Raw genomic sequence first — 144,179 nt, forward strand, 5'->3', positions numbered from 1 at the left:
AGGGCAGCAAATTCACTGTGCTTTAGATTTCAAAACAGTGAAGCAGTTAAAGGAGGCTGTAACAACAAGCACCCTTCACTGTAAGCATGGTTGAATCCATTACCAACTTGGACATGATGCCAGCAGACTGAGCTAGTATGTGTAAAACTGTGCTAAATGGAGGACAATATTTTTTATGGAAGGTTGCCAATGAGGAATTTTGCACAGAGACAGCTAGGCGAAATGCAGCAGCTGGTTACCCTCAAAGAAATCTAGATATGTTGTTAGGAAAAGGACCTTATGAGGGTCAACGGCAACAAATTGAATATGATCCTGCTATATATTCACAAATTGCTGCAGATGCAGTTAGGGCATGGAAGACTTTACAAGGACATGGGGACTTACAAGGTCGGTTATCTAAGATAATACAAGGAGCTAATGAACCTTATGCTGAATTTGTAGATAGGCTTATTCAAACAGCTACCAGAGTTTTGGGGGACACAGAACAAGCAATGCCATTAATTAAACAGCTAGCCTTTGAGCAAGCAAACAGATGATGCAAGGAGGCCATTAGACCATGGAAACATGGAGATTTAAACACATATATTAAATTATGTAGAGACATTAATGAACAAGGGCAAGTCTTGGTAGCTGCAGTACAACAGGCTTTTAGATGCCAGGCTGAAAACATGCTACAATTGTGAACAAACAGGACATTTTAAAAAGAGTTGCTTCATAAGAGGAGGGTTTAACAAAGCTAGGTATCAAAGGAGTAGAATACCAGGTAATTGCCCATGATACTGTAGAGGGAGACATTGGGCTAATGAATTCTGTTCTCAAACCACCATAGAGGGTACTCCGTTATCAAAAAACGGACAAGGACCAGGTGTTTATCCATGATATCATGGAGAAAAGCATTGGGCTCCATTGCCAAAAAATGGACAGGGGGGCCCAATGCTCTGGGGCCCACAACCACAAATATACGGGGCACTGGAGGAATCCAGTGACACCATTAGGGTAGTGCCCAGGACACATTGTCCATTAGATCTCTCATCAGACAAACCAGAGGGAGCTCAGGGTTGGACATCTGTCCAACCATCTATGCCTCCGCCAGAGCAGTACTAACTCCAGAGATGGGGGTTCAAATCATTCCCACAGGAGTAAAAGGTCCTCTTCCCCAAGAACAGTAGGCTTATTATTGGGATGCAGTTCTTCTACACTAAAAGGACTTATGATAAGTCCTGGGGCAATTGATCCCGATTATGAAGGTGAAATAAAAATTATAGTTAGTTCTCCAAGAGGTATGTCAGTAATTTCACCAGGAGATAGAATAGCACAGTTATTAATAATACTCAGCCTGCATGATAAATTTTCCAGTAGTACTATAGAAAGAGGTTCCAGGGGATTAGGATCCACAGGTGTAGATTGGGCTATGCTGTCTTTAAATTTAGATTCTTGCCCCACTAAAACTAAATATTCAAGGATATGAATTTAATGGGCTACTGGACACAGGTGCAGACCTTAGCATCATATCTCGTCAAGAATGGCCGAAACATTGGCCATTACAACAGGCCACTCAAACGCTTCAAGGCCTAGGAGTATCAACTAATCCCCATAGAAGTGCAATGGTATTAGATTGGAAGGATCCTGAAGGATGTGAAGGAACTATACAGCCATATGTATTGAATCATCTTCCTATAAATTTATGGGGACAAGATGTCCTAGATCAATTAGGTTTGACATTAACAAATAACATCAATCCAAATGCACCCACTATTAGGGCTAGACAAGGTTTTAGGAAAGAAAAAAGATTAGGAGAACAAGAACAAGGCATAGCAGCACCAATACAAATAGATCAAGAAATAAATAGACATGGATTGGGTTTTCAGAAGGAGTCACTGAGATAATAAAAATTACTTGGAAATCAGAAAGACCAGTATGAGTTCCTCAGTGGTCCCTGACTAAAGAAAAGATACAAGCAGCCCATGACCTGGTCAAACAACAATTAGCGGAGGGACATATACAACCTTCTGCATGTATGACAGAGAGAGAGAGAAAGAGAAAGATTTTGCTATTCTTCACGTAATTTTTTGTTATGGGTTACTACAAGACTCATTATGGTCAGAGAAAATCTGGGTGAAAGTACCATTCTCATGGAAGGATGAGAACTGAGGGTTTATATGAAGAAATGCATTAATATACAGGGGATTAACTATAGAAATTTTGACTTTAGACTCTAACGATGAAAGAAAGATGGTAGCCCCATTTCTTTCACCAAATACAATTCAAAATTTAGACATACACACGTACACTTCAAAGGAAATAAGCCAGACACAGAAAGCAAATACTGCATGTTCTAATTCATTTCTGGAAACTTAAAAATCAATCTTACAGAAGACAGAATAGTGATCATGAGAGATTGGGAAGGGAAAGGTAGAGGAAGGATGGAGAGAGGTTATATAAAGAGGACCAAAACACAGTTAGATAGGAGAAAACAGTTCTGGTTTTCTGTAGCCTCATAAAATTAGGCTACAAGAAGCTATGATATCTTTCAAGATAACTATAGAAGTATGAAGTTTCTCAACACTTTGTAGAAACCATGTCTGAGTAGATAGAAATGTTAATTATTCTGATGTATCACTACACATTGTATACAAGCATCAAATTATCATAAAATAACGGATAAATATGTACATATATTATCTCAAATAAAATTTAAAAATCATAACCCACAAATAAAGAGGCCCAACAATTTTCTGATTTGTACCATAATTACTTCAAAGCTTTGAAATATCAAATCTTTCAAATTTTTTCTCATTTTTCCCTTTGATGTCCCTGTTTTTTATTGGTGTCCTGGAACAGTGATTCTCAAAATATGATTCTTAAACCAGGAGTATCAACATCACTTATAAACTTGGAAGAAATGCTAATTCTTGGGCCCTGCCCCAAATCTATTGACTAAGAAATTCAGTGGGTAGGCCATAGCAATCTGTGTTCTAACAAACCCCTGGAGTAATCTGAAACACTGAAGTTTGAGAACCACTGCCTTAAGTAGATGATTGGGCTACCCATTTGAACAGGTTGGGTTTTTGCTTGTCTGTTTTTGTATTGGGGATTGAACCCAATGGCGCTTAACCATTGAACCACATCCTCAGTCCTTTTTATGTTTTGAGACAGCCTTGCTAAGATGCTTAGGGCTTCACTAAGTTGCTGAGGCTGGCCCCAAAATTGCAAGCCTCCTGCCTCAGCCTCCAAGTCACTGGGATTATAGTCATGCACCACCATGCTCAGCTGGATCTGATTTTTGTCCTGTTTCATTTCTTGCCATCCTTTTCTGTCAGTAAAGTCAAGTTCCTCTGCTCAGTTCAATGGAACACTCATCCTATTTTTAGAATGAGGTGTTGCCAAATTCTAGAATCTCATGTGTGCACACACACACATGTGGGAGGCCACGCCTGGGCTATTTGAATAGCCTCTACTCAGCCTTAGAGCCAAGGAGATTTTGGTCTGGTATTACAAGTCATTTTGTGGCTTATTACAAAAGCACGTGATGACCTCAGTCTAATCAGCTAGAGAGGCTGCTCTGTATCTCCAGACTTGGACATTACCCATTGGGCTTGGACAGCCCTCTCCTACCTTATTTGGCAAAAGAACATTCCACTGAAATTCTTTGAATCCCTCTTGTATAAATTTTTTAAAAAGGGAGAGGCCTCTTTTCTCTCTCTTTTTCCAATGTGGAAGCAGGACCCCTAAGGTTGTAGAGCTGTGTTCCCCCACCCTTTTGAAAATTATTTTCTGTGTTGTGTTATTTTTTCACTGTATATCTGAGCCAGTACTCTTCTTCATGCAAAAAATCCAAGATTCATAGCCCACACAGGACGTGGGCAAGACACCAACACACACACACACACACATATGCAAAGCAAAAAGCCAATTACATCTTTAAATTTAAGGAGGGGAGGGAAGCATTGGGACTCTAACTCTATAGATTCTAATTTAATTGGTCAGGGATGGGCCAACATTTTTAAAAAGCTTCCCAAGTGATTCTAGAATGCCAATCAGCATTGAGACTCAGTAGCATGTTGGGTAATCCAACCCTGATTTCTAGGCTTGTGCAATTGTGAGGGAAAGGTCAAGAGGAACCATCTTTCCTCAGTGTGATGATGAGCAAGGAAGTGGGGATAATTCAAAAGAATGTTTAAGCAAGTTTGAAATAAAATACATTTAAATGTGAAATGGGGAATAGGGAGAATAATAGTTAAGCCACATCCCTTCAGGAAGTATTTGAGGCAGTGAAAAAGATTTCTTTTAGACTGAAGAAAAGGGAGAAAATTTACAGAGCTAGTGGAAGAAAGTCAGAGATGGTGCAACTGAAATAAGTTTTGAAAGAGTCTATGTTATATTGTACACTAGAATTCTGTTGTACATCTATACAACCCATAAGCTTAATATAATTTATAAATTTTAAAAAATCCTGAAGAGGGACATTTCTATTTTTAAAAATGTTTAATTTGCTATTCTCTATATTTTATGGTATGCTACTGTAAGATGGGTTATGGACTTGCAAAGTCTGGGTGAAGGAAACATTCTCATAGAAGGTTAGAAGCTGATGGATAGTAATTATATAATAGCCAACTGACGAAAACCAAAAGATCATTTTTAGGCTTTATTTTAAAAATATAAGTATAAAACAAAAATTTAAGAAACTGACATTTCAGCTAAAAAATTAGCTTTTGAAAAGAATTTTATTTTAAAATTTCTTTCATCATATTTGATATGTTCATATTTTGGATGAGTTGAGGTCAGAAAATAAAAACAAGTTTTGAAAAAATTAGTGAAGGAATGAACCCAGATGTGAGACAAATAAATGGTAAAAAGAGGGGAAAAAAGATGTAACTAAAGGATAGAAAGGTCTTGAGTGGAACAATATAAAAGAGTTGAAGGATTCCTGTCTGTTCACTGATATGGCATCTGGAACAGTGTGAGACATATTAATGAATGCTCAATAAATACCTATTGAGTATATTGTAATATTGAGTAGAATGTATTTATTAAACGAATAAATGGCCTCCAAGGATACATCCAGATTTACATATCAGAATGCTTAATTGGTGGATGACTGAGGCATTTATGTGAAATCTTAATTGTTTTTTATGAAGAGCTTCCCAACTATAGTCCTAGTCAAAGTATGGCATTTTCCTAAACAAATTTACAAAGAAAAAGAAATTGAAACAGGAGTAATTCTTCAGAGGAGCAGGCCATTTTGATCCTCTTTATCCCAATAAAGTACTCCATTTTACTTTCCTCAAAATTTAAGCCATCATTATGAACCATCATCCTGGGTGCCATTTTTGAACGGAGGTTTAGGAGGGTGTGATCAGCAGTTTTTATTTAACACACATACTCCCCAGAAGTGTTTCCAAGTCACTCTTATAGGGGTTCTGAATCCCAGAGCCTCAAGTCTTGCTCATCAGGCATGCCACCCCAATTCCCAGATATCTGAGGCGAGCATGTACCTAGGGATTACACTGAAGATTAAGAAAGAACTTTAATTCTTCTCATAGATTTTGGATGAGTTCACCCCAGAGAATCAATTTCTAGAAAGAAGTGGAAAGCAACAAGGAAGCGAGCGCTCACTTCATTACTCTCCTTTGGAATTTGGAGAGCTCGATTCTTCTTGTCTCTTGTGGCATTTGATTTTGTGCTTAATCTCCCAACACCTTTAAATAACGTGTCTTTTCCTACTCACTGACTCAGCCTCTCTCCACAAAGCCCAGGTATGCTGCCAGGGCCGGGCTCCAGGGAACAAGGAACAGAGAACACCCTGCTCCCCCCCCCCCAGAGATTAAGTGCGGGAAACCACAGAAATTATATAAAATATGTTCATTTATTAGGTGATTTTAAACGCCATGGTGAGAAAGAAAAGAGAACTGTGGGAGGTAATCAGTAAGGTGAAGCTTTCTTCTTCTTTCTTCTAAACCCCAACTTTCCTTCAGTGCTCTCAAAAAGCACTTTTTGTTTTGCCCTTGAGGTTGACTGCAGCCCCCTTTTTCCCACCTAGTCTGACCAAGCACTTTCATTCGCCATTCGTAAAAACCATACTGTAGGGTAACCCTCGACAGCCATGTCCTCCCTCCCTCCTGGCCTGGCTCCACATGTCCCTCAGAGTGGCTGTTGCTGTGAGGGTCTGTGTCCCAGGCACAGGGAGGATTCCACAGCACGGGCTCTCCGTCTGTGTGAGGGGTTTCTCATTTAATTATTTCTGAAGGGGAAAAAAAAGATTTGTGTGTGTGTGTGTGTTTGTTTGTTTGTTTTTAGGGACGTGAAGATAGTTCCATTCCATTTTTTAGACTGGCATGAAATCCAATAAAACCGAAGGAATGCAATACTAAGGATGAAGGAGGAAGGCAAGTGACTCTCGACTCCTGCCGACTCTCGGGCTCAGATGTCAATAAGAACGCTGTGGCAAAAGCAAAAGCAAAATCAAAAAAATATATTTAAAAAAAAAAAAAACATTTCCCCCTTCTTTGATGTGGGGGATGCGGTCCCCAGTATGCCTCGCGCGACAGGCAGCCATTCGGGAGGTCGCCTCGCGACAGCGCGTTTTCCACAGACAAAGCTACGTTCCGAGTCCCTCGGCTGAGCCCGATAACCACGTTCCGTTCGGAAGGAAACTAACGCTGCCGCAGCCCACCAGGCCGCCAGACCGCGGCGGCGGGAGACGGCAAAACGCCAGCGTCTTTGTTCTCCTCGCGCCCTAAAACGACGCCTCCCGACGCTATTGTAAAAAGGGAGGCTCAGGAGAGAAAGCGACTCGGCGCCGCTCAGCCCCTCGTCCCGGTCTAGCCGGGCCGCGCACACCGCGTGCTGACTCCGCGCCCCGCGGGGCTCTCTCGAGCAAGAAAAGGATGCAGCCACGAGCAGAAAGCGTCTGATATCCTCCCAGGCCCGCGGTCAGGACAGGAAGTAGCGCCGTCCGCGCGCGGAGGGGAACGCCTGCGGCGGCGCGGAGGGAAACGCCCTGCGTGGTGCGGCCCGGCGCGTCTTTATATCCTCGCAGTAATGGGCTCCAGAAACGTCGTGGCGCTACTTCCTGCGGGTCGTCCACGGTCAGAGTAATTGCGCTGGCCATTCAGCTGGTCCAGCACGCGGTCGCCTGGGCAGGGACGTCGGTCCGAACTGCAGCTTGGGCCTCGCGGGCTCCTCAGTCTCGCGCCCGCCCAGACCTAGGCCTGGGAGTGGAGTGTGTGACACTCGCATTTCCTGGGCGTCGTGTCAGCATTTATGCTTCTCCACGTCGCCAAGCTGTATCAGTCCCCTCAAGCTTCATGGCAGGTGCCCACACGTGGACTGTGGAGCGTGCGCGCCCGGCCAAACTGACGGATGGCCGCCCAGAGCTCCCCGCAGAGTCAGAACGCTGGGGACACCCAGTCTGTTTCCTCTCCTATGAAATAGGATGTTCTGAACATTCAAAGGGAGATAATGCAGATAAAGTTGCCAAACAGCATGTAGCAAGTTCTCCAAGGTGGAACCACCATCAACTCATTATTAATACAGGAAAAAGGGATGGATCTGAAAAGCGTTATGCTTGGGGTGTGGGGGCACAAAAGGCCTAATTCCATTTATATTGAAATTTTAGAACAGGTGAACTGTAGTAATAGAAACCATTCGCTTGGGGGTGGGGGTAGGTGAAGAGGGAACCAAATGAAATCCAAAGGAGCAGGAAGGCACTTTTTGTTTTTCGTTTTTTTTTTTTTTTTTTTTGCGGGGGTGGGGGGGCGGTAATGAAGGAACAATGCTTGATTGGAGTAACAGTTATGTTACTTATACAGTTGCCAAAATTTGTCAAACTGTAGTCTCTAAATGGGTAAGCTTTATTATATTTATAGGCAAAATAATTTTCTCCAAAAATGTTTGGGGAAAATGAGTTAAAGGTAGTCATTGCTAGGGATAGTTGGGGATAAAGGACAAAATGGTGGGTAAAAGTTACTTTGTACAATCTGAGAGGTAAATCAATGTAGTCTCTGAATTAGTGATTGCTTCCAGCCCTCTAAGGATTGGTGGACACCAATATTAGGAATAGGTTAGATCCAAGAAGGAAAAAAACCACACCAGACCGGTTGATGCACCTCCCTGGATTTGCTCAGTCTTATCTCCCACCACCATATTCTTGCGCAGGCCTGGCCTCCCCAGTTGTGGCTTGCTTTCTAGACACCATGCCCCTGGAGAGGGTCTGATTTCAACACTGCCTTCTTGACGTAGAGGCTCAAATGGTGGAATGTTCTGACCCTTTCCACTTTCCCCACGTGATAAACTTTAATGTATGAAATTCTGTGGCTTCCCTGGCAGTTGCATGGAAGAGTCAGGCATTACGAATAAAGGAGTGAGAAAGTTTAAGCCCCCATGAGGGCTTTCATGAAAAAGGAGACAGAAAACTAGTAGTAGCATATAAACTCTTCTCCCTTTTTATGGAAAATCCCAAGGCATGATGACCTGCATGGAAGCTGCCTTTTGGAATTAGCAATTGGCTATACTTTATTGCAAAAGTTGCTCTCAGCTGAGTAAAGCATGGGTCCTCTATTTGTATTTCCCCTCACCCTCCAGATGTACCTTCTGCTCAAATCTTAGCATGTAAACTGGGCCTCAGGCTCAGCTTTCTAGGGAATCCTTTAGCTGCCTTTGGGCTCTAGGTCGGTGCTTTCCTAAAAATTTCAGTCACAAGCAAAATTAGGACTTTTTTTTTCCTGGTGTAGCTTTGACTCTACTGTCCCATTAAAGTGTTATTTTAAAAGGCAGTCCGTTGAGACCAATGCTGAATACATACATTTTAATAGGCCCTATCTGAAGTTGGTAGAGATAAAAGTCTGGGCTTCCATTTACTGGTTTCTCATAGTGTTTCAAGTCAGTCCCTAGGTCCTAGGCACTTATTCGTTATAAACATTTAAAAGCTTGAAAAACTTGAGACGCTTGTGGGTGCAAAACAAAACTCTTTCAATTATAATCATAAAGCTTTTAGAGGATCTAGTTATGCTTTTTATTTACTCACAAACCATCTTCTGTCTTTCCTAAAATCATCAGGGAAGGATATAATAGACTTTTTAATCAGTTTCTGATTCACAATGCTTTGCAAAACATTTTTTTCTTTTTAGCATATATCTAATATTTCAGTAAGTTCATGTTTTTAATAACAGCCACTGACTCTGAGGCTTACTGTTTATTGTAGATTTGTCAGGCCTTACTCTGGGCTTCCCTCCCACCTGGTTTGCCAACCAGCTGTAACTTGATCAACAGTAATTTGAGATGGGACCAGCCAGGGTCATATGTTAAATAGGACATTTCCACTTTTCTGACCACAAAATCCTCCCTTTCCTGGCCACTTAAAAACTGTTACATAATCTACAAACACATGGATCTAATGATTTCTGCTACATACCTTGGCAAAGGTCACACCTGCAAATCTACCTTTCCATTGGCAGTGTTTTTTTGTTAGAGACTTATTTTTATTGCATACAATTCTAGCCTGTCAGGCACTCAAAAATTACCTTTAAAAATATGTTCTTAAGAAGAAAAAAAAATTCTGCCTTTATTCAAAACATCATACTGAATTGATTTTCTGAGAGAAAACTTTGTCCTCCTGCCTTGCTTATAATATTTAATCTTTACATTTGAAAAATGTTTCATCTGAGATTAATTTTGATTGCAAGCAAAAACACACTAGGCTGTACACATGGTTGTTTAAATACATTTTTACACACACTTTTAGACATTTAAGAATATCTGAGGTTACACATGTAGTACCAGAGGATATTCCAATAAGCAAACATGAGAATTCCCCTTTAAATACTACCTGTTGATTTTTTTCAAATATGTGAGAGCAGATGATGTTTGGCAAAGCTGAAATTTTATGTTTACAAAAGGTATTATTTTCAGAATAGGTCATAAGCTTGCTGCAATTGTACTGCTGTTATTCAAACATTTTTAGAATTATTTAGAAATTTTCCACAAGAGTCTGAGTCAGTCTTTTAAATGACATCAGTGGTAGCAAATCTTCCTTCTCTGAGAGCAGATTTTTAGAAATACCCAAAAGTCATCTGAAACCACACCAAGCTGGTGAGGTTAGTCAGCAGGGGAAAATTGAACTAGAATAAAGTTTACTAAGTAAACTGAGTCATATTTTTAAAAAAAATCTCCAAGAAAGGGGGATTAACTACAGTAAAAATAAATGAATTAGAAAATTGTTAATTTGTTGGGGAAAAAATCAAGAAAATGGAGAAAACTCTTTGATAATATAATAGGAAAAATATAAATAGTCATAAAGGAGAAAGAATAACAGTTGGGCATTTTTTATAATAACGTGAGACTATGATTATGATGGGAAGTTAGCTATGTGCTAAAAATCTTTTTCTTAAAAAAAATCATCAAAGAAAAAGTAGAAATATGAAGTAGATCAAGGCCAGGGGAAAAAATTAAAAATTTTTTAAGCAATGGGAAAATTCCTACAAACGTTAAAGAACATGGTAGACGAGCTCTCTGTCTCTGAGCCACAACCCTAGCCCTCATTGGAATGTTTTTGAAGTTGAAAAATTTCATTGGGATTGAAAAAGCAAGAGAGTAATCACTTTACTTTTGAAAAGGAAAAGTAGTAACAGATGATTAACTCTACCATATGTTAATACATTTTATAAAGCCATAATAATTACAAGGATATTGAACTACTGAGAAAAGATATCTGAAAGAAAATTCAATATACCAGTAAATGAAACATTACTAATCAGAAGGATATGGATTATCAATAACCAGTACTAATAACACTGGCCAATCATTTGGGAAGAAAATATGAGGGAAATTAAATATTTAAAATTGCACGCTGAAATACATCCCAGGTGGAAAAGGTAAATGTGAAAATGAAACTGTAAAGGAAAATGTAATATTTAAATGATTTTTTATGAGAAAGAGCCACAAAACATTGAAAGAAATCATATACATTTATGTATATTCATAATCATTCAGAACATCTGTGTTAAAATTATGAACAGTTATAAAGTAGAAATTTGTCATGGATACCATAAATGGAATAGATGGTATTTTACCTCAACAAAGGTTCTTAACAACCCTTTTAAAGAATAAATTGGAAAACTTTTTGGGCAACAACAGCATCATTGTATTATGGGTATCAACTAGAAGGGAATCATTTTGAAGAAGATAATTCATTTGGAAGAATCACTTTCTTATCCCATTCTTAGAATGCCAGATTTTATTTGTGCATTTCGTTTTGCTTGTTTCCGCTTCATTTTCTTTGTATGAGGTAACATTTAGATTGCAAATGTTTTTTTCTCTCAGTTTATTTTTCAAAAGTACCCCCAAAACTTTTGCTTTCTTATATATTTGGAAGAGGCTCATTTGATCTCATTACAATCTCAGGGGTAGATACCCTTAACTGTCCTCATTTTTCAGACTAAAGAAGATATAATTTTTTGTGACAAATAGGTGACAAACTGGAAAATCAACATAAATCATTTAAAATAAAAGCATTAGAGAAGTCAAGCCAAGTGATCATCATATGGAGAAAGACAAATCTATCTGCTAATCCTCAAAAGAGATGTGCTGAACCAGGATCCTCACATCCTGTCCCTGTTCTTAGCTGAAACAGATGACATTCAAGAATTATAGCTTAGTTTTCAGCAGGGCCCCAATGGGAATAGGCCCTAGGGGCCTCAGACTGGGAGATGGAAGTCCCTAAGGAAGTACCCAGACCTCCAGGGAAACACCATCTGGTGCCTGCCCTTGTGTTAGCACTTAACAAGGGACTGGGACTGTTCTTCTCTGCATGTTCTGACCTCATAATCTGCATGAATTGTCTCATGTAAGCATCACCCAGGATTTGTGTATTCTTATAATATATATTTTTCACTCTCCTGAAGTACAGAAGAGTTAATTAGCTTGCTGAAGTTCACGCAACCAGAAAATGGTAGAAGATGTATTTGAGGCAGACAGGCAGGTCATTTGGACCTAGGCGGGAGCTCCTTGCCCTCATGAGGCCAGTAATCATGTACAAAGTTCCTTCATGCACAGGAGCTCACATGACCCTCACAACTTTGTGAGGAGGTCAGAATATTTCCCCAATTGATACTAAGGCAGTGAGAAGCCAGAAGTGGGTTATTGGAATTATAATCTTTTTTAAAAAAAAATGATCAGAAAGAAACTGACAGTAGAACATGGGTAGATGTGCAATAAGAAATGACTGGAGGGAAAATAAGGCTTGAAAAACTTGGATCAGAGAAAGAAGACCTGTGAACATTGAGGTTTGTGTTTAATTTATTTAAAGAATAAAGGTGTTGGAGAACAGGCAAGAAGTGGGTATCCTGAACACAGCAAAGAAAGGAAATCATACCAGTTCTTGACTCTTCAAAGTCCAGAATTATGTTAGATAATAAATAGTGAAAGAAATTGCATTCACAGCATTCCCATTATTTTGGAATCTCTCTTCCTTCCTGAAAAACTAGCTCCTATTTGATGTCAATGTTTTTCTAACAATCTTGTTAATTTATGTCTGTTTGTTTACTTGGCCTAGTTAGTTTAGATAAGAAGACTAGAAGTTGTGCTTAAACCATCTAAATGAGGTTTCCATTGAGCAAAAGGATTTTCACCTGGTTTTTAAATACTTCATGGTAATAAAGTTAAATACTTTTAGAATTTGCTTACCTAGTACTAAAACAGTACCATCAAACTCTGAACTTGTTCTTGATTTTTAAAAATCACATTTAAAAATTTTACTCCAAATACTATGAATATCAAAACATTTCAAGAATAATATGCAAGTTGAGAAACTTAACTTTTGTAAAATGATTCATATTAAATATAATATATCCCTTTAAAAGTAGGAAAATAATCATTTTGCTATAATGTCACCTACTCATTTTCTGATTTTGTCTAATTTGTTAAGTATCAGAACAAAGGTATACTATACATATTTCAAAATTTTTTTAATTTAAAATGAATACACATCATCAGCTGCAAGGGAAATTCATTTATCTACTATAAATTATAACATTATTCTCAAGTTTCATGCAATGTTACATAGAATATCATAAGATTTATCATAAGAAAATTGTTTTTTTAGTATAAGCACTTTCATAGATTTCCATCTAAATCCTCTCACAGGTGACCAGATTCCATGTAATAAGTCCTTCCAAACTTCCCCTGCCTGTTCCAAACACACATTCTTTCCCTTTCTAAATCTTTGCCATAAAAATCCTTTGTTTGACCTATAGCAGCCAAACAGGTTTTTAGTATTCGATCTCAAAGAGTTCTTTAAAAAAATGGAGGATTGTTCAAACGGAAATATTTTGACTATGCCTCAGGGGGGAAAAATAAAAGGCACTCTTAATCCATGCTTATAACAACATTGTTCCGATTTTTAGAAATTTTTTATTGCTTGTGCTGGCATGAATGATATTTAGGATGATTCATCCAATGAGAATTTGAATGCTGGTAGAAAATCCAGGTGAGTTGAAGGAGAAAGAGATCAGGAACTTGTGACAAAAATGCTGTCCAAAAATGAGGAGAGGTTCGATGAATGCAGGAAAACAAACATAGCAGGTTTGAACTCTAATACTTAAAGCCTGCTAAAGGCCAATGACATATGACACCAGGATGGGGAAGAAGCCAGGGTGAAAAGTTTCTAAGCTGACTATTAAATAGATGTAACTCACTGATGAGTGTACCCATGTGGGATTTTAATTACTCAGACATCTGTTTAGTGAAGTGTACTACTAAATAGGGATCAAATACAGAGATCAAATTACGTGGGGAGGGGAGTGGAGATGACATTCATGAGTCAGAAAGGAGAGCGATCGGCCAGGGGAAAATCAATCCTGGCTTTACATCTCACCAACAGAGAAGCAATTATTTTAGATGTGGGACTGGTTAGCATCCTAGGTCATGAATTTAATTAAATAACCCTCGAGTGGCAGAAAACAGAACAAACCACTGTATTTAACTGTCAGTAAGACATGTCACAAATAAGGAATCCAAATTTCCCCTTTTTTCTTTCTCTCCTCTCATAATTTGCTGTAGTTTTTCTTAAATTCACAACTTTCTTTCTTTTCCTAATTTAGCCTTTCTTTTTCACCGGCATCGAATAAACTTATTTAAATAGATGACTTGAACCTGTCAGGATTTATCTCCTATATTCTCATAATGGGATACTTGGTAAAATGGAGGAGAGAGGGAGAAGAGTTAAGGATCATATCTCCATTTGAGTTTCTTCCTGGGGCTCAATGAAAAGGCTAAGAATACACAGAACTAGCTTGGAATCAGAAAAGACTCTGTCCCTCTCACTGGCGGTTAGTTGGCACCTTGGATAGGTAAGGCAGGAAACAGAAAACAAGAGTTCAGTCAGTTGGAGTAAGAACTGTAGGAAACTTCCCTAAGCAAGAAAGAGTGAGAAAGAGCATTTTTCTGTTGCCTTTGGAATGGAAATTTAAACTCAGCCTCACTCAGTATGGTCTTTTGCAGTCCTGGCTGAGCTCCAGTCAATTGTCTGCTTGGCCGTTTCTTGCCCACAGTTGACAGGGCAGAAAGGCAAAACTTGTTTTAGAGCTTTCACCCCAACTCAGTACTCAGCTTTCCTTCCCCTTTCCCACTGCTTTGCGAGGCAACCCAGTTCTTCCAGAGCCCAACTCAAGTCTACCTGGTTTCCTCTAAAATGCCTTTCTTCTGTTTGCAAATAACAGAGACCAGCTGGGGAAAACCTGAGTAAAAGTATAAATTTACTGAAAGGATATTCTACTCTAGCATCTCATGTAATTCAAGGGAAAGTTGAATAAATCAGTCTTCCCCAAGGTGGACAGGATAGGCACTGGAAGTCCTCGATATCTCAGAGGCTGAAATTCATTAATCCCTCCAAAGGGCTGCCATTTATAACTCAGCTACCAACTCCAAAGACTCAGCCATTGCTGCCTAGATGTGTAAATCTAAAATTCCCAGGAGAATCTGATTGGCAATTATGCACGCAGAGTATGTATTCAAGCTCAAGCTTGGGTAAACTCTTAAAATCATCCTACAGTATACGTTCATTTTTTCCAAACTGGTCCTTTTACTACCACTTTAAAGTTCCTAAGAAGAGTGGCTTCAGGCACTGCTAACCTTAGCTGAGTAAATGTGGCTGACAGGACAACCAGATTCCAATGCCCAGTGTAAACAAAGTGGCAGCAGCCCTGATAGAGCAGAGCTTAGAAAGAGCCCATTCTTTTTGGGTAAGCTACACTTTAAAAGTGCCTTTGCCCAAGGTTGGAGTTGTGGCTCAATCAGAGTTCTTGCCTACCTAGCAAGCACAAGACTCTGGGTTCCATCCCTAACACCACAAATAAAAGTGTCTTGGCTAAAAGTTCCCTCAAGAGTTGCCAGCAACTGGGAAGGCTCATGGAACTCTGTAACCTCAAAAACTAATAATTAGTTTTTGATCATCTACCAAGCACCAGCCAAATATGCTAAGTGTTATGCTGAACAGAAAAATGAATCAAGTTGGTTGCACTCCTAAATGTGCGTAAATCTAGACATATTAGGACATGCAATCTCTTATACCAACAACAAAGGGCTTCTGAGAATAACTTTTCATATGAATACTGGGTTTTTAAAACTCCCCACCTTTGGATGAGAAACCTAGATTCTGACGAACTGTGAGGCAACACCACTGTTAAGGAGCTTAAGAATTCTCTCTACTTACAGCTTTCATTAGGTAGGCTATGTCAGATTAGAATTGAGATAGCTTCTAGGTTAACCAAAGCCAGGTGACTTGGAGGGTGTGAAATTACTTTTTGAAAAATAACTGATGTGTTCTTTCCCCTCTGAACCAATTTGATAACTAAATGTAAGTTCATTTTTTAAAATTCTAGCCATTTTCCCTAACGTTAGGTAAAAACATACTTTGAAAGACACTTATCAGCTAACCTGATGCAAGAAAGACAGGATCTTCTAATTGGCAAGGGACTGCTAAGGCTATGGAGTCTACCCTGGGCCAGATGTGCAAAGTTTAGAACTTTGATTTGGTCTTAGATCTGAGAATATTTAATGTTCTGGTTTGGTTGTATTCCAGTTTGAACTAGTTGAACTAAATGTGTTCTTAATTTTTAAAAATTCATACTTTAAGATTTATCACATTATTAAGATTCATTCTGATTGAGAGTTGAGGATTTAATTCGGTTCATATTTGTGATAAGGATATAAAAGTATGACTCAAAAATTGCAACACCTGGAGTCTGAGTTGCTCTTGGCCCTGAAGAGAGGATATGAGAGGAGCTCTAAAGAATTTATTTACTTTTGTGTGTTTTAATACTGGGGATTGAACCCAGGAGTGTTCTACCACTGAGGCACATACCCAGTCTTTTTTTATTTTTTAAGACCAGGGTCTCATTAAGTTGCTGATGCTTGCCTCGAATTTTGTAATCCTTCTGCCTTGGCCTTCCGAGCTACTGGAATTCCAGTCATGAGACAGTGCACCCAGCTGGAGTATTTATTATAGCTCACCCCTTGCACTGCTTAGCTCTACTTGCTTCTTAATATTAAGTTCATGTATATTCATGACTGTATAACCAATGTGATGCTGCAACCTGTACACTCAGCAAAATGAGAAATTATACCCCATTTGATTCAAATGTATGGTATGTCAAGATCATTGTATTGTCATGTGCAACTAATAAAAAGTTCACTCAGTGCCCAGCATATTCCAGAATTCTTGTTGGCCTTTATTACTGAGGAAACTTAGGTTAGTGGGAAAACTATAGTCACTGCAACTTTAATAGATCTCAAACCAGAAGTAACTGATTCATCATCTCTCTCCTCCAGGTTCCCCACCCACATCCTTTAAGTGCTTCATCCTGAGCTAGCAGCCATGCTGGTCTAGCCAGATTTCCTGGTGAGGTGACTAGACTTTCATATACCTGGCTGCCATGCCTACCCCAGACATGGGCTTCTGTTCTTGTTTTTAGTTAAAACTAGGCATGGAACAACAAGACATAAAACAGCAGACCCTCATTGTACCTAAAATTCTTCCCTTTCTACATTCTGTAATGAAGACTGAAGACCTCCCTCCTCCTGCTGATCAAGATCAATGATTTCTGTTAGTATAACGACTCCTTTCTGGCTGGCTCTTGGCATAAGGAGACAAAGTAACTGAGTGGTAACTGTACTGCACCGAAACTGTCCATTCATGAAGTATTACCTCTCTGGGAACCAACACCTTTTAACTCATAGACTCTAAAGTTTGGGGGATAAGAAGCATAAGTCCTCCATTGTACCACTGGGAATGATAGAAGAACCATGCCTATTCTCTAACCCACTCCCAATGGTTCTAAGACTCATGTATTCTGTCTAGTGGGGACATTGCATCATATATCTGGCACTGATTTAGGGTGGCATCTCAACCTGTGGGGTATTATTTCTAAACTGGAGTCTCAAAAGGATGGTACAGAATGGTCCAAGGCAGTGAATATGTGATCTTATGTTTAGTGGTGCTGGCCGAGATCCTTTGGATAGGAACGGCAAAAAATATGTAACAATCCCAGTCAAGATGAATTCCTGCCTCTCTCAGGGTAGAAGTCCACTGAAGTTGACTCACCTCCAGATGGTTGGCTGGACAACTGGAGAGAGGATGCTGTACTGGGGAATCACCATTAGTTTTTTATTATGATGAGTCAGACATTTGGTAGCAGCAGTAGCTCAGTGAATGGAAGTCTGTGCTCTTGGGCATATACATAGCCATCATCCCTGCCACTATGGCTGCTCCATTCATATTCATATTCCCATTGTGCCAGCACTACAGTAACCATTCATGGTTGCTGACTAGTGTACATGGCTGAGTCATGAATGTTTCTCTTCCCCTTTTTAGTATGGAGTAATTTGTGAGAGATTTAATATGAGACAGAAAGTTCTTCACACTTATATTAACATTTCTCCTTCTAAGCCCTAACTAAACTTCTGCCCCATTTACTACTGTCCTTGAGCCTGCATATTTGAGCTGCTCTTCTTTCCATATGAAGTATATGACCAAATGCATCAGCAGGAACTTTGCCCATTTGGAGGATATTTCCTCTCATCTTTTTCAAGGTCACCCTAAATCAGGTTGCTATATAGCAGCATCCATTTTTGTATTATAGTCCTAGGAGTCTATGCTGACATTCATTCTTCTATTTGGATTCCCAATAACTCTCCCTGGCATACTTTCCCCCACCAAATCCCTCTAATACCAATACCACAGGCAGGGTCTGCTGTGGGATATGGCAGGGCTTATTGTGCTAGTATCAATATCTGCTGCAGAGCTCTGTTACCTAGTAACATAGTTGGAACAATATTCTTAAGTGCTAGGAAGTAACTGCTGAATATATTTGTTGAGGTGTTTCAGCTCTGTTCTCATAGAGCCATGCCAACCTCTTCTTCAGACAATGGCTTCTAAGCCTGAAAATGGACTTAGGTCTGGAAACTTGGCTATTGACTGTGACTTTTTTAATACTACAGCTGTCCTGAGGACTCTAAATTATGCATTCTTGATTTATTTTTACTTCACAAATAGATAACCTTTGTTGATTACTCATTTATCTTGCTTCTAGAAAATTGAGTTCTATTAACTTGTCTTCAGAACTCCCTATGGATTAGGTCACTGGCTGCAACACTAACCTTGCCCCTAATTACAATAACTGCACACCATCCTTCTGACAGTTAAGTACTGCTACCAGCCTCTATTACTTCAGGACCCTACCATCCTTATTTCTGAGAAGGAACACAGTCCTGTGACAATGTCTCCTCCAGTCAACCCCTGCACATAGGAGAGAGCCTCCACTGAGGTCCTCAGTGACTGTTGCCCTCTTTAACAAAGCATTCCTCATCACTTTGGTAAATGGTGTGTGCCTTCTCAGGAGCTTCCTTAGATCACAGCCTGCTGGTGGCTTTCCATCCCCACACAGGTACACTTCAGGATGCCCCCTCCTCTGTGAGCCACTTGATACTTTTCCCCAGTCTGCTGTGGCAGTTGTGGCATTTCCACCTCATTTTACCATGGGCTGTTGATTCCTCCCAACTTCCAAGAGTCACCCTGGCACCTGCAGTCCTTGTCATTGTGGTGTATTCTATACTCTGGGAGATTACTCCCATTCTCAATACACTGTCCTTTACCCACTGTTAGTCTTTTCCATGATTGTACTGCTAGGTCTGAAAATAAGCCATTTTTTTCTTTAGGACACAAAAGAGTGCACATACCACACATCCCTTTATTAAAGACTAACCTGGCTAGAAGTTATACCCCATCCCAGGTTCTGAGATAAAGGTGAGTAGAGCCGGGCAGAGGTGCTTTCCAGAGATCTGCAGTCTTGCAATAATGACATATATATAATTATATATGTGTATATATGTATATATACACACGTATATATACATATATATAATTATATATATATGTGTACATATACATATATACACATATATATAATTATATATATGATATATTTTTTCATCCAATTTTAAAATCAAAATGAAAAGGCTTATATGGGTTTTCCCAAAATGTGCTTTGCTTTTGGTGCATAAAATATGTCCCCTTATTTGTTTTATTAAACACAAGAGTAATGGTTTAATTAGTATTTTTACTAATTTAAATCACAGGTTTTATCATAGAACATACTTTTCATTGGGGGAAATGGGAAGTGAAGGAAGCTGAGAGCACAAATATTTCCATGTTTCGTAGCAAAATGCTAATTTTTAAAATTGACTTTAGCTTTTTAATTTTTCTAAATGAATCTTTTTATAATAGCTATCTAGAATTCTGTTCCAAATCCTATTTACAAAAATAAAAAGGAGAGTAGCAAATACAATTTATTGAGCACTTATGTGCACAGCTGTTCAGGTTGTGTACTATCCAAGGGCACCAGCACTTCTTGGGTGGTGTGGTTTACATATTAGACATCATGGATTTGTGTATTTATAAAGAGAATTTTCCAGCAGATGGCAGTAAAGTGTCTTGCTTTAACAAAATAAGGCTATTACAATAATTTCTGCCAGATAGAAATAAAGTGTCCTGAGGACTGAACATCCTTTTCTATTTACACAAAGATATCATATAACCTAATGCCAGCACTGCTTACTGCACACCAATCCCTGTGCTCAGTCACCCTCTAATTGCAGGATCCTATGAAGTGGGTGTTGTTACTAACTTGCCCACGGCTACTGACTCTGGGTAGAGTCGTTTTGAGATTCTAAAGCAGGTCTCTTTGAGTCTAGTCTGTTCTCTTCCACCCTACACAATGATATTTCAGAAAACTAATGCCTGGGAACATGAAGAGACTTGACCACAGGCAGAGGGCTGCCTGGCCTAACTCATGCAGATACCCAGAAGCCTTACCTCTCAGTCCAACCTGCCACTACTTCATGCTTGCCACAGTGCTGGGTGACACTGGGGACTGACAAGAAAGGAGCAAATTTCACTCATCTAAGAAAAAGATAATGCTTGAGTTATCAAAGTTAAAAATGGGAAAATGATGATATTCTTTTTGGCCTTTTAATGACATTTGTATGATTTGAACACTGTACATGCCACAGAAATAAGGAAAACAGAAAACTCAATATAGCTTACAATAGTTCTCAAAGAGTTGGACTCTATATCCAAAAATACATTTTAGTATAAATTTGAGAGGGCATTATCAAAAATTCTATATTCCTGGAAAAACTGAGGTTTTATTTACTGTGTAAATATACCAATCACTTTGCAATAGATGCATTAATATTCTTATTTCAGCAGTTTTAAAAATCTACTATAGACAACATATCAATCATAAACAAAAGAAAGCCAGTTATAAATATTCTTTTTAAAGAGAGAGAGGGCGGGGGAGAGGGAAAGAGAGAGAGAATATTTTTTTAATATTTATTTTTCAGTTTTCGGTGGACATAACATCTTTGTTTGTATGTGGTGCTGAGGATCAAACCTGGGCCGCACGCATGCCAAGCAAGTGCGCTACCACTTGAGCCACATCCCCAGCCCGAGTTATAAATATTTTATATTGATTCCTAAATTAGTCACCAGGAAAATACTTTTCCCTAAACCCTGACATAAACAAAAGAAAAACTGAAAACTCCATCCTCTGCAAAACAAGCAAATGTTGTTAACTCTTGCTTTTTATCTTAAAACCTCATGTATACACTGAATACATTTTGCCAATTTTCTTTTTTAACCTAGAAAGGCTTAAGAGCTATTTGAAATTGTGTTGATAATGACAATTATTTTCCAGATTATGAGATCTAGGGTGATATTTTTGCTTTTTTCTTTAATTATATTATCTAAACTTTTCAGAAGATTACTTATTGATATATACAAAAACAATAAAACCCACCATTGTTCTTTAAAGCAGGATCACTGAATATTGGTCTAATTTTTTGGCTTAGCCTATGAGGCATCTTTAAAACAAAATAATATAAGTATTTTTATTTCCACAAAAGTAAGTGTATGGACAAATCTACTTTTAGAAGTCAAAAGTCTTTTAACCAACTGGTATCTGCAATAATTACAAAGACTGTCACTTGATCCTTTCAAACCAGTATTTCCTAAACAGTGGTTTTATGGCAAAATCAGTCCCAACATTTGCTAGAACCTATCTTAATCAAAGGGCTGGCTATTTGAAAACACATCAGAAAAATCTTGGAGATGGCCTCACCCAAGAATTTAAGGTCAGGGTTTATGTTAAGCAGGATCTCAAATCAAGTTTAGAAATAGGCAAACCTTTCATTTTTTTATTTAAGGGAAAGGGTTTTCTTTGAGAGAAAAGGGTTAGAAAAACAGGTCAATGTCCTGTAAATATGAGGTTGTCATTTGTTTTTACATGCTAAATTAAATATGCCTGTTTTGTGTTCAGTGTCTTGTGGCTGTTCCACTTCCATGTCTGGGGAAATGTGTTTATATTAGAAAACTCCATGAGGGCAGGAAATGTAGTTTTTCTTTATCGTAAATCATCTGGCTGAAACTCTACTACTTATCCAAGAGTGTGGTGCATGAAGGGATACTGCACAGTTGCCCATCAAAATGTGTAGACTGTCATTGACTATAAGATTTCCTATAAATCACACATCATGTTTATGTAAATGAACAGTTGCAAAATGGTTACATGAACCATTGAAGGTTATTTTCATAAGCATCCTTAAAGTAAGCTGAACAAGTTATTATCAGGCTTACTACTTAACAGACTAGTTTCTAAATTAGTTTCTTAAAGAGATGTTTCAACATCTCTTTCAGGTACCAACTCATTTCATCTATGCCCACAAGAGGTAAACTGGTTGCATCTATAATAATAGGTTCAACCAATTCTATTCCTGAACTGAAGTCATAAAAACAGTTTGTATCAGTGAAAGGTCCTGGTAATAACTGAATTTTAAATAAACTGCAAGGGGCTGGGAACAGTGGGACAGTGGTTAGTTAGTCTACATAGAGAATTGGGATTGGTACAACTCAAACCAGGAATGAAAATATCAGAGGATATCATCAATGAGAGACACTATTTTTGCTCTAATACAAATGAAAAAGATTTTTTATTAAAAAACTCAGAATTTTTAAAAAGTAAAGAAAGCTTCATGTTGTTTAAAGTGTTTTATGTCAAGAAACACTTCAAAGCATAAAACTTCCAAATTGTGTATGATCAAATTATAAACATACCTGAATAGTATTAAATATTTATTACTTTCTAGTTTAGTTCTATTTTATATGTATGAAATGATGCATAATGTTTTTTCATATCAAGTACAAAGCACAATGTCAATAATAGGACAGTCACCATTCCAATCATATCTGAGGATGTTTTAACCTAGTTGAACTAGTTTCCATCATTACCAACACAGTCATCTTAAGAAAAACAGTCTTAAAGAAAAAAGATAAAAACTACTTTTACTTTCTCAAGTTATTAAAGGCTTATAAGACAAATAAGATAGGAGGAAAGAAAGTAAGTTATAAAATTGGTAATAATAATGTTACAATTTCTGACACAAGGAGTGAAAGATATTGCTACAAGAAAACAAAACAGGCCCCAGAAAGTATTGAACAATGAATCCAAGGACTGGAGGTGTAGCTCAATGGCAGAGCACCTATTTAACATGTGCAAGGCCATGGGTTCAATCCCCAGACTAAAACAAAAAAAATGAAATCACTAGCAATCCTAGCCTGTCATAAGGGGGGAAAATGGGACATTCCTTGGGTTTGATGAATTTTAAAAGACACAACAAACTATGCACTATTTGGAAATAATGACGACAAAGATGAGCCAGGAAAATGCCAAAATTAAATGATTAGGTTCTTTTTGTGGGAGGTTGGGGGTGAAGAATCCAAAAAGGAAACCTGAAAAGAAAACCAGATTGGACCCATAGTGTCCTGGGGGCTCTCCAGGTAGTCACTTTCTCTGAAAGTCTCCAGAAAGATCACCATAAACAACATTCCTTTTAGATTTAAAGGCACATTCAAAACAAGACTCCCAAATCCAAAGATTCCCCAAAGTCAGAAAAATACTAGGTAAGGAAAAAAAAAAACAATTCTAATATTCTTTTATTTAAAATTTTATTAAAATACTCTTTAATACCTTTACAGCTTCCTAAGTGAAAATGTATGTAAATTTGAGCCTATAGGTATTCTTTACAAATTAGTCCCTTAAATCCCTAAAAAAAAAAAAATGTAGCTTTGAAATTTAGGAAAGTGAACAACCTAGAACAAGGGAATACTGACAGCCCATTTTTCATGCCTACTTCCTTGTTTATTCATGAACAAAGCCAGCTCCATGTAGGATAAGGAACATTTTAGGTAAAAAGAATTTTCAAATGTTGTGATAAAGAGAAGGGCCTTCTTAAATTCTTTGGAGAACCTGACAAGTTATCCCTAGATTCTGTGAGTTTAATGCATTTATGCAACCAGCACTGGAGTCCTGTATTCCCATCATCAGTTTCTCTTTTAACTATTTTTCTTCTAGACCCTAATGTGTAATCTGCAAGATCAGTTTTTCCTTGCCAAAGGAAATTGACCAAAAAAAACCATTAAACGTTATCTCTTACCTCTGTGTAGTTGGAGGGGGTGGGTATGTATGAGTGCTGTTTAGCAGAAAAATAATAGATACCTTAAAACCCTTTTATGTCTTTTTAAATCTACCTTTAGAGCAAATACAAATCCTATGCTTACAAATGAATATGAATATTTCCTCATGTATTCAAGCTACTAATTTTTAAAGTATTGCATAAATTTAGAAAATATTATCTAAAGGTATGTAACATTGAATAAATCTAGAATGTACTTAGCTTGAATATTTTTAAAGAACTTTAACAATTATAACAGCAATCACAAATTCTCTGCTGTGAATTTGAGTATTAATATATAACTTTGTTTAGTTGATTAGTGGTTGATAGCTGTCCACTCTCTGCAGAAGTGTCTCTGAATATCCAGGGGAATAGTACCTGGGAAAGAAAATTTGCTATTAGATATTTATTAAAGTCAGCACAGTAGACATATAAAATTTATTTAAGGAGTTTATCTGAAATAATTCTGTGAGTAAAGTCTCACATAAACCCTGAATAATTGTGTTCTAGTAATGCTTTATGCATAAGTTTAGAGAGACTCAAAGAAGAGTATCAGTTCACAAATAGCAAAACACTTAAGGAATATAAATATAATGGCAAAAGGGATGTCTTCCAAGTACAAACCTTTGATCCAGTGACAGTATCTTATTAAAGAGACTTTATTATATCAAGTGAGTAATGTTGCTTTAAGAGTCATAGCTGATAGAATTTTTTCATAAATTATACCATATAGCTAGATTTTTTCATAAATTAGACTATATAACTTATCAATAATCAAATTCCACATTCTGATTGCCTTAGAATTCATTTCTTAGTGTATGTGTGTGTGTGTGTGTGTGTGTGTAGTACTGGAGAATGAACTCAGGGCCTTGCATGTGCGAAGCAAAGTGTTCTGCCTCTGAGCCACATCCCTAACGCTGCCAACCCTCTAAGTGTCTGCCAATAAAAACAAACTAATTCATATTGAAGAAGTATTTAATAAATGGTTTGCAAATATTTATATCATATATATTTAGAATTAACCATTTTCATTAGTTCTTGGGCATATTTAGTACTATGAATTTATATCTATACACTGAACATTTTATAAAATTTTTAGTATAAAAAAGTATTAAATATATTGATTAATGCATTGTTGGATGTTTGGTATGCCTGGAAAAAATTTGCATATATGTAAAAACATGTCAAATAAAATTTGTCAGGTATTCTAGAATATGATAGATTTAAAAATCTAAAGAAGTATAATTTAAAAATTTCCAAAACACTCAAAATAATTAAGCTTCTGAAATGTTTTCTCTAGATAAAATCTATTGTTAGGGATTTGCTTTGCCCTTTATTATTTATCTTTATGCCTAGATGCTTGATTTAAAAACTCATAATTTGTATATACTTATTTCTTCCACAAATGTCAAGTTAAGCTGAACAAAACAGGGATGTGTTTTCTCAGTAGTACGCTTACACACAGTCATAATTAAACAGATCATTATATATATATATCATTATATATATATATATATATATATAATGATATACATACACACACACACATACATAAAAAGCTACCTTAAAAAATGTGTCTCCTCAAAAGGCCTGCTAAGCTTGAAAAAATCATTTCACCAATGGGTTTCTTTGAAGTATTCTTATACTAAGGAATTCACAAATATTTCTCTCCTGGTCTGAGTTAGTCACAAATTTTAAAGCAGGCCTCACTTTCCTAGGCCTTATAAATGTGTCAGACACAAGAAAAGTACATTTTGTATAAATGCAAGAGGTTTTCTGGGCGTGGAGGCATACATTAATAATCCCAGCTATTTGGGAGTGGATGAAGGAGAATCACCAAGTTTGAAGCCAGCTGGACAACTTAGCCAGACCCTGTATCAAAATAAAATAAAAAGAGCTGGGGATGTAGTTCAATAGCAGAACATTTGCTTAGCATGTGTGAGGTCCTGGGTTCAATCATCAGTACTGCAAAAAACTGAAGGCTAGAAAACAAAACTTTTAATAAAATCTTTAAAATTGTACTGCTGAATAAGATAGCAACCACCCGACATGTGGCTGTTGAGTACTAGAAATATGGCTACTGTGTTTGAGGAACTGAATTTTTAAATTTAATTTCAAATTCAAAATTGGCAATTAAATTATTGAAAAACAATTAGGTATATTTAGAATATCTATGAGTCTACATTTTTATTAGTTGTTCAAAACATTACATAGCTCTTGACATATATCGTATTTCATACATTTGATTCAAGTGGGTTATGAACTCCCATTTTTACCCCGTATACAGATTGCAGAATCACATCGGTTATACATCCACGTTTTTACATACTGCCATACTAGTGTCTGTTGTATTCTGCTGCCTTTCCTATCCTCTACTATCCCCACTCCCTGAGTCTACTTTTTTAAGTGCAAATTTTACATAATCTAAATATAGCTCAAGTATTTCCAGTGAAATTTAGCACCTGAATTTATATGTGCTGGAAGCAATAAAATATTTCTAAACTATAAAGTAACTTATTTATAATCTTTTATATTTGATTACAAGTTGAAATGAAAACATTTGGATATAGTGGATTAACAAAAATATATCATTAGAATTTATTTACCTTGTTTTGTTTTGTATTTTTTAATGTAGCTGCCAGACATTTTGAAATTATATATTTAGCTCACATTATATTTCTATTGAACATAATGTTTATAATATAATGAATCAATTAGGATCTGCCAATAATTCTTGAGGTTTTTCCTTGGCTCCAAACTGCCATTGATGTACCTCTTTCCCCAGAGACCTCAGAAACCTTATGATCCCCTAGAGAAGAAAATGTGCTGGTCACTTTCTCCCCTCACCCTTACCAGAGTAGACACTGTGCTACCTTCCCATAAGTGCATACAGACATATGTCTCAGAATATAGGTCCATATAAATATATCAAGTTGTTCATTAGCTGTCAGAAAATCCTGTTTCAACTATAGTCTATCTGATGTTAAGGAATTCAAACAGACATTTTTATCAGGAAAAGTGGAACTCTATCTTAACAACCAAATGCAATCTAAATCAAACCAGAATAATCTTATGTCTTTTATATTAATGCCAAAAGAAACAAAAATTTGCTTGATATATTTTTTCATCAAAACAGTGAAAAATAATAAATGGCAAGAACTGCTACATAGTTTCTCTAATATTATTATAATATTATATTCAATTTAGCTGATAATAATGTTTATCTTCAAGAGAATGAAAAATAGAATAGGGTTACAAAAAGAGGATGATAAGAAATACTTACTGGATTAATTTTTATGTGTAAACTCTTTAGTTAAGCATTATCTCAAACAGGTAATTATCTACATTTTACAGATGCAGAAACTAAGGCTAAAAGGTTTAAATATTATGTCCAAGGTCACACAGTAAGCAGATGAAACCAAGACAGACACCTAGGTTTGTTTTGACACTTAAATCTGAGATTGCAGCCATAGTTCTCATCAAAGAAGCAAAATGAACACACCCAAAAGAGCAAGAAATTCCTTCCCCTCACTTGTCAACCACTGCTATTCTGACTTACCTCTATAAACACTCTTTAAGAATGGAAGTGAATTAACTTTATCTGAGACCTATATAAAATTGTATCATAGCAACATTATTATATTGTTTTGATACAGACGTACACAGAATGGAAGACTGTGCTCAGGAATCCTTCCCCAAATGAGATGGTTGCCAAAAATCCACTTCCCCTCTCCAGTGTAGGCAGAGATACAGAACACAAAGGAGTTTTAAAAAAACACCTGGCTTAAATGGGCCCAGCCTAGACCTTAGGTCTTCTAAGGCCTACCTTAAAGATCACTAAAATTGGCAATATGAAATACATTGTCATCTGTTATTAGCCTAAATATTTACCTACTGATCATCTGTCTTACATTAGTTCTAAAAATTAGCTGTAAAAGTTCTAAAAGGATAAGTGATTCTTGGGAAATATATAATTGCAAAAATAAAAACATTTAAAAATATATTTGTCTATTTTTACAGAAAAACAATGTTTCAAAGATTCTATAAAACATTATAGAAGCTAATGCTTTAAAAAACACTAGAAAATTTTTAAGTCAGCCAACTAAAATTCCTCAAGATAATTACAAATTTTTAAAAGGACACCCCAGATGACAGAATGCAAGTTAACTTTTACAATGATATTTTTACAATGCACCAGATTCTTTTTCTTTTTTTTTAAATTTTTTGTACCAGGGATTGAACTCAGGGCCACTGAGCCACATCCCCAGCCCTTTTTTATTTTTATTGAGACAGGGTCTCACTAAGTTGCTGAGGCTGGTTTTGAACTTGTGATCCTCCTGTCTCAGCCTCCCAAGCCACTTGAATTACAGGTCACCATGCCCAGGAAGATTAAATTCTAATGGGACAGTTTTTAATTTCCCTCAGTGCTCAATTTAAAAATATGGCTTAAAAGGAGTAAAAAGAAAACTTCTATTCAAGAAAGTAACTTACCATTGATTAATTCTAACACATAATTCCATTTTGGAATCTTTTAATTTGTCTTTTCCCCCCAATTTTTCTTTAATTTTGTTTTTTAGAAAATTGAACTGGGAGTTATATTTTAGACATATAAAAACAGCATTCTTCCTGCAGGGACATATATCCCAACGATAAAAATTAATGTAACAATATTAATAAAAGATTTTTTTGAGGTGGATACTGGAGACTGAACCCAGCAGCATTTTATCACTGAGCTACACTCCCAGCCTTTTTATTTTTTTATTCTGAGGCAGGGTCTCACAACGTTTCTGAGGCTGGCCTTGAACTCAGGTTTATCCTGCCTCTGTCTTCCAAGTCACTGGATACAGGTTGTACCACCACACTCAGCTGAAAAAAGATTTTTATAATCCCAAATTTAGTAGTTTCATACATATTTTATGCTACACAAAAATATTTGTGTATTCTCTATATAGTAATTATACATGTTATGATATATTGTTCTTCTAATTAATATTTTTCAAAGCTGGTTTATTAGAATTCTTTTGGAAAAGGAGTTTGCATAAGCTTCCCAAAAGTATATAAACTTTCAACTCATGAAAGAATTTTCTATCTGAATATACATGAACAGAAAATACTTTTTATCATAACATTTTTGTGTGCTTTAAAAATTATTGTTACCATATTATTAAAAATTGATATTAAATAGAATAAACTAATGAAAGTTATAAATTATATATATGCTATAACATTAAAAACTGCAATTTATATTTTCCAATATTAGTGAATAAAGAATTTAGCATAAGATTATAAAACCATAAATAAATATACCTTTTAGTCTTCATTCTTTGTGAGCATTTTTCAAAATTCATTTGTTTAATTCATTCTATTATTTTCTTGGTAAAATTGCTTGTATTTATTTTGGATTTAATGGTATAGTTTTCCATTAGGCCTACAAGAACTGAGACTTGGGTTTAATGCTTGCAGATCAACTTTATTTTAAAAATGTTTTATCTGGGCTGGGAGTAGAGCACTTGCTTAGAATATGTGAGGCCTTGGGTTCTATCACCAGCACCACAAAATAATAATAATAATCTTGAACATAGCTTCCTATAAGATTACTCTGAGATACCTGCATGTCAGCATATCATACATATTATTTATGTATTTTTTCTCATATACATAGTAACTTTCTTTTTATTACTCAACATCTCTTTTCTACCATAATACTTCCATTAATGTAATGTGAGCTTAAGAATACACAGGGGGGCTAGGGATGTGGCTCAAGTGGTATTGCACTTGCCTAGCATGCACGGGGCGCTGAGTTCAATCCTCAGCACCACATACAAATAAAATGAAAATGTTGTGTTCACCGAAAACTAAAAAATAAATATTAACAAAAAATTTCTCTCTCTCTCTCTCTCTCTCTCTCTCTCTCTCTCTCTCTCTCTCAAAACAAAAAGAATACACAGGAAACTATGAAAATCACAATCCATAGGCTTCTTCAAAAACAGGTATTTACAATTTAAAAACAGTTTAATTTAGACTCTCTATTTGGTTATTCCTTAGTAGCATATATTAAATTAGTGTATCAATGCCTTAAATAATATTCCAGGTTGATTTGGAAATGTATAAATCAGAACATAATTCAATTTGAAGAAGGTTAAAAAGAGATAAAGAAAAAAATCAAGGTATTCACTGGCCTCATGTAGTATTTCAAAGTACACATTTTGAAAAGTGAATATAAAAATCTAGATTTTAAACCAAAAACACTACAACATAATTTGAACTTTTTGAAGTCCATATTCTCACCTCACAATTTCCTCTGGGTAACAATTGTTAATACTGTTGATATATTCTTGAAGGAGAGAACCAGGTTCTGCTTTTATCTCTTGAACCTTTTTTAGTCCACCACTGGTTACAAAAAGTCTTCGAGCTTTGCTATCATGTGGTAGCACCTTGAAAGTAAACAAATAAAAATGTCAGCTCTTCTTTTCCAAGTTAGATCATTGCTACCAAAAAAGCAATAAAGTATCCAAAAAATGTAGAAGAAAATGTATGCCCAATATATTTATAGCATTGTAAGCCAAAATCTGCTGATGATTGGAAGTGAAATGCACTCCTAGAAGTGCATTAACTTTTTATGTTGTGGAGATGGAAGAAAGGCAATGAATATGAGCAAAGATAATGATGTTCCACTCATAAACATAAAACATAAAGTTTACACTCATTCAGTGTCTCTCCACTACCTATGAAATTGAAGGCAAGCTCCTTAACAAAGCAGGAAAGGTCTTCTGGGGCCCAGCTCCTACACTCCTCTTTAGCTTCCTTACCTACCAATCTCCACCCTAAATTTTGCTTCAGTAGCATCAAAGTGTGCATGCTGTGTCATTTCTTGCCTTTGCCCATGCTGCATCCTCCCCCTAGAATGCCTTTCACACTCCACAAGCCTCCCACATTTTGCCTGATTAACTCTGACTCATAGTTTTAAGATTTTGCTTGAGTGTTATTCCTTTAAGAAGCCTTTAGGAAAATTAAAAATTCTGCCTGAAGCAAATGTACACATCTGCAAGAGTATATGATACTTGGCCTTAATTGTGTAACTTCCATGAATCTCACTGATTTTTATTTACTGATTTTGAACTTTTAGCATAGTGTTCATTTTTATAGCAAGTTCAATAAAACTATAATATCTTCTTTTTTTAAAAAGAGAGAGTGAGAGAGGAGAGAGAGAGAGAATTTTTAATATTTTTATTTTTTAGTTTTCGGCGGACACAACATCTTTGTTGGTATGTGGTGCTGAGGATTGAACCCGGGCCGCACGCATGCCAGGCGAGCGTGCTACCGCTTGAGCCACAATCCCAGCCCCTATAATATCTTCTTGCTCATTAGACTAAACAATTAAACTACAAAATGACTTTCAGACACAATGTCAACTATCCATTTTCAAGAGTTATGATTCTATCTATAGATAGATCCACTCAGCACCTTACCCTAAGATAAGGTAGATGACCAAATCGGCTAGTGAATTTCTTACTTAGCACCCAACATACACAAAAATGAAGAAATGAATTGATTTTTCCCCATGCAGTACTTTATAGTCTTTTCTCTACATTAGTTGGTTAGTGGGTTGTCAAAGGGAATATGCCATTTTATCTCCCACATCCCATATAACTAAGAGGAAAAAAAAAGTTTCATTATTTTCTTGAAAGGAAAAACAGAGCATAGGGTCTGATATACAGAAATGTATTGTGAGGTAGCTTCAGAGATAATCTCTGCTTTCCAACCGCTGTGGCACTTGCAGGTCAGCCAAGTTCTGGGAATCCTGGGAGAGACTTGAACTAAGGGCTGTTAGTAAAGTCTACCTTTTATATGAATATCTAAAATGTAGAATGTACTTAAAAGTTGGAATACACACTTTTTGTTTATTTTTTGTAGAAATATGCTATACAAACAGTAGTACTGCATTTATGTAGCATTAAAACTATTAAAATGAACTTGCCCTCTTCCCTAATTTAAAAAGTGATTTAATTAGCCATAATCAATCTCATTTAATCTTTACATTGATCATATGAAATAAAAACCACTATTCTTCTTACTTTACAGGTAGTCAAATTAAGGTTTAGAGAGGTCAAGACTCTAGTATAAAGAATTAGTGCTATTAAGCAGCACACATATATACTTCAGCACCTGAGCCTGTGTGCATAAGCACTGTGGTATACACCTTGCTGACCTCATTTTCTTAAGTCAAATATATGAAGATAATTGAACCTATTCTTGATGGCTTAGGTCGCCATCCTGACCGATGATGACTGTGTCATACTGCTCTTCTCTTCCATCCCTCACTATCAGTAGTCAACTCTACCGGCCGTGCCCTCTTCTAGCAGCTTGACCTTTCTCCCTTACTACCACTTACTATCGCTTAATCTGCAATGATCTTAGAAATGTGACAGCTACATTTGTTAAAATTGTTCATTAAAAAAAGTCAGTAGGTTCCAAATGACTGTCTGAGAGCATCTGTAGTAAAGTGCATGGATTTCGTGAAAAATATTTCAATGGCTCAGAGACATCTTTCTTTTTCTTTGTAAGATCTTTGCCATGTTCCCAGGTGAAGGAAACTAAAAGACATTGGGAAAACTACTAAAAGTTACTTATCAATATATATTATCTGTATTACAAAGTGTTTATGTGTTGACATACCACTTACTTCCTGAGAATACTTAAAATGACAGTATAGAAACTGAGAAAAGGGTGGGAAAGAAGGAAGTGTTTTATTTACATGTGGACGTAACTAGCCTGTATTATCCATGTCAATACAGAGAGTTAAGTAGTAAACCCCAGACCCCATCTTAAAGAAGAAAATAAGTAGTTAACAAAAAAAAAGTCAACAAATCATTTTTATTTTCTTACCCTTCTTACAGGCTAAAAGAGCAATTCTTACCTTACTGAACTGTCCAACCACATGCTTCAGAATATTGGGAGGAGCATCATACAGAAATGGTTCAAGGGCTGGTAGGTAGGTGCATTTTTGTAGGATACTTTTAATGGCTTTTTTGCTCTATTGAAATACAAAGAAAAAATGCATGTGAAATTGAGTAATCAATGAAAGTTTCACAAAAATTCATTCATAAATTCCTGGAATTTGAAAATGAAATTAAGTTCCCAGTCTAACCTACAGTTGCTTCATTTTTAAAAATAACTGTCTGACAAATTCCTATTTTTGATTGGTTTTATCATAGAATACCCTGACAGCTGTATTTCTGTTAAACCTTAAAACATATACTTCTTAAAGTTATCTATCAGGAAATTAAAATTATGAAGCATAAAGTTATAGGCTATAAATTAATATGTTTTTATTATTAGTGTAACATTTATACATATAAAACTATGATAACTAATACATCCTATTTCTCCCAATCAATAAATATGAGAAAACAATGTGGTTTATTGTAGAATGACATTATCAGACATTCTGTATTCTCCAAAAGATTCCATGGTTTATACATATGTAGTTAGAAATATCTGCTGTGTGTATTACTCAATGCACATCTGCAGAAATGTGGCTATAGTTTATGGGAAGAGATTTCCTCATCCTTACATGGAAGCAAAACAGATAGGATCTATTCAGCTGTCAAGAAAAAATCATCTCAACAACAGGAAGTGGATCACCTACAAACGAAAGATCAGGTACCACATGTTGTTCCCCCAACACACCCAGCACTCTTCTATATTTCTTTCTTTTTTTTTTTTTTCCACCAGGATTAAACTCAGGGACATTTGCCACTGAGCCACATCCCCAGCCCTATTTTGTATCTTATTTAGAGACAGGGTCTCACTGAGTTGCTTAGCACCTCACCATTGCTGAGTCTGGCTTTAAACTTGTGATCCTCCTGCCCCCAGCCCCCAAGTTGCTGGGGTTACAGGCATGTGCCACCACACTTGGCTCTTCCATAATTCAAAGTGACACCACATGGTGCTGCTCCCTGCTACGGCATAGCTGAAGGAAAGTCCTGATGTGACTATAGCATATCACTGCAGCCAGCTCTGAAGCCATGGCTGGTTGTGAGTTTGTTTCCTTGTATTACAGCCTGTCCCTTTCATTTTGGAAAGTTTCACAATTGTGTGTATCTAAAGGTGTTTTCCACTGGAATTCCACATCTGCTTGTATATGGTTTTGTGCTTCAGTGCATCCATAAAGATTTGCTCTGTTTAACCATTCTCTCTCTGAAGGCTTAGTCAACCTGGTTTTCTGGGATTGTGATCTTGTTACTGAATGTTTAGCAATACTCTTGAAATGCAGGAACATTTTAATCTTCACATTACTTTATAACTGGTAATGGATTCAGCAAAAACATTCAATCTATTTGTTCTACTAGTAAAGGATCTCATGAATTTAAGATTTCTCAGAAACCCAAATAAAGTAGTCTTGTATAACCTCTCATCTCTTAACACATTTGTCTTCAAACATTATTTCATAAATTAGATTAAATAAAAGAAGGAATATAAGAAATGCAGCCCCTTCCTTACTTCTAGTATAAGTTGGAATTGAACTCTCAATTCCCAATATACCTGGTTATACTGTTTCTTTGTGACCATTTTAAGATCATGGTGACCTTCACAGGCCAACAAGTTTAACTTACCTGCTACTGGTGACAAAGCCTAGTAACTGTAGAGCGGAGATCACATCCATTAAACTACACAGACAGCCTTTCCGCCTTTCTCTAATTCTTTTTTTTTTTTTTTTTTTTTTTTTTTGTGTGTGTGTGTGTGTGGTGCTGGGGATTGAACTCAGGGCCTTGTGCATGGGAGGCAAGCACTCTACCAACTGAGATATATCCCCAGCTCACCTTTCTCTAATTCTAATAGTTCCAAATTGATGATGTACTGTGGAATTATTAATCAAGAACTCTTGAAAAGAGTCTAAGGACACTAGAAATTCACTGAACATTACTACCCTTCATCTGGAAGAAATAAACTCAACTTATAGCTATATTCTTACAGGTAGGAATGTGTGTCATGATTTATAATCAGCTATTTATTCAACATGAAAGAAATATCAGTTAATTAAGATTTTGTTTACATGTCTATTTCTGAGTTTAAGATCTTTAACTTTACCAAGATACAATTTATATATAATAAATTCACTGGTTTTTAAATACACAATTCAATGAACTTTATAAATCTGCAGAATCATGTGACCATCTCTACAATCTAATTTTAGAACATTTCATCATCCCAAAAAAGAGTCTTAGGCCCATTTATAATCACTCCTCATTCCTGCCTCCCTTTAGCCCCACCACCTTCAGGCAGCTACTAACTAATCTACTTTCTGTCTATATAAATTTGGCTGTCTGGACAATTCATATTAATTAAATCATGCATTGTGTAAACTTTTGTGCTTGGAATATTTTACCATGTACAATGTTTGTGAGTTTCTATCTATGTTGTAGCATGTATCAGTACTTTGTTTTTTTCATCATCAAATAGGATTCTATCATATGGATTTATGACATTTTGGTCATCCATTCACTAGTTGATGGACATGTGGGCTATATCAACTTTTGGCTATTATGATAATGATGCTACAAAAATTTATATACAAGTCTTTATATATACAAATATTTTCATTTCTCTTGGATAGATATCTAAGACAAAACTTGTTGGGTAATGATGGCATGTTTATGTTTAATATTTTGGGAAACTACTAAACTTTTTTTCAATATAACCACAACATTTTATATTCCTACTAGCAATGTAAGAGGGTTCAAGTTTCTCCACATGGCAGTCAATACTTATTGTTATCTGGGCAAAGGTGTAAATAGATAATTCTGCAAAGAAAACATACAAATGGCCAAAAAGTATATGAAAATATTTTCAGCATCATTAAACATTAAGCAAATACAAATCAAACTGCAATGCAATACACCAAACCACACCCACTTATGAAGGCTATAATCAAAAATAAGGATAATAAGAGCTAGCAGGAATATGGAAAAATTGGAATCCTCTTATATTTGTGGTGGGAATATTAAATGGTATGGTTAAATTGGAAGAGTTTGGCAGTTCCTCAAAATATTGAAATTACCCATGACCCAAGAGGTATATACCCAAGAGAAATGAAAATACATCCACACAAAAATTTGTACAATAATATTCACAGCAGCCAATTCATAATAGTTAAAGAGTAGAAATAATCCAACGCCCATCAATGGATAAATGGATAAACAAAATATGGTACATTAATACAATGTAATATTACTTGGAAATAAAAAGGAAAATACTAATATATGCTATAATATAGAGGAATCTTAAAACTCACATTACATAGTAAAAAACTTAGACACAAAAGGCTACATATGTTATATAATTCCATTTAAATTAAATGTCCAGACAATAAAAATCCACAGATACTGAAAGTAAATTTTAATGGTTGCCTAGGCCTATGCAGAAGGAATGTGGAGTGACTGCTAAGGGCCCAACATTTCTTTGGTGGGGAATAAAAATGTTCTAAGATTAGTTTATGGTGATGGTTTCACAATCTTGTAAGTATATTATAAATCATTATATTTTATACTCTAATTAGGTAAATTATATGGTATGTGAATTGTATCTCAATAAAGCTGCTAAAAAATGTAAAGTGGGCCTGGGGTACAGGGTTCAGTGGTGGAGTAGCTTGCCTTGCTTGCAGGAGCCCTGGATTAAATCCCCAACACCATGCAAAAAATTTAAAAGTGAGGATAGAATAACCACGAACACAAAAACACAATAGCTACATCAAATATATTAGACATAATTTTATAACTAAATAGAATAAACTGATTCAAATGCCACATGCTAAAAATGGAACAGTTCAATGATGCCTCTAAATTAAAACAAATGAAAATGCAAATGCCTAAATGTTTTCACAATAAATACAGATCAGCTTATTAGATCAAACATTTTTTTGTTTTGTGTTGCTTTAATTAAGGTATTTGGAAGTTGCTTTGATTAAGGTATTTGGAATAACATAAGAGCAGGCAAATAATAAGGCTAAGTGACAACATGAGAGAAATTCTATGAGGCTGCTCATTGGTTCTGCCGGACTGGAACCAATTAGAGAATGCTTACAGAAGCTGACATGCCTTTGGGACAAAATGAACTTCAACATGGCCTTGTAATTTGAAAGCTGCCACAGATTAACAAATGAGAAATGCCACTAGACAGTTTCTGGTGTTCTTAGATACACTTTTCCCTAGTGGGAGAGGGTCAAATCAAACAGGCTTGAATGGACTTCATTCTTATGCCACTAAAACAACTACTAGTACAATTCAAGAGAACTTGGGAAAGAAAAGGAATGATTAAGTCCCTACAATAAGAAAATATTCAGATGAACTTCAAGTCTTGGGAAGATTGCTAACAGGATAATGCCTTATAAAGATCCACTTTTTAATTTAGTACCCAGATTTCCTAAAAGTAAATTCTGTGTCACATAAAAGCAGAAGGAATTGTAGTATTAGGTTAACCTATTAAAGCCACCTTTGATAAACTAAAACATGATAAAGGTTATCTTGCTTTAAAAAGTGAAGTTTTCAAATTCATTTTATTCCAGTGATATTTACATAATAATCTTTAAAAATAAGCTATATAAACTTAATAGGTAGAGTGACTATTTACAAGGGTTTCTCAAGCTATAATTACTATTAACTCCACCATTAATCATTCATGTTCTCCTATATGTATTCTTTCATCTTATTTCCAAAACTTAAAACAAAAGTTGTTAAATGCAGGAATCTGAAAGAATAGAGATTATTTTTAAAATATTAATAATTTATCTATTAATAATCTCTAAATTGAACACAGTTACTTTTACTAGGCCTAGTTTATGCCTGCAGAAGAGGTCAAGAGACACTGGGTCACTGGAAATAAGGGAAGGAGAATGAGAAGTGATGAGAACTGAGGAAAGAAAAGAAGTACAAGAAGTTGGGGAGGAGAGGAGAAAAAAGAGAAGAAAAATTAATGATAATGGGTTAAAAAATATGAGGTCAAAAGAGGATGACATACATAGATCGAAATTATATATGTATACAAACTCCTGGAGAAAGGTGTGTGCGTGTGTGCATAGACAAATCAAAACTGGAAATGGAGTTGTGGCTTCTTATCAGAAATTCAAAGAATCAGAGACCTGTTGAACTAGAATAGACCTTAGAGAGCACAATCTTTCTCTCTTTACAAGCACTGCCAATATTGTTTCAATGTTGGGGTCATGTGGAGGAAGCCCTACATCTATTAAATCATTGCTTTGATCTAAAAAGTCTTTTACAAATTAAAAAAAAATGTTAATCTTGGAAGTCAACTTCCTTCAGTGTATTTGTGGAGAAATAACATTCAAACATCACCAAATGAACATAAATTCACTTTTGTAAACCTTGTAAGTCAAATAACTGATTCATTATACGTAACTTTGAGTCCCTAACCTATGTAGTTTTAAGTTATTTTCCTGCCTCATTATACCATCTAAAGTTATGTTTTAGTAAATATGTTTTCCTATTTGTTAATTTATTTGGGGGTTTGTTTTTGTTTTTGTTTGGTATCAGGGATTGATCTCAGAGGCACTCAACCACTGAGCCACATCCCCAGCCCTATTTTTTATATTTTATTTAGAGATGGGGTCTCACTGAGTTGTTTAGTACCTTGAAGTTGATGAGACTGGCTTTGAACTCGTGATCCTCCTGTCTCAGCCTCCTGAGCTACTGGGATTACAGTTATACAGTTGTGCACCACCACGCCCTGCGTTAATCTACTGTTTTAACTAAAATTTAAATGTTTGCTAAGCTTCATCCCTAGCCCCTTAATTTTGTTTTAAATTTCCTTTTCTATGAAATCCCTCAATCCAAGTCAATTCCACAAGCTGCTTTCAAAAAGTTACCTATTTTAACTGGGCAAGTAGCTCAGTGATAGAGTGCTTACCTTGGATGTATAAGGTTCTGGATTTAACCCCTAGTAACATATACACACACAAGTTTCATGTTTTCCTAAGAGGAAGTACATTGGAAAATATTTTTTCTTTGACAGTGTAAAATTATTAAACAACCCATCCTACTTTATATTCAAGTTTTGCATATCACTTAGTAGCTAGTAATATTTTTTATTAAACTTGCCTATTTAAAAATGATTAAGTGAGCAGTGGTACACCCCTATAATCCCAGTGACTTGGGAGGCAAAGGCAGGAGGATTGCAAGTTCAAGGCCAGTCTCAGCAACTTAGTGAGGCTCTAAACAATTTAGGGAGAACCTGTCTTCAAAATAAAAAAATGAAAAGGGCTGGAAATGTAGCTCAGTGGTAAAAGCACTCCTGGGTTCAATTCCTAGTGCCAAAATAAACATTAGAAAAAAATAAAAATGATTTGGTGAATTTTATGGATTTTTTTAAAGGAACAAATAAAAAGACATGGAATTTAAAAATCAGGCAGACTTGAAGAGGGATAAAATATATAACTTCAGGGATGCTTTCCAATGAGTTGCCTTATACCCTTGAAAGCACCTTAAATTATTTTGGATTCATTTTTTTTTAATGTAAAATGGACCAAAGAACTTTCCAGCAAATTCCAACTCAAAAATCCTATTATTCTTTAATTCCTATTTTATAGAAAAAGTGAACAGGAAAGTAGAAGGCAATAACCAACCACTCATTTTATAACTTTAGGCCCAGATTTCTTTAAAAATATCACTGATTTACAGAGACAAGGGTAACCTGTTTCTAAAAAAAGAGGAACCTCAATTCTGATAAATTCATGTATCTTTCTTTTATTTATTTATTTATTTTAATGAGACAGGGTCTCACTAAGTTACCTAGGCTATCCTTGAACTTGCTATCCTTCTGCTTCAGCCTCCCGAGTCGTGTCAGCCACCATGCTCAGCTAAATTTATATTTCTTGACTCATAAAAGCAATATTTTCCATAACTAAAATTAAAATTATGGATCTTTTTATATGATTAAAAAGTCTAACAAATAGTCATAAAACCCTTAAGAATAAAGCGCTTACTTTCACTTGTAGATCCTCAGAACTCTCGGGTGACATGTACAAAGAAAGCAGAACTGGCAAAGTATTTGTGGCGGCGACAGCCCGTGCATGTTCGGGAGTGTGTCTCCCAATCTGTCCTAAGGCCCAAGCAGCAGCAGCCTTAATATGATCTTCTGGTTCTTCTGACAGGCAGACTGACAACTGGGGTACACCCTGCAGCGGTGATCAAAAGAGCAAGTGTTATAAATCTAGAGCAGGATTAAAGAGTCTTCTGTGTCTTTCAAACATTAGAAGAAATCATTTCAGCCTTGATCCTTTTTTTCCTAAATGGTTCAATAAATGAGCACATCACAGGGGCTGTCATTTCTTAAGTCAATAAAATCACTAGAACTAAATTACCTTAATTATCTGTAACAATCCAACTTAACTACGAATATCTCTACTAGCTTTTACCCCCCAAATAGAGGGACATTTAACCAAACAACAGATGTCACAGACTCGGCAAAACCAGATTCCACTATGACAAATTAAAAATGTTTAGGATCTTAAAATGTTTTATTTTCTTTTGTTAATTTAGAATCTTTAAAGAAAGTATATTCTTGCCAAGTAAAATACATCTGAGAACAGAATAAATACTACAGACTCAAAATGAAATGTATAAGAAGTCTAACTAAATAACTTTAAATGAAGTATATCCACTAATATATTTCCTGAAATAGAATATAAATAATTTTCCATTAATTTTGGTCAACTTTTAAATTATAGTTTTGCTCATTTTAACATGACTGAATGTCAGAGTAGAAATGATTATTTTTGTCACACAGATAGCATATGCTTACAGTTTACATCTTAGGCTTCAATTTCATCTAAATAATAAAGATACAATTAACTAAAGAGCCACATCACAATCCATATAACCAAGAAAAAATCAAATAACCCCAATCAAATTCTAATTCCAGATTCTGCACAGGGATAATTTTCTAACTAATTTGAGACTATAGTAATCACCTCAAATTTAGTACCCCCCCCAAAAAAAAAAAAAAAAAAAAAACAGTATTCACATGGTCATCACCATAGCGAAGGCCCAAATCATCATATGTACTTTTTCTCTTCCATCTTTTAACTCCGTTATTAAGACCAATTTCCTAAAGAGAACTGCCATGTTTCTTCATTTGCTCCTTCCTACAACTAAAAATGCATGTCTGCCAATACAAAAGGTCAGACCTGTCTACAGAGTGAAGTGACTGCAGAAAGCCTGTCCTTCTGTGATAGGAGACTGAAGATTCAGGAGAAAAGCAGCCGGGCCTCCACCTGACCCCCAAGCTCTGCCTTACTGGCCTCGATTGTTATGAATAACAAGTGAGATAAGGAGCATGGATGTGCTTCAAAAAATTATAAAGCGTTATTTAAATGTAGGGCGTTATTAATAGTCCCTGAAGAACTACACGGGAAAAGAAAGCTGCACTACTGGGTGGTGCACCTCTGCTGCCGCCACCTTGATCTTAACTAGCTGAAAAACAAAACCAGGTGGGAGAGGCCAGCGGCAGCCCTAGACCAAAGGGGAGAGCCTCCTGGTCGGCTGGCGAGAGCGGGGAGGCAGCACAGGCAGCTGCTGCGGCCTTCATCCTTCCTCCTAGGCGGGAGCTTTCTGACTTTCCACAAAAGAACGGAGGATCAAAAAAAACCCAGTAACATTCTTACTGTGACTCTTCCGAAAGCACCACTACTACTCTAGTCTCTGTCACAGCCTGTGGTAATAGAAGAACAAAAGAAAAAGAACAGGATGAAAGGGAGTGAAGCAAAGAATCATCATGAAATAGGTAGAAAATAAAGATCCAAGTCTCCTTTTTATTCTGAGGATTAGCAAGGGATAAAAAAAAAAAAAAAATCCACGTTTCTGTTTAACATACAGCAGCACGTTTTCTACGCTGATAAGAAACCCACACCCTAGAGGGTCGCCACACACACTTTAAGCACATAGAGCCTTTGAAGCGTTCTTCAGATCAATATTTATTCATCATCATATTTCGTGAGCACCTACTATGTACCAGGTCTGCACCTATGGTGGGTCCATAGAAAGTTGTAAACCGAGATAAGGCAAAATCCCTAGGAAACAAGGAGCACTGCTGTCTGACCTATGCTGTGATGGCCTAGTTTGAGAAATGAGTTTATGAAAGTTGAGTGAAAATGAATTTAAAAAGATATCCTAGCCATTGCCATATCTCCTTCCAAATGACAGGAAAGGGAGGAAGGGATGTGTAGACCTCAGAGCAGTGAAAGTGACTACTAGTCATATAATTCACATTAGTTTTTAACCAAGTTATGCTTTACATGTTTGTAAATATGCACGATTCTGTAAGATATTATTGTAATATTTAAATAGAGAAAATAGTAATACTCGGAACAGTGGATATGAAACTCTTGATTAAAAGTTGAAATTTCCTATGACCTAAATCTTTCATCAAGGATTGCTTTAGGAAACATAAGCACAGAAAAACACATTGAAACAACTGAAAAATTTTTCAGATAATTCTTTTGCTCTGACCAGTTATGTTTTATATTCTGTGGAAGAGTCTCAATCTGTATAGTTCTGTCTTAGAATATCTTACTGTAATAACAAGGAGAAATGAAGAACGAACCAACCTTGGAAATGATCACTGCCATTGCTAGATTTTCAGAATGAGCTGCCACATAACCGAGCATCATGATGCCAGGCAGCCTTATATTTCCCTTGCAGGACCCAACACAATCAATCACAGCAGCTACTCCTCCCGCATTAACTATCAGCTGTGCAAGCTGGAAGAAAAGAACAAGAGCTAGACAATTGGGGCTGGAAAGCATATGATCATCTTTAAATATTAGTGTAGCCACACTTTATTTAGAACCTAGAACAACTAGTAAAACTGAAATATCATTTAGAGAAACTATGGTATTTAGTAAAGAAATACACAAATATAATAGCCTTATTAATTCAAACACACAAATATACTCACTGTGAGAGTCTTTACTCCTCCGTTTAATTTTTCATGCATTGATGGCACAACTTTTATCCCTATTATAATGGATGTCAAAATTCCTCACCTAGACACTAAGCCTAGGGCTAGTTCATAACTAGCTAACTACTGAAACCCCAATCACAATGTGTGAGTATGAAGCAGATTAATCACTGAATGCTGAAAGACAATGTCAGTCTTGAAATATGCTAACCTAATTATCCCTCCTTTGCTAACAATGATTAGGAGCTGCATGCTCTTCCATTTTTAAAAAATATCAACCAAATAAAGATGTTAGATGAAATAAGAAATGAGACTTTAATGTGAAATTTGATTAGTCAAAATATATACAGAAAAGAAGATACAGCTTCAGAATCAACACAGCTTGCTTTGTCTCTAATTCTTTCACATCTAAGAACTCAGATCAGGAAATGATCATGTGAGAGCAGCTGATAGAGTGGTCACGTTAGATCAGTGGACCTTTGTGGTCTATCCCAACCTAGAGGTATACTATTCTGACTACTCCCAGCTGACATAAGATGATAAGGGTGACAGTAGTCCACAGTCCCCACAATCAAGAAATGGGAAGCTGGAAATGATAAAAAACTGAAATTTCAACTCAAACTCCATTATTATGATCCAGTGGTTCTCAGATGGGGGCAATTCTGTCCCCTGGAGGACATTTTGCAACCTATGGAGACATTTTTGATTGTCATCGCTTCGGGGGAGGTGTGTTGCTGGCATCCAGTGGGCAGAGCCCATTCTACAATGTATAGCAAAGCTTACCACAACAAAGAATCACCTAGTCTAAAGTGTCAATAGTGCTGAGCTGAAAAACCCTGACCTAACTAGATCCCATGACACAAACCTCGGGCCCAAAAATAAACTGTTTCATTTGAAAAATAAAATTACGTATTATTGTATCTTAAAGGTTTTATTTTTTTAAATAAACCAAACTTTTTTTCACCTCTGGTGTATGTTTTGCAATCTCTCTAATTAAAGTAGAAGCATTTTTCTTCACATAGTCATCTTTGTCCTTCAGACAGGTAAGTACAACTGGAAAAATCTCTGCTTCAACAACCATTTCTGCCAGATCCACAGAATGTTTTGCAATCTGGCTGAGAGCTGAAAGGATCTGACGCTGTTAAACAAAAACAAATAACAAAAACATTACATAGAATCCCCTAGTCCACTACAGAGTTCAGATGTAATTTAAATAGCTAAATATTCAAATTCCATTATAAAAAAGAAAAAAATTAAATAATATGACCTAAGGTTTCTGAATTTTGAGACTTTTACATCCTAGTATTATATTCATTTTTTAATTCCCTAATTTCTAAATTTGTTCTCTAATTTAAAATTCTACCTTTTATAGATTATGAAAGAATATGACTTTTTGATGAAGATCATTTCTTAAGTATAAATGGTAAATTTATGACATGTAATAATTTAGTACAAAAATGGTTGCAGAACTAACATTTTTGTTGTGATTTGATATCATTTCAAAGAACTTTCTGTTGCTTATTAACATTAATAATTTTAAAATTTTTATAGAGTATAAATATGAGAATACAGAAGTAAAAATTGGTGAATATTAACTCAAAATATGATTTTGGAAAGCTGCAAAGAAGATTAACATAAATATGACCATTTTCAAAAGAAACTTTAATATTATGATGGTGGGCTAGAAAACCTTTAGGTCCCATTCAACCCTGAGATTTGACTCTTTCTTTTAATGGTTAATGTTAACCTCAATGCTACTTCTAATTTTAAATATTGCGGCGAGTTTTCCCAATCACTTGTTTATTTTCTAATCTTTATATCATTTTTTCACATATTAACGACCATAGAATAATAAGTATATTCATGTCTGTTTTCAATGATAATTTACTAATTATTTTTAGCTGTAGAATATTTAACTGTGCATATTTCCTTTTTTTCTTAGATTGTTAGAAATCTGGTTTGTCTCTTGGCTTTTTTATAAATACCTTTAATTTAGCATCAGGGCTGAGGATCATCTGGGCTAAGTGAGCAATCGCTCCTGCATCCACTACTGTCTGTGCTAACTCTGGAGAATGCTTTGAAATATCACTGAGGGTTGAAGCAGCAATCCTTTTCAAAGCAATTTCTGGCTCCTGGATACAGAGTACTAAAAGAGGAACAGCTCCTGCATCCACCACAGCTTGTGACAGTTCTGTGGGTCCAAGAAAAGTAATTAAGTGAGTATGGGTGACTGACCCTTGTGCAAGCCATTTTTCACCCTGACAGATACAGCAAAGAAAAAAGGGGAGGGTGGACTTCACTCTCTCGACATCTGCATTTCAAATCAGCTTTCCTGGTTTCATAAACCATGTGGACCAATCCTGAGCTGAAAAGAACACAGGTCAATAGATGGACCTCCATTTACATGAACACATTTGAGGTAGATTAGGCTGAAATGGCTTGTTATTCTTTTTTTTTTTTTTTTTTAAGAGAGTAAGCAGATGTCAGCTGTTTAAGCTCTGACAATTCTGCACTTCTCAATAGGCAAGCATTTTATGCATGGTTTACAATAACAGAGAAAATTAAAGTACCAAAAATTTACCAACCACACTAATTAGGCAGTATTTTGTGCTATTTACGTGAGTAAACATTAACATGAATCTTGTGCCAATAATGTCGATTTTTAAATTCCTTTCATCTTGTAATACTTTTAAAAGATTTTTTAAACACTTTATACAAAATAAAAAGCTGTGTTTTCATTGTGCATTAAAAACACTTTCAAAAACGAGATTTACAACTGATCCACATACTTTTTAAAATATAAATGTTAAGATGAAATTATTCCTTTATCCAAACATTAACTATGTTACATATCAGAAATCAAGTAAATATCTTTTGAATATACGTGCTGATTTACTTGTGTGTCCAAGGATAACAGCTATAAAAATAATACATTTTTAATTATAAAGAATGGGAGACAGGAAGGCCGACCCATATAATATGTATATAAAGAATGTATTTTGAGAAGCATAAAGCACCATACATAGTTACAGATTCTACTCTCATTGCATTCATAGTCTCTTACTGAATCACCTATACTCATTTCTATAAACTCTTCCTTTCAAATTATGCTTTTATTTCTCAGATTTGTAATAAATAAATGTCTTGTCAAGCTAAAATAGCTACTTGGCATATAACTTAAAGTCTTTCATTTGAAGAGAATGTAGTGCTTAATTTTTCAAAAGATTGGTACTATCGTATTTTCAAACAGAAAATAATGTTAGCAAATACAGGTTAGTGTCCAAAACTTGTTTTCCTTAAATTATCATAATGATTTCAATACTGAATAAACAGCTTATTCATTCTTTCATTAAACAGGTATTAATGAAAGGTTATTAGGTGCCAAGCTCATTCAACTCTGGGTGCCAACAATACACTTCTGCAAATTAACACTACATTCATTAGCAAATATGTTTCCATTTTTAAAATCCAGTGTGAAATATGGTATGCAGTGGGAAGTTCATATGTAATTTCAAGAACCAGAGAGAAGAGGAAATGTTTTTTGTTTTGTTTTAACTTGTTTTATTTTATTTTATTTTTTAAAGAAGACAAGAGCAGAAAGACTGTTACAATCTTGTGTAACAGCTATGTAACAGGTTCCTCAGAAGTAATCTCTGGTAAACCACTGCAATTAAGACAGCAGGTTAAACAGATGATCGATGTTTCCCTCCAGTACCTCACATCACCCTCCCACACAAGTGAAGGAAGAAAATATAAAGTATATGTAATATCTAAATACAATACTCATATTTGCTGTTAATTTTTAACATGGGCCTTAAGAATTCAATTCAATCCAAATTATACAGATGTTGTATGGTAATATCAACTTTATATGTACCTATGCTAGAATATAATGGGCTGAATATTTGCATCAAAAAAGTACAAGAATAATTCATCTACTCATATATTTTCATTTTTATACATAGTTTCTAATAGTTCATACAAGAATATGCAATAAACCACAACTATTTAAAAGTGCTATTAATCAAATCTCAAGGTTCTTTTTAAACACATCTATTATCTTTATAATTTCCATGCCTTTGATCTTTTCCCTGAAGTGACTGCTAAATTGCCATCTCCCCCTTTTCTTGAATACTGTAATGCTAATAGTGAAGCAAATTGTTCTCCTAAATTGTTACCCAATTCCATCCTAAGCAATTTTCTGTTCTTTCTTGAGTAGTGATGTTCAATGTGGGGAAGGCTAGGGATGGCCCTAGATGAAAATTTGCCATGAAGGTAATGAAGTTTCCAAGACCCTAGATTGGTTTCAGCAATGTGTGTGTGTTTTGCTGGGATTTGAACCCAGGGCTTTGTGCATGAAAGGCAAGCACTCTACCAGCTGAGCTATATATCCCCAGCCTAGTTTCAGCAATTTTGTATATGCAATTTCCTATTCTGTACATCTCCAAAGTTGGGATCTGCTGTTGAATGGTATACTTTTTCCTTTAAAATAATGTTATTCTGAGATCGTATGTATGTATGTGTGTGTATGTGTGTGTGTTTGTGTGTGTATATATACACACACACACTGATATAGATAAGCATGAAATTGGCCTAAGTCATATCACACTATGTGTTAGGTATACTACAGGTGATTTCATCTCGCCTCTATCACCACCTTTTCCTCTATGGCACATCTTTCTCCTTTTCCCTATTATTGCTTCCTCTGGCATTTCAGTACTAGTCATTATTGGTGTCTATCAAATAGCCTTTGTCAGTCAGGGCATGGGCTGGTGAAGTCATCCTGGCCAAAGGGACCTGAGTGGAAGTCAGCTGGAAGCATCTGTAAAAAGTTTTTTTTCCTTGTAATAAACTTGAGATTCACAGGAGAAAATACTTCCTCTTCTTTGTTGGACATGCTCATGGTCTGCAAATGACATCTGGAACTCCTACATCCATCTTACAACTATAACAGAAGAAATCACCAATATGCTGAGAATGGCTTAGTACAAAAATGAAAAACATCTGGGTCCTCCACAACACCGTTCAGCTGCTAACCAACCTCACAACTGCCCTGAATCTGAACTTTGTGTCATGTGAAATAAAAAATGTCCTTTTTGTTTAAGCCACGTGTAGTTGCTGTTCAGTAACTTACAGCTGAAAACATCCTGATATAATTCTTTCCTCTTTGATATGTATATGTTTTCCTATTTTCCTTCACTCATCAAATGTTAAGTGCTTACTATATGCTGGAAACTTGGTTAGATTTGGGAAAAACAGAACAGAGTAAAACACTGTTCTGTTCTAGAAGACCCTGCTCAGGGCAACTGAACTCACCAATGAGGAGCAGAGCCAGAAGTCAAATCTGTGGAGTGTTCAGGAGAAATGTACACAGGGATATGATTTCAGGAAGTGTTTCCCAACTTATCCCCTGCTCTCATTTTCATTTTTCCTATACTTTTCTACTTTAAAAGAAAAAAGTAGGGAGCAAAGCAAAAAATTCTGAATATCTAAAAGTTATTTCCCATAGGAGAAATCTTAGGGAGATTATTTTAAACTCCAGTTTGGAAATAATTTTTTGGAAGTTCATTTGATACCATACTTATGAAATCAAAGGTTGATATGTACAGACTTAAGAGGCTCAAAACAGATTGACCAAAAACCATCTGAAAGCCAAGAAGTTTATCTTCAGTATCTGAAAATATCTTAGTCTCATTGTGAATTTTAAATGAATCTTCAAAATTAATTTAAAAAAAAAATACATCTTCTAATATGCAATAATATGACAATCTTATACTGTTAGATGGCAAGCAAGATGAAAAGAAGGTGGTCATAACTTTAAACTTGCAAAGAAAAAAGCTACATAACAAATCATACCAACATACCAATAATATTTATAATGGATCAATAGTATTATTAGTAACATATTTTTCTTTCCTATTTGTCAAATTTTCAATATGGTTATTTGTTTTTTTGTTGTTGTTGTTTTTTGTTTTTTGTTTTTTTTTTTCCTTGGGTCACCGACCAGCTGCGGTGCTGCGTGGGGTTGTATTTTTTTTTTTTTTGGTCTAGCTCTATCTTTATTAATATGAATGAATTAAAAGTATTATATGAAAAATTTATAGTACTAATTTAAATGGAATAATTTGCTTATCTACTTCATTTTTTTCTTTTTTTATTGTTGGTCATTCAAAACATTACATAGTTCTTGATATATCATATTTCACAGTTTGATTCAAGTGGGTTATGAACTTCCATTTTTACCCCATATACAGATTGCAGAATCACATCAGTTACACTTCCATTGATTTACATATTGCCATTCTAGTGTCTGTTGTATTCTGCTGCCTTTCCTATCCTCTACTATCCCCCTTCCCCTCCCCTCCCCTCCCCTCTTCTCTCTCTACCCCCTCTACTGTAAATCATTTCTTTCACTTGTATTATTCTTCCCTTACCCCTCACTTCCTCTTGTATGTAATTTTGTATAACCCTGAGGATCACCTTCCATTTCCATGCAATTTCCCTTCTCTCTCCCTTTCCCTCCCACCTCTCATCCCTGTTTAATGTTAATCTTCTTCTCATGCTTTTTGTCCCTACTCTGTCCTTAGTTGCTCCCCTTATATCAAAGAAGAGATTTGGCATTTGTTTTTTAGGGATTGGCTGGTTTCACTTAGCATAATCTGCTCTAATGCCATTCATTTCCCTCCAAATTCTATGATTTTGTCATTTTTTAATGCAGAGTAATACTCCATTGTGTATAAATGCCACATTTTTTTTTATCCATTCATCTATTGAAGGGCATCTAGGTTGGTTCCACAATCTTGCTATCGTGAATTGTGCTGCTATGAACGTCGATGTAGCATTGTCCCTGTAGCATGCTCTTATTAGGTCTTTAGGGAATAGACCGAGAAGGGGAATAGCTGGGTCAAATGGTGGTTCCATTCCCAGCTTTCCAAGAAATCTCCATACTGCTTTCCAAATTGGCTGCAACAATTTGCAGTCCCACCAACAATGAACAAGTGTACCTTTTTCCCCACATCCTCGCCAGCACTTGTTGTTGTTTGACTTCATAATGGCAGCCAATCTTACTGGAGTGAGATGGTATCTTAGGGTGGTTTTGATTTGCATTTCTCTGACTGCTAGCGATGGTGAGCATTTTTTCATGTACTTATTGATTGTATGTCCTCCTCTGAGAAGTGTCTGTTCAGGTCCTTGGCCCATTTGTTGATTGGGTTATTTGTTATCTTATTGTCTAATTTTTTGAGTTCTTTGTATACTCTGGATATATACAATCTGAAGTGTGAGGAGTAGGATGTAGGCTCCTGTTCCCAGGATGTAGGCTCCCTGTTTACCTCTCTTATTGTTTATTTTGCTGAGAAAAAACTTTTTAGTTTGAGTAAGTCCCATTTGTTGATTCTAGTTATTAACTCTTGTGCTATGGGTGTCCTATTGAGGAATTTGGAGCCCGACCCAACAGTATGTAGATCATAGCTGACTTTTTCTTCTATCAGACGCCGTGTCTCTGATTTGATATCAAGCTCCTTGATCCATTTTGAGTTAATTTTTGTGCATGGCGAGAGAAAGGGATTCAGTTTCATTTTGATGCAAATGGATTTCCAGTTTTCCCAGCACCATTTGTTGAAGATGCTATCCTTCCTCCATTTCATGCTTTTAGCCCCTTTATCAAATATAAGATAGTTGTAGTTGTAGTTGTATATGCTGCGTATATTGTGGATTGGTTACTGTGATCTATTCTGTACCATTGGTCCACCTGCCTGTTTTGGTACCAGTACCATGCTGTTTTTATTACTATTGCTCTGTAGTATAGTTTGAAGTCTGGTATCGCTATACTGCCTGATTCACACTTCCTGCTTAGCATTGTTTTTGCTATTCTGGGTCTTTTATTTTTCCATATGAATTTCATGATTGCTTTATCTATTTCTACAAGAAATGCCGTTGGGATTTTGATTGGCATTGCATTGAACTTATAGAGAACTTTTGGTAATATCACCATTTTGATGATGTTAGTTCTGCCTATCCATGAACAGGGTATATTTTTCCATCTTCTAAGATCTTCTTCTATATCTCTCTTTAGGGTTCTGTAGTTTTCATTGTATAAGTCTTTCACCTCTTTTGTTAGGTTGATTCCCAAGTATTTTATTTTTTTTTTGAGGATATTGTGAATGGAGTAGTTGTCCTCATTTCCATTTCAGAGGATTTGTCGCTGATATACAGGAATGCCTTTGATTTATGCATGTTGATTTTATATCCTGCCACTTTGCTGAATTCATTTATTTGGTTATTTGTTAAAAAATAAAAAGTGCTGCGTATATTGCTCAGTAGTAGAGTACTTGCCTAGCGTGTGCAAGGCCCTGGAATTGACTCCCAGAACTAAAAATAATGATGAAATATAAACATATCTTCTATCTATACTTACAGCTAACATTGGGACTAACTCTATTAACATAATTATTATAAAGGATAAACAGACACAAAATTTTTAGCTTATTTCTCAATAAAGCAGAAAGTATTTTTAAAATGGTGAGATACGTGTCTCCTTTAAATATTAGGAAAGAGATGTAATTATTCTTTGAAGAGTTACTATTGTGCACAAGAAACATTCATTTATCTTTTCACACTTCAGCTGCTGCCTTTATTCATGCCCTTATTACATTTAAGTTAAAATGTTACATTTTTCAAACGTTTGGGGTTATTTATTTTTGACCATTTTTTAGACTGCAAATTGCCAGAATAATCCAATAGTACTTTTCTTATTCACAAATACCAAAGCCATTTATTGCACACATGTAGGCAATTGAATGTATATAGGTCCCAGAATTTGATGATCAGCTGTCTTTGTAAAGGAGTAATTTGTTTTATTTGACTTCATGAATAGCTCATTTTGAGTGAAGGAACAGAGAGAGCAGGGGAGATGTCGCCATACTTCTCTGCCCCTCTCAGGTTTTCCCATAATTCTTTCTAGCAACACTATCAGGCTTATGTGCATGCAACTTTTTGAGTAACAGTAACATGTGGAACTTTGGGGTGAAAAGTACTTGCTCTTACACAATTGCATTTTCTCCCCTCCCCCCCATTGGGTGTTTTGTGTGTGTGTGTGTGTGTGTGTGTGTTGTTGTTGTTGTTGTTGTTCTTTTTAGTTTTACAGAATAGTAGCATCTATTTTGATATTTATATTATATATGTTATATATATATATGCAAATACACACACACAAAAGCATGGACTATATCTTATTCTAATTAGGATTCCAATCTTGTGGATGTACATGATGTTGAGATTCACTGTGGTATATTCTTATATGTACATAGGAAAGTTATGTCCGTTTCATTCCACTGTCTTTCCTATTCCTATCCCTCTCCCTTCCCTTCATTCCTCTTTCTTGCATTTTCTTAATAATTTGATTCTGTGCTGTTCTTGGGACCTGGCTTTTCTGGTTTGCTTGTTTGTTTCCTAACTACATAACGTCTGGATTTGCAATGATCTCTCACTAACAGATGTGAAGTGTTACAAATTAAGTGGATCAAAATATTCACCTTAGAATAATTTTTTTTAAAACCCTTAATACAACTGTACAACAAAAAGAACATAGATAAAAGGGAGAACTTTTAAGATGAACAGCTTTCAAAAAATCAGAAGTGTCCAGTGCTAGATGAATGGTACATTAGAACTAACTTCTATGCTGACTAAAAAGGAAAAGTGTGGGGAGCCACCCGTCGCCCCTGGGCTGAGCTTGCTCCCCCGGCCTGGAGCCACGGGGGTACCAATCTGGCACACACACAAAAGCTGTTCAGGGCAAGTGGCCTTTACCCTTGCCAGGCAATGGAGCCTGCTTCAAGCCTACCTGGGCATTACCTAATGAATCTTACTATTATGTAAAAAATTATGCACCAATAAAAAAAAATTAAGAAAAAAAAAACTAGGCAAATCAAGAAAAAGATATTTTGTTTAAACAGTGCTTGAAAGGGTCTCAGCCCCTACTCCCTCTCTTTTTCTCCAATACTGAGAATCAAACCCAGAGCCCCTCCTATGGTAGGTAAGTGCTCTACCACTGAGCTTACCTCTCTTCTTAATTATGTCATTTCTAGTTACCTGTTTAGATCGGAAGCAGTAAACTCAGGTGCCCACAGGGCCCAGGCAAATAACTAAAATAAAGTGAAGCCAGAGGAGACAGGAACAATAGGGGAACTGGGGGAGCAGCAGTGAAGTGGAAAAGTCAGGGCACCATCTACAAGCAGCAGCAGTTCCTTTGTTTTGGCCCCACAGGAACGTACACCAGGTAGGAATATAGGCCTGCTGTTGTCTGACCTTTTTATAATGTGAAATTGCCTAGCTTTTATGTGTTGATAATTTTATTTTTTAAAGAATACCATGTGAGCAACATAATGCAGACCAAATGAAACACATCCATCTGTGGACCACCATTTCACCATTTCACAACCTCAGTCTTAAATTTTATACCTTCCTAACTGACCCGTGGGAAACTTTCTAGATATAGAAAGCTGGGGTTTTTTTCTACTTTTAATTCTTGAAGTTGTGCTCTGAGGTATAAAGGAAGAATCACCATAGTGGTTACATAATAAAATCCAGGAAAGAATTCCAAGAAATTGATGAAAACCTAAAAATTAGCCTGCAAAGTGGGGCGGGGGGTAGGGGGGAAGAATTTACCTAAACATCTATGGATATTAATTTTTCCACTCATAATACAGATTTGAGCAAAGTTAAGTGATTCTGAGAATTCATAAAAAGGACTCAAAACACAAGACTTTGGGGGAAAAAGAAATGAGAAAAGAATTAAAATTATGTATCTAGAATATCAAATTAGAAATCAAAGGCTCTGGAAACCTAACATTCATTAAACTTTTGTGTGTGTATTTGCTTTATTTATTTATTTTTTCAAAAACTCCCTTTAATTCTGTTTCTAAGCCCTGCAAAATTTGTATTTGAATATTCTTATTTAAAAAGTATAAGAGAGTCACAGTCAGTCGTTTCAATTAGAAGACTCTATTTTCATTTAAAGATGGGCTGGGGGGCTGGGGGTGTGGCTCAAGCAGTATCGAGCTTGCCTCCCATGCTTATGGCCCCAGTTCGATCCTCAGCACCTCATACAAACAAAGATGTTGTGTCCGCCGAAAGCTTAAAAAAATAAATAAAGAGCTTTGTAATGTTGTGAACAACCAATAAAATAAATAAATAAATAAATAAATAAATAAAATGAAAATTCTCTCTCTCTCTTTAAAAAAAATATAAAAAATAAAGATGGGCTGGGGGTTTTTATTTGGTCATAAAAATATACAACAATATCTTTTTGTACCACAAATTGAATTGAGGGGTGCTTTTACCATTGAGTCACATCCCCTGCCTGTTTGTTTGTTTTGTTTTAAATTTGATACAGAATCTCACTAGTTGTTTAGGAGGTTATTAATTTGCTGAGGCTGGCTTTGAACTTTCGATCCTTCTGCCCTAGCCTCCTAAACCACTGGATTACATGTGTGCACCACCATGCCACACAATATCCCACAATCGCATGCCACACAATATCCCACACAATATCATTTTTAAAACGTTTTTTAAAGAAAGCAGCTAAAACAATACATTTAAAAGTTGGCTACCACTTGTGGTTTCAATCTTATATTAATAATAATCAGTAATCTGTTATTGTTTAGATATTAGGTGTCACCAAAAGCTCACGGATAAGACAATACAAGAAGGTTTAGCGGTGACATGAACAGGTTAATCTAATCAGTGAATCAAGTCCCTGACAGAGATTAACTGAGTGGTAACTGCAGGCTGGTAGGGTGGGACTGGAGGAAGTAGGTCACTGGGAGCATGCCTTTGGGTATATATTTTATTGTGAGGAGAGTTCTCTTTCTCTCTGCTTCCTGGTGTAATATCCTGAGATGCTTTCCTCTTCCACCATGATGCTCTGCCTCAGCCCCCAAGGAATGAAGCTGGCCTTCTATGGACTAAGACTTCTGAAACCATGATTCCCCAAATAAACTTTTCCTCCTGTAATTGTTCTTGTCAGGTCTTTATGTCGAAGCAACAAAAGAGCTGACTAAAATACCTCCCATTTAATCAAAATTTTCAAGATTAAGTAAAATGACAATAAAAACAAATACAGTGCTGCAAATTTTTAAAAAAATATTTTTTAGTTGTAGATGGACACAATACCTTTATTTATTTATTTTTATGTGGTGCTGAGGATCAAACCCAGTGCCTCGTATATTCGAGGCAAGCGCTTTGCCACTGAGCCACAATCCCAACCCCTAGTGCTGCAATTTGTCAAAGCTTGTTATTTACTGGTCACATACCAGTATGAATTTAATAATAGCATTTCCAGAGCTGGGGCTGGGACTCAGGGGTAGAGCACTTGGCTAGCCATGTATGAGGCACTGGGTTCAATCCTCAGCACCACATATAAGGAAATGAATAAAATAAAGGTCCATCGACATCTAAATAATAATAATAATAATAACAACAACAACATTAGGATGTGTGTCTGAAGTGTAATGAGCATTAATAAAATAGATTTGATTGAATCTAACTATGCCTTAGACTGAGTCTATAGAAACTGTTCATGACAGAGAGGCCCTAAGTAATTTAGCAAGACCCTGTCTCTAAATAAAATATTAATAAAGGGCTGGGGATGTGGCTCAGTGGTTAAGTGTTCTATTGATGATGATGATAATAATAGCATTTCCAAAGAAATTTGTTCAGTTTTCAGTCTAACCTAGCTATTTACAACTGGTTTAGTTATCTGTTGTTTATAACAAATCACACCAAACTCAGAAGTTTTAAATAACAAACATTTACTACTTCATGGTGTCTGTATGTAGATCAGGAATCTGCAAGTGACTTAGCTGGATGGTCTGGACTCAGGACTTCTCAGGAGGCTACAATGAGGGTGTCATCTGAGGATCCTAAGCACACTGAGGGGAGGGTTAGGAGGAGTTCACTTTGCCATGAGGAGTTTTACCTCATTGTGAGTGATCCAAAAGGGAGAATGGAAAATGAAAGCCACACCTTGGAAGTGGCATCTCTCAGTTCTGCTGTATTTCTTTGGTGTGGTGGAGGAAGGGACCACACAAAGATGTGAATAATAGAAGGGAGGCATCTTGGGGACCATCAGAGGTTGGCTACCACAAAAATCTTGGTTCTTCACCAACACATCTGAGGCAGCATCCATAAGTGGCAATGATTCACTTTAGCTGAAATTTTAAACTGAGTAACATCTCCAATTGCAGGTGGAAGTGAGAAAAGCATGGATAGAGAATTTGCTTGTTATGAAAAAATGTCATGTGATTTTTTAACCCCTTCACACATCATTTTTTCCTAAATTCATATTTCTAACTTACTTTCCTCTACCAAATGTCAGCCATTGGTCACACATAGGTTGAGTATTGGAGAGTTTAAGGATTGTTTTATTCAGCTTTTTCTACCAGACAGACCAAAAGACCTGACAAGAACCATTTTAGAGAACTAGAGGTTTATTTGGTGCTCACAGTTCGGAGGATTCAGTTCACAGGCCAACTCCATTGCTCTGATCCCTAGGTGAGACAGAACATCAAGGCAGAAGGGCATGACAAAGGAAAGCATCTCAGAACATCACACCAGGAAGCAGAGACAGAGAGAGAGGGGGAGAGGACCCACCTCCCTCAGCCACACCCTACCTGCCTACAATCACCACCCAGTTAATCCATTCAAGGAGATTAATGCAATGATTAAGTTATGGCTCTCAAAACCAATTATTTCACTTCTGAACTTACTTGCATTGTCTCACACATGAAATTTTGAGGGATACTTCATATTTAAACTATAACATGCATATATACATTTGCTTTAAAGACAAAATTATTTGGGCTCCTTTACAAACTCAAGTGAGGCAAACAGGCCAATGATCTGGTATTAATGGGACTAGTTAGAAATTACAATTTACTGGATAAACTGACAGCATTTACAGGGTTAAAGAATAAAAAGTAGCTTCAAAACATAGTAAGGAAAGGTCAAGAAACAGAGACCAGAGAAAGTGGGAAAAGATAGACTTGGGTATGACCTTGAAAGATATTAGGTAGGAGAAAATTTGAAGTACATTTAGCCCACCACCACCACCACCAATTTAGCATTTTATTTTTTAACAGCTGAGACTTAAGCTGAATAAGGACAAACTAGAGAGGATCTGGAATGCCCTTGTAAAGAAGAAATCAACAGAATAAACTTATTGAAATCAGAGCTTCACAAAATATAATTTTTGCATCTGAAAGGTGTTTTCAACTTTTTAAATATAAAATTACAACCATAGTTGTGGTTTCATTCTACCTACAATTTTGTATTCCACTTTTTAAAAATTTAACATGGGAAATGCATATTTTATTCTCCAAACTTTATTGGTATTCATTCTTTGCTCCAACCCAGTGCCTGCCTTTAAGAAACAGCCCAATAGAGAAGGCTGGACAGTGAAAGACTATAGGTACTCTGATGGAATTCTCTACAAGAACAGGCAAAGAAGAGAAGAAATAGAAAAGGAAAACAAAAATAAAACATTGGGAGGTTAAAAGGTTATCATCGAGGCTGGGAGTGGAAGCACACACCTTAATCCCAATGGCTCAGGAGGCTGAGGCAGGAGGATCTCAAGTTCAAAGCCAGCCTCAGTAACAGGGAGGCACTAAGCAACTTGGGGAGACTCTGTCTCAAAATAAAATATAAAAAGGACTAGGGATATGGCTCAGTGTTAAGCACCTCTGGATCAATTCTTGGTATCAAAATATAAAGGTTAGCATAGGATTTTTATAAAAGCAGTCCCTGGTCAGCAATTCTCACCGTGCCTCCCTCTGAGTGGTTCTTTGAACCCCCTCATTGACTTTCACTGTCTTTTTTATTTTTGAAGATGGAGTTAACCCAACTTTTAAAAAAATTTTTTTTTAGTTGTAATAGGACAAAATATCTTTATTTTATTTATTTTTATGTGGTGCTGAGGATCAAACCCAGGGCTTCGCATGTGCTAGGCGAGCACTGTACCGCTGAGCCACAACCCCAGCCCTTAACCCAACATTTTTAACAATTGTCTAATACCCCACTGAACAAATATGCCACAATTTACCTACTCAATGTCCCATCTTTGGACATTTGATTAGTTTTAGGTTAGGTTTGGTTGTTTGTTGTTTTAATGTATACTATAATGAACCTTTTGTGTTCAGATGACATATTTACCAATTATTATGTATCAAATGACCCCAAATTTAGCAGCTAAAACATCATCACTTATTGTCTCCTCATGTCTGTGGGTCAGAAATCCAAGTATAATCTGAATATACTTTAAGGCACTATATCTGGAAGGTAGTTTCAACATTCTTTTCTTTATACTAAATCTTGAAATCCATTGTGGTTTATTTGTGCCTGAAGTTTCTCTCAATGCTACTAAATTTTCATCTGAAACACTCAATCCATATTTACATTTCAAAAAGTTTACAATTGAAAAAGTAGGTTCACATTCTCATGTCAATCCAACCATACATAATTTTTTCCAATAAACAGAGTATCAGTTTTTAAATAAAAAATTTAACTCCTCAGATGCACTAGCTCTATAGTTTAAGTATGCAGTAGTCACATGACACTAATGGCCACCATATTGATAAAACAAGTGTGAAATCACAGGCGACAGAGTAATGTTCTACAGCTGATGATAGCCTATTGACACAAATGGTTATATAACTGCAGTTACTCTTTCATTTTGAGGTCCTATCTTTTGTATGTTTTTGAGGTACTGGGGATTGAACCCAGGAGAGCTTTACCACTGAACTACTACTGAGTGACATATATCTCCAGTGCCCCCCACCCTTCTTTCCACTAAATTTTCCAGACTGAACTCAAATTTGTTATACCCACCGCAGCCTCTCAAGTAGTTGGGATTACAGTCACACATCATTGCACCTTCCAGAGGTCCTATCTTGAGTAAAACACTTTGATTCAATTAACTTATTCAATTAACACTTTGGAAGCAAGATGATAGCCAGGCATGGTGGCATACATCTGTAATCCTAGTGATTTGGGAGGCTGAGGCAGGAGGATTGCTAGTTTAAGGCCAGCCTCAGTAATTTAGGCCCTAAGCAATTTAGAGAGACCCTTTCTCAAAAAATAAAAAGGGTTGGGCATGTGACTCAGTGGTTAAGCACTGCGTTCAATCCCCAGTACTAAAAAAAATAAATAATTTTTAAAAATAGCAAATTGATTCATTCATTTAAAACCACAGATAAGAGCAAAATAGGCTCCCCCCTACCCCAAATTAACTTTAAATTTGGTCAGCTAACATAGTACTACTAATACAGCTCCTATTTTCCTATAGTCTGTAGATTTAAAAATCTATGGTAAGACAAGATAATAAGCATGTCTTATTTCAAAGTCCAATTCTTATACTCCCAAATTCCTAAGCTTTTAATAGTTAAATTCTTTAATATATAGTGGTAAGCTGCTCTATTACTTTCAAATTTCAGTCAAGTATATTATGCTTAATGGACTTTTAGAAATTCAACTGTAAATAAAAATGTGTTTTATCCTTCAATATATAAAAGTCATTAGGTTAATGTATACACTAGTGACTGAAAAATAAACCAAGTTCAAGCAATAATTTTGCTAAGATTCCAAGAAATGTGTCATGGTGCACTATTTCAACTGGTATATTTCCAAAGCGCCACTGTTGCCTTTCTCACGATCTCAGCACACACCCATTTAGAACAGTTCTCCCACAGGTATCTATGTAAGACCAAAATGAAGCCTAAGACTAAAAGGATTTCAGGTGCTAACAGCTAGAGGAGGTATTCTGTGAGTCAAAGAGCTTGCCTCCTTCTTACAACTTTATGTGTTATTCCCTGTTGTATTTCTATGCCCAAAGTCTATTCAGTGGTTATCTGAATGTAACAAAGTTCTTAAGAAAAAAAAAAATCTCTTCCCTTTTTTTCCGCTATAGATTTATCTTTTACTTATTCCAATGTATAGTTGGCCAATGTATTGTATATATTTTATAATATAGCACCATACACTCCTGTCTACTATTGGCCCAGCTGTCTGGTTACCTTTATGTTCATCTATGACAATTTTCCTATCTCAGATTGTAAAATCCTAGAGGTAAGATCTTAACAAACTTATTTACTTTATACAGTAAGAAAATACCTCACACACTTTTTGATGATTACCAGGATGATGATATTGTTAAAGAAATTGACTACTAGCCTCATATAGAGAGGCTAAATGATTATACTTTGTTATTGTATATTCTACATTCTTAAAAATGCTATTTTTTCCAGAAAACTTTATTAATCAAGAGTTCCTAACTTAAAAAAATCCCAAAAATTAAAACTGCAGATGAAGCCAGGTGCACATGCCTGTAATCCCAGAGGCTCGGGAGGCTAAGACAGGAGGATCTTGGGTTCAAAGACAGCCTCAGCAACAGTAAGGCAACTCAGTGAGACCCTATCTCTAAATAAAATACAAAATAGGGCTGGGGATGTGGCTTAGTAGTCGAGTGCCCCTGAGTTCAATCCATGGTACCCCCCCAAAAAATTGCAGAAGAATCATATGTTTTTACTAGCATAGAAACTGAACCCTGAAAATGACCAACAAATCAGATAACCACTGAGTAAACAAGGTTATAATTAAACTGTTATTTGGTTTAACACATTTGGCCTCTGGGCCAAAGAACATACATGAGAGACATTTATTTTCACTTTATCCTTTTTTTCATTCACATCTAAATAGAAAATATACTTGTGAAAACAAGTGTTGGATCAAATAGATGTGATATGTTTCATATTATATACCTCATTTGACCCTATATTTATGTGTTCCACAACCCTCTAAGATTATTTTTTAAATTATAAAAAAGATGTTTTAGAAATCAATGTTAATATTTACTGGCACAGTAAAGACAGTTGTCTGGGTGGTCTCCAAATAAACTTTTTAATTATTTTTGGTTTTTGAGTCAGGGCCTTGCTCTGTTGCTCACACTGCTCTCAAACTCATGGGTTCAAGCAACCCTGTGGCCTCAACCTACCAAGGAGAGAGTCCTGCATCACCATGAAATTTTAATTACTAGGTGCTAGGCTCTTTCTCCCCATCCTTTCTCACACAAAGACATAAAGAACAAAGTCCCTAGCTCTTACTTCATATATTTATCATGAATATTTGGGTTTTAAAACTTTAATTGCTTTGAAAATTGCTAAGAGAATATCTTTTAGGTGTTTTCACCACAAATATATGTGAAGTTGTTTTTTTTTTTTAATCACTGCTTCCTCAGCTGTTCTACACTATTTAGGCTATGACATTTGCATGTAAGTAGTTCAAGAAGAATATTTGCAAGAATTCTAATTTTAAAATTCTCTTCTGCTTTTCTTATTATTCAATGTAAGACAGAAAACAACCAGGCTGGCGAGCTGTTTTGATTCCTTCCTTACATTATCTATTTAGTAAACAGGATATAATCTACCCAGTGTTTCTGTACAGTCCACATTAGCGAGTCTCTGGGAGCACTACTCTTCATTGGTTGTGGAAAAGCTCGTCTCCTAACTGCTACTGAGTGGGACATAAATCAGGTCTACAGAGAAAGAACAGTCACACATATGGAAATCAGCCATCAGGGATTAAAAACAGAAGTATCTGGCGTGATTTTCAGATATGACTAGGAGTTTAAAAAGAATGATGAGCTCTTGTTCACTTTCCCTCTTTTTTTTTATTAGCTGCTCATGACAATACAATGATCTTAACATATCATACATTTAAATCAAATGGGGTATAATTTCTCCTTTTTCCAAGTGTACAAGTTGCAGAATCACGTTGGCTATACAGCCACATATATATATACAGCAATACTAGTGTCTATTTTATTGTGCACTTAGAAAGGAAGAAACTTGGGAGTTTTGAGAAGTTGTAAAATAGTTCCGCCGTAAACTGCTCCATGATCAGAATAAATCCTCCAGCCTCTCCAGTCCAGCTTCCTATCTGTGACACTTATATCAATAATTTGAAAGTTGTAGAATATTTAACCAAATGTACCCCTCTTTGCCAAGTGTGAGAACAGCCAGAGTTAGCTCCAAAAATAAACACTTAAACTTGTTTTTGAGCCCAAATATGAAAAGCATTCACCCAAAACACCTAGGTGGTTTCTCCTTCACACTTTCAGCAAGGCTATGCTCTCACCTCAGTCCCTACTCTTAATTGCCACCATCCTGAGCAATGAAGGTCATTGGAAGTGCTCCTCCCCAGAGCTGCTAGCTAAATAGACCCCACGTCTGAGAGAGACTGCCCTGCCCCCAGGGTAGGGGGAGCAGGAAAGAACAGCCCACACCCACCCCCGCCCCTTCTCCAGGAGCCTCCCTGGGCCTGCCTCTCAGCAGCTGCAGCAGCTAGGGTGGCTGTACAATCCCACTGTCAACACAGACTCTTTGGATACCCTTTATCACCAAAAGCAAGACTTTTCCTTAGAAAGAGTGAGAGACTTGACACTGGTTAGATAAACAGATAGTTAGAACAATCATGCAGAGTGGAAAAGAGTAGCAAGAAGGAAGAGGAGAAATAATTAATCTAAGAACAGGGAAAATACAAGGGAATAGCTTATTTATCTTCAAATTGAGAGGTAAATATAATCAGGTGTATTCAATAACTGGAGATTTGATTTATATGGAGACAAAAACAAACAAACCCCAAAATATCATTTCTTTTGGTGGTCAGTAAAGTGTTTTATAAATCTATACACGAAATTAACTTTAAAATAATTTTTTTTAGTTGTAGATGGCCACAATACCTTTATTTATTTATTTCATTTTTATGTGGTGCTGAGGATAGAACCCAGTGACTCATGCATGCTAGGCAAGCACTCTACCAATGAGCTGCAACCCCAGCCCTAGAAATAAGTTTTAAAAATTATAATTTTCAAATAAGCAAAAGTCAAATAATGCAAATAATGCCCAGTGTTTCTTTCTTCTTCTACTGTACATATATATTTTTGTTTCCTATATGTATACTTTTTCCTTCTTTTGCCCTTAAATAAGATATAGTTTGACTTATTTTGCATCTCCATTTAAGATCTAAATATTTATGATCTTAAATTGTCTAATCAAATATTTTACTACTAATACTAAGAAGAAAACACTGAGTTAATGTTCTCACATTAATCTCAATCTTTTCCAGTTTCAGGAAATCATTGAGAAATAAATCACATTAGTGGAGGAAAATCCTCTATTTTCACTGATTTGGATGCGAATGATGACTTCTTCTATAGCTTACTAGATAGTAATTCCCTTTTTTCTGAGAAATCTATGCAGTAATCTCTTTGGGGAGTTTCTGAGTCCCAGGCCCCTAACTACTGTGAAATATTGAAATTACAGTGGGAATTCCATGTGGGAGTCAGATTATAGCAAGAAATTGGAATGGGATCCCTAAGACAGATCCTATTTATGAACTATAATCATTTCACCCAGACTCAACAAAAGAGAGGGATGAAAAGGTTATCTCTGGGCACCTGCCTGACAGTGTATCTGCACAGCTGTCCCTCAAAGCTCTTTTGAACCATTCTGAAATACTTATGTCACAATCTATAACATGTCCCTCTGACATATCAAAAAACTTACTAAATCCACTTATGTAGTTTCCTGTAATAACTTAAGGCAGTGTTTTAAATCAGAAGCTGGTTTTCTCATTAAACATGTACTAAAAAACAGTCTAAGGTAAAACCACTTGGAAAAACAAACTTTAGATATTAAAAGGAAGAATTTTAATATGTTAATTCTGAATCATTCTAGCATAAAAATAGTTTTCTTTCTCAACTTAGTTTTCTACTTTTTATTTTTATTTTGTCTCTAGTAGTACCCACCATTATAAGAACCAAATTAAATGTAATTTCAGAGAGCCTCTTCCTATTTCTGTAAGTTTTTTCTTCGATGTTCTTTCAGGAAGTATTTAGTGCAGCTGTAGGGTATAGTAGTTAACATGGCTTGGAAGTCACACAGAAGTAGACCCAAATTCTGATTCCACCGTTCATGTAAGTTCAGGCATCCTCTCTACATGATGTGAGAGTGATGCCTACCCAAGGGTAGCTGTGATCAAAATGAGATTATGTTTCTGAATTTTATAGCCAGGCACAGAGTAATTACTCAATAGATAATGGCTATTATTTTATTACATACACAAACATTCAAAAATCTGAAAGAAAGACCATCTTTAATCTCACCATGTTAGTAATACAATCTTTTATTTCTTTGTAATTTATATCCACACAAAATTTTATTTTTATATTATAATTGTAAAATATGATTTTATTCTTTTCAACATTATAATCACTTCTCTGTGTTACCATATAGGGATCATAATTACTTTTGTACTTTGTTGCATGAGATTCCATTAAGTAGATTACTATAATTTAACAATAAATTTCTGTCAAATGTTTGAGGTGTTTTGATATTACAAATAATGTTACAATAATGTTTTCATGAATACACTGTTTCATTCTGTGGAATTCCATCCTGAGGACGAATTTCCAAAGCAGGCTTTTCAGGGTAAGCATGAGCTTTTTCATGACTTAGATTTGTTCTGTCAAACTGCTTTCCATGAGATTATACAATTTGTAGTTCCTCTTCCAATGTCATAAACATTATTTTATTATTTTACTTTGAGACAAGTTCTCATTAAAATGTCCAGAGTGGCCTAGAACTTGCAACCTCTCCCAAGGAGCTGGGGTTGTGGCACCCAGCTAAATTTCATAAATGCTATAATGTCCTCTCCAATCTTCATGTTAATATGAATATTTTACATTGACTGAGTATTTGCCACTTGCCAAGAGCTGGTCTAAGCACTTTACAGTATTATTTCATCATCCTCACAACAAATCTCTGGAGCAATTATTATTGGTTACCCTTTTGCAGATGAGGAAGTTAAGGTTCAGAAAGTTTAAAAGCTATGTCCAAGGTCACAAAGCACCTAAGTGGTAATAGTTGGACTCAAACTCAAAACCTATCTATTGCCATAGTACTCTTAACTCCTTAACTGCATTCTACTTTACTCCCCTGACCCTCCCAATAATAGTAGATGGAAAAAGATAGTTTATTGATGCATTTTTTATTATTAGCTAAATTGATGGTTTTAATTTATGTTTGTTGAAAATGTATTTTCTTCTTATGTTATTTGTTCATAAGCAACTTCTATAAAGTAGTGGGGCAAATCTGTTCCCTATGTATTTCGTATCAATCAGTTGTATCAGAACAACCTTCTCCCAAGAGATACCAGTTTATAAGAGAAGATGCCCTTCCTTCTCAACTTCCTCCTTCCTACCCAACATGAGCAGAATACAAACATAGTATAGAAAGTTATGTCCATATCTTTTTCACATCACTCACTCAAGTGAGATAGCTCCTGGCTGATTTGGAATGCTCTGTCGTGAATGAAGGTGAAAACCAATGACTCCTTGAGGGTGACAAACCACCATAATCTTTGTAACTGAACCTATTTACCAAGGCCTTTGAGAATCAACTCCACTCCTCACACCCTGCCGCCCGTCTCACCTTTCTCCTCCCCACTTCAAATTCTGCTAAAGATGGAAATATATAGTACTTTGTGAGAATGTGATCCAAACAACTTGGCTATCCTTCAAAACCGATGATATAGAAATGTCCTTAAAGCCCCCATCTATAGTTTACTAAGAAAAACCAGATTTACCTAATGAACCTAAATGAATCATCCTATTTAAGCTCTATACCTGCATTATGTCTTGCAATATATCCAAGTGCCCAGGCTGCAGCCTCTTTGACTCCAGGGTCGAAATCTTCCAGGCATATCACCAGTGTATCCAGTGCTCCGCAGTCCACAATGGCCTGAGCCAGCTGAGGGGAATGTTTACCAACTGCCCGCAACACAAAGGCCGCTGCCTTCTTGTAGAATCGCTACCAGGGCAAAAAAGACCAAACCAAAGAATTGAAAACTTACATATCCAAAGTCTATGGTAGTCATAAAGTGATATAAAAAATATTAATATAAGTAACAAAAGACGAAAAAGCTGCAAAATCATTTTGATTATTTGATGTTCCATCATTGTTTCTGTTCGGTAACTAAACTAAAAACAAGGTAAATCTTACATTATATTTCATATCTTTTACTCTAAAACATATAATTGGAAATTGTACAAAATAAAATATAAAATTGTGCTCTCTGCAAGTTCATAAAACAATGAGATTTTGTGTGTCTGCATTACACTGAAAGGCACTGTGTGACCCAAGGGAGCTTTTAGATTGTTAGCATGAGTTACTAAACCAACTAACTCATTTCCTTTACTTCTCCTCAGTCTCTAAGAAAGGCCAGCCTTTCATAACCTCCGCTAGTCCTTCTGGTGTCCCAAGTTACCCTGAAATAACAACCATATTCCAAGATGCACTTACCAATCAACAAACAGAAAAATAATTCATGATCTATTTTCAAACTTCTCCTCACAAATAATAAGTTAAAGAATGGAATATTAGTTATTTGTCCCCTCTAGAAATGTTTTCTTAAAGATAAAAGCTAATTGTCATTATGTGACTTTTAAATATTGCTTCATGTTTATATTTCCTGTATAAATTTATCTAATTAAGAATAAGAGACTGAAACTAAAATATAAAACTAACATGTTTCTCTTCATATTACTAAAACAATTCAATGTATAAAAATATTTGACTATAACTCTCTTGTTTTATGGTTAAAAAATGATACAATGATGTTGTCATAATTCTTTTACTAATAAAACCCAATTAAGTAGTTGGGGATGTAGCTCAGTGGTAAAGTGCTTGCCTACCATGTACAAGACCCTGGGTTCAATCCCCAATGCTGCAAAACAAAACAAAACACAATTATTCTCCTACTTTATATTCTATAGTTTCTGTTTCCTTAAATGACTGCTAAAAAGGGACTGGGTGATTACAGCACCTTCTCTGAAAGCCTTCTCTTAGGCTAAAATACTGATATAATACAAATTATAGGCAGGAAAGAAAACACATTAAGTATATATTAACAGATTACATCTATGCAATTAACATATACTATGAATATAAGAAATATATTGTTAGTACCGATATTTCAATATTTAGTTTCTTAAGTTATGGCAGTAACCCAATTTTTACTACTTTATTATAAATATTAGGGTAGAATTTTAAAGTAGGTTTCTATAGATCATTTTCTTATAATCATGGGAAATAATGATATATTTCTTGTCGTTAACTTAAACTAATTTGACTTTTGACTCTGCTGAATCATCAATTCACAGGTAATTTACAGGTATCAATAATTATTATTAATGCAGTGCCTATAATTCATATGTTCTAGTCTAATTCTCTCTTCTTTTTACTTCATGAAAATTCCTAGTGTTCCTCTTTCCTATTCCTTACCAAATGAATTGGCTTTAAAAGAGAAAGAGAGAGAGAAAGAACACACAGGACTTTGTGCTTCATAAAATGGAGATTAAATATCCTTTGAGAAATGACTTCAAGACTGATAGGTGAAAGAGACAGAAGCATATGAATGAATAATGCTTTGATTCTCACTGCTTCCTCACTTTTATGCCTAGTATTTTCTGTCTCTTTACACCTAAAAGACATTCATTCATTCTTAGAAAATTTCTACTGAGAAACTTCTATGTGGGATATAGAAACACAGACCCCTAACCTTAAAGGAAAGAATAGAATCAAGGAGGAAGAAACTCTATTTGATGAGAAAGAAACATTCAAAATAAAAATTAAGTTTCTTCCTTTTTTTTTTTTTAAAGAGAGAATGAGAGAGACAGAGAGAGAGAGAGAGAATTTTTTTTTAATATATTTTTTTAGTTTTTGGTGGACACAACATCTTTGATTGTATGTGGTGCTGAGGATCGAACCCAGGCCGCACGCATGCCAGGCGAGCGCGCTACCGCTTGAGCCACATCCCCAGCCCTTTCCTTTTCTTTTTTTTTTTTGATACTGGGAATTGAACTCAGGGGCACTCAACCACTGAGCCACATACCCAGCCTTGTTTTGTATTTTATTTAGAGACAGAGTCTCATTGCGTTGCTTAGTACCTCGCTAAGTTGCTAAGGCTGGCTTTGAACTCGAGATCCTCCTGTCTCAGCCTCCCAAGCCACTGGGATTACAGGCATGTGCCACTACACCCAGTAGAAAATTAAGTTTCTGTGATTTCTTGTGAGGGCATTAGTAAATGACTCTCAAATCTATTAAAAACAAAAGCAAACTAACAACCATAACAAAAAACAAGGGCTAAGCATGTAGCTTAGTAATGGAGCACTCGCCCAGCATTTATGAGGTCCTGGATTCAATCCCTAGCACCAAAAAAAAAAAAAAAAATCAAAATTTTTGCACAATTTGGACTTTCAAATTCTGATAAAATATATGTATTGTAAAATTTGCCATTTTAATTATTTTGAAATATAAAATGTGGTGATATTTAATGCATTCATAATGTATGTCGTACAACCATCACCACTATCTATTTCCAGAATATTTTCAATACCCCTACAAGAAACCCCTTATAAATTAAGCAGCCACTCCCTATTCCCATTCTTCACCCAGTCCCTAGCAACCACCAATATGCGTCTGTCTCTATGGATTTGCATATTCTGGATATTTCATATAAATGGGATCATACTATATGTGGCCTTTCACTTGACATAATGTGATTGCTTTATGTGTGATTCCCTAAAATAAAAGAACTAAATCATTGTCTCCTTATATTAACTTAATGGAGAAAAGCTGTTTATCAGCTCCAGAGCTAAATATGCTAAAGATATTATTATGTGCAATTCCGAGAATTTTAGGTTGTATTAATGCCCAAATAATTCAAACACCTATAAATGCACAACTCTGCCCACTCTACCAAAATTTTTAAACCCTAAAACAAAATGCATATAAATTATTTCTTTTTAAATCTTACATTCTGTTCTGCCAGTGAATAAACAAGCTGTGGAAGAATGTCGCCCTTCACAACTGCTTCTGCTAAGTCATCATTATAATTGGCCAGTCTCCCAAGAGCCAAAGCAGCAGTCTGTTGAATTGTTGGGACCACATCCAGAAGAAGAGGCCTCAGCAAAGACATTACACCTGAGTTAAATTATGAAACACAGAATCAGCAAAATTTAAATTAAAAAGCAAACACAATTTAGTACATATATATATATATATATATATATATATATATATATATATATATATATATATATATGGCTCTGGAATGGCCCCCAGAGGCTCCTGGGTTAGAGTTGGGTCTGCAGCTAGCACAGCACTGCTGGGAGGTGGTGGAGACTAGGATTTGGGCAGATCCCTGAGGGCATGTCCTTGAAGTGAGTCTCTTGTGTCCCTTTCCTCAGCTCCTGTCTCCCTCCCTCCCTCCCTCCCTTTCTCCTTCCTGGCTGCCATGAATTGAGCAGTTTTGCTCCCTGCCATGATGTTCTGCCCTACCACAGCCCAGAAACTGCAGCCAAGTAATCATGCACTGAAACCTCTAAACTGTGAGCCAAAATAAATCTTTCTTCCTTTATGTTGATTTTTATTAAGTGTTTTTCATAGTGACAGAAAGCTAACATAACACATATGCAGACAAGAGAATCAAGGGTAAAAATCAGTGGAAACAAAAAAAAATTATCCACTAAAAGTTAATGGGATATTTAGAATTATCTGGCCTGCCAAGACACAAAATCATACAAACTATAATTATTAAGCAGCAGCACAGCATGGAAATAAGAAAGGCTTTGGAGTGAGAGTCTGAATCTCAAAACAAAATATGTACAGCAGAGGAAGGGGATTGAGGTGAAGCGGGGTGGGTAAGAGGAATAACTGTGTAATGAAATTGAGCAAATTATGCTATATGCATGTATGAATACATCATAATGAATTCCACTTCTATGTACAACTATAATGTACCAGTTAAGAAAATAATAAATAAATAGAAGACTGCTAGAGTAAAGCAAGGGGACAGGAGGAGGGAGGAGAGAAGGGAAAGGGGAAGTACTGGGGACTAAGAAAGAGCAAACTGTCCCGTGAATTTATGATTATGTAAAAATGAACCTCACTATTATGTACAACTATAATGCACCAATGAAAACATTTTTTAAAAAATGAAAATCTGATTCAACTCATAAATAGCTATGAGACCTGATAGGGTTGTCATGAGGACTACAGACTAAGTTGTATATGGTATAATGCCTAGTACCTCATAGGCAGGGAATAGGAGGGGGAAGTCCCCAAGTCCTTTATTCTCAATGAAGCCTTCCATTTAGTCTTTTCTCTTATTCCAACTTAATTTATATTTTATTACAGAAATTTTATCAGGATCTATCTCAGAACATGGGCAGCTGGAAGGGCCATTTTGCTTGGACCTCGTACTCATGAAGAGTACTACCTCCAAGTAAATTCCTTTAGATAAGCATAATATATTATCAGCCTTCATAACATTCACCCTAGGATTGAATACATTGCTTTCACAACCATAATGAAAATAGCTTATAGCTATCCAGCACTTATTATATGCATACATTGTTCTAAGGACTTTTTTCCATATTAATTCACTTAACCCTCATAACAATCCTATGGAGTAGGCCCTATTATTATGTCTGTTTTACTGATAGGATAGGAAATTAAAGCTGAGAGCAGTAAATTGTCACACAACTAGTAAATGGTAGTGCAAGGCTAGAATTTAAACATTCTTTATAGTCATTATTAAATAAATAATGTGTATTGAAAATTAAGGGGAGAAGGAGATCAATAATAATTGCATTTTGGTTATTTTTCTGGCTATTCCAACTCTTTATATCAACCTTGCCTTGTTATAAAGCCTGAAAAATAGTCTATTACAATTTTCTGCTTTAATGATGCTGTTTGAGACTAAGAAAGGTAATGACAGAATTCTAACTGAAACAAAGTGCCCTTGATCTTCTAAACTTTACTTAATTTATACCAGTTTATTAAACTTGATGTCATTACATCTTTTCTTTAAAAATATATCCCATTAATACATAAAAGTAAAATCACCAATATACTTTTTTGTGTTCTATCCAGAAACACTGAATAGAATAGAAAGAAACATTTATAAAAACTATAACACCTAAGATCAGACCACAATTAAAGAAATAGTACTACCAAATAACATAAGCAGAAAACAACTACATTTATCACCAATAAATTTAAGATGCGATCTCTGGCTTTTACTAGTTTCTAGTTTCATTGGTCATCATTTTTATATCCAAGTTGGCCACATTAGATCATCTTCTATAAGGCCACCATTGAAGTCTGGATCCCTTGAAGGTTGGTTAACTCTGGGTAGGAGGGCTCCTGTTCACACAGGGGTCATAGCTCACAGTAAATTAACCTAATGCTCATGAATATTGCTTATAGTATTATCTATTTCTTTTAAATAGAGTTTCTAAAATCTCAATCTCACAACAAAAACTTTAAAACTGAATTATGTATCAGAATAACTACCAAATGTTGACACAAGTTATTTCTGGAAAGTTAAGTGTAAAACAATTTGCTTTATTACTTTTTGTTGCAGTCTTACATGGTAAAATATAATTACATAAAATCACCATATTGACCCTTTTTAAATGTATGATTCATACATTTGTAATTCATATAACCATCTCCACCTAACAACCACCAAACTCTTTTCTACCGTGGCTGCACCATTTACTTTTCCACCAGCAAAATACCAGGGGTTCAATTGTTCTGCATCCTCACCAACAACTGTTATTTTCGATTTAAAAAAATAATACTTATCCTAATGTGTGTTAAGTGATATCTCACTGTGGTTTTGATTTGCATTTCCCCAGAAATGCTGCTGAATTTCCTTTTGTGTGATTCTTGGCCATTTGTATGTCTTTGTTGGAGAAATACAATTCAACACCTTTGCTCATTTTGGAGTTGTTTTTGTTGTCATTCATATCCTTTTTTTTATATAATGAACATATACCCTTTCAATTAAAAAAGGTCAACACTCTAAAGAGAAAAGCTAAATTCATAAACATATTTAAAGTTTCATAATGAATGCACTAATGAGGCAAAAAAAATATTAAAAGAATCACAATTGGGCTGGGGTTGTTGCTCAGTGATAGAGTGCTTGCCTCGCATGTTTAAGGCACTGGGTTTGATCCTCAGCACCACATAAAAATAAATAAATAAATAAAGATTTTTAAAAATCACAATTATGTTTCATGTTATTTTCCTTAGATGATTCTGATGTTTCTGTATTTTGTTTTGTTTTCCCACTTGATACATTTATGTGAAGGCAGTGGTTTATTGTATTTTGAAATATAATTTTGAAATCAATTTATACTGGGTTATTCATATTGTATTGTGTCCTGAAATCTCAAAAACTTTGAACTGTTAAGAATATAAAGAATTAATTAATTTATCTGGGGTTATAATAGTCAATTATCAGTGTTTATTATAGTATTTAGGTAATTTATTATAAGTCTCCCAAATTTGGAAATTTTCAGTTTACAATTTAGAAGAAAATATTTTGTCCCCTAAAATGGTATTTCACCAGTCCATATAACCAAAAGAATCTTTCTTCACACATTTTCTCCATTCTCTACTACATCTGGCTCATAAAATAAAACAAATCATAATTCTTTACCTTCTCATCCTATATCCAGTTATCAAAGTTAGGCTTCTTTTCAATACTTCTGCTCTATATTCCTTAGTTTAAATGGAAGCAAAATGTAAATTCTGAAAAAATTTTGAATCTTTAAACTTATAAAAAAATAAAAGCTAATGTGTTGGTTTGCAATATTTTTGTTTGAATGATATTATTCAATAATTGACCTTGAGGCTGAGAGTATAGTTGAGTGGTAGAACAGTTGTCTAGTATGGATTCAGTCTTCGGCACAGAAAAATAAATAAATAAATGACCTTGAATCAGGTCATTTTTATTGGAGAAAAAAATAAATTCTCAAAAATACTACTCCAAATGTCTAGTTTCAATGGCCTCGTAGTGCTTCATACTTGTCAGTCCCCAGGTGCTTTTCTTTCTCTAAAGGGACATGTTCTTACCTCTTACACAAATTGAGGATGGAAACTGTTATTCTAATTATAGATTTGTCCTAAAAATACAGATAAAAATACAAAAGGAACTGCATAAAAATGATGACTAAATGAAAAAAGAATAAAACAGCAACATATAAAGAAATTTTTCCTTACCTGGCTGTCCATTAGGAATCCAGTCCTCAATAAGTGCATGCATAAAAATTTAAAGTCCATAAATAACAGAAACCTCAATAGTTGCTATAATATCAGATAAGGCCTTTAGTGAGAAGCTAATGACATCTTTAGAATCTCCACTGAAGATCCCAATATATATACTAACAATATATCCAATATTAAAAATAAGAATTCAGAGGTTTGGGGGCTGGGTTGTAGCTCAGTGGTAGAGCGCTTGCCTAGCATATGTGAGGCACTGGGTTTGATTCTCAGCACCACATATAAATAAATGAATAAAATAAAGGTCCACCAACAACTAAAAAAAAAGAAGAATTTGGGTGTAATATCACTGAGCTTGCCTAGCATCTATGAGTTAGGTTTAATCCTCAGCACTGCAAAAAATAAAAATAAGACCAAAATTCATTCAAGATTCAAGTATCTATAAGATAATTCTGCCTACTCTATAAAAACAAACTGATGTGAAAAAATTTTTGGAATTTAACCTAAAGATAATCTTTAAATCCCCCCATACACACACACACACACACACACACACACACACACACACAAACGTGCATGCGTACACACATTGTCACTTTGAGTTCCTATTCTATTTTTTTGTGGTTGTTGTTCTTTTATTTATTTATTTTTATTTTTTAATATCTTTATTTTTATATGGTGCTGAGGATTGAACTCAGTTCCTCATATATATGAGGCAGGCACTCTATCACTGAGCTACAGCCCCAGCCCCTGTTGTTGTTCTTTTAAAGCCATATTAGGAACATTACTTCTAATACTTACATTGCAATTTAGTTATACAAAACACCAAAAATCAAATAACCTTGCTGTTTTCATAGTTATTCACTCAAAAAATATGTCAGGTTTAGCCAAGTGACAAGAAACAGAAATATATAGGCAGCACTTAATGTCAAGAAACTAATAATCTAGTGGAGATTACAATATAACTCAAAGAAATAATAACTCTTTAATTCCTTTTAATATAATATAGTCTAAATAACCTTGATTTTGCTTCCAATGGCATATAGAAATCATAAGGAAGAAAATGTTAACCATTTTCAATGACAAAAAATAACCTATTCATTCTTACATTACATGGATATAATTTATACATATTTTACCTCAATCTGCTGTTTTATAAAAACATTTAACATCTCAACTTTGATCCTTTAAAGACAAATATCTTTGAATAGTTCTTTGAGTCTTCCCAATTGTACCATATTAACCTTGAAAAGTACCTTTGTGATAAACATTTTTAATATTTTTAAAAATATGTGCAAACTGGGCTTTTGGTCTACTTAAGTCATAGCAAAGATTTCTTGAGCTGGGGAAGATAGTGTACCTTCAGTCCCAGCTGCTCATGAGGCTGAAACAGGAGAATTGCTTGAGCCTGAGAGCCTAAGGCCAGCCTGGGCAATATTCAAAGAGCCCATCTTAAAAATAAAAGGAGCCTGGTACTGTGGCTCATGCCTGTAATCCAGGAGGCAGGGGCAAGAGGATTGCAAGTTCAAAGCCAGCCTCAGTAACTTGGCAAGGCCCTAGGTAAGTTGGTGGGATTCTGTCTCAAAATAAAATATAAAAATAAGACTGGGGATATGGTTTAGGTTTAAGTACCCTTGGAGGTTCAATCTCTGGTACCAAAAAAATAAATAAAGGGAAAAAGATTTATTGTTGCCTCTTACCTGCTTTATTTTGTTTAAACTTTTCCAATTTATTTCTTTATTGTTGTAAAACATACAAATAACAAAGGTTATTATTTAACCATTTTTAAGTGTAAACTTAGTGGCATTAAGTACTTTTCACAATGTGGTACAACCATCACCAATATCTATTTCCAGAACATTTTTTCATTCCTAACAGAAACTCTACACCCCATTAAACAATAACTCTCCATTTTCCTTCCCCTCAGCCTCTGGTACCCTCTATTTTTTTTTTCTGTCTCTGATATTTTCCTATTCTAAGTACTTCATTTAAATGGAATCATACAGTATTTGTCCCTTTTTGTCTGGCTTATTTCATGGGATCATAAGATAATTCTAGGTTTGCTTTTTGAGGAATGCCAAATTGTTTTCTATAGTGATTTTTACGTTTTCACCAGCAAAGCAAGGCACCAAAATTCCAATTTCTTCAAATCCTCATCAACTTTTATTTTTTGGTTTAGTTTGGTTTTTCTATAACTCCATCCCAGTGAACATTCACTGGTATCTCATTGTGGTTTTTTATTTTATTTAAGTTTATTTATTTATTTTTATAGTGCCAGGTATTAAACCTGGTGCTAGTCAAGTACTCTACCACTAAGCTACACTCCCAGCCTCCTATTCTTTTAAATTAATAGAATCTTCCTGTGTTGCCAAGACTGGCCTTTAATTCATAATTCTTCAGCCTCAGCCTTCTGGACAACTGGGACTATAGGCCCACATACTACCTCATATGATTTTGATTTGCATTTCCCCGACTATTGAGCATCTTTTCATATGTTTATTGCCATTTGTATATCTTCCTTGAAAAAATACATAGATTTTTTTAACTTTTAATTTAGAATTACTATGGAATGAATAATTCATTCAAGAAACATATATTAAAAATATATAGGGATGGGTTTGTGGCTCAGTGTCAGAGCACTTATCTAGCATGTATGAGGCACTGGATTTGATTCTTAGCACCACATAAAAAATGAACAGATAAAATAAAGGTATTCTGTCCATCTACAACTACAAAAAAATTGTAAAAAAAGAATATACAAAGTATTGTAAACAATTGTCCTTAACATCAAGGAACTCACAAAGGAGTTGTGAGAAATAATCCCCAAAATATACGAGGCATTCAACTGTAGAAGTAGAAGGCACCCTGCAAACATACCACAGAGCGTCCAACCCAAGCTGTGAGGAAGATGGGAGCAGGAGGCAACCTGGGGGAGAAATGACATTAAAGTTGAGATCTTCAGTCTTTCCAGCAGACGCACCCCATGAAAAAATTGGAGGGTGTGAAAAGGGGAAGGACTGAAGAGTATGCCAACCATCATCTAAGCTCAAAGGCAAAATGGGTTTGATGTGTTGACAAAACTGATAAAACAGGATGATCACAAAGTCAATTATGATTTAAGATGTTCTATCCCTGATAACATATATAAGGTCTTGTAATTTATTTAAAGGGTCAGAATAAAAAAAATACAGTGTTTTTACATAGAATTCAGTAGTAATGATAAATAATTCAAAAAAATACTATGAGTAAGAATAATCTATTTTATATTATTCTTATCAGCTATAGTAATCTTCTGAATTTTGCTTGAAGATTCAGCATTCAGTTGTTCATCAGTGAAAGACTAACACAACTGGGACAGAGACTCCTGACTCTCACTGGGCATCAGCAACACTTCTTAAAAGGCAAGAAAGCACAGTTTGAATTTACTTATTTAACACTTATGTCATATGCAGGCATTCCACTAAGAAATTTACAAATATTAACCCACTTAATCCTCGTTTCAGGTCAATACTATGGGGTAGAAACTACTCATACTTTCAGAGTCTGTGCTCTCCTGTTTCTTCTTTCACTGTCAATCATAGTCATTTATCAATGAAAACTGGTTTATGTGCCAGATTTAGAATGCATATTAAAGTTGTAGTTTCTTCCCATGATTACTGTTTTAAATAACAACTCCATTCATTTTTATGGTAAACTTTCTCACACTTAACTGTCACCATCTATTGCTGAGATTTTAAATTAGTGAGAATGTAGAGAACATATCTCCAGGACTAGGGGTGTGATTCAGTGGTAGGATGCCTGTCTAGCATGTGTGTGGGACCCTAGGTTCAATTCCTAGCACTGCAAAAAAAAAAAAAAAAAAAAAAAAAGCTTTAATTCACATTATTCTCTCGATAAAATGACTGGAACTTACATGTTTATAATTACATAAGAAAATATTTAATGGACTTTTTGTATAGTTTTCAAATGAACACGTAAGTTCCACAAACCCAAATCTTTCTTTCCAGCTAGACTCTCTCCCTGAGCTTTAAAGGCCCTTTGAATCCAAAGCTAACCAGTCACTGGCAGTGTGGAAATCTCAGACACGTTGCAACTTTAACAATGTTAAAGAATGAATCATTATTTCCCTTGCTTTTTGTATCCCCTTTGTCTATTAAAGAAAAGTATTGATATGTCCAAGCAACCAGAAGCCTGGGAATCATCTTGAACTCATCTCTCTCCATACCTGTCCCTGTTCCCTTCTCCCAAGTTGCCAAATCCTGCTGAATTTACCCACTTTAACATCTTTTTTCCAACATGACTGCTATAGCAAAAAAATGGATATCCAGTCTTCCTGATCCTGTCTTAACTACCCTCCAAACTATTCTCCACAGTTGCTAAAATCATCTTCCCCCCCTTTTTATTTTTTGGTGGGGGTGGGGAATAATGGGATGGAACCCAGAGTTCCCATATGCTAGATAAGCACTACCTCTGAGCTACATCCCCAGCCCTAAAATCATTTTTCTAAACACAATATGTGTTTTAATTATTCTCTAACTTAAACCCTTCAAGGGTTTTCCATATATTTCAAGAGAAATCCAAACTTCATAAGAGGAGGTCCTTGATGATTAGAACTGTTTTCCTCTCCAACCACAACTCACTATGCTCCCCTTTGCCCTATTACCCCAATCTCCAGCCACATCTAAACCTTACCCTTTCCTACTCTTGTTTTTGTTTACTCTTCTCTCTACCTGGATACTGTTTCATCTGACTAGCTCCTAGGGAATTCATCAAAGATAACATCTACTCCTAGATGTGTCCCTTAAAGAGCACCCTTCATTCATAAATCCTGAGTTAGGTACCCTTCATATAAATGTGGACAAAATCATATAGCCAGGACAAAATCAGAACTTTGTGTTGATATTATTTCCAGAACATCCAAGGTCTGATTTTTTTAATTAATTTTTTAAATTTTAATTAGGTATATATGACAGCAGAATGCATTTTAATTCATTGTACACAATTGCAGCACAACTTTTCATCTGTCCATCCATCCACCAGCAAATAAGCTACTTAAGGACAGAGATTGTTCCTTTTGGGTTGGTATGATCAGCATCTAAGAATCCCTCTGGTATATGGACACACAATAAATATTCGCTAAATGATGAATGAACCAACTGTGAAGATTAATGTGTAATTTTCTCTTTTGGATATATTGTAGTTAGCTGGGCTGGGGCTATAGCTCAGTTGGTAGAGTGCTTACCTGGCATGCACAAAGCCCTGGGTTCAATCCCCAAAACACACACACATACACACACACACACACACAAAAGAACAAAAGAAAGAAAGAAAATCATATATATTGTAGTTAAAATAATGTGTCCATGGTGATTTTCTTTTTGAGTATAAGATGTCAGATACATGAATGACACTATTACCACAAATTCCTAAAGCTTTAAGGAACACAGAAAATAGGAATGTCTGTCTAGGAATGAGGCAGCATAGAGGTAAACAGGCTGTACCAAAAGGATTACCTATTCCAAGAAGCTTCAATACATAATATTCAAAGAGGAAATATTTGGGAGGCAATTAATTTACAAATCTATTTTTAGCTGAGTGCAGTGATACACACCTATAATTCCAGCTACTTGGGAGGCTAAGTAAGTTCAAGGCCAGACTGGGCAACTTAGTGAGACCCTGTCTCAAAGTAAAATTGAAAAAGTGATGGGGGTGTAGCTCAGTGGTAGAATGCTTGCTGGATATGATCAAGGTCCTGGATTTGATCCCAAGTATTAAACAAGAAAGAAAGAGAGGGAAAAGGAGAGGGAGAGGGAAAGAAAAGGAAGAGGGAGAGGGAGAGAGAAAGTCAGTAAACCACAGAGCAGCTGAATGAACAAAACAAACACCCAGGGCTCAGAATAAGTTTTTTCTGAATTCTCCTTGATCCAGGAGGGCTTCCAGTCCCACAACCCTTTGAAGTACTATCTTGATTCTCAACTCCCCAGGGATTAAAGATCTTCTTTTCAAGAGCTTCTGGTTTGATAAGACTTTTCTTAGGAGCTGCAGAAGCCTGAAGTTCTCTAAGGCTATGAGGCTGGTTTAAACCCTAAATATTACTTCCACTCCCTCACACCTCCAGAGATTTGGCAATTAATGTTTTCCACATCTGCCCTCCACTCAAATTCCTGTGATGGTCCATAAGGAGACCTCAAAGCCCACCAACTTTCACAATTATTGGATAGCCACTGGTTATCCAGTTACCCAAAGAGAGAATTTGTTTTAACAGTTAATATTAAAGTTTATTAGAAATTTCTAGAGCCACATAAAAATGATTTTCCAATACTTAGAAAACAAAGTAGAAAGAGCACAAGATCAGTAGCAATAAAGAAATGAATTCTAGGGCTGGGGATGTGGCTCAAGTGGTAGCGTGCTCGCCTGGCATGCGTGCAGCCTGGGTTCGATCCTCAGCACCACATACAAACAAAGATGTTGTGTCCGCCGAAAACTAAAAAATAAATATTAAAAATTCTCTCTCTCTTAAAAAAAATGAATTCTAAGCAGTGACAGGTTATACAATTAAATTACAATGGGAAACATTTTTAAATGGCTGTTTAAAAATCTATTTGGGAAACAAAGAGATATGAATTCTTATGGTGGGTTTGGATGTGGCTGGTAAAACCACCATCTTGTATAAAGTGAAGCTGGAAGAGATTGTGACTACCATCCCTACAATAGGCTTCAATGTGAAGACAATAGAATAAAAAAAAAATCACAGCTTACAGTCTGGAATATTGGTAGCCAGGACAAAATCAGAACTTGGTGATGACATTATTTCTAGAGCATCCAAGGTCTGATATTTTTAATTAATTAATTTTTAAATTTTAAATGCAGAATTCATTTTAATTCATTGTACATAATTGCAGCACAACTTTTCATTTCTCTGGTTGTACACGATGTAGCATCTCACCATATGTGCAGTCATACGTGTATCTAGGGTAAGATGTTCATCTCATTCACCATCATTTCTGCCCCCATGGCCCCTCCCTTCCCTCCCCTCCCCTTTGCCAAATCAAAGTTCCTCCGTTTGTCCCATGTCCCCCCCAACCCTCAAGGTCTGATTTTTGTGGTTGACAATAATAACAGAGATGGTCAATGAGGCCTAGAAAGAACTAACCAGAGTATTAACAGAAGATGAACTCAAAGATGCAGTTTTATTGGTGTTTGCAAATGAACAGGATCTTCCCAATGCCATGAATGCAGCAGAGATCCCAGACAAGCTCAGTGTACACTCCCCCCAACAAACAAACTGGAATGTTCAGGCTACTTGTGCTGCTAATGAAGATGGGCTTTATGAAGGTCTTGACTGGCTCTCCAACCAGCTCAAAAACCAAGAATCACCCGAAGCAGTCTATCCCCTGTGCTTTTTGGCAAAGCCAGCTGGCCTCCTCTGGGTACGTGTGCACATGTGAGGAGCCTTGGTGGCTGTGTGACTGGGAGTGGGGGCAGTTTTCTCATATTGTGTCTATACATGCTATAAGAAAACCAGTATTACATTTTAAGGAAACCTGTGTTATGTTTTAAATGCTACCTTCCATTTCAACATTTTGATGATCATTTTTGTAATTAATGCAGGAATCCTTAGAGCTCCCTGATGCACAACAGCCGAAGTGGTCTTCAGGATGGAAAGATGAGGAAGTTGGAGAAGAATATAGACAGGTCTAGTTAATGTCCTAGGTCTGCCATCTCTGCATACCTGGAGCCCTCATTTTGTAAGAAGGAACAAATGAATTGTCATTCTTTACCATTACTGCCAAAGTTAGCAGCTCACTTCTGAGTGCTTTAAAGCAAATGATCCTCAAGAAGAAAAGGCACCTGCTTACTAGAGTGCAAAGAGGATCAGATTGGGATATTTACCTTACCTTCTACTTTAGCCCAGACTTCCTGATTTAGCATGCTTTAAAGAAATCAGTGATTTCTTTGTTAGGAGTATCAAGATTCTGTAACACTAGAAAATTATCCATCCTTCCCTTAGGCTAATTCTTTCCATTATCTGCCCATTTCCATTATCTGGACACCCTTTTAGTAGCCAAGGCTCTTTCCACAGTGGAGGGAGGCTGAGGGTCAGGTTGAAGAAGTGAGGGGATGTTGCTTTCATGTTCTGGTGTAACTGCCTCAGGTTTTAGGCCCCAAGGTTGCTGAACGCACTTCCCTGCTCTGTGCAGAATGTTCTACACAAAGCAGGAGGGTCACTCCTGTTTGGAGTGATTACCATGCACACTGTCTTAGTTCACCTTAGGCTATTGGCTAGTTTCTGTTCCCAGGACCTCACACTTGTGAGCTGTGAGAATTTGTGAGCATCAAAAGGTTAATCTTGGGGAAGAAGTTCCCTCCTGACCACCCTTGGTATTGTCCCCCATTTGGTACTAAATCTTCTATGAAAAACATCACTTGTCTAGATTATACTCCCTGGCCCTGACCCCTTTTCTAGATGATAATAACATTTTAGGAATTGTTTGGAAATGGTTGTATGCTTTATATTGTCTCCGAATATTCATAAAAAATGAGACTAGCTAAGTTCATTCAGTCTAAAGCTCTTTTGTCCAGACAACAATTGGTCACATTTGTATCTAAATACTTCCACTAAAGTTTTAAAATTCCTTTTTTAAAAAAAATCTTGAGGGGCTGGGGTTGTGGCTCAGCAGTAGAGAGCGCGCTTGCTTAACACCTGCAAAGTGTTGGATTCAATCCTCAGCACCACATGTAAATAAATAAAAATAAAATTATTGTGTATAACTACAACTAAAAAATAATATATATATATGTATATACATATATATACATACATACACACACACACACACATATATGATTCAAATTATAGAGAAGGGGATATAAGATGAATTTTAGCAAAAGTAAACCTTGGTGGCTAGGGACTCAGCTAAGTTGGTAAAGTGCCTGCCTCCCATACACAAGGCCCTGGATTCAATCCCTAGCACCACACACACACACACACCAAAAAAAAAAAAAAAGTAAACCTTTTTTATTGATAACAATGAAGTTATTTTTATTCATGCTATAGTAAATGTGGATAAAGTATTATATTGTAATACTGGTACTAAGTCCAGATTTGATTTTTAACCACAGAGTAATTCCTGAAAAACATTTAGATTGTACTCCTGAAATTGGCAGGAATTGCAATTTATATAGATAAGTACATAAATACACTTCTGTATTTATGCTTAGTCTAGTATACCCAGAACAGTGCTAGGCCTCACTGAATACTTGTGGATTGGATACAGAATGAAGAGTTTTCTTTGGAAGGAGAAAAAAAAATGATTCCAACTAACTTACTTTATGATGAAGGCCCCTGACAAATGTTCTTTGGGTTTAAATATCCATACTACTTTATTCACCTGAGCTATTATAAGAATCTAAGTTTTAAGACATATGAAAGCAAAAATAATTAATCTTTCGTTTATCCTATTTAAATATTTTGAACACCTATTCTCTGCTTAGAATTATGCTAGATGTTGCGGGGGAGGGTGCTTGTGGCTGTAATCCCAGATTCAGCAGACTGAGGCCAGGAAGATCTAAATTCAAAGTCAGCCTCAGCAATTTAGTGAGGTCCCAAGCAACTTAGTGAAACCCTGTCTCAGAAAGGGCCAGAGATGTGGCTCAGTGATTAAGTACCCCCAGGGTCAATTCCTGGTGCCAAAAAAATAAAAAAATTTTGATACTAGGAGTGATCTGGATGTGGTAGTCCCTACCTGTAATCCCAGCTCCTCAAGAGGCTGAAGCAGAAAGATCACAAATTCCAGGCCAGCCTAGGCAACTCAGTAAATCTCTGTCTCAAAATAAAATTTTAAAAAGACCTGGGCTTTAGCTCAGTGGTAGAACACTTGCCTACCATGCATGAAGGCTCTGGGTTTAATCCCTAGTTCTGCCAAAAAGAAAAAGAATTATGTTATGCATTAAATGTATAGTTATTGGAGAAAACATAAACTAAGTAATTTTGGGCTAGGGATGTGACTCAGTAATCAAATGCTTGCCTAAATTTCCAGTACCATGGAGGGGGGTGGGGGTGGGATGGCCATATAGAAACTAATTTTAATTGTGCTAAGTACTATGAAGGAGAAATACTAGATGAAAGGGAAGCATACATACAGAGACTTAACACACTTGAGAATTCAGGGAAGGCTTCTCTGGGTAATCAACATCTAAATAGAGCCATAAAGTATGGTTAGAATTTAGTTAAGAGAAAGAAGTATAAGGAAAAGTTCCAGGCAGAAGCGCAAAGGCACTGAAAGAACAGTCAAATGTAGTGGAATTATGGAATACTTAGGTAATTATTCAGACAATTTTGACAAAAATAAACTCACAACATTTAAATTTAAAAAAAAATTTGTAGTTGTAGATGGACAGAATGCCTTTGTTTATTTTTATGTGATGCTAAGGATCAAACCCAGTGCTTCACACATTTTAGGCAAGCACTCTACCACGGAACCATAGCCCCAGCACCACAACATTTAAATTTAACCCACAAAACTTGCAATTTCTAAGCCTCATCTTCTATTTATGACTCACTTATAGCTTGGATTATTTTTTAATTGATTAATTTTTGTTAAGAATACACTGAGATCCTAGCCCATGTTCTATTATCTTCTACTATATCCAATGCTTAAATAATAAAACAGATAAATATCCATCCAGGAGCAGTAGTTTGGAACACTACAAAAAACTCTGAAAAATCTTTGATATTAAAGACATATTGTTTGTTAGGGGTTTTTGTTAATCAAGAACTGAGGGTTGGGGATGTGGCTCAAGTGGTAGCGTGCTTGCTCGGCATGCGTGCAGCCCAGGTTCGATCCTCAGTACCACATACAAACAAAGATGTTGTGTCCACCAAAAACTAAAAAACAAATATTAGAATTCTCTCTCTCTCTTAAAAAAAAAAAAAAAGTTTTTTAAAAAAACTGAACCAGAGGCATTTAACTGCTGACCCATATCCCAAGCCCTAGTTTTTCATTTTGAGACAGGATCTCTCTAAGTTGCTTAAGGCCTCCCTAAGGTGCTCAGGCTAGTTTTGAACTTGGGCTCCTGCCTCACAAGCTGCTGGGATTACAGGTATGTACCACCACATCTAGCTACAAATTCATAATTTTTTACAGCTCCCTGGAATATTTTCCACTTAAAAATAAGTAACAAATTTCTCTATCCCAATCTTTCAGAAAAGTTAGTGCTTTGAATTAATTATCTTTTATATTCACAATTTTAAGACTCCTTTTATATTGACAAAACACATCAAAAGATTGGTTAAGTTTTTTAGTCACTGATAATTTTCAGATGCAATATCCTAAATAGACTATATACTAATATACTAAATACTATACTATATAATATACTATATACTAATATACTAAAGTACAGCATGTTTTATAAAAGAATCATGGTACAAGTACATAACAAGATATGTTTTAAATACATTATAGATGCTAACTAGGAGCTTTTCTTTCTCACAGCATATCGAAGTAATAAATAATCTGAAGATTTTGCCCTGTTCCAGATACCTGCAATTTAAAAATCACTTATATCAACAATGTGTATTTGTTATTTTCTTAAATCCTGAACCTACTAATTGCCTCAGTCAGCACAACAACCTCATACAGCAGCATATTTAAAAATTTTATACATACTTCTGTATTCCTAGTCTTCTAAAAATGTGTATAAGTACTGATTTGCCATGTTTTACTGGTTTCTATAGGTTATATGTAAATTATTATAGAACTTTACCCCCATTTATATAAATAGTTGGTTCAGAAAAAAGTTTATGTAGCTATGCAGTTTAAAAATAATTTTTTGAAACTTATACAGCTTACTTTAGAAGACCTCCTAAACAGACCTCAGAGGGGCCTGGTATTCCAATATGCCACAAAACATGTTTCTTATATTTTAAAAGTAACCAACTACCTCCAATTGCTGAAATTTTATAATTGGTTAAAGTAACAATGTATTGTCTCTACTGTTGTAGTCATGTGTTGCTGATTATTCAGAGAAAGGAAGTATCAAAATTCATTTTTAAATAGCTACAAGATGTAATGGTTCAAACATACAGGGTTTGAGGGTACATAAAGAGATATTATAACAAACATTAAATGTCTTAATCTTTTTTTATATGTGTTCTTTTGATTTAGAAGGAATGAATTTCTATGAGGGAGAAAAATTCAAGGTTATAGACATTTGTACACAGTTCTCTGGAGTAACAATTTTGACTTAGAAATCAACTTATTTTCCAAACTCTCTAAAGAATAGATCCTGCAACATTTTGTTTGCTTTGGTAAATAAGTATTAAATAAGGCAAATTCTCTCGTTAGCACATGAAAAACACAATGAAAAACACTGGAAATTAAAAATGCAATGAACCCCTTTGATAATATTCAGCTTTAATAGTTCTTTTACATACAATGATTCAAAATTCTTAAGATAATTATTGTTTAATCATGATGTCTGCATGGAAAGAATTTTCCATGTTATATTGGATCTGTGATACATGTTTACTTAAATAGTATATTAGGAGGAAAAGGAGGGAACAAATATGTCAAAAGTCAGGAGTAAAATACATTGGTACATTACCAAAATGAAGACACTTGCCTGAAAAAAAAAAAGCTTGATTATAATATATAATTGATACACACATATCGTGGCTCATTCAAAAGCATTTTTAAATCCATAGTAATTTTTAAAAGAATAAACTATTTGAATGGTTAAGTCCTTTGACAAGAAAGAAAAGCTTACATTATAAACTTGCAGATTATTTTCTAATTAAAAGAGTAAATATGTGAGTATATTCATGATCGGTCTCTATTTAAAATTACTAAAGGAATGCTGAAATTGAATCTAGAAAACATCAGTTTAAAAATAAGTTCCTCAGGAAAACAAAAAATCTTAGTATGCCATCAAGATAGCAGTCAAAGGAAGACAATTTCAAAACATTGTTATATTCCTTTTTTATTCTATTTCTTCACAAGCCAGACCATAGTGTAGAATGTCAGTTTCAACCCACTTATACTTTGGTGATCACTTGGCCTGCCAGTGTGAATTAAATTCCATAATATAAGCTAGGTGTGGTGGTGGTTCCATCTACTCATAGGCTGAGGCATGAAGGTCACTTGAGCCCAGGGGTTTGAGGCCACACTAGGTAACATAGCAAAACCTGGTCTCAAAAAAAGAAAGGATGGATGGATGGATAGATAAATCCCATAACATACTCTATTATTGTACTCTTACAGAAAGAGGTAACTTGCACTACTATACTAAAAGATGGTACTATATAACTTGAGTGTTATATAGTTCTGTATTAAATTTCTAAAATAACATCAATTATTTTCCCATTTAAAAAAAATAAAAGTTTTGATATGCCTGTATACATATTGTCCAGAAATTAAAACTTTATAAATAGTGTCCATTTACAAAGGACACTGAGTAGGACTGAGAGGAAAAAAAAACAACTTCAAAAGTAACCAGCTGCATTTTAAAAATGTACAATATCCTAACAGACTTGCTTGTATATATGAAATACTATGTTTGAAGTATTGTTCTGGGTACTTTGAGGAGTCTGAGGGCATGTTGGTGCATACACGTGCATACACACACACACACACACACACACACACACACACACACACATACACACAGAATAAAGAAAATTAATCTACATGAAACAACTACTGAACAAAAGATTATCAGTTTTGACATGTCAAAATTTTTAGAAATGGAGATTTATGGTTTCCCAGAGTTAGGGATGTCAGGAAGTGAGTGTGGTTATAAATGGACAACACAGGAATCCTTGTAATAATGAAAAGTATTCTATATCTTGACTATGGTGGTGGTTCACACACATGGAATAAAATTGTATAGAATGAAACATACACAAATACTTTAAATACAACTGGGGAAACTTGAATAACTTCAATGAATTTTTATGAGTGTCAACATCCTGGTTGTGATATATATCACTACAGTTTTGTAAAATGTTTACATTGGGGGAAATTAAAAGAAGGGTACCAGGGAATTTAATCTGTATGTATAATTCCATACAACTGAATGTGAATCTATAATTATCTCAAACTAAAATGTTTTTTAAATGTTAAAAATACACTTTCTCTATTCTAAATACACCTTCCCCAAAAAGACCCAAGGAATAAATATCAAAATCCCAGTGACAACAAGAAATTACCACATAGATGTAATAGTAATTCCCCTCAAAAAAAAAAACAGAGCAAACATTATTTTCTTGCTTTGTCAATATGTTCTCAATTTATTTTTAATAATGTATTAATTTAAATTAGTTTAAAGAGTCACATCCTATAAATTCAAGATTTCTGATGACATAGAAATGATAAATTGTTACCTTAAAGTTCAAATGGTGGTGAAATCATCTTTAATCCAAAACAATGTAAAGACAGAGGAGAGCCACCTTTATCTCCTCTATCCACGTATGTTGATAGATAAGAAGCAAATCCTCCCCCACTCCTACCCCCACCCCCATCCTTAACTTCTGACTGCGGGGTGGAATGAGAGCACCTTAAGGATTCTCAAAGTCTGATCTTCTCTAAGATTCAAACATATCATTTTTCTTTCACTAATGCAAGACAAAAATACTGCGTAAGCCAGTTTGGAATTTCTTTACTGTGAGTAAATCAAAGGTGGTCAAGTCAGGGTGACATGCAATGGCACCCAGATAAAACGGATCTATCTGATTAGGGTAGATTCTCATCCACGTAAAATAAGTTCCAGGCATTTCGTAAGGTCTCCATGCAATCTAACAACTGGCCTGATTGCATTGAAAATGGAAATCAGGAAATCAGCCCTCCTCACACCATTTTAGCAGCTTCGCTCTCTCTAACTCACCCTGCAAAGACCAGCTAAGGAGAATGAATTCTTCCACAGTCTTTGTAGTGGATTGGAGGAAATTAGGAACGTGGTCCTCCCGTCCCCATCTCACCCCTCCCCTAAAACCTCAGCTGATAAGGGAGCGAGATGCCCCGAAGCTGGGGGAAAGGAGGGACCCAGACCCGGACCAGGCAAGGCCAGGGCACTGGGCTGTGAAGGGTGAGGCAGAGCCAAGGGCGCGCGGGGATGAGCGACCGCAGATCTGTGCTGGGAGAGGCCGGGGGCGTCGGGTACTGCCGGGCCGAGGGTCCAGCGCGAGGGGTGACCCGCGAAGGGCAAGGGCCAAGCTCACCCGCGTTTTGCAGAGTCTCGATGTTTTGGGGTCTAGTCGCCAGCTCCGCCACCATCTGCACGAACTGGGTCCGGGCTTTCTGGTACTGCTCGAACACTGGGGGAGAGAGACTCGTTGGAGCGGCCCGCGTCGCTAGAGCTCGCGCCGCCAGCCCGTCGGGGCGGCCCGCCCGCCCCGGCCCTACCTTGCAGCACCTGCCTCTGACTCATGGCGCCCGCGGCCGCTGTCTGCCCGGGACCAGCTCCGCGACGACGCGGCTCGCCAGCGCCCAGCCCGCGAGTCCGCGCAGTGGGCGACCCCGGCGAGGACTCGGCCTCCGACGGGATCCGTTTCTGTGTACCCGCGTCTCCCGGGTAACCGACCGGAACCGGAACGCGGCCGTCTCGCGGCAACGGCCAGTCCCGGGCGTGACGTCACGGCCGCGGTGTCGGGGAGGCCGGCGCTGGGCTGCGGCTCCTGGACGGCCAACCCCGGGGGAACCCCGCCTGCAGGGGTTCCCCCGTGATTCAGCCTCGCCAGACCGCGGCGCGGGTCCTGCACCGTCGAGTGTCACTACCTGCCAGGGGTGCGGGTGGTACGGGGGACCGCGGGAGGACAAACCCGCCCCAGACCGGCGGGGCGTCTTGAGTGCGGCACTGGAGAGAGCCCCCACGCACCGGGGGAGTTTGGTTTAAGTGCGGCGAAACACGTGAGCAGCGGTGGAGCTGTCTGAGCTTCGACGGTCAAGAGAAATCTCATGTGACAGTGTATAATCTGATAAATACATTGTTGTGAATGCAACCCTAAACTCAGTGTTTTCCTTTTTAACTCAGCTTTGACATATCTGGCATTTCTTATTTCAAGATTCCTGGAGAGTCACAAGGATGCCCACACGCTTAATTACACTATATTGAAAGCATTTGATAAGCTCCCCTAGAGATTCAGTGGAAAAGAAGAGGTGGGAATGACATGATAAAAGTTCTGTCTTTGGTCGCTTACTCCTCATTAAACAATTTTTGCTGTTTCTTTATTTTCATGTAATTTTAAATATTTTGTCATTTAAATGTATGCTTCATTTTATTGCTGAGTGACATTTATAAAAGAAAGGGAGAGAGAATCTCTTCCTGGAAAGCCATACTTCCCTAGTTTACACAACTTAAACTTTTTATTCAGTTTCTTTTTTAACAAAATTTAAGTACATGTACTTAGTCTACCACTGGTTTCTAGATTGTCTTTGAAAACTATATACCAAATGTTTCAATGACAGGTGTCAACTTTAAATATTGCTGCATCAGAAACTACAATTTCACCAGGTGTCAAATGTGCAGATAGACAGCTGCTGGGTAGTGCCAAGACAGGATATACTTGATATCTCTTCTTCAATAGAAGGGAGCATGCAAATTTAGCTGGTTTTCACATTAGCAGTGAGTCCTCTATGATAATCTTTGAGATCTCACACTGATCTGAGTCCCTGGTGAAGTCCTGACATTTTGTGGAGCTCCCAAATTAGTTGTGGAATGGACCAGCAATCAGAGAAAGGGAAAGGGGTGTCTAGTGGGGTTCCTGATATCCCCAGAGTAGTTGTGTGTCTTTTCTGCAGTTCAGAAGCAAGTGATACAATCTCTTCACCCAGCTCTAAGCTATAAATTTCACAATGATCTCTACGTTTTCTTAAAAGAACAAGACCTTTAAAATAAACTCCAAGTAAAAGTTGTTGTGTGTTCTTTTTTAGAGATGTAGGGGGAACACCAAGTAAATAATTAAAATGGCTAAACCTTCACAATTTTATTTTCAGTTCCTTGTTGCATTATGAAAATAAAAATCCCCTGAAAACTAAAAGGTTCCATATTTAGTTTCTGTCTTTAAACAAAGAGGCTCCTAAACTACTACACCTGCCATTTTTAGTAACAACTTCATATTTTCTACTTTAAAAGTATTTTTTAAAGCTAAATAATGAAAAACACTAAACTTACTAACACAGTCTAATTTATGGGACACTACAAAGTTTGAAAACTTGAATTCAAATGACATGCAAATTATTTTAAACTCTCTAGTCTGAGTATCTGTCATTAACAATGCCCATGAGTTAAATTGTATTATTTCTGACAAAACATAATATTGATGCCTACTTTGTATCTGAAATTGGATGTATTCAAGTTGGAGTTTTGCTCTTTATTCTACATATTTTTAAAAGTCTTAAAAGTAGAACTGTAAGAGAATAATGTATACGTAAATGAAATTGTTAGTGATTTAAGTATAAAATATGGCAAACATACTTTTACTGACCAAAAAAAAATATATTTTTTCTGACTAATTTTTCAACTTTCTAGCTTTAAAACAAGATGGCATTGTGTTTTACAAAGTTAATGAATGCTCCAAGATCCCATGCACACCTTTAAACTAACAGCAATGAAAAAGAAATGAAAACTACTCAAAGAGATACTTCAGGGTTTTTTTTTTCTTAAGTATGAAACCAAGATAACTGTTAAAAAAGTATCAACTAACTTTAGAGTTATACAATGTACTTGGTTTGTATTTGAGACTGGAATATTATCTGAATAACTTACAAAAGTATTTCCATGAAAAGTTTTTTTGAAAGCCCTCAGCTCCTTTTGGAATAAATTGCTAATTATATAACTTGAAAAAAATTCCATTTAATTCTTTCTTTCTGAAAATGAGACTGAAAAAACAAAGCAGTATAAAACCAATCTTTAAAGCTTGTTCTGAAAAAAGAATCATGTTCTGTTTCTCTTTACAAATCTCCTTTAATAATGCAGAGTTATCATGAGAATATATGTTATGTGTATCCTTGCTTCTTTCAACATGCATGCATTTTCTCAACTCCTAGCTGAATTTTAAAAATTAAAGCTGTATATATATGCTAATTAGATTTAATATCCACATTTTAAAAACTGTTGAGTTGCAAGGAGTTTGTGTGTGTGTGTGTGTGTGATTCTCTATCAAATGAAACACACTAAATATCAATGTGTGCCAAACATTTTGCTAATGAGAGAATGTGTCTGTTTTCCAAGGCATGAAGTCTAGTAAGACATAGACATTAATTCACTGTGCAAGCACATACTGCAGTCCATATTCATTCAACAAGCAAATACCTGTCACTGTTTCAAGAACTGTAGTTGCTCTAAGTGTTTTAGGAGAAAATATGTGAGACTTGAAGTAAAGTAGTTGATTAAAAGGTGAAAGTATCTAAAATATCTTTTAAATAATAAAAGCCTTCTTATTTTTAATAAAATAGCTGATCTTTAGATATGAAATCTTAAGAATCAAAATATTATGTTAGCATTTTAACAGGCAGCAAATTGGTAATTGCATGCAATTATTAAGTTATGAGAATAAATCATGTTGCCAGTACTAAATCTAAAATTACTAAAATAACTCTATATTTGCATACTTAAATTAAAAATAAAGGCATTACATACTTCATAGCTCAGATGACCCCAAATTTTATCTATAATGATGAAAACAAGCATGACTATCTTAAATGTTGCAGTTGCCCCTCTCTGGAAAAATTACACCAGATTCTTTACATTTGGGTCCAAGCAGACTATCCAGTTGTGCCATCCAGTTTGTAGAGCAGAAGAGATTTGGTCACTTACATCATGGGGAGAAGATTAACATTTCTATGCATACTTTGTGTTTATGTCTTATTTCTCCGATTTTTTGCCTTTCAAACTTTTTAAATCCAACTCCCTGCATTTTAAACTTTGGTTTGTATGTTTCTTTTCAATGATAAGGCCAATAGAATGTTAAGATGACAGTGATTCAGCTAGCTAGCCTCAAAGTCCTGAAGCCACCTTGGGTAGCTTCCTTTACAGTAATTCCGTGGATGCAGAGATTGAACTATCTTTTCTACCCACATAGAAAGCGGTGATTAGGGGGAATCCCACACATGAATGATTTCACTTCCAAAAAGAAGGCACCATGTAGCACGAAGTGATTGATACTAAACTTGACGCTTTTGATGTAGAAGCCAAAACCAACATATTTTATAAGGCAATAACATGCACGCATAAAAAATCATTGCTGTCTAGTATGTGTGAAAATGAATATCTTCTTTTTAAAGATTTACGTAACTTTTCTTAATTAAAAATTGTACCAAAGCCAGCAACATCAAGAAGGAAAGTTTGAAAGCCACTCTCTCAACATACCGCCAGCATTCCACTCCCTTAATATTTTGGCATTGTTGGGCTTTTCTTAGAGAGTGTAGGCATTTCCCCCCTCCTGCCTTTTATTGTCATTATTATTTTATACAAAACAGAAAAGACAAAGCTGGAAGGTGCCACATAGGAAAGATCCCTACAATGCATCAAGCCGGCGTCGGGGAGGACACAGCTCTCGCGTCCCTCAAGTGCCCATCCTACCAGGACTAAGCCAGCGCTGACCTGACCACCCCACCTGGGCGCCAGCAACCCCACCTCCCAGCCAGTGCGCGGGGTCCCCAGTTCTATCCCGGTGCCCCTAGAAGGCATCTGAGTCCAGTGGTGCCAGGGGTGTCGGGCCGAGGGGAGGACTCCAGCTTCCTCGGCTTTTTCCTTCTCCAAGTTTCTCCAACTCCCTACAGCAGCTACGTGGTCTCTATGAAGTTCCCATCAGGGAAGGGGGCTCTGGGAATCGCCTGGGGCTGCCCGCTGGCCCGGCCGGGCGTCGCGGGAGGACTGCGGAGGAGGCACGCGGAGTCCTTCCAGGACAGCTGGCCCGGGCCGGCGGGAGTCGCGGGAGGAAAGGGCGGGGGCGCCTGGCCCGAGGTCGCGAGTGCGGAAGAACCTCGCAAGGTCAGCCGGGGCGTCTCTCCGGCTGGGCCTCCCAGGGCGGACTCCGGCAGCTGCCTGGGTGCGGGCGGCCCACTCTCCGCTCGCTCGCAGCTCCGCGGGCCGCCGGCCTGGGATCCGGAGGGAAGGCGCGGTGGGGCAATTGTGAGATAAAGGCCTCTGTCCTTTCGCTTTGGTTCCCCGGCCAGGCCTTCCACTCTAACCGCAAAGCTGTCAGCGGTTTGGGGCAAAGGTCCCGGCCAGCCGCCCCTGACCAAGCTGACCCGCGGGGGGAACCACCCGGGACCCAGTGGACACCGGAACCGCGAGCACCGAGGCCGCAGCACTGACGCAGCCAAAATCCTCCCCACGGCTGCTCGGATCGGCCTGCTTTGCGCAGTCTTCGCCCGGGACGTTCGGGAGAGAACCCCTTAGCAGGGGAAAGGGTGGGCGAGGGCTGCAGGGTCCCTTTTGCCAGGAGTGGTGTGTGAGAACCTGCACTGTGTTCAGCAGCCAGCTCCCTAAGACCCTGCGGCGCGGGCGGGATCCCAGAGGCAAGAAGAGAACCCAATAGCTTATTTAGAAGAGGGGGAAGGAAAAAAGCTGCATCTCACTGCGCATGTGCGAGCCTCAAAAAAATTTTTTTTTTCTCTCTCTCTAACTTTTGCCATCATTTAGTAAGAGCAAGTCTCAAGCCAAGATGTCTTATGAATTGATTACTCTGGGGAATAATTGAGTGTATTTTCCGACTTCTAGAAAGGACTGTAAAAGTACAGAGAAGGTTTTTCAACGTTTCTGAAAGTGAAATAGCGTCTTGTGTCTCCACTCTGCAGGTCCGTTCTCCCTACACACATTGTCTGAGCGTAGAGTGAGCTCCGCTAAAACCAGCACTAAATTCGAGGGCACGGTAGCACTATAGTACTACATCTCATTTTTTTTTCAGAGGAAATGTTGGCACTGCAACTTGCACTCTCGTTTGGGGTGTTGTGGTTTTTTTTAATATACCTGAATTATTTTAATTTATCTTCTACTCCAGTGTTACCCCATGTTTAATTTTTGGAGTGAAGAATGAAGGTTATTATATGGACAATATAAAGATAAAACAACAATATGAAGAAAATACTAATATTTTTTCCATTAGTAAAAAAAGGTTTAGTTTTAAGGAAATTAAGTATAAATAAATGCTTTTTGTTGTAGGAGTGGTTTTTTTCCACCACCTTCGTGAAATAATATGCAATTGCTTGCCATGTTATTTGTAAGTCAAGAGCAAAGGTCTTGGCAGTTTTCAAATACAGTAGTACTGTACAAATAAATTCAGTCTGCTTATGGTTATGGTCATATCACAAAAAGAAGCAACTTAATAAATTATTGGCAATACTAAGAACACATAATGGATAAAATAAAAATTGAGATATTTTGTATCCCAACTGGATAGAAAAATATTGAATTTTTAAATAAGTTATGGCAAAAGTTTAAGAGGGATACCAAGTAACTGGTACCAATTATCTTTCTGAGAAAGGATATTCCCCCAAACCACTGCAGACCATGGTAATATAATAGACTTGTGTTGCACTGGTCTCCCCATAAAAGAGGCTATATGCATTGTGTATTTTAAAAGTTCATGAAAATGAATTTCCCTAAGTTTGTATTAATGGTAAGTTCACTTTATTGTAAAGAATTTCCTAAGATGTGTTCTCCAATATGGTAGGTATTTAAAGAAGTGAATTATTTGAGCAGAATGATCATTTGATAAAAGTAAGTGGGTTCCATTGAATCTGGTAGTCTCCTTCTCTTGAGAAAATAATGGGAGAGTCTGAAGAAAACCCAACTGAAATATTTTAAGAAAATTGTCATGAGGCGTATTTAGAAAGAAACAGCTGGTAAACACATTTTCCCAAGCTTCCCCTGAGTTCTTCAGTTACACTAGAAAACAAACTGTAATGAATCATGTTCAAAGCAAAAGCACTCTCATGAGCTAATTACTGATAACACTAATTTGTCAACAGCTAAAAGCTTCCTAAACATCACTGTATATTCCCACTACAATTGATTCATAAGCATGTTTGAGGAGTACTTGCTGAACTTAGGACTCTGGTCAAGAAGGCTGGAAAAGAGTCAAAAATTGAGTAGTAAGAGTCTATAGAAATGTAACCAATTCCAATAAAAAGTTCTCTGTACGGAAGTACATTATGGAAATGACGTGGTTGTCAGACCTAATTGCTTGGTTTTTGAGTCCTCATAGAAGAAATTCTACAGCTTTAGGGGTGTAGCCTCAAAAGCAGCAGCGTTCCTGGTTTCAGTTTAAATAAAACAATGAAATCCATCATTATTCAAGTCAATAGCGATAATTCACATGAATATGAATGCACTTTGATCTTATCCTTCAATTCATTGAAAGACACAGTGGTAATGAAAAAGGGAGATAATCTCTTTAACTTGGTCCAAAGCAAGTTGTTGAAGCTTTTCTTTCTTGAAAGACCTTAGAAAGGAACTTTTCACTAAAGCCTTGCTTTCTTATTTTTAAGGTGATGGTGGGGGTGGTTGGGCAAGCTACAGGTTGTTCTGTTGCTTCTAGGAACCAGGGAATGCTAACTTTCTTTTTTGAAGTGAACTGTCTTATTTAATGAACTTGACATTTTGTGAAGTTTAAAGGTGGATCCCTTTTATGATATCTAAGAGTCATTTTAGGAGTCATTGTTAATTTGAGTTTAATGTCATTTATGATTAAGACATGGTGACTTTTTAGTGTTTTAAAACTTAATAAGATATTTCAAGGTGCATTGTTTTGGTAGATTAGCAATTAGTAGTTTGTTTAGTAGATTAGCAGTTTCCATTACTAGCCCCTTAAGCATTCCTTTTGAATCATAAGACATTTAATACCATGTCTGTGCTATATGAAAGGCACTTTAAAAACTTACCTCATTAAATAGCTTTTAAACCAATTTTTGTAGACAGTTACTGAGAAAGAAGTTCTTATGTATAATTTGTCAACTCTCAGAATCCTGAAAACATCTGTCAGATATTTTAAAATAGTCTATCACATTTAAGATATAATTATATTTAAATATGCATGAATGAGAATATCTGATTAATGCCACTAGCTTGAAAAACTAGCTTTTCATTGAGTTTATTAAGCATATGCAAGCACTGTGATAATTATTACTGATTCATTTTTTCTAATAAGTGTTGTTGAGACTTCTGGAATCCTCTGACAAATATTTGTTGAGTTAAATAAAAGGACTACAGAGCATAAGACAGGTACTTACCCTCGATGAGCTTTAAACTTAGAAATTTTAGTACACCTGTGATTTATATGAAATTTTAATCCACGAAAAACCCTCATTTGACTTAATGGCGATTTAAAACGAGGACAATTAGTAAGAGTGAAGAAATTTGGCAATGCACTTGTCCTATTAGCTAAATAAAAGACGTAGCTGAATACTTTGCAGATTTTTCTTCAATAAAATCTGTTTAAAACACTAACAGGAGTTCTACTCTTAAAAAAAAAAAAAGGAGTTAAAGCAATGCCCTAGAACTACAGAAAAGGCAGAAAGATCCCTAAGGGTTAATGTCAATCACTTCCTTTATGTATTAGACCACTGAGTCCCCACTGCCAAGGCGATGTGGTTCATCAAATGAAATGGGGCGGGGTGAGGGAGTGCGCCATCCACTAATGAATAAGTAGAACCAAACATCTGAATGTAATGCTTGAGCCAACGCTACTGATCACATTCTGGATTTCACACAAAGTATTCATGGTAGACAAAGAAGAGGGAAGAAAGATCAGCGTGTGCTTGTGCCTGTGACTCTCACCGTGAGGAAAACCACGCTGACCAAGGGCAGACACAACCATAAGCTCTTTGTGTTGGTGTTACAAGAAAGAGAGTAGGCATCTTGACTTCTTTGGCACCATCCTTGTTTCTGATTTCAACAAAAGCTTTCTAACTGGTCATTGGAAAATAATTTCCGCTTAGGTCGGAAAAGAGGGCATTTGGGGCTGGGACGAAGCAAAGCGCCGGGGTCTCAGGGTTCAGGTGCCGGTTCCGAAAGGCTTGTGCCGCGGTGTGTACTCCCAGTAGCCCCTATTGTCTGCGGTGGGGGCAGGGCCAAGCCAGGAAGGCCGGCTTTTGAGAAGAACTGAAGGCACTGGAGGATGAGGAGCGGAGGTGGGGACAAGCGATGTCGCCGAGTGTAACCCCCAAGGTTTCAAATGCTCGACCCCGAAGGCGTTTGAGGAAGCAGTGGTACCAGCCGCCGCAGCAGCGGCCCTGGCTGCAAATCGCCGTCGTGTGGTTGCTACTGGCAACCGAGCCTCTGCCGAGCGCGCAGCCCGCAGCCCCTGGAACGAAGGTGGCAAGGGGAAGCCGCTGCGGCTCAGCGGCGACGTCGCCTCGGCCACCCACAGGGCTTTCGCTCCCTCCTAAGCCCTGCAGGTCTTTGGGGCTTTGACTTAGGCTGTGTGGCGCGAAGGGCCAAAGGACTCGGGATTTGGGGGCGTCGCTGACTCGAAAGCGTCAAAACACTGGAGCCCAGCGTGAATGCAACATGGCAGCTCGGTCTCGAAGACTGGGATCATTCGGTCCCTCTGGGAGGCAGGCCCGCGGATTCTGCAGAGCGCCCGCAGGCGGGTTTCCAGACCCAGAGTCAACCCTGCTGCGCCCCCGACAGAGTCCCACAGAGCCAAGGGAGCCGCGCACCCCGACTCGCGTTGCCTTCACCCCTTAGCCCTTTGTTCTCCACTCACTAGCCACTCACGCTTTGGGGGATTTAAATTGCAACCCTCGAAGATTTGGCGACCCAAAGTGGGGACTCCAGACTCTGGTACTCCATAGTAGTGACTGCCTTTCCTGGTCCCCGGGAGTTCTGGGCACAGCTGGGCAGAGCTGTGGTCCTAACCCCACATTTCAACGGAGCCGCCCCTCGTCGGATCGCCTATTTCCCACCAGGCCTCGGCTCTTTCCCTTCTTCACTATCTAAAGGTGTGAGGCGGGAAGCCAGGGCTGAGACACCATGGGGCCAAAAACAAAGTCCATCAAGACCCCAAAGGAGATAAGATTTCTCTGCCCCGGGGAGAGGAAAGAATTGCCCCAGTCCCGGAAAAATAGAGTACAAAACGCCCCTTAAGGGACACCCTAAGTTCCATCACCCCCCCTTTTTTTTATTGGCCTTTGGGCACCGGTGTCGGCCGGTGGAGCTCCAGAAAATGTCCCCTGGCCCACCCGAGATCGAGAGAGCACAGCTACTGTACTGCCCGAGGGATGAGCTGAGCTCCAGATCGTTCCACCGGGAGTTGGGGAGTAAGGGCTCAATGCCCCCAGAGGAGGCAAGCTGGGGGGAAATTTACATTTGGAAAAACAGCGGTTTAAAAAAAAAAAAAAAAGAGGATGACACGTAGACTAGCCAGTTGTGACATTCAGCACAAAGTGCTACTGAAATACCGAAATCCGCCACCAAATGGCGGCTCCTGCAGCCTGCTGCACTGATAAAGAGGACTCTCCAAGCGTCGCCCATTTTAGGCTGCTTTCACTTCTCCGCGGTTCTCCAAACCCTTTCCCCAGGTCTCTTCTTCCTCTCCCAGTGGGGCCCCGGGTCAAGGAAATGTTAATGCCCTTGGAATCCAGCGAACCCCTGCTCTGCAGGAAGCCGCCTGGTCGGGGCAGCTTTTGGAGACGTTGTCCCCGTCTCACACCCGCCTCCGCCTCTGTGCGTGCCCAGTAGCCAGAGGGCGATAACCTCCCAGATTCGACCAGCCGGGAAACCCATTTAGGGTCCTAAGGTACCATATTTTGACCAGATATTGATATTCCTGACTGCGCAGCCACTCCCCTCAACACTGTCACCACCCCAAGGTTCCTACTCAGGGGATTAACAAGCTCAGCAAGAAGCTCTCCACTTGTTCTATCCCGTCACCTCGCACAAAGTCACCTTGGGGAAACTTGGCAGTTAGTATTTGCTAATAATTTTGTTTAAAATCCCACCCAACAAAATAAACAAAGTACAATGACACCTCTTTGTTGAAGGAGAAAGGGTTTGGGATTTGAAGCGGGAAAAGGGAGGAAGACAAAGACGCGATTCTTGTGCTTGGTTCTCATTAAAACGCGTCTGTGGATTCTGCTTGCAAAGCGTCCTGCTACTCCGGATAGGGTCGGTTTCCTGCCCTCGCAGAGCTTGGGGTCTCTGGGGTTACCTCCGCGCCTCGGCTGCCGGAGGCCCCCACAAAGTGCAAGCCTGCGAAAGGAAAGTGTCCACCTTGAGAGGTTGCAAGCGCCCAGGCTGTCGCCGCTGCTCACCACCGGACCCGATTTGGGTGGACTACGTCGTCTCCCGATCTCTCGGAGCCCTGTACGGCCTGACAATCTAGCTTTCAAATTTGGCGGGAGCCGCGTACGCCGAGTGGAGGGCGGTGCGCGGCGAGTGGCGCACGCGCAAAATGGCCTCCTGGTTACCCGCGGCTGCGGCTCGCGCGCAGAGAGCAAGAGCGCCTGCTGCGCAGTTCGGAACCGGATTGGAGCTGTAGCTCTTTGCACTCCTCTGAAAGCTAATGGTTAAAAAATAAGGAAAGGGAGAAGAGCTGTTTTCTCCTTAACTGCTCTGGTAAAGGCCGCCCTGACCGAGAAGGCAGCGCTGCAAGCGAAGCGAGGTCATTTCACCCAGGTGGGTGTCCTTTCCACAGAGCGCTAGAACCGAAGAAGCGGGTTTTTCCTCTTTTGGTGGAAAGCCATGGCTCTTCCTCGCTCTGTACACCCTCGTCCTGGGCTTTAGCTTCCGCATCGCGCATTGTGCTCCCGATTTCCCCTTTGTTGGAATATCTTAAACTTACAGGGTCATTTGGACCTAAGTCGGGCTTGACAGACTCCTCTATCTCCAGTGACCTCTTAATTTACCTCTGTAGCGTTCTCATCCCTCCCATCCCAATTTGGGAGGAGTACCCACGTCGGCAGACTTCCACCTAAGTCTGTGCTCTCATCTTGGGTTCTAGATAATGTAGGAGGACATAGAGTTGGAGATCTCCGAACAGGCACGGAACTTGAAATCACGTTCGCTGTGAAGTTTGGATCCTATGATGACCCAACAGTCAGAGCAAGAAGGAGTATTTCTACCGAAGTGTAAATGATTCTGAGGGAGCAACACCTGTGTTTTTATAAGTTACTTATGATAATTTCTGGAAGGAATTTTTTTTAAGGCAAGGATCAGAAGAATGAGAGTAACTTAATTCATTGAAAGTTTTTATTGAATGTTTATTATTTATTTAGAGGGCTAAATGAGATTTCAGAATGAGTTTTACCCTTGAACTTCTTCAAGAAACTCACAAGGATCCTATAAGCAGACTTCCCGTGATAAATAACTTTTGATGTCGTCGACCTAATGAAGACAATGTAGTTCTTCATGTGAGACCTCCAGAAATTGCACACTAAGAAAAAGAAACTAGTGCAAATAAAGGAAATCCGTTTCAAGAACCCAAAGATGAAAAAAAAAACGGTAAAAAATTAACTGCGGAAACAGGAAACACTCGACTGTGTAAACATTTTCTGAGACTTTCATAATCAAAACTGGGTGATCTTGAAATCTGTAGAAAGACTTGACCGGCTCAAGATCTCCCCCAGGGCTATTTCCTAAGTTTGATTTATTGGGAGGCTGGAATACATAATACCTTGTACCTTCCTTCTGTAGAACCTATTTGATTCTATGGTCCCAATTCAATTCAAGCGTTTGTGTGTGTGCGCGTGTGTGTAGGAGCCAGACGATTTTTTAGAGCAAGTTTAGAAATAATTACCTATACTAGTGTTCATTTTCAACGTGAAGAAACACTCAAGAAATGATATATCTAATCCAAGACCTTGGTATTTGGGCTGGGTTCTGTGCTCTGTACCACTTTAAATGTCTTAAAGGCATATATGATTTTTGTAAAGGGTTTAATTAGTATACTGCACAGACCTAACATGATAAAACTCTAGCCATTTTTATGTAAACTGATCAAGGAAGACTATATGGGGGAATATAGTCTTCCTTTTTTTTGTAATAAAACTCAAGGAAGACTATATGGGGGAACATCCATAAGGTTCAAAAATACAATAGAGCCTCTGTTTCATGTAAGTACTAAACTAATTCAGAATTTCCGACTGTCATTTCTGGTGCAATGGGAAGAAAAAGATGAGAGGAATGAAAACATTTAACACTTCCTTCACCCCAGGATTTGAAGAGAGACCAGGTTCCAGGTGCAGATTGTTTCTAAAATCTCATCCCCTCCAAAGATTATCATAAGCTATTTAAAAAGATCAAATGTCTTCATTTCATATTGGTCAATGCAAGTAGCCTTTCACATGGGTACTTAAGGTCTTACTAAACTTTCATCACAAAACTTTTATCTTGACAGGCCTACACAATAAAGATATTGAAAGACTTCTCAAATGAATTGTAATCCCAAATATTGGGAAAAGAGTAAAGGATGAAGGAAAAATTCTACCAGTTTACTCTTTCTTCTCCATTTTACCTACAAATCCTAACATTTGAACATATGGATATGGAAACGAAGCAATGTGGTTGGATGAGTTAAGTCAACTAAAGGGCAACTTTCTTTTTTCAACTCAGTGCAATTAACGGCCGGCAATTTAAAAAGGAAAAAGTACTTGTGAAGTGGTATGCAAGTGTAAAGCAAGACAGATTACTATTTATACAAGAGCAACCAGTCTCATTTTTCTTTCTGCATTTAAACTAAAAATCTGAAATCAATTTAGGCATTTTCTGTGGATTATTTTATTAGAACTAACTTTGTATTAAGGATTCTAGAATACTGTCACAAGCAAAAGTCAAACTCTAAAGCTGACTTTTCGTGTACTTTGCTTTGACAAACTGATTTTCACAAGGTTAAGATTTTTAAAGTAGTAGTTCAGTAAATGTTTTAAATCTTAATTGTCAAAACTGCAATAGTTAAGAATGCAAACCACGATCAAGTTTTTATTAAAAGGCAAAGAAATTTCAGCTGAAATATCCTTTTAAATTTAGGCAATTTTCAAATTGAGTAGGGACAAATATCCGCTTCCAAATAAAATAAAGGGAATAAGTCACAAGTATGGTGAAATAGTGCTAAGGAAGCCATAAATGCATCTGATATTTTAATAATTTCAAAAATAAGTCCATCATAAAGAGGTTGAGATAGATGTCAAGTCTTTGAGTTCTGTGATTTCAAAACTTGGTTTTGTGTAAGTCAAATGACAAGTCCACCAGCATTTACAATTTTTAAGTTTTGAAAAATATCTTTTCATTCTTTATACACATGATCATCTAAAGTAAAAAACAGTACTTGAAACTTGCATCAACTAACTTTTCTTTGTCATAGATAACATGAAAAATATAGAAGCCTAGAAAAATGAGTTAAATTCACCAAAATTGGCAAACATTGGTAACTTTTACTTCAAAGATTTTATAGTAAATAAACAGATACATCTTTCAGTGGGTTCTCAAGCAATATACAACAAAGCGTGTACTTCTTACCAACATCACTATAAGACAGCAATGTATTCTCTTTAACTTTTACCTGTTGGTAATCCACTACAGGGTTTCCAAAACTTCTGCACATTGTGCTTTTCATATCAAATTTTTATTAAAGATCTTAGCTATTTTCTAAATGAATATCTTTTTTTTATTGGACTTTTCCCAATTACAAATGAAATTTCATTTTACATCTATAATTAGAAACAACACTTACTATGGGACTGTACAAATTTAGGTCAAAATAAAAATATATGTATTTTGTAGCTTCATAAAACATCATTTACTGAGTCTTTAAAGAAAGTAGAAGTAACAGCAATATATGTAAAAGTAATGATTTAATGACTATAAGCAAGAAAAAGCAATAGAATTGTGCTTCTTTTGCAGACTGAGGACAATGAAATGTTTAGCTACAATTTTCCATACAAACATGAAACAATATTCATATAGAATAAACACCCTCACAAATAACTGATGGGTGATGAACAAACACCAAGTTCGACCAAAGCAAAACATAAACTGAAAAGTGTTGGGGATGTTTATGTTTTAAATTTAACATGCTTGCTCTATTTAAAAAATATCTGTAGAAGTTCATAATAAATTGCTTGTATTTCCAGACATTACAGAGAAGGCATATTCCATTGTTAATTGTTGTTAAAGCAATACTTACGTTTGAAATTATTCTTATATCACATATTAAAATAACTTTAGATAAAATGCCTTCTTCCAGCACTTAGCTGGTTTTTTAAAAAAAATTGTTTTAGAATTAGTGACAAATATGCATTTTAAAAACACATTAATTCCACTATAACCAATGGAAAGTTAAAACACTATTTTCATATTTTTAAAGCTTTTCTTTACTGCAACAATAATTTTCAAAGCAAACATGTATTATTGGAGGAAAGTCAGTATCATGATGACTTGCCAATTGCTTCCAATGAACAGAATTTAGAATTAGATAACCATATTGGAAATAATTTATGCTGATAAAAGCAAGGCTCAACATAGGGCATGGGAATCTGCAAAGGTCGAACCAGCTGGGGGAATTTTAACAACCATTTCTGAATTCATGAAACACAATATTTTCTTTATAGTATTTATAAATATATCATACAATACTGTTTCCTGTTATGTTATATACCAATATGGCATTGTACAACAAGCATAATGCCATCTGATTCTTACAAAAGCGAATCATTTAAACAAGTCAGTAAAATAAAGGGTAGTACCCGCTTTTAGGCATACAGATTGTAAAACTGAAGTTTACTTTCCTTTGATCGGTTTTGCGTAGCAACAGAGAAGTAAAAATCAAACAGGAATCAAAATGGCTAAATATGCAAGAAATTGTTATTCACAGTGACATGGCTACATAGAATGCATTATTCTATGCTTATTCTTTCTGTTTGTTGAATTTCAAGATAAAAAGCACTTGTTTTCTACAGGTTCACAAAACAGCATAATAACAAGAACAATCAAGGAGAATGTAATGTAGGTGTTAGTTGAGATTAACAAACTATGGCCCAATGCTTCTATCCACTGCAGAGTATTTCCAAACCCAAACAATGGTTACAGAAACCATTTCACATCTTTCCTAACACACAGGAAACAAAACAAAACAAAAAACAAAAACCTTGCCTGCCTTCTCAGAATCCAATTCTTTATAGGAACAATCTTTCTTTTCAATTAACGTCCATATGAATATCACAGCTAGTCCATCTTTTATAGTCAAATTTAATGTCACTACAAAAGAAAGCAAATTGGACGATAGTCACATGTATTAGCATCTATAAAGCTGCAATGGCATGAAGATATCTATATAAATCAGGGGTTTAAAATTTTTTCCTTAATAGTCTCAGGAATCAACCAGATGAAGTTGCTGACGACCCATTTACAGATGATTTTCGAGGTCTATTGGCAAAGGAAGATTGGTGGTTACCGCTGGGGCTGTTGCTGGTTCCATTCATAGTACTGGAAATGTGAGGAAACTGTGGATGAGGAGACTGCACTGGAGTACTGGGGCTAGGCAAACAAGAAGAGGTGGAGGGAATACCTCCTGCTGGGCTGTTGGCCTTGTCACTCCCAGAGTCACTTTCCAGTTCTCCAGCATTTGTCAGTCCATCCCTCTGGTGACTGATCTTCATTCTTTTACAAGTAGGTCGAACTCTATATTTCAAAGGAAGTGGACCATTCTACAAAGTTAAAAGGAAAAAAAAAATCACTCTTAACTTTACATGCACTGGATCACCTTAATCTAAGAGTAGATAATACTACTTACCCTTCTCCAGGTATAAATGTAGGCAATATCCATTAGTGTATAGTAATCTTTCAAAGGTTCCTCTTCATACATAACATCAATCTATTGAGAGGTATTTCAATTATTAAGTAACAAAAGAGCAAAGATAAATCTACAAGCTTTTCTCATCTAAATATAATTTGAGAGTGCGAGAGTGCTTTAATTTTTTTTTCCAGACACTTGGTCAAAGAATTCTTCACATTTCAAATGGAAAACATTTACAGAAATTATTAAGGGATTTGTTTTCATGGAATAAAAAATATCCAAAATATTTTAAGAGATATATTAAACTTTAACACTAAATTTAAATTTTTTAATATTGATTTTTAGATTTCAGAATCCAGAAAGAAAAAATTTAAATTAAAAAAATCTACATAAAATACATGAAAGCTATAAAGAAGGTACCTGGAAAGTATTAGGTATGTCCATTTTACTTCTGAGAAACTTTCTTAAGTGCATCACAGTCATTGCTGCTGGGCATCGTAAATATCTTTTATCATTCACCTAAGAGTACATATACAAAAGTAATTTTTTTCAATTCCTAACTTTCAGAGAAGAAGAAAGTTTCAACTCAATTGCCTAAATGTGATATAAGGCACTAATACCAAAATCAGATGCAACTAAACTCAACTATACTTTGAATTTACTATTATAATGAATACTAAATGAATTAATTTCTAGTACACTTGAAGTACATTAAGATATTAAACATGAACTATGTAAAATAATTTGTAAGAGCAAACATATATAAAGTAAATTCTAATTATCAAATATCCTATGTAGATCCCTCATAAACATTGAACATGACCATTTTCTTCTAATTATCAGCAGCACTTGACCCCAGAATATTCTAAAGAGCAACAAAACCCTTCATAAAATCTAGAATCCATAATTCTTCACCATTTTTATAATACAGAACATACCTCCTCCTTAGACTTCTCTTTGTCTTTGTTTACTTTGCGATCCAATCTAAGAAATAAAAACTTATTAGTGAAACAATGTATCTAATAGACATATTAGCATAAAACAGATTTCCTAGAGAATTTACCTATTCTGGTCAAAGAATTCAATAGATAAGCTTATAATCTCATCATCAGTTATAATTCTCTTATCTTCATCTGCAACTTCTCCTCTATCTTCATTAGAGCCATTGGCAGCTATAAAGACATTACAAAATTTAATATTTTAATAATTAGACATTTAAAATATTTTAGACATAGGAAAATGGAAGGGGTACTCTGAAGTAATCTCAATTTTAATAAATTTTAATTACTATATAAGTCTCCCCACAAATAAAATAATTTCTACCCCTCACTCCCCTCACAAAGTTTACCATCAGCTGAAGGATGAGCTGCATAAAAATCCCTTCTTCTCTTCATTTCATCTATGGGGAGGGGGGAGACGAGATTCAAACATTTGGTATAGCAGATAAAACCAATGAATAATCGTTTTAAATTCTTGCAAGCAAGTTACTCACTTTTGAAAAGCCCTGGAACTAATTTGTATACAATGTCTTGAAGTGTTTTATCGGACCTGAAAAAGAATAAGTGAACCATCGACTAATATGGCAAAACTAAAAACGTTCCTAAGTTTTTATAGATTCTTTGTGTGTGTGTGTGTGCTATAGCATTTTACTTGATTGTGATGCTATCTATAACTACACTAAAATAAAAACTATGACAGTAAAGTTCTCTACATAGTAGTACTTTTTTAAATCAGCAGAAACATACTTTGTGCCTTTCAAGTTACTAAATTTTCTAGTATGAATAGAGAATAGAGAGAATAAGGAAGGACTTATTCTCATCTGTCATGAAGTCAAGAAAGGAATACAAAAAGAAGAACTATTTCAGTTTTTAAAGGACAATAAAAAGTTAAAATCATTAGAATAGTACTGAACATTGTCTAAGCTTGGTCACCATTAAAAGAAATTTCTAAGAAATTATCTTTAGAAATTATTAAAAGACTACTCTCCACAAAGCACCAATCATCTTCTCTCTGTAAATTATGCAACTCCAATAACAATTACAAACAAAGACTTTAATCATTTTCCTACCTTATATTCAGCAGTGGTCTGGTTTTGTGAACTTGGACATCACAGATAGGACAATACTTGCTGGTCTCCAGGTAACGTACAATACACGTTTTACAGACTAGAAGTAGAAACATGTAAATTTAGAAATCAGAAGCTAATTAAAATTGTGTCAGAAACTGAGAATTAAAAGCAAGATGGTAAATACCAAAAGGTATTTCCAAGGAATCAAACTATTAATATCCTGACTACACTTACACATTGCATACTGGTAATAAAGTAGGCAGTAATAAAAAATCAATAAATTGAAGAGAAGAAAATGACTCCTATCAGTCTGTACCAATATTCCCAAGGATTATGGTAAATGTTAATAATTCTTATAAACTTCAGGATGAACTACGAAAATATAGGTGACACAAAAGAAGGGAGCTAAAGCTTTGTACTTACAGGAATGTAGACATTCTATTATGGTTGTGGCATCAATGAAGTACCCTCCACAAAGCACACACATTAGGTGGGGATTTAGCTCAGTGATCTTGATTCTGGTTGTTCGATGCATTTCTGCTTGATGAAAGATCCTGTAAGACAGAGATATTGGCCATAATTCAAAGAAAATGAATCAAGATTATCTCTAACTCCTAGTAATTGTACACTCTGAAACGCTGAGGCATTCATAAAACTCGTTTAACACTGTACAGCTGGACAGTCCCAACGTTTTCTACAGAAGGAATTTACTAATCAGATCTGAGTGAATTCTACTGAAATGGTGAAAAAGATCCAACTAAAGTTACATCTGATCTCTCAGGTCATTCCTGGAGAGAGATGAAAAGGTCTGGGGTGGGGGCTGGGAGCCTATCATATTTGAGCCTCTTTCTTCCATTTGTCCTCCAGCCTAGCAGCCCCAAGGCTGCTACTGACACCACAGTCCCCTAGATATTTACTAATCACTAGGGCTTGTTCCAGGTCTCCAAATTTATTATAAAACTTCCTCACAGATCTTCAGTCGAAAATCCTGGGGTTCTGGTAGTTTTAGACGGTTCAAGCAACCAGAACCGGGCAGGGGCAGGTTTTTACGCTTACAAAAGGAAAACAAATTCTGTTCTATCTGCATCCCTGGAATTTCCGGAGCTGGGTGCTGGCCGGAGGAGAAGCACCTCTAGTAAGCCTCTGGGCTGGGGCCTGAGCGTGGAGGACAGCCGGGGGCCGGGATGCGAGGGGCGGATCCGGCGGCGCCCGGGGCTCCGTCTCGCTCCGGATTCGGAACTCGCCTCAGTCAGGGTTTCCATAGCAACTTACACTTACACTTGGCATCCGGCCACCGCTGCAACTCCGCGCAGAGCCCGGCCCGAGCCCCGAGCCTCTGCGGGCGTGCGGGGCTGCCGAGTGGCTTGCGCGGGGGAGGGGCGGCGTGACGCGGGGGCGGGGCCGGCTCGGGGGCGGGGTGGGTGCGGGCGCTGCCGGCGAGGAGGTGGGGCGGGCCCGCGAGGTCCTCCAGCCCGGGATCACCCGCGGCCGCGACCCGTCAAGCAGCTTAGGGGACCTCAGAGCCTGTGGCGGCAAACTGCTAAAGAAAATGCAAACTGCACTCCCGGCCATTTCGGACACTCTTGGGGGCCTCTTTCCACGTAGACTGGGTGCAAAGACCTTGTTTCATATCTTGACTCTTTCAGACTGTCCTATTAGCAATCGCTAGGTCAAAAATTTCTCCAAGGGACCTTTTGAGAATTGCCAACTGTGCACTTAGCCCCAAACTGTCAAGGCTCAAGTTGCAGAGATGTTTACTGAACCGAACCTCTTTAAAGCTTCCTTCTCTAATAAGACGTTCTCCTGTAGATTAGATAAATCAAAGTTTTGGATGGACTGAAAACTGAATTTGTTTTACAAAGCGGGTGGAGATGGGGGTGGGGGGCAAAAGCACTGTGCTTTATTCGAACAAACCATGCTGGAAGCTAGAAAAACTAATCGGTAGGATAGTGACAATATGTAAAGAACCATGTGACCAGCCCATTCCCAACGCTAAATCAACACCTCGTCAACCCACAGTAACGATAGGAGAGGAAAAACAAATGTCATTTTTCTCAGCCTAACTTCCATATAAACCCCCCTGAACCCCCACACGATGAAATAAAATTCTCAAAAGATAATATACATTATAGAAAAGTCACGGTGGGGAACAGTCTGCAACAATACACCACAGGACAATCAAGGAAGTCAATTACTTCGTGTAGTAGTGCTGAAAAGTACCATTTCTTACTATCACCCTACTACATTCACTTTAGAACCTGAAATAGACTAAGGTTCTAGACCTGACTGGACTACTGCTGCCTTGAATGGAAATCTAGGAACTTGTGAAACTTGCAGTAAGATGCCTCTGAGGCTTTATTTCTTAAGGAATCTTAATGCAGAAGAGGGAAATACCAATCAACATACCTCAATAGCTGAAATTGAATTGAGTACTGAAAAAATGGCCCCAAACAAACCAAACCTTTTATGAAAGTGACCCCAGTGACAACCAGTAACCTCACCCAGAAAACTTCATGTGTTATTCCTCAAACATCTTTGGACTACTTGTTTAGAATAATACTGACAACATATGTTAACATAAATCTAAGTGGCCTGGCAGAGGGGCTGTTAGAAGGAGCAGTGCCCTAAAGAGTAGCAATATTTAAAATTGTACTTGATGATTAAAGACCAGCCTTCTTGGTGCTTAAAGAAAACTCTCCTTGTGAAACCACAGGATCTTTCCTAGAAAGATAGTTAGCAAGGTGATAACTTCTATTTGCCTGTGAAAGTATATCACACTAACACCATGGATCATGAAGTTCATCAAGGGGCTCCAATAAAAACAGCTGCCTTTATTTCTTCTCTAACTTACAGAAAACCAAACACCACACAAACACAATAGTAACTTAGAGAATAATCAAACTTCAATGGAGGGTTATCTACTGGTTGGCTTTGAACATTTAAGTCCTATGTACTTGACCCAAAAACCCTTTCAAATTCATCCTAAGGCTTAATTCACACAACTCTCCCTCAGTTCAGAAGAATTTGGCCACAGTCCTATTAGTGTTTCCAATGCAAATAAATATTACTTTGTTGCTTATATAAAAATCAACCCTTAATCTTTTTATCCAATTTGAAAGTACTGACAATCTAATGAGGACTTCCAAAATGTTTGACATGTTTGATAAGGTTTAAGAAAAACGTCTTGCACCTTAGAAATAAAAACCTACTAGGTTTCAACAAAGAAAGTGCCCTTAAGCTACTAAAAATGCACCAAGGAACATGCTGGTAATGTTCAAGAATTAAAACTTGCCATTATAGGATACTCAGCTGGGATTGTCAGTTTTTAATTGGAGGCCTAACACTAGTAATGTCAAAATGAAGGAAAACAGAAACAAGATCTTATGTTAACAATCAGCTTGACTACTGCAATCTAAGAAATGCAAATTAACTCCATAACTCTAGTTGGTACTCACAGCTCTATATAAGTATGGCTAAAGTTGGGGTCAACTTGACTCTTTGGGAGAATTTTGCATATTTGGACACTTAAATACATCCAATAAATCAGTGGTAGAGTATCAATGGATTTATAAAATATAATTAAATGTGTAATTTTCTTACAAAAGCTTGTATGTGTGTGTATTTGCATGTATGTGTATGTATTTGCATGTAAATGGTCTTCTATGGCTTCAAAGATATTGTTACTAGGGGGCAAATTAATTTGTACAGGTAGGTTATTTCAAACATCTCTACACTTCGAAGGAGATGTATGGAAATGAACTCAAATATAAAAATTTTGCTCATAAAATCAACTTCTGAGAAAATTTTCATTGGTCTACTTAAAACCCAAATGTTATTATTTGGACTAAACAGTCTAATAAATTGTACTGTCAACCATTTACATCCTCAAGTATCAGGTCTTTAGTGTACCTTATAATGTGTTTCCAAAACTTGGGGTTAAAATTCCTCTATTATTTGAGCTACTCCTAACACTCATCATAACACTAACTTACACTCGCGTTTGGATAAATATGCTGGGAATTTCGCCTACTTAAAGGGAAGGGGTTAATACATGATTCTCTTTCAAATATTGAACCGTGACCACTAAGCCCACTAAATCCTTTTATTGCAATTGGGAATGATCAAAGTCTCTCTACTTGTTTACTTCCAATTATTAACTGTAAATCTCTGGGGAAAAGATCATGCTCTATCGCTGTCAAGCCCAAATGACTGCGTAAACATAAGCAATCAACTTTTTAGTGCTCATTTTCTAAAGCATCCCTTTACCACATGACCTATGCTGACATTTAGCAAAACACATAAAACACAGTGGACTTAAGTCAAGATTCTGGGAGCATCCCAAAGTAGAGGTAGAGAGAGAAGTCGCAATCTGTACCAAGGGGTTGGGGGGAAAAAGGAAAAGGGGGGAAAGACGTGGAGAAAAGAAACCTCTACCAAGACTAGCGTCCAGTCACCATCTTCACTTCAAAAAAAAGCTCCAAATTTGAAATGCCCACTTCCCGGTGAGCACGTCCCAACAATGTTCACAGCACTTGTCCAAGACTCTCAACAAATACCACCTTGAAAACTTTACCATTTTCCACACAAATGCAGAAGACCTTGGAAACAACTGGGAACCGCCATCTTACAAGCCATCCAATTTCACACAAGTGTCCCTCCAACTTAAGTTAATAACATTTTTGTTGGGGCTCTCTCCAGTCTAACAACCACCTTGGCGGGATCGCTGCCCCCCACGTAACCCGTCCCTATAAAATGGGGGCGTTCCCTCGATGTTCAAACCCCTCAAAAGCCCTTTCTTCGGGAGAGGAGGGAAGCCACTTGACCCAAGCAGCTCCCGATTTCAGGAGCCCGTCCCCGTTTCATCAAAATCTACCTCTCAACAAAGGGCGCTGTGGCCGGGAGAGCCGCGGAGGCTGGAAATAGAAGTGTTCTTCTCGGGGACCATGTGCGTCGCGAGGGTGCAGAGGGGCGCGCGGGGGAGAAAGGAACTAAAACGTGGGGCCGCGCGCTGCGCGTCCGGGCTGAGCGGGCGGCGGCGGCTGGAGCGGCGCCGAGCCCGGCTGGCGGCGGCGGCGCGGGCTGCGGGTCGGTCCCGGCGCCGCGGGAGGCGGCGGGCGGCGGGCGCGCGCTCCCGGCGCGGGGCAGGCGGCGCGCGGGCGGCGGCGGCGGCGGCGGGCGGCGGGGCTCGGCGCCCACGCTGTCAGCGCCCTCCCGGCCGGCGCGGGCCAGGCGCGGGGGGGCCGCCTCCCGGCCACCGCGGCCGGTCCGAGCCCCGCGCGGCCCCCGCCGCCCCCCGGCCCAGTCCCGGAGGCGCCTCGCCTCCTACGTACCCGGAAAAAGCAGCCGGCGAGAGGCGATCGAAGCGGGCGGAAAAGACAATGAAAGTTAAAAGTCGTTCAGCAGAAAATGAATGTGAGCCAAGCGGCCATCTTGAAGCGAGCTGCAGACGCCGCTGTCAATGGGCAACGAGCGCAGCCGAGAAGAGCCGCGGCCGCCGCGCTCGGCTCATGCTGCCTCCGGAGCCCGGCCTCCTCCTCCTCCTCCGCCTCGGCCTCCTCCTCCTGGGCCTCCTCCTCCTCCTCCGCCTCGGCCTCCAACGCCTCCTCCTCCTGGGCCTCCTCCTCCTCCTCGGCCGCCGCCGCCTCCTCCCGCTCCGCACTCGGGGGAGGGAGCGCGCGGAGGGGGCGCGATCGGTATTATTCTGCGGGGCTGGGAGGTGTTTCTAATCCGGATCGGGGCTCCCTCGCCAACATCCCCATTGTCTCGCCCAGATCTCTGCCTTTAATACTACGATTATTATTTCATAGTTGCTGTGGGGGTAGGAAGGCGGGTGGGGGGCGCCGTGTGTGTGCGTGCGGGCGGTGAGGCGGGGGGAGGGGAGGAAGGATGAGGAGGGGGAGGGGAGGGTGGAAAAAAATGCACCGCTGAAGGCAGAGTGGAAACTGACACCGGCTCCAAAATGGCTCAGAGTCCGCCCGCCCCCTCCCCCTGCCGCCCCCCCACCGGGTCACGTGCTCCCCTCATTCCTTAAGGGCGGCCTGGGAATTAGTGTCGGTGTAGTCGGGCCCGTGGCCGCCCCCTCCCCTCCGAGCCGCGCGCCCAGCCCCCTCCTCCTCGCTCTGCGCCGCGGCGGCGCTGGCGCTGGCGCGGTCGCAGAGACATTTCTCCACAGCGCCACACGCGCCACCCTACTCTCGGCGCGGGCATCGCTCCGGCCCCGCACGCCCAGCCCAGCCCACCCCCCGTTATTTCTTTCTCTCGAACGCCCGCCTCCTCCCGTGGCGCACTCGTCCACGGACTCTCGCGGACCGGGGCACCCATCCGCTGCCCTCGGCGCGGTCCTGCCGGTTCTACGCGCCGCGGCCCAGACTCTGGCGCCGAGGCGCGGAACCTGCGCCGGAGTTGGGCTCACGGAAACAACAGCGCCCGCCCCAGTCCTCCCGCGGCCGCGCCCGCCCCTTCCCCCCTGCCGGCGACCAAGGCGGGGCGCGCGCAGGCAGCGGCTAGCTCAGGGGCAGGGCTCCTCGCCCGGCGGGCGGCGAGGGTCGGACTGCGGGCGAGCCCTGCAGCGCAGGTAACGGACCGCCTTCGGCCGCCACTGGGCTCCTTTCCCGCAGCTGGGGTCCTCGCCGACCCGGAGAGCGCATCCTCTCCAACTATTGAATCCGGATAAAAAGCGGTCGTTAAAAGTTAACGCTAATCGTGTCTAGCTCCTCGCACAAAGTAATAATTAACACACCGACTCCAAACACAACATCACCACTCTTTTGTGGGAACATCAGCTTATTTATTCAGGGTGTAATATTACTTCCTTTCGTAAGAGTTGAAAAAGACAAAACAGAAGAAATGTACAGTTAATACTAAAGACAATTAAAATACTTAGGCAGAATTTCCCTCTTAATCCTTTCACATGTGTCAAAATTGATGAGTATCATAAATTCAAAAGGAGTGTTTTTTTCTACTGAAAATGAGGACTTCCAGCTCGCACAAATGATGCTTCCACTGAAGGCAAGACGCATCTGGTTTTTCTCTAGATTCGGAGATCTTTAGCGTCCCCAAGTTACAACTGAGTTGCTCTTTCCAGGCTTTTTGAAGCATCTTTAAGTTTCCCCACCAAGTCCTAAAATATGTAATATAATGCCATGTTTTAAGGATGAGACATGTAACGAAGTATCCAAGTTCGAGAGATGCAAGAAAAAAGTCGGGAGAACACTGTCAATACAAGTTTAGAATTCACTGGAATTTTAACCTTTGACAAACCAGTATCCATGAAAAGAAGCATTTTCCCTAAAATATCTTCAAATCGGATATTTGCCCTCAGTTTGAAATATGATTTCTTACGGAATCCTCTTAACTGCATGGTGTATCTAAATTAAATGTCTCAAGTTATCTAACGAAGGTTATGCTCGTGTGTGTGTGTGTGTGTGTGTGTGTGTGTGTGTGTGTGTGTGTATAGAAAGTTTAAAGTTTGTTACAGTGAGATGACTGCAGGAGATGTCTTTGAAAGTTTCATTTTTATCTAAGTTTCTAAGACTGATCTGCATTTTTTAAGTACTAAGAAATAAATTCGTTGTTATGCCCATCAATCAATGTACTTTTCAATTTTCCCAATCTTACACTGGCAGTATAAAATTTTAATATCATACTTTTCTTTTCATAAAAAGTCATTTAAAACTGCTGCTTAACAACCCAATTTTGAAAAGTTTAATTCAATTTCTGAGAGGAAAGAAGATATTTTCAAAGTCATGCTTTCAATTTTACTGTATCTTACTGAATCAACCTCATGAATTGCAGGAATTTACACTAAACATTACACTTTAGAAATATTTTTTAATTAGAAGGAAGAGCACTATAGACTACTAGTAACATCTTCATTTCCAAAGTTAAGTCCATGTTAAAATATTGCTTTTCAAGCCCCTTTCTCATCTTCTTCTTAACCAAGAGTCATTTATCTGCTGACAAGTGGTTATTTCTCTATTAACCTTTCCACACCATAATTCTCTTTATAAAGGAGCATGTTCAAAGATACTAATACTGTACCTGTAATTGTTCCATGCTGCAACTAAAACTAATCTCTGGGTAGGATTGGGAATCAGTGTTCTAGGGAAGAAAAAATGCTGTTTATTTAAATCAAGAAAATTTAAATTTTCATTACATATTTCATTTTTAGACAGGGGTTGTCTATACATACCTCTACATTTAACGTCACCAAATATGCAGGTTTGTACATTTTATGAAGTTGACTGGTCTAAAACAATACAACATGTACATGTTAGTAATTATTTCTAAAAAGTTCCCTAAATCCCTTTGGAGAACAGTTTGCTAAACTTTACCTTTATCTGATATTCCAAGCGCCAAGAAACATCAGTTATATGAGGGAGAGATCTACCTATACTGAAAGATACAATGATAATTGTTTATGGTATCTACAGAAAACTTTTCAGTATTTATCTTTTGCTAAGAATGTCTACCACTTCCTCATCTCCTTTTAATCCATTCTGAATTTAAAACATTGTTAAACTTCATTTCAAATTCTAAAGAGTAAAAGCATTATAAAATTATCTCAATTTTATCTTTTATCTTTAAAACATTAGCTTAACTTCAATTGTTTCATTTGCCCTTTGGCCTTTTTCTTTGGGTCAGGATCCCAGTTTTTTTGCACTATTTTGTTTCACACCAGCATTCTCCATTCATACCTGCAAGTGAAAAGTGCCTCAGCTTGACATCTTATACAGAACCTACCTTCCCAGTAGGATTTCTAGAGAATTCTTATTATTCTGGGGAGAGGGGAAAAAAAGAAAAAGAAAACACATCTTTGTAAATAGTGGAAAAGAAAAAGTGGTAATTGTTAATTTAAAAATTCAAAGTAAGAAACCTGATATTCTGTGCAAAACAGTTCTATTCGCTCTCTGTCAAATTTACAGTCTTCTAGATATGTGCTAGAGGGAGGGAAATGCCAGAGTTTAGTCTGCATTTTAAAAACTGAAATTGCAATCATAAAGATATTATTTGAAAATAAATGAGTATTTAAATAAATCCTGTACCTTAGAGTTGACTTGTCAGCTCGGTGCTTTCCTGCCTCCAGTATGTAAGTTGCAGCTGCGGCATGACAATGTTTTAAAACCACAGGGTCAATATGTTTCAAGTCTGGGTGATCTAAAATGAATTAATTGCCAATGATGCCTATGAAAATAAGTTCTTTATAGTCATATTTCCAAAAAGGATATTTTAATTTAGATAAAAATCCCCTTTAACAAGATAACAAAAATAATTCAACTTTAGGAACTGTCAATTTTATGGAAATGACATGAGCTGCAAGGTCAATTGCAAAACAATAAAGAGAACACATCAATAATCCTGCCTTTAATCTGTTTTCAATTACCTTTTTTTGCCTTAGCATTTTATTATTTTAAAAAAACATGGCTCCCAAAGAAAAAATAACTATACAGTGGTCATTCTAACACTGAAGTAAATTCAAAGAGAAAAACAAGATAAACATTTTACATGATGAAAATTTTATGATAACTTTCACTCTAAAAATGATGAAATTTTAGGGTAAATGGCTCCGTGGACATTAATACATCAAGAGAGGTGGAAAGGAGAGGATGAATTCAGAATATAAAATAGAAATTTCAAAATTCCAACAGTATTTTCAGGTTTTGACAGTCATCTTTTTTTTTCCTTTTGAGATTTACCCAGGTGGTGGTTACTATTTTCGTTTGAAGAACTTCCACTTTCATATTTTTTGCACAAGTGTCTAGTTCATGAACTACAGGAAAAAAACCCAAAAATTTGAATTGTTGATACATTTAAGAAAATTATCTAAAAGCGGTCTGTCTTAAAATATTCTCCTAGTCCATACTGACACTGCACTCCGCAACCGCTGATAGGACCTCTTAAGAGACTCGCCTTCTGGTAACTGGTGCGGAACAAAACATTATGCATCCTATTTAAGGGATCTAGGGGAAGAACCGGTGTAAAACACACTAAGCAGGAGTGTTGGAGAGATAATAGGAACCCAAGGTATTCTCCTGGTCGGAATATGTCAACACTACTTGAACTAGTAAGTGCTTAGGGAACAGACCTTTTAAACCTTTGCTAGCCTAGTCCAGGAAGCTTGAATTACAAGGAGCTCCTCTGATGAAGTCCAAGTGTCAAAAGAGCCACTGTCTCAGACCAGTCTGAAAACCTTAGATGTTTAGGCCACAAACAAGACTTGAACACGGGCTTTACGAAGAAAGGAACAAAGAGACTGGGAGGGAAATCGGGCCAAGAACGTGTACCCGGCTGTGTGCAGGTGCCAAGAGGGGACAGAACAATGCTCAGGGTCCGCTCTGGGTCCTGGAAGAGTCTCGTCTCCACACTCCGTCCGGAGCGAAGGGCAAAGCCCGGAGACTTCCTCTTCCCGGGGCTTTCCCCCTCTCGCTCTTCTCCTCCGAGCGCCCCCTCCACCCAGGCCGATCCAGCTCCGAGTCGAGCTGCTTACCTAACACGGCCTCGTCCGCCTGGGCGTCCAGCAGGCTCTGGAAAGCCGCCCGGAGGAGAAGCGTGAAGGCGTTGGAGTCAAAGGAGCCGGGATCAGCCAGCATCTGGAAGCCTTTCTGCACAGACTCCGAGAGCTCCATTGTGAGCGCGCCGTGACCTTCGACATGCGCACCACGTGACACGCGCCGCGCGCTCAGCTGATGCGGCCGCGCGCGCACGCGGCTCGGGGCGGCGGCGCGGGCTGCAGGGCCTCCCCGCCCCGGGCCTCCCCGCCTGCTCAGCGGCCTCCGCGCCCCCAGCCCCCGCTTCCGTCCAGCCCTTCCTTCTGAGCCAGCCGCTGGAGCTGCAGAGCCTCCGCCAGAGGGGCGGCCACGGGCGCTTTGTGAACGCGCTGGGCGCTTTCTCTCCACTCGGCGCTCACACAGGGTGGTCACCGCTAGGTTCCCCGAAATCCCCTGGGGAGGTGGCGGACCGCGTCCGGGCCGGCCCCCACCTCCCGGCCAACTGCGCCCTCCCGGCTCCTCAACCCAGCGCGAAATCCTGCGGGGAACCGCGATTTAAGGCAGCTGGTTTTGTTTATTTTTGTGGGGTGTTGTAACTCACCAGTTGGACTATGAAGCACTGCCCTTTTAGGAGTGAGACCGTAGACATCTGGTTTGTTTTCACCTTTCCCTTGTCATCTCTTTCCTGCGTGGTGTGTGTGTACACAGAGCTACATCCATAAAGAGCGCGCGTGAGCGTACCGTTCTTCAACAATTGGGAGATTAATAAATTATTCATGAACAGATTTGACCGTATTATTTTTAAAAATTACATACCACTGCAAATAAACACCTTTCGAAGGCAAACTGCAAGACAAATTTTGTGCTACTGAATTCAGTACATCTGTGGGTCCAGGTTTAATTACTCAATCGAGTCTTCATAAATACATATTAAGACAGTTGTTAGTAAAGTACGGCTTGTAATGGCAGGATCTTTATTAGAAGTGAGTTGCTGTCTCAGATATCCATAACTTTAAAGATTTAAATTCTGTATAAAGTTTAACTTCCCCTGTATTTCGACAAAGTTGGTTTGGAGAGCAGCAGAGATTCTTAAAAAAAAAAAAAAGAAAGAAAGAAAGAAAGAAAAGAAAAGAAAAAAAAGCGAAGTAAAGTAAATTAGGTTGTTATTATTATTATTATTATTATTATTATTATTATTATTATTATTAGAACTGGAAAAGTAAAAACTACAAGTTTTTGAAGGATGGAGGGAAGGGCTACGGAACAAGAAATGTGTTTTAGTCTTCAGGGGAGATTATTTGCAACGTTAGAGTCAATGTGAAACCTTTTCTTCTTTGGCATAATTTGGTACCTATTTGGGAAAACATTTTTAATGAATACAGCCAAAATTTAATCTTGCATCAATATGTACTGAGTAATTCATTTCACAGTAATAGGACGCAAATGGAATAATTTAGCATCAGTAACAGGTTGAGTAACTTGAACTCAGTCCTACTTTGAAAGCTTTGAAAGGCACGTGCACTTGGAGAGAGTATAGCAGCAATGAAAGGTTTAAAAGTCCCCCTAAGGTCTTTATGAAACAAACACCTATTAATCATGTTCATCTTTTCTTCCCATCTCTCATTTTCTTTCTAAATTCCTTACTTCTCATCCGTAGTAAACTGTCAGTTGAAAAGTTTCCACTAATCTGATTTACACAGGGAATATTTTGCAGAGAAGAACTGTGCAAATGTTAAACAATATTAACACCCAACCTCATTATGTTTATTACACATGTTTTATGACCCAGTATAGTACTGATTGTTAATACCCTAGTAGAATTTGAGTCTAGAACTCTAATCATATTTAATTTAGTGTCAAACAAGAAAGTACTAATGCCTGAGCATGGCTTTTTAAATGTTATTTTAAAAGAGAAGAGTAAACACAAGTGGTTGTGAGTTTATGGGCATAAAACTTAGGAAATTCATGAGGATTGTTTCCATATAACTGTCCTGTTACTCTCTTGCCCATATGTAAGTACTTTCTTTTAGAGGATGTTTGTACGTTTCTGCCTGAATATATTCATGTGTTAGGCCCAAGTGCTGGGTACATTTCCAGCTCACACAAAAATTTTAAACATACTTTTCTGATGCTGGAAAAACTGCATTTTCCTGCTGCAGGTACATTTATTTCAACTACCTTCAAAGAAGGCACAGGATTAAACATTTGTTTGAATGTAAAATATGTGTATCTTTGACAAGTCATTGAAATAGAAAAGTATGATCATTAAAAGACATATTTGCTCATGATTACTCAGATGTAGACTTACTTGGTGGCTACCATAAAGTCAATGCATTTTAGATTGTTAGAAAAACTATGTATAAACATATTCTACAAGTGTGGAAAAAAATCTTTAAAATTTTTGCTTTAATCACTGAAAAAGTATTGGAATTTACATTAAACTTAAAAAAAATCTGCAGACTCAAAGCCAATAGACTAAATTTGTCCTATAAATAGCCTTTAAAAAGAACAATTATGTGCAGCTAAAAATAACAATATTAAAACATATTCATGTTAATAAATTATCTTGCCATATAAACTGCTAATATTAAGTATAGGATACTAATAAATTTTTCTTTTTTGAGAATCTGGAAATTATGTCAAGAACAATGTCTTAAAGTTTCAAAACACATCATATACTTTGAATTGGTTAATATTTTTATTCTTAAATTTGTTTTAGAAACCAACTTAATATTGGTCCCTGTACTGTAATTGCAATTAAAATGAACTGGGATTTTTTATAGGCTCTCAGTGGTCAGCTTTCACCAAAGGCCTTATTGCTGCATTTGTTAACTTTGTGAATTCAAATATTTTCTTTTTTAGAGTGTTTAAGTATTTTTGCTTTTGTTCAAAGAAAACTGAAAGAAGGTATTCCTTTAATTGAAGAGTTCATTGAACATCCATTGGGAGCGGGGAAAAACAATATGCTTAAGAGCCAATGTGACAGGCAGAAGTTTTAACTGGCAAGTATACTATGCCAATCTATGTAACAGAGAATCTATTTTACTTCTACCCATCAAAAAAACCCTGCTCATTTTCTACAGAGAAAAAATTTAAAATATTTAAAAACTACACATACACAAGAAAACATCAATACTGATTGTTTGATCTTAAAACTTTGGGGTATCTATTAATTAAAATAGAATTGTTGTTTTAAGCTATTTAAACCACAAATGGACAATTGAAAGAAGTATTTGAGTTATGCATGACCTTTGGAAATATAGGTCAAAAAGCATTTCTGTGAAGTTTATAAAACATATCCAGATACATTTATTTTATTAAGTAACTTGGTAAGACATAAATTAAGACTTGGAGTTTGGTCAGTTTGTTGTACATTCATAATCACAGTTCAGTGGTTTCAAATTGCATTTCTGACACCTACAATGACAAATACCAAATTGAGTATTCAGAGGAGACAACATAGCTTTTATTTTCAGTTAAATATACAATCAAATTCCTAATGATTTCTAAATAGTCATTGCTATAATAACTAATATACACAAATATATAACATTTTTTTCTCACATAGTGTGAGCCTCATTTGTATATATGGATTCTAAAATAAAATCCAAATTTATTTCAATGAAATTAGTGTCTTAATGTGTGAGGGAAAGTGAAATGCTAGTTGCATTAGAGAAACAGGAACCACAGGAATGAAAATCAATGACTGTATTCTCTGAAACACAAAACTCATGTTTATGGTTTTATACAAGTTTTCTGGATTTTTCCAAAACTTTTATTAAAGACACTTAGATTAAATAATGTATAGTTCAATCTATTTAAGTAATACTTTTGTCATTTAGTACCACTTAAAAATTTTTGCTTTTTATACAATTGTATCAGGAAAATATAAAATATGAAGCTTAAAATGTAACAGAACAATAAGAAAAATTAAATATTTTAAATCTAAATTTTAAAAGGTTGAGTTATCATGCTATTAAATCTCAAACATTTCCTGAAGAAAGGATATGTAATTTTGTTAAACTTTGCAAATAGGAAATTCTATAGTCAAGATATGGCAAAGAGAATACTTTTGGATTACTGGAGTAAAATTTGGGTGCCATGCCATGGTTTTCTTAGCTACTTGAGTCAGAATAGGAAAATTCAAAAACTAAAGGAACATATATAAGCATCGAATTGTAACTTTATTGTAATCAAATATTTGTATCTAAGCCATCTACTATTTTTAAAATATTTTCTACAGATCAGAAAAATAATGTCTTCCTTGTAGGCTTCAGACTTAGAAAGTTCGATTCCTTATTTTGAAGTAAAGCAATTAAAGAAAGTAGGCTAGGTTTTCCCTTCATGAGAATATCAAAGTCATATAAAGTTATGAAGTCTTCATCTAGGAAGAAATGAAGAATTGCTTTATAAAGAGGAAATGAAAATAAACAATGCAATTTGATGGTTGCAAAGTTTAAAGGTAAGGAAATTAGGAAGAAATGAAAAAGAAAGCAATAACATCCCATGTAATAATCAATGAGAAAAAATAGATTAAATTGTGTCTTAGAATTTCTCTACACAAATAGGAAACATTAATCTGCCTTTAAATTCAGTAACTGATTATCATTTACTTATCATTTCTATGGATTATAAAAAGTAAATTTACTCCTGAAATCACATAATTTAAACCCAAATTACCAGTGAACTAATGTGAAAACTGGAGCTGGTCAATTACCTAACAAATTCTGTCAAATAGACAATTTAGATAATAATCATAGTCAGCCCCTCAACAGCAAGTTGATTTTTTTCCTGCTATTTTATGAAGATTGCCACTTCAGTTTTCTACATCATGGATTTGGTATTAGCCAGAATGAGGCATCCTTTAGCTATAAGAACGTAAAAGAGAAGCATAGACATGTTGAAACGAGTTCACTTTGATGAATACATCTACTTCTTCCATATGTGTGAAGATCATTCTTTAAATTGCTAGTATATGTTTTTAAAGAGAGGGAGAAGGATGGAGAGAGGAAAAAAGGAAAGAAAGAGAAAGGAAAGAAGGAAGGGAAAAGAAGAAAGTAGGCTGGGTTTTCCTTCATGAGGAGAAAAATCACAGAAAGCAATACTCCAAGTAGAAGATCGTCTGTCCTGTCCAGAATCTAATCAGTTTCAGTATGTTCTACATTTAGACTATCATAGCAGAGAATAACTAACAGATTTCCTTTCTATTTTGGTCCTAGATTTGGAATATATTCTAACACTGTATTTTCTCATACCTCAGAAATTAGAGTTTTGGCCAGATCTGTGAATTCCAGCAAAACACTGAACAAATGGGCCTATAATATGGAATATTGTGTCTATAGTGATAATTTTTTAAAGTTTATATTTTGAAAGCATGCTTTTACATACTAAAATTGGAAATTTAAGTAATGTATAAATATCCACATTTATTTCACTTAAGGGTACATAATTTTGCAAAGAAATTGAAAGGAGTATTTTGTAAATTAAAACTCAGGTAACAGGAATATATACTTGCTTATAAACTGAGATTTGACCATATTCACATTTCAAATGAAGCATTCCAGGATGAAAGCTATATGTATAAGGGATGATCTTAATTAAATATTTTACAAAAACTAAGAAAAACTATTCCAAATGTAGTTTTGACTCATTTAGAGTAAAAATTTAGACAAAAATTAATACTTTTTAAAAGTTTGTCTGACAAAGAAAGGCCTAGATAAAATCTACTAATGTTTTGAAGTATGTATAGTATCGAAAATAATATTGAATAAAACATATTCTATTTTTCCTGTCAAAAGTAAAATATATACCTGAAACAATTTTGTAGATAATTCAGTCTAAAGATAGTTTTTTAAAAACCTTGTAATAATTTTGTGTTCACTTAGTTTATTGCATAAGATAGAATTATTCAGAAAATACTTTGAATGATTTTACATACCTGAATTTTACACTGTGGTGCTGAATCTTCAGAAAGTAATTTTACTGTACTATTCAGAAAACAAGTGCCTAGAAAATAGGTAAAACTTTTCCACTGTGTTTCTTTCCATGGACTTGTTTTTTTCTTCCTAAGCTTTCATTTGATTGTTTTCACTAAGGTTAAAACATAAATATTGTTATTGTAACTTTTTCAAATGTTACATTCAAAGTTGGGATTTTTTTTTTCATCCTGGGAATCAATTTCAGAGGCTTGCACACTTGCATATACTAGCTAAATATCACTGACCTACAGCCTCAAATTAGAATTCTTTATGTAAACATTTTAATCTGTATTTTATGGAAAGGGATTAAGGGAAGAAAGTTTTATAAAATTATTTTAATATAATAAAATACCATGAAAATAATGACTAGCAACAGGGTGAAAGGGAGACTTGTATTTATATAGTCAATTTAGTTCACATAATTAGAAACTTGAACCTGATTTACTAGTATTTAGATAATGACTCAACTTTGTTTTCTTTTTTTAAAGGAAACAGGCCTGGGTAATTTAGAGCAACAGTATTCTAAATCAAAATAAATCAAATAATTGCTGGGGAATAATATTGGCCAACTTATATTATTATATTGTGTGCATTTATGAATATGTAACAATAACCTCCATCATTATGTACAACTATGATGCCCCAATAAAAAATATGGGGAAAAAATCAGTTAATTGGCAACTTTTATTTGACTTATTATTCTCCATAAATTATAGATCAAGAAAGGAAGATAAATTTGGTAAAAAGAAAAAATATATGAGGAAGTATGTGGGCAAATAAGGTCTAGTCTAGGAAAACTGAATTTTCATATGCTTTTCTTAAAATTTGAAAGTAACAGAAAATTTTAAATAAGGCCCAAGTATGATATATAGGTGAGTAGAGTCTACAGAGAAATAGGAAAATGTTTATTTTTGCTAACGTGAAAATCTAATAGAAATGTTTGTGAATTGAAATGAAGAATAGTTTTATAAGACCAGAGGTATAAATAAGACATGTATATTTAGTTTTATAAATTCCTATAGATAAAATACACTCTTTTACAAAGAACTCTTTCAACAATATAACTTGGAAATGTTGAAAAATATTGACTTTTCTTTTGTCAATTATAATAGAAGGAGAATACTATTCTACAAGATATGCTTTTTATATAATTTTGAAAGTTGGCTTAAATTATAAGGTAGGAATAAATAAAAATTTAAAATACAAGTTTTGTAAGTTAGTTTAACCAATGATTTAATCCTATCTTGAATATTTATTTATGTAGGTACTGAGAACTGAACCGAGGGACACTTTACTACTCAGCTATATCTCCAGTCCTTTTTTAATTTTTATTTTGAGAGAGGGTCGTACTTTGTTATCCAGGCTGCCCTCAAACTTGCCATCTTCTTACCTCAGCCTCTTACATCTCTAGGTTTATATGTGTGTGTGCCATTGTACTTGTACCCAGCTAAAATGTTTTTAGAAACTGACAAATGTGTTTTCAAACTAATATTTTTAAATATTTTACTTTTGTTCTGTTTCTAAAAGTTGCAATGATCAATATTTGTTCGTAGAGACTATGACATTCCATGATGACTAATGTTCAAGTTGAGTCAGAGTGATAGTCTGTCATATTAAAATCAAGAGTAACTATAGGAAAGTAGTCATTTTTACAAGCAAACATCCTGTCATGTAATGTGGGAGCAGGGGAATCATATGTCATAAAATAATAGATCTTTAAGACTTACGTGTCTGTCCATTGACATAAATAGTATATAAACAAGCTAATTGTGTTTACTTATGCTTTTTGTCTCAGTTTTCCTGTATTTTATTAAAGTTTTAGAAAATAGTGTGAAGATAACGATGTTTAGATTTTTTTTGTGTGTGTGGTGCTGGGGATTGAACCCAAGGCTTTGTGCATGCAAGTCAAGCAGTCTACCAAGTGAGCTATAGCCCCATCCCCAAGACTTGTTTATATTTCAACATACAGTATTTAATATAATTCCTAAGAGTTTTTAAAAAAACAGCCTTGCAACTGAGAATGTATGTAGTTCACTGGTAAAGCACATGTTTTGCATGAGCAAGGCCTTGAGCCAATCCCCAGCACCAAAATGAAGGCAGGCAGGAAGGAGGAAGAAAGGAAGGGAAAAATGAGGAACCATGGAAGGAAGGAAGAAAGGCAGGCGGGAAGGCAAGAAGAAAAGGAGGTAGGAAGGCAGGGAAGGGAAGGACCAAAGATGCAGCTTGGTGGTAGAGTGTGTGCTTAGCATGTGCAAGGGTTCAATTCTCAGCACTGCAATAAAAATTTAAATTAAAAAAATTTAAAAAGCCATTCCATAGAAATGTCATCAGAATGTCACACATGGTTAATGTTATGCAAATTTTAAAATGATCATTACAGCTAAATAAAATAAAACATAATAATAGGAGAATGGCTAATATTACTTTGTATATTGTAATAATATTGCTCCAGTCTTTGAAAATAGTTGTTACTCTTGTTTTTCTTAAAGATAGTTGAATAATTATATGACTGATTATTTGGTTAAGTATTAGAATTTATCTTTCATTTAAAATGAAATATCAATTTTTCTAAAAACATACTTGATTGTAACAAGATTTATTGAAAAAGAAAAGGAAAATTATTTTAGGTGGCATTTATACAGAGATATATTCTATTTTCTTTCTTTAAGATATTTATTTATTTATTTTTATGATTCTGGGAATTGAACCCAAGGCCTCACTCATGCTAGACAAGCACTCTACCATTGAGTTACTTCTCATTTCTTAATAGGAAGATTTTCATAACTTTACTCTCAAAGTTTATTTTTATCTTAATAACTGTAAGGATCACTGTTAAGTTATATAAATAAGTCACAATGCCTTCTTAAAAGCATACTGCTATTCATGGAATTTATAGTATAGGTTATAACAAAAGTAACATGAATTGTTACTTTTTCACTTTTTTATTTTTTTGTTCTTATAGAGTCTTTTTCTTAGACAAGTATCTGGTACATAAGTAGTTAAAAGTATTTGTTGAATGAATGAAGGTAATATAGAGCATGGAGTGGAGGCAACACGGGTCAAAACCCTATTCCACCAGATCTAAGTCTCGGACTAAAGATTTGTATTCTCTTAGTCTATTTTCTTCAAGTGTATAGTGGAACTAGTAATGCTATCTCTTTCATATGGCTTTTGAAAAGCACTCAGAGCTAAGGCTCATGTTCCATGCATGCAATTATAACCAAATAATAGAATTCTGTACTTGTGCATTTTGTTTTACTGGCATAGATTTTTTCATTTAAATTTACAGCTGCTGTACATGTGACATAACCATTTGAAGACCACCAATACATATGTCCCTGTTTAGAAAATTAAAATAAAACCTTCTGGGTTGTATGTCACTTCTTCACTTATTGGAACTTTACAATGAGTCTTTAAGAACTCTCATAAATAACAGAATGCCTGAGTCTGGATTATTCTTTATTTATTTATTTGCAGGTACAGGGTGTACCAGGGATTGAACTCAGGGGCACTCCACCACTGAGCCATATCCCCAGCCCTATTTTGTATTTTATTTAGAGACAGAGTCTCATTGAGTTGCTTAATACCTCACTTTTGCTGAGGCTGACTTTGAACTCGCCATCCTCCTGCCTCAGCCTCCCAAGCCCCTGGGATTATGGGTATGCACCACTATACCCTGTTGAGACTGGATAATTTATATAGTAAAAAAAATCTATTTTGGCTCATGGCTCTGGGAGACTAAGAAGTCCAATATTGGGTAGGCACATCAGTGAGGGTCTTATGCTGCTTCATAGCATGGAGGAAGGAAGTGGAAAGGGGAATCAGGTACCCAAGGAAGAGAGAAAACAGGGCCCAGTTTCTACAATAGCTAATTGGCTAATCCATTCACAAGGGCTCTGCTTCCATGATGTTTCCCCTAGGACTCACCTACCGTGTTCCTCACTGCTGTACCAAGGAATTAAGGTACCAATAGGTGAACTTTTGGGGGACTCACACAAACTATAGTGAAACTCTGGTGGATTTAGTATATTGGGACAAATCAGAGAAAGGAGATAATGGGGAGGGGGAGCAGGAAAGTGGGTACAAGAGGAACTCCACGAACTTGGAGACCATACCTAGACTACACGTGAGTTTTCCCTTCTCAGCTACAGCTTACAGTGCCATTTAGCTCCCTGTCTCTCTGTTCATTCATTCCTCTCAGGATATTGACTCCTTCCAAGTTATCAATGGTTGTTCCTAGATTCCACAAACAAACCTAACTCTCCAAATACCACATGTTCTCATTCATGTGTGGAAATTTTAATAAATGATTTTATGGCAGGAAAGAGTAGAACTGTGGTTACCAGTGAATGGGAAAGGTTGTAGGGGTGGAGAATAGGGGGATGCTAGTTAATGGCTACAAAATCACAGTAAGAGGGGAAATAAATCCTAATGTTGTAGAGCTCAGTAGAGTGACTAGAGTTAACAATAACTTACTGTATATTTTGATTTTGAGTGAAATTCTTCACAGAGGATTTTGAATGATAAATTTTGGAGGTGATGGATATTCTAATTGCCCTGATCTGATCATTACATATTGTATACATGAATGAGATATAATGCACTCCATAAGGATGTACAAATGTTACATACAAATATTATATATCAATTAAGAATAACTAAAATTAAAATGTAGATGAATAAAATTTTTAAAAGAGCTCTTATGATAACAACAATCATATTCCCTGAAAGTCTTTGATGACAATAATTTTCTTACCTCCTCATTTCTTGACACCCTCAGGAATTGAGTCCAACAATATCCACTGTGATAAGCCTACCTGATCTTCCTCTAAGAAGACATAGTAGACCATTATATTCCCTTTCTTCCCACTGGTTCTTACTCTAGTTTTTCCTAAATTATCTCCTGTTGGCAACTCTTTAGAAAGCATCAGGGACAAAATCAAGATGTGTTTACTCTCTTCTGTACTCTTCCTTGTCTGGTTTCCACAGTTGCTGTTTCACATACTGGTGAGTGACCTATAACTTGTGATTCTTTTAAATCTATTTGAAACATCATTTATAAAGAGGCATGTGCTCGGGGTTGGGATTGTGGCTCAGCGGTAGAGCACTTGCCTAGCATCCACAGGGCCTTGGGTTCGATCCTCAGCACCACATAAAAATAAATGAATGGAATAAAACGTAGTGTGTCCAACTACAACTAAAAAAATAATAATAATTAAAAAAATAAAGTTCTATTACTTCTAACATTAAAAAAGAGGCATGTGCTCCATAAAGCAATGAAAAGATAAAAAAAAACACCAAGAACCTTCACTTACAATGGAATGAAGAACACATTATTTAGAAAGTAGATGTTTAAGCTCTTTGACTCCAGAGTATTGAACAGTTCAACAAGTATTAATAAGTGTCTGCAGTCATATGAGAGCACTGCTCCCAAGATATAGAGTATTACCCATCCCAACAAGTTCCCTGTTTCCATTTGTAGTTATTATATTTGCCATATGCCTGATCCCAGGAAACCACTAATCTACTTTGTCTCATCATGATTTTGATTTTGCCTTTCCCGAAACATACAAATGCAATAAGGTGTATGTATAGTTTTGTGTCTGGTTTCTTTTACCTAGCACAGTATTTCTGAGTTTTGATCCTGTTGGTTTACCAAAAATCAAGAGTCACGTTCCACTGTTTGGATATAGCACAGTTTGTTTCTCTGTTCACCAGCATTGGTGATTACATATTCTGAATACATGTCTTTTATTTGGTCTGTTTTTGCAAGTGTTTTATGAATACCTCATGGATTGTATCTTAGAATTTTCAATTTTAGTGTCTGTCAAAGAGCAGAAATTTTAATTTTGGTTAAGTCCATTTTTTTAAATTGCATCTAAAAAATTTCTCTAACCATGGTCACAAAAATTTTCTCCTTGGTGTTATTCTAAAAATTCTATAATTTTAAATTTTACATTTATGTTTGTGATTCACTTTAAGAACAATTTTTAAGTGGTTTGAGATAAAAATTAAGCAGTGGGATTTTATTTGCATATGAATATAATTATTTTGTTTATTTTTAAAAAAGACTATCTGATTCACATATCCAAGAGATATATGAATAATAACACACAATGAGGTGGGAGGATAATAGAAGTTCATTGGATTAGACAAAGAGGGATGAAGGGAAGGGGGGATGAGAATAGGAAAAACAATAGAATGAACTGGACATAACTTTTTTATGTTCTCATATGAATACATGACCAGTGAAACTCCATCATATCATGCACAATTGCAAGAATATGATCCTAATTAGAATAACGAATGTATAATATGTCAAAATATACTGTCATGTATATCTAAAAGGAACACAGAAAAAAAGACCATCTGATCTGCATTTGACTATATATTCACACTTTTGTCAAAATTCAATTGGTTATATGTAAGTGGGTCTATTTCTGGATCTTCTATTCTGTCCCATTGATCTGTTTCTTTTGCTATATCACACAGTCTTGATTACTTAGATTTACAGTCTTAAAACCAGATAGTATGAATCTTCTCATTTTTTTTCAAAGTTGTTTTGGTAATTTCTTTTTTCACATAAATTTTAGAATCAGCATACTTAGTCTATTGGAATCTTAATTGGGATCACATTTAACCTATTAATCAATTTAGAGAAGAAATGACAACAATGTTGAGTCTTCTAATCCATGAACATAGCATATCTCTATTTTTATCTTCTTTGACTTATCTCATCAGACTTTTATAGTTAAGCATATAGATTTTGTAGTTTGTCAGATTTATACCTAAATAATTAATGCTTTTGGGTGTTCTTTGGAATACAATTTTTTAAATATTTTAATATAAAAATATTCATTTTTTTCATTGTGAATATATAAAAAGAATTTTTCATGAATTTTGTATATTGATCTTATATCTTGAAATCTTCCTAAAAGTCACTTATTAGCTCTAGCAGTGTTTTTAGACTCTTTGGGATTTTTCTGTGTACCCAATCATGTCTTTTAAAAATAGAAATAGTTTTATTTCTTCCTTTAAAATCTGTATGTCTTTTAATTTACTTTTCATGCCTTATTACACAGGTTAGGACTTCCAATATGATGTTGAACAGAAATGACGAAAGTGAACATGGACATCCTTGCCTTGTTCTATTATCCAAATCATATTCCTATTTCCAAGTTTAGGGTGATAAATACAAAAACGTTAAACACATTTGAATCTTGCTCTAATTTTTTTTTTAAATTTGTAAAGCGGCTTATTTGGCTCACTGTTCTTAATAATATTAATAATAATTTATAACTAAAGCAAATAACTTACTAAACATGATATCAAAATATGTTTTGGGGAGTACTGGGAAGTGATATTAGTCAAATTATTGTTATATTGTATTGTATCCAGATACCATCAGTATGTACAACTATAATGCACCAATAAAAATGTGAGAAAAAATACATTTCAAGAAAATTAGATGTAACTTCTCTTAAAAATAGAGAATCAGCTCCCTAGTGCTTACAATAGGCTGCGTTCTACCACTGACTAAAAGGGAACAGACAAACATGCCCTGTATACAACTCAGTCTAGGACCTGTTTCTGGTCTGTATTTTAAATGGGGAGGCATGGGGAAAAATTAGCAAATCATAGCACTTTTAACAAGAGAAAGTAGTTTTAAAAATAGAGGGAACACCATAAAACTGAAATTAAATGTTTTAATTTGTTTTGAAGGATAAATAATATATACTATATATTATGGGCTATGCATTAAGATATGCATCTTCTAACAATTCTCCAAGGTAAATACTATTATTTCTTTTTCACAAGTGATGAAACTGAGGTTAAGAGGGTTTCAGTCTCTTACATGAAGTAATATAGTGTGATGGATTTATGTTGTGGTAACGTAGCTGGAATTGTGCATCCCAGAACTACCTGGATTGTGTGGCTCCTGTTGGCCACAAGAGAAATCTGTGGGAGATTTGAAACGAGGAAGTGAAGCAGCAGCCATTTCACTCAGGAACATGACCCTACTGATCTTGCTCATTTTTCTGGGACAAGGCAGCAGCTGGAGTCATGGCTCCCTTCGCTCCTGTCCATCTCCTCCTTTAGGTTCTCTCTATCCTGTGCCAGGTTAAGTACAATTAGGGACAGCGTAGTCACTGTACTATGTTATTCCGAGTAGATATACTTGCTTCCACACCTTGGATCCAGCTTTCCCTACCAACATCCTGCCTGCTGGGCTTGAGGCCCACCAGCAGAGTTATCTTGGTACCCTTTCCAGGCTCCCAGCCATGTTTCCAGGTTAGTTATTTTATCTGATCTTCCAACTATATCCTCTCCTCTATAGATCTCTACTGCCACATCTCCCACAACGTATAAAGCCTAATTCCTGTAATGATCCCTTATTCCATATTACTTCTAGTAATTCTGCTTCTTTGAACTATTAGCTGATACAACAGGCAACTTGTGGAGTAGTTTCTCAAGCCTTGTCTGGCTCTAAGGTTCATTTGAGTCTTTCTTTTATATTAAAGAAAAACGATTAAGATTTACACTGCTCTATTTGGGTGTTGCTCACTATCTAACTTGGTTGATTGTTATAAGTGATATAATTACTTGGTTGTTATCTTGCTGCAATTGGCAGGTTTCATGGCAGTTTGAACCTCTTTTGTGTTTCCTAACACATGCTTTTTTGGTACTGGGGATTGAACTCAGGGGTACTCTACATCCCCAGTCCTTTTTATTTTTTAATTTGAGACACAGTCTTGCTAAGTTGCTGAGACTGTCCTTGAACTCATGATTCTCTTGCCTCAGTCTCCTGAGTTGCTGAAATTACAGGCATGTGCTACCATGCCTGGCTAACACATACTATTTTGAATTTCAGTCACTGTGTACGTGTCATCTCCCACACCAAATAATAAAGTTCTTCAAGGATCAAACAAAACTTTCAGATTTTTTTTAATCCAACAGCTTCTCCTACAGCATTTTGTAAAGGATGTTGTAGCATTATGTAGATGCTCAATAAATGTTTGTAACTTTTATTATGGTTAGCTTAATTCTTCAAAAATAAGTAGAACAGTCCCACAGTAGAATATAAACTTGCATTTGAAAGTACTAGGTATGTTTCATAATATGTGGAAGAAATGCTGTAGTTGAGACATAAAGAAAGATCAATAATTTAAAATAGTAATTGGACTATCAATCAAAAAGTTAGAATGTTCTTGTTACCAGCTGAGGTTAAGTTTTGAATAAAAGACAGACTCTTGCCCTCCTTTGAACTAAGGCATGTTGAAGAGGGGTTTATCATGTTACTGAAAAAATACTTGTTCTGTTACAGATGGTGTAGTGTGCTTATCATATTTTTGATTGATTTATCCAGAAAAAGAATCTAAAGGGGACAATGAGATGCTCTCAGAATCTCTGGGAGGACATAGAATGAAGCTTTCAGGCAGTGAAATTAGCTCTCCAGGAAAAAATGTGTTGTCTTAATTTTTGTGCTATTTACAAATGAGGGTTATAGACATGACACACTTTCAAGTTTAATCTGTATTGTTACCATTTCTTCATCAGACAACCAATAAAATACTAAGTCAAGCCATGACTGTAGTGCTTGCCAGTTTCTGTGGTATGGTTAGCCCTGCCATCACTCCCAGTATGATGCCCCTGACCATGGGGTGGGGAAGAGGCATAGCACAAAGATATGGTAGATGTAAAGACCTTCTGTCCACAAATGATAGTAAGTTAATTGGGAAATGATGAGTTTGGGTATTTATTACCTTTGACAGTATAATTTATATAATCGCTTATATAATTTAATTTTTGGTATTATATTTAAACACTGTATTCCACATTTTCAGCTTAGTAGGTAGCAGGCTCTGCCTCTTAATGAGAGAGTTTCTTTACATATAGAAAAGAGATTAGAGATTGAGAGGCAAAAACAAAATCAAAACAAAACAGGGGTTAGCCCAATTCTGTATTTCACTCCTTCAATTGCCTAATATTAATATACAATGTACTTCCCATACTTAAATTTCCAAAAATGGGAGGGAAAAAAGGAATAAATACCCTCAGAACTCATTTCTAAAATCTATCAGTATAAATTAGCATAATTCTACAAATCTTTGATGGATGGTTGATATTTCTTGTTTGATTTTGTTATTATGGCCTACCTCCCATGAGGCATGTTAAAAGATAGGTCACTAAACAAAGCTATACCTTCTGAGAACTGCACTATTAGGTAATGTTATTGTTGTGTGAACATCATAGACTGTATCTAAACTAAGATGATTACAATGTCACTATGAGGTGTAATCTTATGGGATGCAGTACATGCAGCCCATCATTGTCAAGTAGCTCATGACTATATATACAGATAGTCCTCAATTTATGATGAGGATACTAGCAGTGGGAGAGAGTATCACACCACCTATTGCTATCCTGGGAAAAGATCAGAATTCAAAATATGAAGTATGGTTTTATCACTTTCATACCATCATAAAGTAAAAAATTTGTAAGTCAAACCATGAAAGTACAGCATGGAGATAATGATTCTCATCAGGACAGCACTTTGGAGTATTCAAGCAAGGCAAGAAGAGTACTATCAACTTCAGGTGGCAAAGGAGACTCTATAGGGTTGGAGGTTCAATCCACTCTCAGCTTTTCTAATCCTCCTGTATGTCCATCTCCAATTCTTATGGCCCTATGCTTTCCCATTCAGTGTCATACCTTGAACACAGGAATCTGATAAAGCTGGCATTTCAACTGATACTGTACTAGACAACCCCAGAATTTAAATTTAAGTTAGATTTTAAGCATTCTCAGCACTGATTTTAGGGTCTGTCAGCCCTGATGCATAATAAATAAGATATTCTTTAAGAATAATAAGAAGTTCCTGTTTTTTTGTCCTTGACAAAAGCTGAGAATTTAGGCTTTGAGATTAACCTCTGTCTTCTTTAAGTTGTCCAACAAATGGAAGCATCTACCCCACCTCATAATCTGAATTTCTCTTGTCTTTCTTGGGAATGGGCCTTTGGTTCCCCAGTGCTTTATCTTAAAGCACTCCATGCTAGGTGGCTTCATATAATGTAGTTAACAGTGCCATGCGATACTAAAGTCCCATCTACATGTTTTGTCTTACTATCACCTCCACTCTCTGAAGTGCTGAAGAAACACCAACAAATTCATGTGTCTATCTTTTCTGAAGACTCCATTCATATCATGGCCCTTCTATTATGACAACAGATGTGCAGACTTTGCAAGTAATTACATCATAGGAAGAGTCATTTTATGTAGTTTCTATTTTTGAATTTTAGTGCTTAAGAGCCTTGGCCTTGGAGTTAGGAAGATTTTTGGTTCAAATTCTAGATCCATAATCTGCTTTATATATGATCTTAGGCAAATTACTCAATCATTTTAAACCTCAGTTTCCTCATCTGTAAAAATGGGCAAGTGAGGGGCTGGCTGGGGTCGTGGCTCAGCAGTGGAGCACTCACCTTGCACATGTGGGTCACCAGGTTCAATCCTTAGCACCACATAAAAGTAAATAAAATAAAGGTATTGTGTCCATCTATAACTAAAAAAAATTTTTTTAAATGGGAAGAAACTATTGTCAGGTGAGGTTATCATGAGAATTAAATACAATAATTTAATTTTGCAACGTGCTCAATGGCACATATTAAGAACTCAGTTGCTATTGAGTTTCTATTTCCTGAGTGAAATATGAGAACTTGGAATGCATTCCATCTCATGAAGAGGACATTAACAAATGACCATAAAACACCTGGGCCACTATAAAATTGTCATGATTAAAAAGTAACACATATTTGGTCTTGGTGGCGCATGCTTGTAATCCCAGCTATTTGGGAGGCTGAGGTATAAGGATTGCAAGTTTGAGGCCGGCTTTGGCAACTCAGCAAGATCCTATTTCAAAATTAAAAATAAAGAAGAGTTGGGGATGTAGCCTAGTGGTAGAGTGCCCACACTTAGAACAAAAAACTTGCACCTCAACTGCCTTAATTCTACAGAAATTCTCAGTGTCAAATTCAGAGAATACCTAGACAGCTTCTCAAGTCCTTGTGCGCAAGTGCTATATCTTGTTTACCACTGTGTCCCTACACACTACTACACCCCATAGAGGGCATGGCAAAAATCAGAAATATTTATTGAATAGTAATGTTTCTTTGGATCTTGCCTACAAATTCTAGAGATGTCCTTTGTTTGTCTAGTTCCCAAACCTACACAATAACATACTCCCAATCAAAATCCCAGCAGGCTTCTTTTTTTCCCCTCTGTATAAATTGAGGTGATTCTAAAATGGATATGTATGTGCAAAAATGTGGATACACAACATGATCCTGAAGAAAAAGGAGGGAGGACTTTCAGTGTCAGATGCTAGGACATCCATTACAAAGCCACAGTAATGAAGACAATGTGCTGCTCATGCAGGGGGGCAGACAGCCACTACGTGGAGTGCAATAAAGAATTGAGTAACAGACCTATACACATATGATCACCAGACTCATGATAAAGGGAAACTGCAGGACAGTGAAGGAAACACTGGTGTTGGGTCAGTTAGATATCTATATATAAAAAACGTACCTTAACTTTTATTTCTCACCTTCCACAAAAATAAGATTGTGAATAAAAGGTAAAACAGTAAGAAAAATCTTTTTTTTTTTTTTTTGGTCTGGTTGAACTCAGGGGCACTTGACCACTGAGCCACATCATCAACCTTATTTTGTGTTTTATTTAGAGACATGATCTCACTGAGTTGCTTAGTGCCTCACCATTGCTGAGACTGGCTTTGAACTCATGATCCTCCTGTCTCAGCCTCCCAAGCTGCTGGGATTATAGGCATGCAGCAGGAAAAATCTTTATGACATTGGAATAGGAAAAGATGGTTAGCCCAAGTATGAATACGGTAACCACAAAAGAAAAAAAAAGGTTTAACAGGACTATATTAAAATTAGGAATTCTGTTCATCAAAATACATTGTTACAGAATAAAAAGGCAAACTACAGCATAGGAAAAGGTATAACACTATATAATATCTGACAAAGGACTCATCCAAAGTATTAAAAACTTCTATAATTATATTGATTATGTTCTGTCTGCCAGACTCTCTCACAAGGTTTTAGAGAAAAAGAATACCTGTAGCAAAATGAAAAAAAAACCACTTTAATAGTCTTTCATAAAAGATGGTATAAAATGTCCAATAAACCTATAAAAAGATGCTCATCTTCACTAGACACCAGAGAAAAACAAATTAAAATCACATTGGTTTTACCAAACATCTAAAGAAGGAGTATAACCAACCCTTTAAAAACTCTTCCAAAAACTAAAAAAAAAAAAAAAAAGAAAGAAAGAAAGACAGGAAGATACAATACTAGCTTATTCTATAAGATCACTATCACTCTAATACAAAAACTAGATAAAGACACTGCAAGAAAACTACAGACCAATATTCTTTGCAAAATACAATAAAATCAGGGCTGGGGATATAGCTCAGTTGACAGAGAGCTTGCCTTGCATACACAAGGCTCTGGGTTCAATCCCCAGCATCATATACACACACAAATCAAATCAAATCCAATAACACATTAAAGGGATTATACACTGTGATCAAGCAGGATTTAAATCAGGAATGCAAGGGTAGTTCGATATACAAAAAATGATAAAAAATATACCATGTTAATAGGACAAAGGGGAAAAAGTTCATTTCAATTGATGTAAAAAAAGATATTTCACAACACCCTTTCATGAATAAAACACTCAGAAAACTAGAAACAGAAGGAACTTCTTCAATTTGATAAGGAACATTTGTGAAAAACATGACATCCAATGGTGAGAGGCTGAACACTTTTCCTCTAAGATTAGAAACAAGATAAGCATGTACACTTGAACCACTCTCTTTAACAGTGTGCTTTAAGTTCTAGCCAGAAAAATTAGGCAAAAAAAAAAAGGAATAAAGGGATCTAAGAAAAAGGAATAAAGGGATCTAAGTTGGAAAAGTAGGAAGTAAAACTATATGCTATATCGATCAATACAGAACATGATCTTATGTAAAGAAAAATCTCAAAGATTCTACAAAAACAAACATACCTCATTACCACAGTTAATAAACAAATCAGCAAAGTTGCAAAGTTTAAGATCAACACTAAGAAAAATGAAAAACCCATTTTTTCCTATATATCAACAATAAAATCCAATGAGGAAGTATTTTAAAATTCCATTTTTGACACCATCCAAAAGAATGAAAATTTAAGAATAAACTTATCTAAGGAAGTGAACATTTTTTACTCTAAAGCTTGCAATGTATTACTGAAAAAAATTAAAGAAGATCTAAATTAATGAAAAGACATTCTGTTTTTGCAGAATAGAAAAATTCATAATGTTAAGGTGGCAATATACTATCCAAAGCGATCCACAGATTCTGTGCAATCCCTGTCAACATTCCAAAGAATTTTTTTTTCCAGAAATGGTAAAACCTATTTTCAAATGCAAATAGATTACAAGGGACTCTGAATTGAAAAACCAAGATCAAAAAAAGGACAAAGTTGGAAGACTCACACTTCCTAAAATTTCATACTTACTATGAAGCCACAATAATTAAAACTCTGTGGGACTGATACTAGACAGACATATAGACCATTATAATAGAATTGAGAGTCCAGCAATCAACCCAGAATCTATAGCTGATTAATTTTCAACAAGTGTTACAAAACATGCAGTGGGAAAAAGATTCTGTCTTTAATGAAGGGTGTTGAGAAAATTGGGGATACATGTGCAAAAAATAAAGGTTGAAAATCTACCTCACAACATGTACAAAAATTAACTCAAAGTGCATGGGTATCTATGATATCAACTTTTTAAGATTCTGCAAGTGAGATCATGCAGTACTGGTCTTTCTGTGCCTGACTTATTTCACTTCACATAATGTCCTCCAGACCTGTCTATTTTGTCACTAATGACAGCATCTTGTACTTTTTAATGGCCAAATAGTATTTCTTTTATACATTTATCTCTTGATGGATATCTAGGTTGATTCCATATCCTTGCTATTGTAAATAGTGCTAAGATAAATGTGGCATCTCAGATATCTCTTCAACATGCTGATTTCATTTCCTTCAAATGTATACTCAGTAGTGGAATTGCTAGGTTGTACAAATATTATGTGTCAATCAAAAGAATAAAAAATGACAGCATAGTGGCACACTCCTGTAATCCCAGCTACTTCCAAGAGAGATAGAAGAATCACAAGTTCCAGGCCAACAATTTAGCTAGATCCTTGTCTCAAAATAAAATAAAAAGGGCTTGAGATATAGCTCAGTGGTAAAGGGCCTCTGGATTGAATCTCTAGTAATGCAAAAAGAAGGAGGAGAAGAAGAAAGAAAAGGAGAAAAATGGATCAACAATCTAAATATAACAGCCAAAATCAAGATCCCTTAGAAGGAGCTGGAGATATAGCTCAGTTGGTAGAGTATGCACAAGGCCCTGGGTTCAATCCCCAGCACTACAAAAAAAAAAAAAAAAAAAAGATAACATCTAAGAATGACACTGAAAGCATAAGCAACAAAAGAAAACAGATAAATTTGGCCTCAAACAAAATTAAAAACTTTTGCACTAGTGTCAAAGGGCATCAAAGACCACATAAAAAATGGGAGAAAACATTTTAAAATAATCATGGATCTGATAAGGTATGCAGAATATACAAAGAATTTTTATAATATAAGGACAAAAAATAAACAATCCAATTATAATATAGGCAAAGAACTTAAGACAGTTCTTCAAAGAAGATATGAAAGTGACCAAGGCAAACACAAGAAAATATGCAACATCATTAATTTTTAGGAACAAGCAAGCAAATTGGGGGTGGGGAAGTATACCAGGGATTGAACTCAGGGGCACTCAAACACTGGGCCACATTCCCAGCCCTATTTTGGATTTTATTTAGAGACAGGGTCTCACTGAGTTGCTTAGTGCTTCACTATTGCTGAGGCTGGCTTTGAACTTGTGATCCTCCTGACTCAGCCTCCCCAGCTGCTGGGATTACAGGTGTGTGTCACCACGCCCAGTTACAAACAAACAAAACAATATGTTACAGGGCACAGTGGCACACACCTATAGTTTCAGCTACTCAGGGGGCTGAGGCAGGAGGATCACAAGTTTGAGGCCAGCCTCAGCAACTTAAGAAGACTCTGTCTCAAAACAAAAAATAAGAAGGGCCAGAAGTGTAGCTCAGCAGTAGAGTGCCTGTGGGTTCAATCTCCAGGACTGTATACATACAGATACACACACACACACACACCAAAAAATACAAACAAAAACAACAGAAAAAACACATAACTTGTTTTTTGTCTGCCAGAGATGTAGAGAAATTAGAATCCAGATACATTGCTGTTAGAAAGATAAAAGGATCCAGTCACTGTGGAAAATGGGTCAGCAGTTTCTCAATAAGTTAAACAAAAATTACCAAATGACCCAGGAATTCCACTTCTAGGTATATGCCCAAAAGAACTGAAAAGAGGTACTCATCCAAACACATCCCACCTATTTATAGAGGCAGTTTTCATAATAGCCAAAAGATAGAAATGGCCAAAATGTCTATCACTGGATGCCTGGATAAACAAATTGCAGTGCATAATACAGTGGACTGTTATTCAACTTTTAAACAAATGAAATACTGATACAAGGTTCAACATGAATGAACCTGGAAACATTATGTTAAGTGAAAGATGTCAAACACAAAAGGTCACATGTTGTATAATTCCATTTATATGAAATATCTTGAATAGGTAAATGCATAGAGATCTATGAAAATTGATGGTTGCCAAGGGCTGGTCAGAGGGTATGAAATAAGGAGTAATTGTTTAGTGGACACAGATTTCCTTTGGGGGTGATGGAATGTTTTGGAGCTAATTAGAGTTGGTGGTTGCACAATTGTGAATGTATTAAATGCTACTGAATTGCTGACTTTTGAAAAGTTAATTATGTGCTATATGAATTTCACCTAAAATGAAAAACAAATACAATACCAAGTGTTGGCAGGAACGTAGAGCAATAGTAACACTCATGAACTGGTGATGGATGTATACATGGGTTATAATTACTTGGGGAAAATGGCAATATTTACTAGAGCTGTACTATATGCATACCCTATAACCCCGCAAATCTACTCTTTCACAAATACCCAAAGGAAATGCATCCATTAAAAGACACATACTAGAATGCTCATAGGCATACTATTTGTAATAGCTCACATCTGTAAACTAGCCAAATGCCTGCCAACATTATGTTAGGAAATAGAATATTATACAGCTATGAAAATGAATATTCTACACAACCTGCAACAAAATATGGACAAGTATTGTGACCATAATGTTGAATGAAAAAAGCCAGACCCAAAGAAGTACATGCTGTATGGTTCCATTTATATAAAGTTCAGGAAGTCGTTGAGGCTAATCTAAACTCTTGGACGTCAGGATAGTGGTTGCTTTTGAGGAGGCACTGGAAGGAAGCAGAACCTTCTGAGATATGATTTTTTACAGGTGATTTTAGTTTGTGAAAGTTCACAGCTTTACAGTTAGGTACCATTTTCTGTTTATATTATTCTTCAAGAAAAAAAGATATTTTTGAAGAAGTTTTGTATGATAGAGGAAACCTCTTTTTGAAGAGTCTGGGCGTGTAAATCAAGATTTTCTTACCTCTAAACATTTTATGAGTCTAGAACAACTAAGATTGCACAATAGAAATCATGGTTCCTTGCCTTATTTGGGGCTTACCATAGCCATGGGAGGACTTCCACTCAAGATTCCGATTCATATTAAAAAAAAAAAAAAGCTTTATTTAATTTATTTATTTATTTTCATGTAGTACTGAGGCTTGAACCCAGAGCCTTGCACATGCTAGGCGAGTGCTCTATTGAGCCACAAACCCAGTCCCTCTTCATATTTTGAAAATACCAGTTAATTTGTTTACATTACAAATACAAAATTTGGAGAGGACCTTAGAATTTGGAATATAGAATAATGGAATATGGAATTCTTTGCTGGAATACAGTCAGTCCAATTCCTAATTGGACACAGAGTAGTAATATAAGCAAATCTAACATAATATCATGTAAGTATATAAGCGATATAATTAAGTAACATAAGTAATATGAGTAAGTTAGTAAAATAAATATATTTCTCTCTCTATTCATGTTAACATTCTTAAGGGATTTTGAATCTCCCTCTTGCCTGCCCCTCTTGACATTTTTTATTCAAACCATGTAATTTTAGGATTTGAAGTTGCTTTTAGTGAGAAAAATGTAAAATACTAATGAAGTACTTCTCTGGATTATCCTTTCTGCAGTAAAAAGGATATAAAGTGGATCCCGGCATTTTTGAGATTTAACAGATTGTTTAAATTAGGAAATTCATTTTAATTGATTTATTAAGAATTATTAGTGACATTGAAATAACGAGGTGAATGAATTTAAGGAGTTTAATAACAAATGAGAAACCTATGAATTAATTCTGTAAAAAGTGTCCCAATTCTACTTATTTATTTATTTTTTTTGGTACCAGGGATTTAACCCTGGGGCACTTTACCACTGAGCCACATTCTGAGCCTTTTTAAATTTTTTATGACAGTCATTTAGGGGCTCACTAAATTGCTGAGGCTAGCTTTGAACTTCAATCCTCCTTTCTCAGCCTCCTGAGTCGCTGGGATTACAGGCATCTATATTGCTTTAAGGAAAGCTTTAATAACCATGAAAATTTAAAGTTGAAACATTTTTCTACTGGGATACTGCCACCAAACCATTTGTTTCAGACGTCTCAGTTATCTTTATATTTTTACAAAGAGTAAATTTAAGATTCTGTCAAAATCTGTCAATTCTCTTGAATTCCAATCCATGTATATTAAACAAGGCATAAATTGAAAAGCTCTTAACCGTGAGCTTGAGGCAGTCATTTTGATCTTCTCAGTTGGAGTTCCTGTTCTGAACACCTACACTCGATGCACATACAGAGCCCGCTGGCTGTCATCCCTGTGCCCATCTGCTGGCATGGCTGGCTGCCCACTTGAAGTCTGGACTTCTGCCCTAGCATGCAGTTGCCAGAGAACAACAGTTTAGGCCGGCACCTGGGCAAGGATGTCAAGGTATTCCACTCCCACTCGGGACACGGGTCCACTAATCTTGGAGTCCCCTGTGCCTCCCTGTATTGGATCATGTTTTCCATCATGTGTTCTTGACAGATGAAACGGAGAAAGCAACCGTGGAGGTTGGGGAGAGGAGATTCCCTCGCAAGCTTCCTGTTTTTTAATGTCTTAAAACCCGCGGGCTAACTTCACAGGGACAGCCACCTTGGGAAGCCACAGAGATCATTGTAAGGAGTTCCTGGCAGTGGAGACATTTCCCCTCCTCTTAAGATCCATCATAGCTGACAACTGAGACACAGAAGACGACTTGCTCCTTTAAAATTATGCCAGAGCCAGAAGGTTAAACTTATGGTTTTTTCCCCTTTCTTTTTCCATTCAAAATGTTTTGTTTGTGGTGCCTCTTCATTTGGGGCTTGGAAAAAATGAGAGGTTTTCTGGGTTTTTCAAGGCTGTAGAGAAACTAGTTAGTACTTATCTCAGTGTGGGAGAAACAGAAGAGATAAAAATCTATTATATAATATCTGCCAAATTCTTCTATTCTTCTTGTGTATAGCTAAGTCACAAACATGATTATTTGCAAACATAAGGTCCTTTATATAATTATCATGCTACTTCTTGTATTTTATTAGAGCTACAAAATGCTTGGAGCAGGCAATGGAATGTTAAGCATACGGTTTTAACCCCGTGTGAGATGATTTAAAGTTAAGTTGCTCCGTCTTTTTGAATGCAGGAGAAGGGCTAGAATCACACACAGAGAAGGAGGCACAAGATCTTATAAGGTCTGATGATTTATTCTTTGGTTCAGAAGAAAATGCCTCAAGTCAACCAGCCTGGGCACTCATTCATCTTGGAGAACTCTTAGGAGATGGATAAAGTGTCTTTCCATTGGAAGGACAAATGCTAACTAAGAACATCAATAGAAATCATAGGACCATTATAGTAGCTTTTGCACTTAAAATAGTATTCAAACAATTAGTATGACAGCAAGATTTAGGGGTTAGTTTTTTTTCTGCCAAATGATATGAATTATCTTCATTCTTATTCTCATAAGTAAGAGCAAAAGAACAAACCTATGTGTGTTTTTTTTTTTACCTTAAGCAACTAGTAAACATGTACTAAGCACCTATTACATACTTAGTACATGTTAAACACCATGAGGGATTTAAAACTCACCATTATATCCAGTTTTTATCAATAGAAGTAGCTCATGATAAAAGTGCCCCTGAGTTCACTATCAAAAGAATCCATTTTCTGGTTGTCAAAGCACTGATTGCTAGCTGGGAAACCTCAAACAAATCAGTCATTCTCTTTGAATCTTCCTTTCTTTATGTGCGAAATAGATAATGCCTGTCCTGGTTCCTTTTTAATGTGGTCATCGTTGCACAAGTCTGTGTAAAATTGTATGATGCTATAAAAATAGGAGACATTATTTAAATCTCTAGAAAAATCACCATTATCATAATTATATGTTCCTGGGAAATTCCTTGTTATTGGGGAAAAATATTAGTTTTGGCTTTCACTTGTTTTGCAGTGCTGGGGTTCAAACCCAGGGCCTCGTATATG

General features: G+C 36.7%; 3 protein-coding genes and 2 pseudogenes across 9 annotated transcripts; 2 read left to right on the forward strand and 3 right to left on the reverse strand.

Annotated features, from left to right (window-relative positions):
• Positions 1-23,524: 23,524 nt before the first annotated feature.
• On the reverse strand, positions 23,525-88,815 carry Spag6 (sperm associated antigen 6). 4 transcript variants are annotated; one of them, XM_040277492.2, is made up of 11 exons: positions 88,622-88,815; positions 88,438-88,533; positions 68,959-69,125; positions 65,768-65,951; positions 45,018-45,223; positions 43,997-44,170; positions 42,680-42,832; positions 40,058-40,249; positions 32,978-33,094; positions 30,349-30,494; positions 23,525-24,438 (listed from the first exon to the last, which is right to left on the reverse strand). In XM_040277492.2, exons 1-11 carry the CDS (start codon positions 88,644-88,646, stop codon positions 24,369-24,371), a joined length of 1,530 nt encoding a protein of 509 aa, XP_040133426.2. In that variant the 5' UTR covers positions 88,647-88,815; the 3' UTR covers positions 23,525-24,368. The 4 variants fall into 4 exon arrangements, with proteins under 4 accessions (XP_040133426.2, XP_040133427.2, XP_077879451.1 ...); XM_040277493.2 differs by having other exon boundaries at positions 88,632-88,810; XM_078023325.1 differs by lacking the exon at positions 68,959-69,125 and having other exon boundaries at positions 88,632-88,815.
• LOC144367268 (ADP-ribosylation factor 2-like) lies at positions 79,783-80,918 on the forward strand (annotated as a pseudogene).
• Positions 88,816-102,572: 13,757 nt separating the features above from the next.
• On the reverse strand, positions 102,573-112,489 carry Bmi1 (BMI1 proto-oncogene, polycomb ring finger). Of its 3 annotated transcripts, none has more exons than XM_078023326.1 (10): positions 112,351-112,489; positions 107,444-107,574; positions 107,021-107,117; positions 106,445-106,500; positions 106,301-106,351; positions 106,016-106,124; positions 105,891-105,936; positions 105,373-105,471; positions 104,950-105,030; positions 102,573-104,863 (listed from the first exon to the last, which is right to left on the reverse strand). In XM_078023326.1, the coding sequence occupies exons 2-10, from the start codon at positions 107,553-107,555 to the stop codon at positions 104,534-104,536; spliced, it is 981 nt and encodes a 326-aa protein (XP_077879452.1). In that variant the 5' UTR covers positions 107,556-107,574; positions 112,351-112,489; the 3' UTR covers positions 102,573-104,533. The 3 variants fall into 3 exon arrangements, with proteins under 3 accessions (XP_077879452.1, XP_005325828.1, XP_021582326.1); XM_005325771.5 differs by lacking the exon at positions 112,351-112,489 and adding an exon at positions 111,894-112,077; XM_021726651.3 differs by lacking the exon at positions 112,351-112,489 and adding an exon at positions 108,299-110,123.
• A 1,296-nt stretch (positions 112,490-113,785) lies between these two features.
• Positions 113,786-118,210, reverse strand: Commd3 (COMM domain containing 3). Of its 2 annotated transcripts, XM_021726652.3 has the most exons (9): positions 118,109-118,210; positions 117,507-117,662; positions 116,065-116,119; positions 115,896-115,959; positions 115,763-115,797; positions 115,354-115,414; positions 115,212-115,268; positions 115,061-115,120; positions 113,786-114,140 (listed from the first exon to the last, which is right to left on the reverse strand). In XM_021726652.3, exons 2-9 carry the CDS (start codon positions 117,643-117,645, stop codon positions 114,081-114,083), a joined length of 531 nt encoding a protein of 176 aa, XP_021582327.1. In that variant the 5' UTR covers positions 117,646-117,662; positions 118,109-118,210; the 3' UTR covers positions 113,786-114,080. The 2 variants fall into 2 exon arrangements, with proteins under 2 accessions (XP_021582327.1, XP_005325829.1); XM_005325772.5 differs by lacking the exon at positions 118,109-118,210 and having other exon boundaries at positions 116,065-116,176.
• Positions 118,211-130,981: 12,771 nt separating this feature from the next.
• On the forward strand, positions 130,982-131,105 carry LOC120887733 (small nucleolar RNA SNORA51; annotated as a pseudogene).
• Positions 131,106-144,179: the final 13,074 nt, after the last annotated feature.

Source organism: Ictidomys tridecemlineatus, chromosome 10, assembly GCF_052094955.1.
Source record: "Ictidomys tridecemlineatus isolate mIctTri1 chromosome 10, mIctTri1.hap1, whole genome shotgun sequence".
Taxonomy (NCBI): domain Eukaryota; kingdom Metazoa; phylum Chordata; class Mammalia; order Rodentia; family Sciuridae; genus Ictidomys; species Ictidomys tridecemlineatus.

Excerpts from the sequence above, each read along its gene's own strand:
- Bmi1 (XM_078023326.1), bottom strand. The coding sequence starts at position 107,555 with ATGCATCGAACAACCAGAATCAAGATCACTGAGCTAAATCCCCACCTA. Across the intron at positions 105,937-106,015 it reads GAATTCTTTGACCAGAATAG|ATTGGATCGCAAAGTAAACA; the intron begins GTAAATTCTCTA and ends TTTATTTCTTAG. Across the intron at positions 104,864-104,949 it reads ACATTTATACCTGGAGAAGG|AATGGTCCACTTCCTTTGAA; the intron begins GTAAGTAGTATT and ends TTAACTTTGTAG.
- Commd3 (XM_005325772.5), bottom strand. The coding sequence starts at position 117,645 with ATGGAGCTCTCGGAGTCTGTGCAGAAAGGCTTCCAGATGCTGGCTGAT. Across the intron at positions 115,798-115,895 it reads TGTTTTGCACAGAATATCAG|AATAATAAGAATTCTCTAGA; the intron begins GTTTCTTACTTT and ends CCCTCTCCCCAG. Across the intron at positions 114,141-115,060 it reads GCAGCATGGAACAATTACAG|GACTTGGTGGGGAAACTTAA; the intron begins GTACAGTATTAG and ends TACATATTTTAG.
- Spag6 (XM_040277492.2), bottom strand. The coding sequence starts at position 88,646 with ATGAGTCAGAGGCAGGTGCTGCAAG. Across the intron at positions 44,171-45,017 it reads GCCCTGATGCTAAATTAAAG|CGTCAGATCCTTTCAGCTCT; the intron begins GTATTTATAAAA and ends TTTGTTTAACAG. Across the intron at positions 33,095-40,057 it reads CTGAGGATCTACAAGTGAAA|AGCAAAAAAGCCATTAAAAG; the intron begins GTAAGCGCTTTA and ends GTATTTCAATAG.